This window comes from Rhipicephalus sanguineus, chromosome 1, assembly GCF_013339695.2.
Source record: "Rhipicephalus sanguineus isolate Rsan-2018 chromosome 1, BIME_Rsan_1.4, whole genome shotgun sequence".
Taxonomy (NCBI): Eukaryota; Metazoa; Arthropoda; class Arachnida; order Ixodida; family Ixodidae; genus Rhipicephalus; species Rhipicephalus sanguineus.
The window spans coordinates 225,415,742-225,537,637 of NC_051176.1; the positions used below are offsets into that span (position 1 = coordinate 225,415,742).

A 121,896-nucleotide genomic window follows, 5' to 3' on the forward strand; every position below is an offset into this window, starting at 1 on the left:
AAAATCATGATTTCTAAAGGCTTTAACTAAAATCTCGGTCTGGCGTGTCCTGGTATGCTTACTTGTAATGTGAGATTTTCTGCTATGAATATGCCAGAGAACGAGCTGTCAAGTTTTTCTATGCTGCCGTTCTAGCATGAAATGCCTTTAAGTTTGACTGCCACGTTTTTTCACGTTGCACGATTGATTGCATTTTAAGTAGATGTCTGTCCCTCACATTTCACTGCTCGGATGTTTTTAGTGTGCACTAAAGGCAAATAAAAGTCACAGTTTCGCCGCAAGGGCGAAGCAATGAATGCGATAGCAAGAAATTAATGCTATATGAAGTGAGGCTTGCCAATGGATACTCTCAGTTTGAATAGCGCTCCTGTTGCAAAGGCGGCCGAAGCAGCGAAGGAAACTAGCGTGCTTCAAGTGTCGAGCTGTGACACTTGATAGTTCGCGCTCATCTTCTGTTTGTTCGTTTAGCGGCATCCCTTGAGCTCGAGTGACTATCGTACGCTCCGTAACATGAGCGCGGACATCACGGTGAAAGCTTGAAACATTCCTCTCCCCCTCACCACGAGAAAACCGCGCGAGCAGACAGCGGAAGGGCAAGGTTCTCCCTGCGCAAATATAACAAGCGAGCGAGCTCGCCGACGACTTTTAAATGCGCCCATCGCGCTCCTAGCGCCATCTCGCTGGTAATTATCTCGCTGGTAATCATCTCGCTGGTAATTAGCGCCATCTCGCCAGCAAGTATTTTTGCTTTTTATCAGAATCCAGAAATGCAGAGCAATAATCATCAAGTGTAGTGGACTTGTAACATCATATATTAACCTCAAAGAAATAAAGTACATTCATCTCATTTAAAAAAAAAATAAGAAAATTGCATCAGGCAAAAGAGGAAAACACATGATTGTCCTTAGTAAAAACAGACTTGGAATATGCTTTACATATGACATCTTTCTTTCCTGAATCAAAATACTTTCCAATGGAAGTGGATTTAATTCTTTACTCTAAATAAATAAATATACTTCATAAATGCTACTCATTATGAATCCAATGTGCCAAGATATGTCAAAAAAGGATGACCAATCTTGGCTAACAAATCATGTCAAGTTTTAAAGCAACTTTGCAGAGTATGCTACAATCAGGTAACATGAAAGATTCATGCAGATCTACTGAGACATTCATTATAATTGAACAAATGTTGAACGGATATGCTGTTCACTGATCAGTGACTATTAAAGAAAATTCCCCTCACCACAAAACCGCGCGAGCAGACAGCGGAAGGGCAAGGTTATTCCTGCGCAAATATAAGAAGAAGCGAGCGAGCGAGCGAGCTCGCCGACGACTTTTATGTGCGCCCGTCACGCTCCTAGCGCCATCTCGCTGGTAATGACGAAACGCTTATTATCGCCTGCCGTCTCAGAGTCCGTCCAGCGGTAACGGGTGTGTATATAACGCTCGCCGTTAGCTTTGTGGAGGATCTGCGTTTCGTGGTGTAGTGGATAGCGCCACTCGCTGCGGAGCAAGAGGTCCCTGGTTCGATTCCACGCTGCGGAAGCATTTTTCTGACTTATTTTTCTTTGGGGCTTTTATATATATATACATACTTATACATATACGGTGCATGACGGCGACGACGGCAAAATCCAGCCGAGACTGGCCATATAATTGCTATCACAATAAAAGTGATAGATTAATGCTTGGAAATGACTATAGTGTCAATATTACTGAGAAAAATGCAGAACAGAACATTAGTAAACATTAAGTAAGTGCAGGATGCTACATATTTGCAACTCAACAGAGATGTTCCAATTTATTACACTGCCCTGTTATTTCACACTGGTAGTCAACGAGTGATACAAATATGATTAGTATGTACGTTCCATTTTAACATGAAAGGTAATGCTACTTGTCCACTTCTGTTGATTCTGAAAAAGAACTTATGGACATTACCCTTTATACTATAGGTGGTCTAAATGTTTTGTTAGTGCTTAATCTCGTGCCACCTGTGCTCCTATGTTATGGTGGTTTTGATGCCACGTAATACTGTGCTGGTTCAACTGGCCCACAAAGCTTGCCCTGGCTGCAAGTTGCAGAATATGTCCTGTCCGCATATTCTTGTGAGTATAAATAGCTGAAGTCCAGCATTACAAGTCAAAGTATCGTTATAGGGGGTACCAATGGGTGTATGGTAACCAGCCTTCAGTCATCCTCGAAGGGATGATAAGTAGGTTCTGTCCAGCATAGGCATGTACTTTTTGTCCTTGTCGGGGCAACTGACTGGGTGAGTTTCCTGCCGCCCTGTCATGTTTTTTTGTACAGAAGGTCAGTGTGCCATGCTGGCTCACTCGAAGACTGTGGCAAATAGTGGTGACGATGTTTGCTGTATCATACTGCCGTATTCGTCGTGGGTGACTTGAATTGCAGCAAATTAATGCCCTTCCGTTTGCAATTACCTCTGCAACTGCAGCTATCTCTACCTCTGCAAGTTGTTTCATAGCACGCGATAAATTATGTGAGGCTTTTGGAAAGATACTTTAGCTTAGCATTATTACCCTTTAGTGTCCCTTTAAAACTTTACCATGGCAGCTTAGCAGGTAGGGTGCCGTGCTGCTAAGCTTGAGGATGCGGTTTTGATTGCTGCCTGTTGCAGCCACATTTCGATGGGGTTGAAATGCAAGAACATCCCAATACTTAAGCTTACGTGCAGTATAAAGAACCCCAGATGGTGAAAATTAATCCAGAGCCTGCCACTGCAGCACACTTCATAATCATTTCTTGGTTTTGGCATCTAAAACCTCATATATCATCATCATAACCTTTTAAAACTTAGAATGGGCTGGTAACATGCAGTGTGCAAAGTGTTTTCTTAAGAGTATTTAGACTTTAGACTTTATTTAGGGCATGTCAGTGCCCACAGTTTTACATAAATTCTGTGTTGGACAATTTGGCAACGAACGCCATGGAGCAGAGTTCTTCGGTCATACCAGTTGCGAAACTTTGCTCCTTAACCCCGGACATGCCCATGGACAAATTTGCGGAGGATATCAGACTGACATGGCACCCGAGAGTGACGATAGAAAGCACACCGCATCGCCATGATCGCTGCAGTCTTCTCTGTCATTGCATTAGTTACCATAGCAAGAATTAGGAGAAGTACTTTCAAGAAAGGTTAAAGAGTTCTGTTGCTTCAATATTATCTCTTTAAAATGTAAGCCGCAAATGTAAACGCACTGCACGCTTCATCAATGCGGCATCACTTGTGCAGTGCAACACTAAAAAAATGCCGTTTACTAGCTTGTTTTTCCATGTACAGGTGGCGCTACAATCAGCAGACATCCACAGTTTAGGACAGTGGCATATGTGGATTTTGATACATGGAGCCTATGGGCAATTTTGCAACTTATAGGATTGAACAACTCTGCCACGAAGCACCTACGTTTAATGGGGTTTAGGAATTGTCTGTGTTTGATATAAACATTTTCACTCTGCACTACCAGGATATTCCTCAAGGGCTGCAATTTAGAAATTGATGTAGCAAGCTTTATAGTTTATTTATAGTGTATCCTTTTTTGCATTACTTTCATGTGTCCATGTTCTCCTTTATGGTGGCTAATTGGCCCGAGTGTTTCGCTGCTGAGCCCGTGGCTGCAGGCTGATTCTCGATAGTAGCCATCACATTTTGATAAATATGAGCACAAAAAGTTCCCTAATATTGCTGCTTGGGGTACGCACATTTTTGAAATTATGAATATGCACCAAATAAAGTCCATGCTATTCACTTAGTATTAGATTAGAGAATTATGTAATTTCATTTTGTTGAATATTTGTTTCTCTTGAATGTATAAAGAATAATGCCCCACACTTTTTTTCTTTTTTTGAAGACTCACAAGCCATGCCAAAGTGGCAGTTGCCATTTTGGGGAGGAGCTTATAGGCAGCGATTTGAAATTGAAATCTTTGCAGTTAAGCTTGGGCTATTCCTAATTTCTTGAAGCTTGTAGTTAAAATATTACATTAAGGCAAAAATCAAGAGCTTTCAAGCCTCATTCCATGGTGGTCTGTGTTTGTGCTTGGATTTGTTTTTTTCTTTGTTGCCATATTTGAAAAACTCTCCTAACTAGCGCTTTTGCTACCTTTTGAACATGCAGTGGAGAATCTGCTTTCAAGGCTATGATGACACAGTATGGTTGGGCCCGGCACCCTATGATTAGTCGCATTGGAGAGCTGCACCAAAGTGTGCCTATGACATTCATCTATGGCTCAAGGTCAGTGACTTTCAGTTGTAGTGGTCACTAAGTTGACTATCATGCACAGAAGTACAAAGTGATTTTTATATATTCCATGAGGCTTGTACAAAATTGTGTATAAATATGCATACATATATTCACTGGAAGCACAAACATTGGGGCAAATTAGCTTTGTTTCCCTGAAAGCTGCTTATGTACAAAATATTTAAAATGTTTTAGCACTTGTTGTGGTGATGCTCTCTTGTTGGCTTCTGTACAGTTAGCACCAGATGAAATTAGTAGGCACATCCACTTATATTGGACCTTTATTCATGATTGAAAGGTGTGTCTAGAGGTGGGCACCAGAAGCATAGCTGAGGGTCAGCTCTGGTTCATGGGGCTCTTCAGATACAAACGCATGCGTTCTTTTGAAGTGAGCGTGTGACTAGGTTTGTGAACTCTCATGCTGCTTGTGTGTGCATATGGGCTCCTGTGATTTGCTTCTTCAAGATGTACACTAGTGTGCGATAGTTAAATTATGTTGACAGTGCGGCTGGTGAATGAACGTGTGCACTCAACTTGGCGACCCTTCCAGGGAATCCCATTTTGCTTCATTGAACCACCAGCTTCACTATCATCGTACATTTATAATCGAAAAATGGAAAGATATCTTCAATTGTATTAAAATTACTGTCCACTGGCATGGATGTATGTAGCATTTGAACTCGTGTGAGCTACAGTACTGTTCCAGATTGTCTTTTGAGCATTGATAACAGGATTGCAGGGCGAAGCAACGGCTTCCCTGCAGAGTGTAATATATGTGTCATTTGAGCATCATTATTGTGTATACATGTATATTAGTTGACTTGTCCAGTATCTAGCACAGCTTTGATGGTCTCTCAGCTGCATACGATAACCTCAAGCACAGCGAGAACTTAGCAATGTTTACATGAGCAAAAGTCTTGTGTTGATGGTGTTACATCGTTTTCGAAAACGTAGGTTTACAGGGAACATCAGTCAGGTGAGGATGAATATGTGCCTCCTTCACATGCAGCATAACAGGAAATATGTGGTAGTGTAGAGAATCAAATACGATTTGCATCTTTAGATGCAGCACTCTATAAGCTATGATCCACATCTGCTTTCAAGTTTCCACTAAGTTCACCTGTAAGATGGGTTAAATATATTGGTTCCCAGCTGAGCAGAACGATGCACAGCATGCAGATTCAGGGTGCTGTGCAAATGGGGGTGCCAGTCATGGATGTCAGCAGGATTTTGTCTTTGGGGGTGCAAACCCGCGTTGCATCGCGGCTGGGGGAGGGGGAGAGCACTGGTGTAGCTTGGGTGGGGGCGAGTACTGGTGTGGCTTGAGGGAGGCAAGTGCCCCTTTTGCACCCCCCTGCCGACTCCCATGGTGCCAGTTATAAGTATAAAACCTTCTAATGCTCTCTCGCCATTAGTACTACAGTATGCCATGCCACCAGGAAAAAGAAACATGCTTGCCATTGGACCAAAGAATAGACAGCTGCAACTGGGGCTTTCGCATCAACTGATAGGTGTGGGCAGAATCAACACAAAAGCAATTGCACATTCTTTGAAATTGTCATGCAGAAGGTGGTGTAGCAGCTTAGAAAGAAAGAGCGAGCAAAAATGAAAAGGGTCTGGTGGGTCTTCTATTCATTACTGCATCCAGTATGTAATAGTGAAAGTGGTACCTGCTGTTGACTTGAGATGATTATTTCCATGGCAATCCCTCTTTGTTGATGCAGAATATTGCCTGCTTTATTTTACGTAGGCAATGCAGAATAAATGAAGACTGGAGCTGAGATGGGGCCTCACACAGAGAAAACTTTTAGCTCCTTGTTTAGTGTATGCTACCTGCATAAAACAGACGCGCTCTCTCACAGAGCCTAGAGTGGTGCCGCAGGTGCAGATGACCCCCAGTAGAAATGGTGGCGCTACCCTTCCTGTCGTTTGTAGTGCACAAGCTGGCCACACCTGAAAAAGGCCCATTGTTGGCTGGTCATCCATAGAACCGAGTATTGCTTCAGCAGCTGATCATATGGTGATAAAAGAAAGGCGCACATGGCAAGGATCAAGTGAGCCACCGAGATCAAAGCAAACCAAAAAAATAAAATAAATGAATGCATTGTGCAATCCCGTACTGCGTAACCATGTGATCAGCCATGCCCAGTGTCATCGGGTCGTTCATACACATGATAAAACGGACGTTGCATGGGTGCCCGATGCTCGTATCTGCGCATCTTTGCACATCCGTGGGTTCAGCTTTTTATGCTCGTTTTAATGTGCGTCTTTTAGAGAAACGATGTAGAAAAGTGTCCAGTTTGTGCCTGATGGCAGTGCAGTTGTCCCGCTTGAGGACACACTCAACAGCCTAGGCAGGTCTGTAAGGTCAACTTGTTGGCTAGTTGGCCGCGCTGTTTCCCGTTTCATCAGGTCTGTAAGTTACATCCTGCTCCATAGGGACCTATAGCGAGGTCATTGCACTGGGAGCAGTGGCCACCACTCAAAATTGTGAACATTTGGCATCATTGCTACCGCTACAGCTGTCTGCGGCACCATGTTTGGGCTGTGAATATTAAGCAGGGGGGAAAAATGATAGCAATCTAATGACAAAATGTAAGGATTCAATCGTTCTGTAAGTGCGAGCATTACGTGGGTAAATATGAAACATTAGATGGTCAAATAATCAAGCGGGTGCAAAAGATGGTTGTCCACTGTAAACAATTTCTTCTTTGGCTTGGTTTGGATATGAGCCATGTCATGGTTATGTGACTTGCTCACAGAAATTGCCAATGTAATATGTATTTCCAAATTTGTTTTGAATACTTTGAAAACTTTAAATACTGATATTTGTGCTGAAGTAAATATTCGATGGTTGGCCTCTGAAAATGCATGCTGAATGACAGTGTGGTTCATGGCAGGTAGGGACATGTCATGTGCACTGCAGGGCATTTTTAATGTTCTTGTTCAAATTAGCTGACGTTGCTGAAGAGTAACATGCTGCAGCTTTTAACAAAGTGACCAAAGAAGCCTCGGGAACTGAAAACCGAGATTGCCACGTGTATTGGGACAGTAGTCATTTAGTTAAGAGACTTGGAAATTGGCCAGCAGCCAAAGCCATCTGCCATGAAAGCTAGTCTCATGCACTGGGAAATAGCATTACAAATATAATGTTTATTTTTATTTCATTTACATTTTGACGTACTACACACTTTTTCTATGTTGTTCCTTTAGATCTTGGGTTGACAAACAGCCTGGTATTCGTGTTCAGCGACTCCGACCAGAGAGTGAAGTGGATGTTGAGGCAAGTATCATGCATACAAGTTTTTTTATCATGGTTTCTTGTAGACATGTTTTAAAAATTCTGCTAGTTACAGATGTATGTGTGACCTAATTATTTGTTCTGTGCTATGCTGTACATCTTGGTTTTGTCTATATACAAATGAATGCAAATTGTAGGCTAAGTGATCGTTATCTGCTCTAATTCGCATTCAACAGGATCTGGACAGCCTTTTCAAAGGTGGCTGATATGTTTCTCTCTAAGAGATATGATGAAGGTAAAAAACACTGTTGGTCCGTGCCACTTCATGCGACATATCATGTGATGCTTTCAATGGAAACATATTTATAGGTTCCTTCATATCAAGATAATGCACCATTGATATAGATAGAGTGTAGCTAACGGTTTTGTATTTTCCATATTTATATTTTTACAATTTTGTATTTACATATTTATATACAATAATTTGTTGCATCTGTGTTCATTCGGAGGGCTCTGGAAATTTCGACCATCTGGTGTTCTTTAACGAGCTCTTGCATCTCACAGTACACAAGCCTATAGCATTTTGTCTCCATCGAAATGCGACCGGCGCGACCGGTATCGAACCTGCGACCTTTGGGTCGGCAGCCAAGCACCGTAGCAACTGTACCACCGGACTGTTCTGACCTTTGTATTTGCATTTTTTTTTTGCACTTTCAGATTATTGATGGTGCTGGCCACCACATTTTTGCTGACAAGCCTGAGCAATTCAATGAGATTGTGTCAAAGATCTGTCGGGGAGCGGATGCAGCTGAGAAGACAAATCGCGCCTTGGCAGAGGAGAAGGAAAGAGAAGAGCTGGAGCAAAGGGAAATGATACATCGGCTTGCACTCTGAAGGGCTTGCCATTATGCTTCATTGCAGTTTAGAACAAACAGCACCTTCATTGGCCTGTTTAAAATTACTGTCATTGGCATTCATTTGAGTGAGGCATTTTTTTTACCTGATGCAGCAGATTTTGGTTGCACGTTGCTGCATGCTAGTGCTAGCAAACCTTGAGTTGTGCCACCACCTCAGTATATATACATATGTATAATTTTCTCTTTGTATGTTCCTTGTGCAATAATTGCTCACAATGCACTTTGCACTGTTAGAAATTCAAGAATGGTCAAAAGATAGGCATTATTATAATTGCGGGTGGTAAACAGTCATGCATGAAAGCCAGTTTGCACTCAATCGGCAATTTTTTTTATCATACGACAGTTTGAAAGTCACCGCTTGGTCTATATTGAAGTTTGAACTGTACAGTTCCGATTGTGAAGCATGGAGAATGGCTATGTTTGATGTGTAGATAGTGTATTTTTTGGAACTGCCTTTACGGCCACGTGTGTTGCATGTGTGTTTTGACCCTTTTGTCAAACTTGCTTATGTATTTCAAGCACTTCCTCCTTTGTGTCACTGTTGTGCACTTGTGTGTCTTACCTTTCGTTGTGCACCAAGTCGCTATTGAGAGTGTTCTGCTGTGAGGTTAATCTGTGATTATGAATCTATGGTTGATCTGGAGATCTCACCCGACTCTTTGAGGAATGGACCCAAAGTCTAAAGTTCCCTGTTGGGAACAGAATGCTAGACTACACTGAAAGGTGCCATGACAACACACTTATAACCAGTGCAGGTTATGCTGGATCTGCTTTTCTGTGATTAAAGAAATGTCGAGACAGTTTCACACATAACTGCTCTTGTTGATAAAGGTGGGCCCCGCAGTGTCGGGAAATGTAGCCAGAATTCAGAAGAAGCAAAGTGATGTTTATTCAGTATGCTGGAGCAATTCAAGGTGACCTGATAAGTGACCTGATACTAACTTGAATTTCTGCCCTTAGCCTTTGTGCAATCATTGTGGGAAGATGCAGACTGGTGGGAAGTAATCACAAAACCTAAGCTGACTAAGTGGTATGCTAACAAATACACTAGAAATTTGATTTTATGGTGTGCAGCAGAAATGCCTGCTCCAGATCAACCATTCTGTTATGTTACTGTATGTTGCGCTTTTATGAGGATAAGATTTGCATTCCTTAAGGCTGACAAAGCCTATTAGAGCTTGAGTATTCTACCACGTAAGGTCATTCGTCTGCTGAGGTTGAGTAAGATGTAAATATTTTGTCATATATTGTTCTTAATTCTAACACAGTTGACCCCTGTAACAGAGGTTGTAGTGATTGAATTAGGTTTATTGAAATTGATTGCTTAGAGTAGAAAACTGTTATTTTTGCATGTAAACAGTGACTAGCCCTATTGGTTCTTTCTGTAGCTATTCTTATGAAGCACTGAACTTTTGTGGTAGCTTTAAAATGTCAAAACGAGGTTTATTTCATTAGTGGTCTTAAATACTATTGATCTATACTACACGTAATGGGTTATCTAAGTTGTGCACTTAACATTTTTTGCTATGGATGGCTGAGTATTATGAACAATTTTTTTTTCTTTAGAGTTTGTTGTTACTGGTTTTGAGATTTTATTGTTCTGGCTGAGAGGGCTGGTCTCTGTTTGTGTGAATTCTCGAAGCTCCATGATTATATTTTGCTAGAAGGACATGCTCTGTTTTTCAGAAAAGGTGTTCTATGCAACTGATGTGAGCCATATTTATTTCACGTTAGCACACTTCTCAGCCAAATGTTTTTGAGGTGTTTGAGACTTCAGCTTAGTTCTCTTTCTCCCAAGTGAACGCTAACCACTTGCAAATAACTAAACATGTCATGACACATCTATAAAGATTCATTTTCAAGTGCCGCTATGGTATATTTTGTCTTTGTAAAGATTGTGCATGATATTACTAACCCTAATGGGTCAGAAACTCCCAACTTTACAGGCAGGTTACAGCATAGAAAATGTTGCTGTGATATCATGTTCAGTGAAGTTAGGTAAGATACTGTAACCTTGTGCCTGGAGAAATGTATTTCTGCTATACAGAGAGGACATGTCTGCTGCGGTGTCCAAATTATTTTACGGCTGATTTTTCTATGTCCGGTCTTGCCAGAATATCGTGAATGGGCTGTAGTGATTTCTCTCTGCACTGTCATGAATGGGTTTGTGAAATGCAGTTGAACAAATTTATAAGCTAGAATCTGCGGATTAAGATATTTTCGTCATTAAGTAGGAACAACCCTTTTGGCACTGTGCCTACCATTGTGTGTGCTGATATCTCTTTAGAAATGCAAACATTAAAGGGCGAGTAAATGGGCCTAGATTTTTTTTTTACACCTTCCAAACAAACTCGCTCATGTGTACAGAAGCCCACAGTGATCCCATTTAGCAAATTTCACAGTGCTGCGCAGAAGCTCTATTTCAAAAAACAATTCCTGCACTGCTCTCGGCACCTTATCAGTCCTCTTTTCCTGCTGAGTTACGTAATGTTTTCCATGGGCAACGCGACGTAGCACTGAGCTTGTCGATTGGTCGTTCACATTACAAAACTGCGCTTTGGCCATGCAGGGATGCGGTTTTGGCTGTGCAGTTGTCACACACATCGCACATTTGCTGACCTCATCAATGCCTTACACTGTGCTGCACCATCTGTGAGGAACTGACATGAGCAACACGTGAAAGAAGTCTTACTTGATCATTGGCTGTGCGGTGATGACATAAATAGCTGAGGTAGTCTTGCGTGCCGAAGTGGACATAGTCACGAGAACGAGCTATGCCTGCCCCTTTTCGTGGCAGATACAACTAGGGCGGCCGAGTGAGAAACCAAAACCAGCCGAAACGGGTTGTTGTGTACCCTGTAACTTCCTTATTACAGCACTTATTCGTGAAATTCTTGCGGCAGCATGCTCACATCATACAAATGTGCAGTTATCTCTTCATTGCAAATTTTGGACCGGGTTGATGTTTACTGGCCCTTTAAGAAAAATGACTTGTGAAGTATGTTGAGACCTGTGATTAAGACCATAAGATTTATGATTACACTTATGCTGCAGTGTTGATTAATGTTATGAAGTACTGGAACAGTGCTAGGATTGTTTTGCTATCTGCTGGTGGATGTTTTTCAGGACAAAATTGTGTTGGAGTTCAAGTTATGTAGCCACTTTAAGGTTTCCATATTGGTAGTTATATTATATATGCAGTACATTTTGTGATACGTTTGATGTAACTTGTTTCAAAGGTGGTATGTGAGCTTGGATAAGAAATTTCTTAATTTTGTTTTGCTGTAATGGGGAAAATGACTTGGCAGTTAAACCCTTTAAACAACCCGTTAAACAAAAGCAAGTGCTCTAAAGTTGTGATGATAAAAATATAACAGTAGGTGCATCAATACTGGCAATGACTGTTTTTAAATAACTGTTAGTGATGTTTTTGTAGTGATGTACTACTTTCTAACATCATCTTGTGCTATATGTTGGTACCATTGAGAGCTTTTTTTCAGACATTACTCAGCAAAATTGACCCACTGAAGTGGTACCACTGAAGGAAGACTACAAGACTAAGTAAGCAGGTTGTGCAAGATTTGGGCATTATATATGGTTAGTCGTGCTAGTGCTGAAGATGGCATTATACACATACTGATAACTTGCTTTTTACTGTATATTTTTCAGCCTTGCTTTCAATCCGTTACGTTTTGTTACAATGAAATATTTGTAACCCTGTAAACTTTTATAAGTAATGCATAGACATTTTTCAGTTCCATCGGAAAGTATTTTCTACTTGTTTTGATACATAGCGCCTTGCTGTAGTATAAAATATATCCGAGTAGTGAGATCTTATGAACTTTGCTTTTTTGTTGCTGAAATTTTAATTCTTGAATGTACAGGTTTCCTTATAAGTGATTGTTCAATTTTAAATTGGAACTCATTTGTGTTGCACATGCTCTGCTTATAGAGCAATAATTTTTTTGTTGGCAGTACACTCTGCACTTTTTAGTGCTGAAATCATGCAAGGAATATGCTTTATTTTAAATTTCAGACTGCGATTCGCAAAGCACCAACCGAATTTGTGTGCGAATGCTGCAGTTAAAAAAAAATACACAAGAAGAAAAGTTGCATTGCTCTAGCCTTTCTAAAATGGCACGGGGGAAAAAGCTACAACATTGGAGAGAAGCTGTGTTGTGGCTTTCGTGCGCTGTACTGGCTACAACTCTACAGACCATATTGCACCATAAAAATTTCCATGGTTCCAAGAGCTGACAATTCAACAGGGCAGAATATGCCTCATTTACTAAAACTCTAGTTGCCTCCTTTCTTTCTTTTGAATTGCTTGATGTATTCCCAAGTCAGTAAGCATCCTTGCTTTTTTTCTTTTTACTGCTACTGTTTATTATCCTACGATTCTAAAAGGTGTTCTATATCATGTGCAAAGTCATCACAAGAGAACATTCCCATTCAAGTAATCCTTGATATCGTGGTTATACTTTTAATTAAGGGAGTCCAGACACTTGCACACATAAAAAAAGGCTAAAAGCATGATGCAAACGTTGCACTTGATACTCGAGAGAAAAAAAATTGCCTAATAAAACACAGTAAGCCATTGTTCTGTCAAGCATATGTGCTTTGTAAGATGCAGACTAACTAGTTGGGGGCATTTGAAAATGGTCCTCACTTCTCTAAAAAATTGCAGTTGGCATTCATGCCTGGCTTTTATGTGCATGCATGCCTTTGTTTTTTGTGATATATATGCTTTATTATTTCTCTGATGAAGTCTATTATTTATGTTTCAATGCCATTGTCATTTCACCGCTGTTAGTGCAGTACGCTTTGGTGTGCTAGTGGTTATTGTCATTCACAGGCCTTTTGTGCCAAAAATATTCTTAAGCTTTACACTACATTCACTGTTTGCAAATAAGCTGCATATAATAAATAAATTTAGACAGTTAAACATTTTATTTCTTCTTGTTGCAAGAGCTTCTGTGGAACAAGAAACAGTGATTGGGCAGAGGCCAAAGCCTCCTCCGCCATCATTCTCAATGGGTGTAAATATAAATCTTATTTCTCTCTCTCTTGAGCTGTCTTATGAAATGGGGTGGACACTCTTCCTGGTAATGTAGCATGTGCACACATAAACGTTCACTTTTCAGTTGAGGCTTATAGATGTCGCTCTGCTTTCTTTTTTTTTTCACGTAATTGTGAATGTCAAGCAGTACGCTACTCCACAAGGATCACTTTTTAGCTTTTATAAAAACATTTTGACATAAAATTCCTTTCAAGACTGGAAGTCTGCTGCAAGTTCTCAGCAATGTACAGTACATGTCTACAATGTGCAGTATTCACATGACGAAGCCACTGAAATTTGTTTCGAATTTGTTTTCTGGTTAGTTTGGCATATGTCTTGACATACATTGACACCAATCTAGATAAATTAAATCAGTGTCGACATTTTTACAGTAAAACGTGTAGGATTCCAGCCCTATTGTTCAGACATTAAAATGTGTGAACGTGTTAGCAGTAATCTGTTCTGTCTGTTATGCTTTAGCAATGTTCCAATTTTTATGATTATATAGGAATCAAGTGGTACCAAACTAAATAGTTGTGTGTATGTACCTCAAATAGAAATGAAATGTACCTTGAGCTAAATATAGTGTTGTGTCATTGTGGTGCTGTACCGAATCATCACAAATGTTCGGAAGGGACCTGACTTCCTCTTGCCATTGTTCGTTGAAGTGGCAATTGCCTTTTTTAAGGTTTATAATTATGGTATTGATATTAAATACTGCATAGCATACCAGAGGGCACCATAACATATTTCTCAAACCTCTGTTTATAAAAGCTTTAAGAAAGCTTAAAAAAGGAATTAAGGTGTTTTTATTGACTATTCAATTAGCTCAAAAGCATTAGTATAATAATAGGTAGGTTAGTTAATTACTCAAAACTATTCTACAAGGAAAAAGTAAGAGTGATACATGCCCTGCAGGACTGGGACCACGAATTGTTTGCTATATTTACAAGGGAGATGTACTGTGCAATGAATGGTATGCTGTAGATATTGTTGTCAGTTGTACAACTTGCAGTAAGAACACTGTTTGTATGTATGTAATGTATTTGTTTTTGGTGTTAAATTTATTATTGTTATGCATATCTTGTCAAAAACTGCACAACAGTTGAGTGATTACTGAAACCCCCACACTTCACTAGGAAGGAGTTTTCATTTTCAGCTGTGGTTGTCAAGAGTTCCTGGGCATTATGCTTTTATGTGGCATTATTTCTGCTGTAGTAGATTGCCTATTCTTGCTCTGTATTTTAATAAAAATGTTATCATGAGTATGCTTATTGTGTTATAGGTCACAAATAAAAACTCTTGTGCTTCAGAAGCCCACATCGCGTTCACATTACCAGCAGACATTTTTACAAGTGATGTTAAAGAATGGTTCAAATACACATTTGCATCGTGTCGCTGTTTTTTTAACGCGATTGCGTTAAAGAGCTTGTTTCGCAGAAATTCCGGTGTCATTGGTTGCGAGTTAAAAATGATGTTCTTCGCGAGTGAAAATTCGAAATTGATGCAAATAAAGAAATCGTAAAAATCTTCGGTTTGAGTGGGAATCAAACCCAGGACTTCTGCGAGGCAAGCAGGTGTTCTACCATGGAGCCATGCCAGTGCTTGAAACCGTTTCGGAAAAATGAAAACCCTATACAAATGTTATGCAATGCAAGGAGTCTCATGTAATATTGCGTGGCAGAAGCGTAGAATCGCACCAGGCGTCAAAACGTGAATTGCTGAACGAGTGGTCGGTTTAAAGGCCCACCGATCGCAAAGCGCATGGGCATAATCATTATCAGCAACCAAGTGTGCATCTGCGTGTGTTGCCTTACGGACGCGTAGTGGGTACTTCGCTAATTCGCAAAAGGAAGAATTTTGGCATAGTGGGCCCTTCGCATCTGTACCTGCAGTTGGCATTCTAGGATCGTTTGAAACGGCCAATGTTACGTGCACAGATGCTCCTTTTCTTGCGGCACGGTGTCAGCCGAGAAGCGGAGCCAGGCTAGCGACTGAGAAGGCGATGGGAACGGGGCCCGATTACGCTATCGCCTTCTACTCTTGAAGGCGAAGCTCAAGCGTCCAAGTCTTCTTTAATTACTAATAGCAATCCTGGGGGAAAGAAGGTTCTGGCGAAACCATGGTAGTCAGAAATAAAGCCACTTGTGAAGATGCACGAAAAAATGTTAAGGAACAAAAAAGTAACATTAAGTGCAGATTTTCCAGGGACTTGGTTGTTGTCGTGACTGATAACAGAAAATCTGCCTATAACGAGTCAACAGAGTTTTATGTCTGTGGATGAAAGATCTTCGCAGTGCATACAATGGTTAGCCAAGCTGCATGCAGCAGTTTTCATGGCCGTATGGTCTGTGAAGGTCTGTCCCTGGCAGTTAAAGGGGTCATGAAGCACCCCTTGGGCTTGTTGAAAAAACACATCCTGCGGAAAGCTGACACGGCTATGAACTGCTCTGCCAAATACTACAGTCGTGCGCGCCGCGTAAAGGCCACAAGCGGAGCGCGAAGTTGCCGTTTCCCCAGGCGCCCTCTTTTCAAACAGAGGTCGGTTCTCACTCTCGTCGGTGGGCGGGGCGTCTGGCAGTTTACGTCGCAAGAGACATAGCATGCTTATTGGCCGATAGCCGACGTAAATCGAGAGCGGCGTTCGGATCAGATGCGCTTCTTGCCGCGGGGTGCCGCCACTTGCCGGCGCCGCACTCCTCAGTACACGGTAGCCGCACTCGCGCGAGCGAATCACAGCGGGAGAGCGATCGCGTTTCATGACGCGCGCTGACGTAACTTCTTTCCCCCATGCCATCCCTCCCTGTCTAGCTTCCAGTGCGCTCGTCGGCACGAGAAAAGAGAGAAAGCGCTCGGAGCGTGCGCCGAACCCCCGTAACTCCGCTGATTCTTGACGGATTCGAGAAATTTTTGCGGCAATCAATTCAGGAGGCAGTAAACTCCGATACTGAGGTCATTACATCATTACTTGGAAAAGTGGTTCATGACCCCTTTAATGGTCGAGGAGCCATAGTTGACGGGCCATATGATGTCCTGCAGTCGAGGGCCACTTAATGTAACCAAATGGACAAGTGGAACTGCCTCTAAGGCAAATTAAATTTTGCTTGTACTGAGCATTGACCGCCGCTGTCGGGAATTAAAGCACAGCCTTGCATACAGCATCGTTGCGCCATAGCCGACGAATAATCAGTTGTGTGGCGCCGTTGGTGTAATGTGACACCAACGGGCATGTCTCGCAAATATCTCGTATATGCACAGGTCGGCAAAAAATGTGGAGCTCACTCGGACTCACTTATGCAATATATCAGGCCCGTAACTAGGGGGGGGTTGAGGGGGTTCTGACCCCCCCCCCCGAAATTTTTTTGATGCTTTAACTTTTCGGGTGATACTAAAATATTTACACGCCTTCACAGCGACCCCCAGCTGCCAAAGTTACACTGCAACTTTCCTGGCATTGCTTCCCTCTTCTTCCTTTCTTCAAACCTACCAGAACACCTCAGCGCTCCCTCCCCCGCACGCGCACCTGCCCTATTTGTACAGCTTTGCACTTCGCCCTCGCGTTCCTTCGAGTCTTTTCTTTTTCGTCGTTCACCCCGTAGCAGCTCCTTTATTGATTCCAGATGCTTTCCTTGTGCATTGCCGCTGGAGAAGTTATCCGTCTGTGCGGACCGCACGTGTCGGCTTTGGGTTTCTACGAAAAGCGCGTCTCCTTCTGTGAAAGTAAACAGTTCGACAGCAACGGCAACACCAACACGACGTGCGCAAATTTGCCAGGGAACGAAACCCCTAAGCGGAAAAACTCAGCGGCGCATTCCGAGGACGCAGGCTGCAGGGTAAACTTTTCTCAAACTGTAGTCTTCGCCACCGAAACGAATCATCGAAGATGACATCTACTGAAAGACTGGCATATCCGAGCAACTTCGAACAACCTTAACCACACGCAAGGAAATCTACCTCTTCTACAAAGCACACAAAGCGAGGATACAGCCGGCACACAATCCGGCACCAGCGGTCAACTTTCACAGGAGAGAAAAAACGCCGCCAAGCTGGGCTGCGCGCGGGAGTACAGAGGCTGACGTCACAGCCTACAAAGTGCATTTTTGGGGGGTCACGGCTATTTAATTAGCGCAGCCCAGAGAGAATTATGCAGGCGCCCAGGGAGCCGTCTGTGAAAAGGTGACTTTTTCACAGGAACGGAGCAACACCTGCTTTCTGGACTGTACCACGGGAGTGCAAATGTCTCGGCAGTGCATTCTTGGGGGGTTCACGTATATTAAGGGGAGTATGGAGTGCCCATGGAGTCTTCTGTGAAAAGGTCTTTAAGTAGCGTTAATCCAGTTTGCTGCAGCGGGAGTACAATAATGGTCCTGCATGCACACCAGCTGTAGCGGCGTTCAGAAAACACATGCGCCACGCGGGAGCCGGCGCGTTCATCACACTTCTACATTCTAGCCACTGTAAAGTGGATAAGAGAGGAAGAAAACATCGCCCGCCGTTCACGCCAGGCAGTCGAAGCAGTCGCAAACGTCTTTTTGGAGCCACTGGCCACTTCTGTGTGCGTGCACAGGATTGCGGCAGCAAAATGAAAAGACACTCTGCAACAACGAAGCAAAGGAGTCTTGCTTCTTACTTCAAGAAAGTTCGAACCGATGAAGCGGACGGAGAAGAACCGCCTCCTTCGAAGGATAAAACTTCGCCCTCCTCAGCACTGGTGGAAAGCCAAGCGCGTCGGAACTTCTGTAGCGACTCAGGAGAATGCACCGGTTTATGTGAATCACCTGAGAACGAGCACAAGCAGGACACCCATGCGCCGCCGGAAAATGATGGTGGCCGCAGTGCAACTCCAAGTGACCTTTGTTCTACAGTCAACGCTGGGCAAAGTGACGCCTTTACCACTGGGCAATGCCCAAGGAAGGTGAGTGGCATGGCACCTACACATTCTGGTTCGCCTCCCCTCTGTGCGACGAGTGCGAATATTTTGGACTTGGGACTGTTTGTCTCGAAAAGCAATAATGTAAATGATCCAGAGACGACGGAGAAGCTGCTGCTCAATCCGTGGACCCCTCCGGCTAACTATGATTATCCAGCCACAGGGAAAAGGAATCTGAAGTTCCAACCTCACTGGGTAGATCGTTACCCATGGCTTGTTTATTCAGAGAAGCTTCAAGGAGCATTATGCAAATATTGCGTAGTCTTCGCAAGCGAGTGTGCAGGAAAAGGGGAGCACCAGCGCTTGGGCTGTTTTGTAACTAAGGAGTTCACCAATTACAAGAAAGCCATGGACGCCTTTAAGAGCCACGCATCCAGCAGTTATCACGCCATGTCAACAACGCTATCGGAGAACTTTTTAGCAGTCCGGTCCCGCTCACAGCATGACATCTTAACACAACTTGACCACGGTCTTAAAAAGCAGGCGGAAGAAAACCGCAAGAACTTGCTGCCAATAATAGAAACAATCCTTTTCTGTGGCAGGCAAGAAGTACCGCTTCGCGGCACAGACGACTCTGGTCCGATAAATATGTCTGAAGTGCTGCCATTGAAAAATGATGGAAATTTCCGCGCACTGCTTAGGATGAGAGCAAAATGTGGAGATGCCGCCTTGAGAGCTCACATGGAAACATCTCCGGCGAATGCGCTGTACACGAGCCCAAAAATTCAAAATGAGTTGATCACCCTCTGTGGTAAAATCATACAAAGAAAGATAGTTGAAAACGTCAACTCAGGTTCGTGTTTTTCAGTTCTAGCTGACGAGGCCACTGATATATCTCGCACCGCCCACATTTCCCTATGTGTAAGGTACGTTGGACACGACACGTCGGGAGTGCCCATACTTAAAGAAGATTTTGTAGATTTCGTTCCCGTGTACGATCTCACTGGCAAGGCGCTGGCGAGCACAATCCTGAACAGCCTTAGAGGTCATGGCTTTGACCTGAACCTACTTTGCGGGCAAGGATACGACGGCGCGGCATCAATGAGCGGCCACCTTAACGGTGTTCAAGCCTTCATTCGTCAAACAGCGCCCAAAGCGTTGTACGTGCATTGTAGCGCCCACTCGTTGAACCTTGCTCTGCTTCACGCATGCAAACTCCCCAGCATCCGCAACTGTTTGGGAACTGTATCCTCAACCTGTACGTTTGTGAGAGCTTCGCCACAGAGGACGAACCAACTGCGAGACAAAGTAGAAGATTTAACACAAGAAAAAAGAAAATCAGTTCTCTCCTTTTGCCAAACAAGGTGGGTAGAGAGTCACGATGCACTTCAGCGTTTCCTTGAACTGTACGTGCCTATTGTACAATTCCTCGAATATTTGGAAGAAGAGGCCGCGTCATCTGATACTTCATCAAAAGCTTCTCAACTGCTCAATGCCATTACGAAGCCCGAGTTTGTCGTTTCGCTTCAGATCTGTAGCGACCTCTTCTCTTTGACACTGCCACTTTGCAAGTTTCTTCAAAAAATTGACTGTGACTTGGCTCAAGCGTGCGATCACGTAAAGAATGTTATAGACGTTCTTTCCACAAAAAGGGCTAGTGCGGAAACGGAATTTAATAAGATTTTTCTGAAGTCGCTCTCTTTGCTGAAGATCACAAATGTTGAGATGGCCCTACCACGCATCACTGGAAGGCAGATGCAAAGAAGCAACGTACCTTCTGCTACTCCCGAAGAGTACTACCGGAGGAATGTGTATTTGCCTTTGCTGGCTGACTTCGAAAATCAATTAAGAGACCGGTTCGATGCCCATAAGAAGGTCGTGGTTGGCCTTAACATGCTGCTGCCGAAATTCTGCGCATCGGCTAGCCTTTCTGATATTGATGATGCAGTGCAGTTTTACCTTGGCGACATTCCTTCCGCTAATGTCATCGAAGCAGAGTTCACACTGTGGGTGAACAAATGCTGCCAGATCGAAGAAAAGAATCGCCCAGCTTGTGCTTTACAGGCCTTAGAGATGTGCAACCGCGACTTTTTTCCGAACATCCACAGCCTACTTTCTATCCTGGCGACTTTACCCGTGTCGACGTCGACCCCGGAACGGACTTTTTCCACACTGAGAAGGCTGAAGAGCTACCTTCGAAATCATATGAACAACGACAGATTGACCGGACTAGCACTGCTCAGCATCCATCGAGAACTTCAAGTGACCCCAGAACAAGTCCTCACAGAATTTTGCAAGTTGCCGAGAAGGAAAAACTTCCTCGTTTAAACTTCCCTCTATGTTTCAAGAGTCGATTAAAAGCTAAACCCAGCTAGCCCAAGCTTCAACCCTTCTATTCTTTCGCAATTACGAGGAAACTATCCAGCAAGCAGAATGTGCGAACGGTAACAAGATCGGAATGTCGGGCGACTTGTTTGTTTGCTTGCATACATACTGTCACGGACTGCCATTTTTGCGACCCGGCGTAACGGCAAATTAACGGGCGCCGCACTCCCCCGCTGACCGGTGGAACCGTTCGCTCATGAAAAGACTGGTCTTTAGTGCAGGGAAGTACTGAATGGGGTGTTCTTCTTCAAACGTTAGTCGCCGATGTTTGATCCTTTGTACCTACGGCGGCGTCGGCAGGGTCGTCAAAGGCCGCGATGCACCCCGAACCAGCTGTAGACTGCAAGACGCACCGGCTGAAACCAAGGAAACTGACCATTCCCACGGGCAAAACTGCTTGTGGACAAGCCGTATGAGAGAACCCCAACAGGTTGTCACTCTCGCTCAGTTGAGGACCCTCTCCTAATTAAAAAGGGACGCGGTCAATATATTTTTAGGGTTTCTAACAATGAAACGTGCATGATTGGACCCATGTAGAGGTCTCTTTTCCCCCAGGACGAGAATGAGGGGACACGGAGGTCGATTTAAGCGCAGGATTTCGCCTTGCTAAGCAGTCTAGTTGCTGACCAACATGGTGTAGAAGGAGATCAAGAAGTATCCCTTAAGTGGTTGTGGCTCCGTATCGGCTGGCCACCTAAACTTAGCCATTCGTCTAGTTGTGACGCGAAATTAACGTCTGTAACGTAGGCATCGGTACTTGAATCTCGAGTAAGTTCAACCTGCCCGAGATCGGCTTCAAGCACTAGCCTACCGGAAACACCAGCGCTACAACACCGCCGACATCGCAGTTGTGCCAGAACTCTCTCTGACTTCTTGCATCCGATCGTCGTGGACTCAACGCTGCCGGTCATCACAGGTATCCCTTCCCCTGTTTATACCTTCGGACTTTCTCATCTGTAGTTTTATTGTTGGTTAGTTTTGTGTAGTTTGTAATACTTCTCTCTTGTAAGCTGATTTATTGATTTTATATGTATTTTGTTAGTTGGTATTAAGTGTTGTACTAGATTCCTCGTGCTGCAATATCACTAGAGTTTTGTTTTTCCCCACACACGTCTCTGATCTCTTCACTGTCTCTGCTTACGTACGGAACGACCTAACCTGCTGCCATTCCCGTCGCCGACTTCGCGCTGGCGACGCTAGAGTGGCAGCTTGTAACACATACATACCGTTTTTGTACCGTGGTTACATTGTGTTACTTCATCAGGAGCCGTTGGTCGCGGTGTCCCCGGCTTTGGTGGTGCTATTGTCCAAACTTATTTCTTGCTTTAACCAGAATTTGAGGTTGACATACCAATTTCTTTATTTGGGTACAAATAATTGAAAAGTACCATCGAATTATTACAAGTAAGCGATGTACTTGATTTATTCACAAAAATAAGCCAGTATAAATCTTAAAAAATGGCAGCCGTTCTACACGCAAACCCCCCCCGAAAAAAATTCCTGGGTACGGCCCTGCAATATATTCTGCCCTAAGGGCTCACCCGGGCCCACTCAGACTCACGTCACGATGTGAGTCTGAGTGAGTAGACTCATGAGTGAGTTAGCCGACCTATGCATATATGAAGTGGTGTGCAGCGGTTGAAACTCGCACTTAGTGACTGAAATGCCAGTTTTTTTTGTTTTTGCTGGGTGCTTTGAAGGTGCACGCTGACCTTGTTTTTGCAGTGGGTACCAGCCAGTGGCGTAAATAGAAAATTATTTCGGGAAGAGGGTACCGACCCGTCTTTATGTTCATATGTGTATTTATGTGCATGCGCGTATATACGGGGTGTTTTTTTAGACAGTACAGGTTTTTTTATAAAAAATGCTGTGACAATCGGGCCCCTGTCGTCTTTGCAAACGAACTCTACGCCTAGGCGGAAAAACTTTGCCGCACCTAAAGTTACATTCAAATAAGTAACAAAAACTCGTTAATTGAAATTTTAATTAACTTTAGGGCCATTGTTTTCATAGAAGAGTTTTGGGGCGTGACATTTTATGGCAAGCCCATTTTTTAATAATCGCAAAAAACGCACGTAATTTGAGGTGATGATCACCGAAATTGAAGGCCCCGATCGAGGCGAAACCGAAACTGACCGCACCGGGCGCGCAGGAAATTCGTCAGACCTGTACGTCAGACCGGAAGCTGATGTGACAATTTTTGAAAAAAGGCGCGTCGCCACAGAACACGGTCAGGAAAAAAAGGCGAAAGCATGCGCTCGGCCGCGCAAGGCGTGAGACACAGCGATGCTGGCCGATTTGATGCTGTTCTCGTACAGCGACAAGCCTCGCTTCACGGCGCGCTGCTGCTTCTTCAGGAGTACGCACTTTCTTTGCGTGTCCCATGGTTGTATCTGATCGAGCGGTGGTAGCGCGGCGGAACTCGTTTAGGGTGGTTAGAACAGCGCAACCGAGCCACCCTAACTTGGTTGCGCGATCGAGGTGTCTCCGTCATGCCAAGCCACGCTGCCGCGCATGCGCGGCTTGGCATGACGTCATGAGGTTATGCAAGGTGTTCCAGCAGCTGCCACGTCGCTGGCTGCCATGGCTACGGCGCGGCTGGCTTTTCGTGGAACGCGCAATTTTTTAGAGGCGAAGCACCTTAGGGTCTAGGCTTGTCTGTTGTGTGGTGTTCGTGCTCATGGCACAGCACCGTGTAAAATCCCCTAAAAAAGGTTTAACAGTAGACTAATATCAATCATAATTGTGACAGAACAATATAAAACACCTAGACGCACAAACTCTATACTAGTCGGCGATTTCAACGCAGAAATTATGGACCTTAGGACCTAGCTTTGTTGCCCCGCCACGGTGGTCTAGTGGTTATGGCGCTCGACTGCTGACCCGAAGGTCGCGGGATCGAATCCCGGCCGCAGCGGCTGCATTTTCGATGGAGGCGAAAATGTTTGAGGCCCGTGTACTTAGATTTAGGTGCACGTTAAAGAACCCCAGGCGGTCGAAATTTCCGGAGCCCTCCACTACGGCGTCTCTCATAATCATATCGTGGTTTTGGGACGTTAAACCAGATATTATTATTACCTAGCTTTGTCGTCGACGCTCACTGGCCGCTATCATAGTGGTTAGAAAACCGTTGCTATAGTCGAAACATATGTGTATGTGAATAAAAAAAGGTTTACAATAGACGAACAACAATCATAGTTGTGACAGAACAATATAAAACACCTACAAGCACAAACCCTTTATACTAGTCGGCGACTTCAACGTACGCATTATGGACTTTTAAGACCGAGCTTTATCGTCGGTTCTTTATGTCACTTTATGTCACTCAATTTACATTATATGGGGCAACGCTCGGGTAACATATGTGAGACAACAAAAGGTTGTACAGTACACTAATGTCAATCATAATTGTGTCAGAACAATATAAAACTCCTACCAGCACAAACCCTTTATACTAGTCGGCGACTAGAACGTAGACCTTATGGACCTTAGGACCTAGCTTCGCCCACTCGTCATCATTCACTTCGTGGAGATGGGTTCCATTTTTTTACGGCTGGCTTTAACAGCCTTGCTGTTAAAACGGGGAGCGGTCTCGAATGCCCATTTAGGTCTCTTATCTTTGCGTTTGGTGTGTGTGTAGTGCTTGTCCGTTTCATTGATAAACTCGAAAGAAGTGCAAAGAACTCATTCGCTTGTCTGCGAGAAGCAGCGCCGCAGTGGCTGCCGCCTAGTTTTAAGCTGTACAGTTAAAGGAAAAGTGGAAACTGTGGTTTTCTTGGGTACGGCGCGAAAGAAACAGACCTGCGCGGCGCTACAACCTCAACTGTTCGCATTTGCACGCCCAAGCTCACCAGAAGATTCTAAAATAATCTGGAAGGTTCCAAGAGATTCGGGCGCGGTTTGCAAAATGCAGTGGTTATACGTGTGACAGACCAGTTACATAGAAATAAAAAAGGAGCGCGCGTGGCATTATTCAGACACAACCCGCAACGCTGTGGAAGCTATGCAAGAAGTTCGGCCAGCAAAATGTGTAAATCCGCGTGTCTTGCTTGGTCTCCGCGCTCGAGGCACTCTAGTAGTACAAACTACAAAGACCGACTCCCTCGCACAGTTTGCTGCCGGACCAGGTCCAACTAGCGAGTGCGAAACAACGATTGAGCTTAATATTGCGTGTGTTTGCGCATTTAACACTCAGAAATAGAGCTGTGAATTTCTCTCCGCTAGTCGGACGCGCCACCGAACCGCCATAATTGCTTGCAGCGTTTGCTGGATTACTCGTCAGAACGAAAACAATCGCAGACGAGACCACGGTGTTAGAAGTACAGGTGGAACGACGCAGCACCGGCGCCATGCGCTCGCTGCGTCGAACTTCGGTTCCTCCGCGCCGTCACGCCGCGAGATGGCAGGAGCAGTCAAGAGGCTCACAGCGGCGCGCGCCGGCCTCTCTCCCGACAAAGCCACGGTGACGAAGCAGTTGTCGCCACATTGCTTCCTCGTTTAATTCTTTTTGTGCGATGGCAGGTCATGCTATTCGAGTGAGAAAGCCTTGAAATGGGCAAAAAGTGTTTCGTGCCGCGGTACAACTCTGTGTACAAGACCTGCACTGAAAAGTCGATTTTTCTGCACCCCGAGATGCGGAACGCCTGAATGTTTGGCGCCATGCGATTCCGCGCAAGGACCGCGTGCTGCAGTCGACTGATTACGTGTGCGAGAAGCACTTCGAGCCGAGGTACATAACGAAGACGTGGGAAGCAGTGTACAAAGGGCACGTTTGTGTGAGCACATCACGAAAGGCGGCCCTGGCTAATGACGCCGTGCCGACGAAGTATTGAGTTCGTTTTGAGTTCATCGCCTTGAGTTCATCCACGCCGTGAGTTGGCCAGTTTTTTTTAACACCTACGTGCGTGTGCAGTCTTTCTCTCTCCATGCGAAAGCTACGCTTGTTAACAATGAGAATATCTGGGGTTTTACGTGCTGAAACCACGTTATGATTATGAGGCACGCCGTAGCAGAGCTCCACAAATTTCGGCAATGTGGTGTTCTTTAACATGCACTGACATCGTAGAGTACACGGGTCTCTAGCATGCCGCCTCCATCAAAATGCGACCGCCGCGGCTGGGATCGAACTAGGGAACTTCGGTCAGCAGCCGAGTACCGTAACCGGTGTACCATCGCGGTTGACTGGCTACGCTCGTAAAGACTCCGCACACCGTGATCGACGTGTTCCTTGAAAGACGAAGTAGTAACGCTGTCTTCGGGTGACTATGCGAGACATAAACAGTGAAATATATTCCTCAGTTGGCAACAGAGAAGAATCGGGAACATATATCCACCATTCATAATGTCTCCCCTTCTCGCAGTGCCAAACCAGGATGCTTTTTCATATCCTTCGTCGGTGCCTCAAACTTAGCTGCTGGCATTCGCTAAAATTCAGTGTTTTATGCACGACCAGCTAAAAAGTCGTATTCGTGACACATTTCTTTATCCGCGATCAACGACCGCAAATTACTTCGAATGTTCGCGACAGCAAAGACAGTGTGCATTTTCTGTTGTAATACTACGGCTAATTCGGTATTTTTTCTAACTATCTAAACTATACTTCTACAAATAGAACTAATTTTTGTCATATTTCAGCGTGACGTCACTCTCATATCTTTAATTGTCCGAACGAGGAAAGCATATGTTGAATTTGCCACCGCCAACCTTCGCGGTGGCAAATTCAACATATTCAACAGGTAGCGGCTGTATCGTCCAAATTTCGATTTATTCGAAGCTATTATTTATTTATTTATTTATTTTTGCGCTCGTTATAGTGCGAACGCACAGTTTTTTTATTCATTTCGAGGGGCGGTCGCGGCTCCGAAGCGACCACGCCTGATACCGCTCTTGAGCCACCAGTAGTGTAGCGCCATCTAGGGGCCTGTGAACAAGACGCCACAAACCGCGGACAGAAGTTCGCCGCTTCCGGAGGCGCCGTCGGTCCACCTATAATACTTCTAACACCGTGGACGAGACCAATCCGCACTCTACGAAGGAACGCCGCAATCGGCGCTACTGTAGCGCTGATTGTCACGGACGTAAATGACTAAGAACATTCAGTTTTATTGATTTCCATAGTTGTCGTACGAAGCAGAAAGGCGAGAGCGCTGGATATGGGCCGTTGCGAGCGTGTTGGGTCAGCGAAGTACCCGCGTTCTCCACAGCCGGTCGCATGAGAAAGTGTGATAATGCGACTCTGCTGTTTTGCGTAGCCCTGACGGAGAACCGTGGTAACCTTGAAAATGAAGCTCAGCAGAGGCTCTGACCGCGCTGCGTGCCGTGTAACACGGTGAGCAGCTAGCTAGAGGCAGACTGAAGACGCGTGATACGCACGCCGCGACATCCTATAATCTGAGTTGGTCGTCACCACACAGCATCGCGCACGTACGTTTTGAAGGCTCAGAGTTCCGGTTCTAACCAGCTAACAGTGCGTCATACAAGTAAATCTCAAAATCGTGTTCGTGACCACCTCCAGGTTTGGTTTGCCCGTGGCCTCCGCGATTGCCGTAGCTATCTCGGAGGCCACGGTTTTGCCTTTGGTTGTACCCTGCGAAAGTGGACACGTACGTGTCCCCATTTGCAGCATCGCACCTAAAACGAAATCAAGGGGCGCTGCAAAGTTAGGAAACGCTGGCAAATATGGCGGCGGTAAGGAGGTCCATGTGCGGATTGTTGACTGCGATGTGAAAACGCGGTGTTTTGTCGAAGGTGGGAGTGTACTTGCAGCCGAGTACCTCACTTTGGTTGTCGCGAAGGACAAGATCGACGATAAAATAAATGTTGTTGCACTTTTCGTGTAAACGTCTCGCGTGAATTCGGACGCACAAGAAATCCCAGTCCGACAGCGAAGTGTTTTTGTTGAGCCTGTGATCTCCGATGGCCAATCATCCTGCACCGCTGGCTTTTTAGCGGAGTGAAAACGCGTATCAGCCGTTCTCATCTACTGTCAGGGGCGCACGCAGAAATTTTTTTCGGGGGGGGGGGGGGGGGGGACCTCCTTGAACTAAGGTGGGTACCGGGCAGGCAGATGTGGTCGAGTGTCATTTTGTGCTCTGTATGCCATGGAAAAAAAAAATCGGGCGGGAGGGGGCGGGGGGGGGGGGGCACGGCCCCGGTGTGCCACCCCCTGGCTACGCCACTGTCTACTGCTGCTGCGCTGTCACGAGCCGTGTCAATAAGCAAGGCAGACAAACTGTTAGGCAATGTTTTGAAGGTAGGTGGGCTAATGCACTCGGGGGTAACGTTTATCAAATGCTGATTGCCTAGAGCAACCCGGCGACACGTCAGCATTTTTCAGCGACTTTGTCAGCCGATTACTTCGTCGCGTCCTTGTATAAATGTGTTCAAATCCAAAGAATGAGACGGTGATGGTACACCGAGCGAAATAACGTTTCATATACAAGAAGAGGCGGATAGAAACAATGACCAACTGCTGAAGAAATGATCGCAGGAAACTTGTTCACCATTTTTTGCAATGCGCAGAGCCTTATTGAATTGTCTGTGCGTGTGTCAGCTGATCCGCATACGTGAGCTGATATGTGGTGCCCGCGAATTCGGCTTACCTGCTGCTACAGCAGTGTATCGTTATAGGTATGTGTAAATTGGCCCTTTCCTAGCTGCCTGAACCCTACGATGAGACATCATGCAGGCTATACCAACGTGACTAGATTAGGTTGGACTATACCACTTACGCGTGCCCATAAATCAAGGAAATCGAGCGCGCAACATCGAGAGAGCAAGGCTCAAAGCTACTATACGTCATAATATTATAATAACGCAGCAAGCACGCTGACATCAGCACTACGAAGATTTCGATTCTCTCAGTCTCTCAGCTGGCTGGAAGTCTCTCAGCTGGCTCTGCTGGCTTCCGTGTAGTAGGCGGTCGAATATGCTCCAAAAAGATTGCGAATCGATCTGATTGGCATACGAAACATTTTCGAAACCTTATCAAATTTCTCTCCGTACGCCATAATGTGGGCGCCGTTTCGCATGGGCTGTATATGATGATGGTTTTTAATGATTGGAGCTGTGTACATAAACGCGGCTTTCAAAGTATGCGAGGCCGTTCAAGAGTTCATAAAACAAACAATGAGATTTACACAATTACCTCGGTTCCAAAGCTTTATAGTTAACCAAAGTAGGCTCCATCAAATTTTCTTATGTATTATTAATTTAATTCTTATTCGGGAAGAATAGATTAGATCCCCCTTTTTTATATTCAAAAGAATAATTCTGAAAAAAATCTTTTTGTTATAAAAAACGAGAAATTATTCTCTTTTCTAGCTTTTAAATCTTTTTTCTAAGCTACACCCCATTCTTGGCCAATCCCCCGGGGCGGGTGTGAGCCAAAATTTTGGGATCTACATCTACACCTACACCTACACTCAGTCAGCGGCATCAGCTCAGACCGGCCGGCTGCATCATCCTCCATCTCACCGCAGGTCATCCGAAGCCCTCTCCTGGCTCCCGCTTCCCAGCTGGTGGCTACGTAGGGGAGAACGGGCTGTTCGGGATCGAGGGCTGACGGTGCAGAGAGACCCGAGGTGACGCCGCCATGCCGGAGAAGCAAGAGGACGACAAGCAGTGTCCGCGGAAGGCCGTGCGAGAGAAGCGCCAGGCTGCTGCTATTGGCAGTGCCGCTGGCCCTTCAAACGAGGCTCCGGGTGTCAAGCGGCCACGCGGTCGACCGCCCAAGGCCGTGCCGGTGGAGCCGCTAGCGCTGAAGACCATCGCGCCCACGGCAGCTCGGAAGTTGCGGAAGGCAGCGGAGGCAACGCAGCCCGGGAGCGAGAACCCTCCCGCCAGCAAGGCAGTCGCAACAAAAGCCCGAAGAGCGAGGCGTACGAAGCGCTCGCGAAGCTCCTCCGCAAGCAGCAAGAACGACACGGCTAGCGAGGCTCCAAAGCGCCGCAGTGCCAGGAGGAAGGTGAGCCTCTGCAGATCAAGCCACTCATCCCGCAGTCGTCATAACGGACGAGCGCGTAATGCCCGAAGCCGTGAAAGCTCGGCCACACGGTCGGAAAGACGCCACGGAGGAAAGAAGAGGCGCAGCAAGAGCCGCCGCCATGACCGGTCTAGAAGCTCTTTGTCGGCCACGAGCGTGCGCTCGAAGCGCGGCAAAAAGCGTTGCCACGCCCATAGTCGCGCGTCCTCGAGTTACGGACGAAGGCGTGGGAAAGCGAGGAAGGCTTCGAGCAGCCTGTCGTCAACAAGACATGGGAGGCGCACGAGGATCGGCAAGACCTCCAAGGGATTCAAGCGACAGTAGAAGGTGGGTGAAGCCATGATTAGCTACGCCCAGAGCAGAGCCAGCCAACATAAACAATTTGCATTTTCGAAAAACAATTTTCGAAAAAGTGGCGAGGTTGAAAGACCCTCTTGCTCTGCCGAAGCACAATATACTGGAATAAAATCCCCTTCTCTACCCCTGTATTGTCCTGTTATTGTCTGAAGTGTCTTATAATGTCATTTATTCGCTGGTGAAATGGCGGGCATGACGCGAAAACGGTTTAAATATAGCAGAGCTGTTATGCTCGAGGTTTGCCGTGTTTTGTAGATAGAAAATCATCATCATGAACCGGCACGTGCTCTCTTCTTCCTCTCCTGCTTCTCTCCCAGACCGCGTGTGCCGATATCGCCGACGTGGGTTGCAACAACTCTGGTGAGAACGAGTATAGAGAGAGAGAGAGAAAGAAAGAGAAAAAGTATGGCTGCTTCCCAGTGGTTCCAAGACTGAGCGGAGCTGGGCGGCCTTTCTTGTTTCTCTTTCTCTCTGTTTCTTAATTGTATCTCTTTTTTTGTATGTTTCTTTCTATGTCGCTTTATCTGCATTTCTTTCTTCCCTTTCTTCCTCTCTCTATTTATCGCTTCCTCTTTCTTTCTCCCTCTCTGTGTTTCTTTCGCGCTCTTTCTTTGTTTCTCTCCCTTTCTCTCTCTGTCTAGCTTTTTCTGTCCATTTATCTTTTTGTTTTTTTATTCCCTTTATTTCTTTCTATTTTTCTGTTGCTCTTTGTTTTTCTCTCACTCTTTCTCTCTTTCTATTCTTTATTTTCTATCCCTTCCTTTCTATCTCTTTCTTTCTCTCTCTCTTTTTCACGTGTTCGTTTTCGTTTGACACTCGCACCTGCCGTATACGCGCTAGTGGGGATTGCCCATTTCCTAATGCTCATACCCACCTGAGGAGTTTTGCACGACGGCGCACAAGTTACCGATAGCTTGAACAGCTTCACTTGAATAAGCGAATCGTATGTCCTTACATTAAACACCGATAAATGTAAGCTCGATCCCGGCCGCGGCGGTCGCATTTTCGATGGAGGCGAAAATGGTTGAGGCCCGCGTGCTTGAACCCCAGGTGGTCGAAATTTCCGGAGCCCTCCACTAAGGCGTCCCTCACAGCCATATCGTGATTTTGGCGCGTAGAACTCCGGCGTTATGATAAATTATTATGATAAATGCAAGCTTACACATTTAGCGACTTGTCCACTTATATTCTGCGTAGGCGTAAGTAGTAATCGTCCATGTAGTCGATAGTTTTCGATGCCTGCTTTTTGTCTTGAGCAAAAAAGGTCAGCGCAGCTTGGACTAAGTCGCGCAAGGCTGGGTCACGTACAGCAGAGCTGGTGGGCACGTTCAGCTTCCCTTGTTAACCATCCGTATACAGAATGCTTGGGCGGTCATTGAGCTCGTGCCGTCTCATGATGATGATAATTTTCTATCTACGACACGCGGCAAACCTCGACCGTAACAGCTCTGCGGTAAAAAAAAAGGTAAAAACTTGAATACGTTCGCTCGGTGTTGTTTACAAGAATTAGTTCGTTAAACTTAGGGGGAGGGGGGGGGGGGTAAACAAGACCTAATTCCTATATGAACTCTGCCGACGTAACTTTCGTGCTGCTGCATGGTGGATTTACTAAAATTAACAGTTTTCTTCACAAGAACGGGGTGATGAACGAAACAAATCGAGATGAACAAATCACCGGAGGCAACACACCCTACCTAATCGTGCACGTGCGAGAGCCGTCGAGTGCGTAGCCTATAGACGGAATATTATTAATTTAAAACAGAAAGCGGTGCAACTTCTGACTTGGGTTAGCCAGCAAGCGAGCGCTATACTGTCTAAGCTTCCTTCATTATGTCATATCTCCTACGTCACTAGTGCGCGGAGTCGGCCAGAAGTCGGTTTCCATGACCCGTAACGGTCAGCGCGAAAGCCTTCCTTCTCAAGGCTTCCTTTTTTTTTTATGCGTTCATCGATGGGACACCTGCCAGAACAGTTGACTAGTGAAACGCACACTCGTTACAATGTTACGTCGGTAGAAAAAAACAGAAAATAAACAGGTCACGAAGTAAGATAGCTATAACGACAAGGATTTCCTCGCGCGTACATGATCTAACTGGGCAGCGACAAGGACTCGAAGTACGATATAACGTCCTGATTGACGAGATGCCTCATTTGTTGTCGTGGTGAGGACATTCTCCTTCGAACGTCCTCGTACCGGTCATTGTTGGCAAGGCAAACAAGTGCGGTGTACCCGCCGTGCCGCATCGTGGGTGACGAGAGGACGTTGGACCCCGATAGCTGTGCATGCGCAGCTACGGTGATAAGGGACACGGCAAGTGAAGCAACTGCGCAATAGATGCAAACTCAAACGCCGCCTTTGTTCGCAGTGCGTAGCTATGTAGTAGAAGTTCGTAAAGCCGATGTTTAGACCTAGCTAACCTGAGCAGGTCACTTCATACATGAGAAGGACAGGCAACCGATGGTCATTTAGAGCGACGGAATGGATGCCAAGAGATGGGGAAGCTATAGCCGAGGACAGCAAAAGGCTAGGTGGAGCGAAGAAATGAGGAAATTTGCAGGTATAAAATGGAATCAGCTCGGCTGGGACAGGGCAAATTGGAGACCATTGGGAGATGCCTTCGCCTTGCGGTGAACGGGCTATGATGGTGGCGAAGCTGCGGCAAGATGAGTGGAGGTGGACACAGGCCACGTGTCTTCTGTAGGGTCCTTTTATAACGCCCAAGATGGTAATTAACCGACCCCGTTGAACTAAGTTTTCCCTCACAGAGAACTTCGACGATGGGTGACGCGTGCCGCCTTCATTTACCGCGTGTTTTGTATAGGCAGCGCCGCTGCCGCGGTCTGACTTACGATGTGCGAATTCACGAGTGTAAGTAAATGCACCGAGAAAACTTTCATTCTCTGTGGTGGTGGCTTAGTTCAACTCGCACTGGCTGAGGCCAGGGTTCATTTTTCCTTCGCTAGATAGCAAGAAGCAGGTTTATATTTTTAAAACTCTCTTTTCTCTTGGCTGAAATAAATACATGTGTAGCTATAGGGTGTAGGACTGCAGGTCAGCCATTTTGCTTGTCCATGTAAACTCACGACATCATGCACTCTTTCGTTGCAGTTTTAAGCAATAAAGCAGACGTCATCTGAGCTAATAATATTAATAATATCTGGGGTTTTACGCCCCAAAACCAAGATACACTGTAAACCTTTTCACACCCATATGGGTGTTTCAATCACTGAAACACCCTTGGTACACCCTTATTTCTGACAATTTTTTATTCAAAGGGTGTAAATACAGCACAAACGCCCTTTGCACGCCCTTATTTGAAATAAGGGTGCATGAAGGGGATATGTTCAAATATAACACCCTAAATAACTGGTAGGGTGTGGGGGTGTTTCTTGAAATGTTACACCTTTACAGTTTTGTGAAGGTGGTCGTTTTCACATGAACTTAATCAAATCTGTAATTATAACATTCAATATTATGCAACTTTAGACTAAAAAATGTGCTTGGCCAAGTGATAGCTACAATATGATAATGTCTGCGTACCTTGTGATGCAGCCATGAAATGTGAAGAGTTGAAGAAAAATGACGCATCGCTTGACCCACAAGGGTTGTTCGTAATTCACTGACTATATAAGCGCCACGCTCTCTATTAGGGTATGTGTTAACGGGTCTGTATATATATGCGGCTGTAGTGACTTGTTCATCTTATGGGTTGTATGCGTATGAATGAATTCTGTATTGAATTGAGTGAGTGTGTACTATGTGTTGTATATGTATGAATGAATTGTGTATTGAATTAAGTGAGTGTGTGCTACGTGTCTCGCATACCAGTTAACGTGCGCTATCAATATAATGTATGTAAATCCTCTGCATCAGCCTTCTGTTGTCGCTGTTTCTCTCTTAATGGAGCGAGGGTCACGCGATTTTTTTAAGAGTGTGAATTATAGCTATAGTTCTACCCTGGAAGAACTAGCTATGTGATTTGATTTATAGTGCTTCAGAAGAAAAGGAGGAAAGGGGGCGGGTGTAACCGCTTTATTTATATTTTTGAAAGCGACCCGCCATGGTGGCCTAGTGTAACCGCTTTATTTATATTTTTGAAAGCGACCCGCCATGGTGGCCTAGTTATGGTGCTCGAATGCTGACCCGCAGTTCGCGGGATCGAATCCCGGCCGCGGGGGCCGCATTTTCGATGAAAGCAAGAATGTTTGAGGCCCGTGTACTTTGATTTAGGTGCACCCCAGGTGGTCGAAATTTCCGGAGCCCTCCACTACGGCGTCTCTCATAATCATATCGTGGTTTTGGGACGTTAAATCCCAACAATCATCATTATTAAATTATTTTTGGAAGGGTGTTAGGGTGTATGTTGGCTTAAACACCCCATTTCACTTTTGCCATAAGGGTGTAGTTTTCATATTACCCCCTTGAAAATTGATGCATAAAGGGTGTAAGTCCGTGAAGAACGCCCATAAGAAGGGTGTAATCCTGACTGTTACGCCCTTTCCGTGGGGTGTAAGGGTGTGAGTTATAGACACCAAAAAACACCTATATGGGTGTAATATGGTTTACAGTGTATGATTATGAGAGACGCCGTAGTGGAGGGCTCCGGAAATTTCGACCATCTGGTTCTTGGATGTGGGCGCGAAAAGACAAGGACGAAGGGAAGAAGACACACACACTGGCGCTACTGACAACAAAAAACGTTTATTTTCAATCACCAAGCCTACTTATATACCTTTTTTTGCACACAACATTCACGTGACCACTAGCATATAACGTGAAAAACCAGCAATACAGTCAACAACATGACAGGGTTGAAAACCTCCTATGACGAAATTGACCGCTTCTGCATCATCGGCAACCAGACAGATGCGCAGGTAGTTTAATTCCTTTTTGCTCAAAGATAGTGACGTTTTGCTAACGCAACTTTCGTGATGCAGAAGCGGTCCATTTCGTTATAGGAGGTTTTCAACCCTCATGTTGTTGACTGTATCGCTGGTTTTTCACGTTATATGCTAGTGGTCACGTGAATGTTGTGTGCAGAAAAAAGGTATATAAGTAGGCTTGGTGATTGAAAATAAACGTTTTTTGTTGTCAGTAGCGCCAGTGTCCTTCGTCCTTGTCTTTCCGCGCACACATCCAAGAACCATGACAGACCAACAAGCCCGCATCGCTACCCTCGACCATCTGGTGTTCTTTTACCTAAACCTAAGTACACGGGCCTCTACCATTTCGCCTCCATCGAAATTCAACCGCCGCGGCCGGGATCGAACCCGCGACCTTCGGGTCAGCAGCCGAGCACCGTACCCGCTATGCCACCGCGGCGGACACGTCTCCTGAGCTTAAAATGAAACAATGAATCAGTTTAGATTGATAAATTTTACTCTGAGAACTATAATGTCGTTAATTTCGCCACCATAGGTTTATTGACTGAGGAGCAAATCAGGGCCAGAGTTTCATTTTAAAATTTCGTGACGGAATATCCGTGCCAGACGTCACGGATTTAAATGTGTATTTCTCGTGTGTTGGCGACATTGACTCAATGACATTTCCTGAAACTTGGTATGTTAAGTCTATCACCTCCTTGAAGGACAACGTACTTCATTTTTACTGATTAGGAACTGCGTAGCACCTAGTAGACGCCGTCAAAATCTATGACGTCACAGTGTTTGACGCGGGAATTCCAAGGTGGCGTCGCCGCCCTCTTTTTCTTTTCACGCATTTTCTCGCTTACCAAGAGTCTTCTCGCGGCAAGCGTGGTGATCTTGAAATTGCGAAAGTTGAGCGTTGATCTTTCTGTTATAACTAATTTATAACGTCCGATACAATTATTACCCTTTTGTGAATGCCGAAGACGAATAATAATAATACTAATAATAATAATAATAATAATAATAATAATAATAATAATAATAATAATAATAATAATAATAATAATAATAATGTAACTTTTGTGGTTTTTCATGCCAAAACCAAAATATGCTTATGAGGCAAGCCGAATTGGAGGATAATTACGACCACCTGGCCTGCTTTAACGTGCACTGTCATCGCACAGAACACGGGCCTATAGCATTTCGCCTCCACCGAAATTCACGTATTGAAAAAAACTGAAATGCTTCTTAGAAGTATCTCCGAGATGTCTTAGGTGTCTAAGCACGGAAGGAATGTGCCATTGGAGACGAAGGTGCCCTGGACAGGGAACAGGAGAAAAAGTGAATCCTCGCACAGTCTGAGAATAAAGCATCTAATTAAACGTTTCAGCCAGCAGTACTTTTTGCGACCAACATAGTTGTTCATTCAATTGAAATGGTCATGCATTAACGGAGCAGGCTTTCGCGCTTGCCATGACGCCGTGTCCTGGAGACTCTTGTTCCCGAGGTTACATAGTATAAGCCAACCTTATCCGGAAACACGAGGTTTAAGCAGGACGTATGCATGTGCCAGGGGGCACTTATAGGAGTAGGCTGTTTTCTGATCATATGTTTCAAACGTGCTACTGGCCTTGCGTTCGCACGCGCTCCGCAAGTGCTATCTTGCCCATTTTAGATAAGCACGTCAGATAAATTGCATATCAGCGCTTGCAACTCGCGCTGCGCTACATGGAACCGCGTCATTTTTGCGCCAGTTTCAAGTGTGTACACAAGTGAGACAAAGCCTACCTTAGCGAGGGATGTGTTTGCGATGAAAATGAGGCATCCTTTTCTATCTCTTTATCTCTTTGCATATCCGGATAAGAAAAAAGAATGGTAAAAGATATCGCTCGCCTAAAGCGCGACGTTTATTTCGCTTATCTTAATTTCTTTTTTTATCTCTTTCGCGCTCGCGATAATCCGCAGGAAGTGCGAGGAAAAGGCCGAACCGTCGCTGCAGCATTTGTACACAGTAAGTCGGCGTGAACAGTTCAATTGTTTGACGAGGGTGCACCGGCCGTGTTCCTATCGCAATACGCAAAGCCGCGTCGCGATACAGAAATGAAAAGTTTCGTTTCCTGACAACGGGCGTCCGGCTTCACTGGAAGGCTCCGCGGGGGCGTAAACATCCCCGTTGGAGGAACGGAAAGAGAAGCGGCGTTGGCGCGGAGGGGATGGCGGGCGAGGAGGCGAGCGAAAACCGATAGCACGGGCGGACCCTGTCTCGAGTCGTCATCGCTCGTAATCAGGCGGTGTGACGCAACCGCGATTTTACGCCGGTAATGCGGGGTCTTCGACGCGTTGCTCGTTTATAGAACGAGGCAACCAAGAAAGATAACACGTCGACCTTCGCGTCTCGCCTGCCGCTGCTTATTTTCACTGCGCGCACAGGCGCGCGGCCAGCGCGGCGAAGCGAGGCGTTGCTGTCGTTTTATGGAGTCGCTCCTGAACCGTCGTCTGTTCTGATCGTGAGCCGCACGCGTCGTCTGCTGCGCCCGGTGCTCGGCAGCTGTATCGGCCGTCTCACGGTGAGTGCTCCTTGTGCGATTGTTTTGCCGCGCAGCTTCGACGTAGCCATCGCTGAAGCGTATTGTGTTGTCTCAGCTGCATATTGCGGCTTGTTTGTCGTCTTTTGTTGGTTCTGCCATTATTTCGTCGTGTGTAAATAGTTACCAAGCGGTCGGAACTTGCACTTTTTGCGACAACAAATATTTCGCTGTAGCGGCGTTACATGCACTGTGTTTCAAATGAAGTTCGACGATGAATAATTTTCCACGTTCTGTGTTTTTCTTTTTTTTTTTTTGTCACCCTGCAACTGCAGGTGATCGCTCTAGCTTGACCTGCTTGACAGTGCGCTCATTGCGCGCTTTTCATTTCTTTCTTTTTTTGTCACGAAATTGCTTTTCAAGGCCATTCTTTTCGCGAGAATGTGCGATCAATTCCACCGATCATTTCAGACATACTGCTGTCCACATTCGGCTGTACTCCCGGATGTTTCGAAGCTGTTTCAAAGCCCAGTAGCGTGCCGCGTTAACCAATAGTTGACGCGCCACACTCGGAGCTTTTATAGCAGTCGTTCTTACGATGACATTAGGTTACTGTCGCGAATGGCTCGAAACTGCGCATCATACAAATATAGCCACCGTGAAGGTTCTATTGCCCAACGCATGGGATACTTGATCGCCCATGTGTCGCAATTGTATATCTTGCAAGCTGGTCCGAGCGGCCAAGTCATTGCGAACCGTTTAGAAGGAAATTCCCGCGCTGCCACTTTTTCTTATCTTTAAAGAAAACTGGTGCGGTCGCATGTTTTGAAGTGGTGCGCCATGTGCGCGTATTGCGTTGATATCAGTGGTATGGTTGCTTACTCCTTAATGAGCTATGCTGGCTTAACAAGCAGCATTTTTTTTTGCGTTGTTGCTGGCTTTTCTTTATTATTCACTGCTGATATTCGGAGAATTTGTTATCAACTTTTTACCTAGTGTATGTAGTACACATCTTTGGTCTTTTGATCGAGCAGGCACTTCATCCACAACCACGTGTTCCTGAAAAAAAAAAAAATGAGCAAGAAAGTTTGAAAGAAAAGAAAGCAATATTTATATACCAAGGGAGCACAAACGCGGGAAAATATATAACGGCGACATGCAATCAATAAGTGCAACGATGTAGCCCGAAGAAACACTCGTGAAATTCTGAAATTTTACATACGCACGCACCTTTTTTTTTATTTGGACACCGATTACATCCTCAATAGATGCTCGATTGTTGTAATTTCAGCTTTTTGTTTCTTTTTTTTTAAACCTAAGCTGCAATCATAGCAGTATACATTACTTGTAAGCGCCAATATTAAGGTGGCCTTGAGAACCTGTACGAGCACGTACACCGACAATCTTACGGTGTATACTTTAATTATTACGTGCTTGCATATTCTCTACCGACCGAAACGTAAGCTGACCGCTTGAAAGGGCATACGGCCCAAGGGTGAAACTATTAGAAACAAGCCGAAACCGACAGGACGGCCTAAATAACGGCGGTATGCTTTATGCTAGGAGAGGTTTAACGTGAAAAAAAAAAAAAAAATCAGCAAAAACATCAAGAATAGTGAGAAGGCGTTCGGAAACAAATACACAAAAGCGATACACAACAGCCACTACGTGGTGATGTCTGTATCTATCGCAGCTGTTAACCATACCTACGCCGCCGCACTAACACTTTCATTTGCAGGAACGAACACGTTTAAGTATTCTTTTTTTTTCCCTCGTACAGTAACCGAATAGAATTGTATAATGGAATCCAGATCCTAATTTTGAATTAATATTGTTTTGTTTTGTCAAACATATTTAGTGTATGTACCATTTGTCGCCCTCCCTGCTTGGAACACGGTGTCCGCAGTATTGGATAAACAAAAACAAATAAAATAAATAATAACACGTTTGTAAAGGAAGGACAACACAGATAACCGATGTAACCTCATAAATTGTGGTTTATTAGAACGATAAAAAAAAGAAGGAAATTAAGGTTTGCTGAGACGGGACGCGATAGATAGGAAAGCATTTACATGTTCGAGCCTGCATTTTTTTTTTCTGTTTATTCGTTTGGAGTAAGTGCGGGCGCTAACTCGTGCCACACAGCACACTGAGCGGAAGCCCTTCGGTAGTTTTGCTTCCGGGCGTCAGAATGAATGCCCTCGCTTGGCGCAATTATAGAACAGCGCGAGTTTATTTTGAGCACTGATAGCCGGATGGCGCAGTTGCTTATTTATTTAGCCTTGTTTTCCTTTGAAGGACAACAACCAGAGCGCACGCGAGAAACACAACGCCTTTATATGCTCACACTTTCGCATCCCCGACATTTACGTCGAGATGTCAAGCCATAAAAGAATCCAATGTTTCAGGGGCCGAATTCACAAAACTTCTCTTTCGTAAGTGCGTCTTCTCATTGGTCGGCCGTTTTCGCTAATGGTATGATCCCGCGTCGTGATTCGCTTAAATATTATCTTACGAAAAATGTTTAGCTTAAGACGTTTTTGTGAATACGTACCCAGGTTCCTTCGGTGAAAGAGTGTTATAATGAAGTGAACGAGTCACGAAATACCTTGCTTGTCGCTATACCCGCCTCTTCAATCCAGCTCGGTGATGAAACTTGCAGAGGCGAAAGTTTTCGAAACCGCAGAAAATTTGGACTGTCACGTCAGTGACGTGAACATACGGGACAGATTTACACCGGGTCAATATACTTGCGTGAGTTGCCGTGCACGGCGACAATTTTTCTTTCCTCTCGTTCTTCTTTATATATATATATATATATATATATATATAGCACAGTTCACAAAGAGCATTTTGTCATTGACCAGCTCTGCATGCTATATATTTTATGTATTCAATCTCTCGATTAGTTGGCGGCGCCTGTCCTTACAACCCACTTTACCGCATGCGATGTGTGTCGGGCATGCAGGCCTTGCTTTGATCCACGTCGTGGATGCCGTGGTAGTTGATTGCTTCCTCCCGTCAGCCGAAACTGGCGGCGTTCTCATCTCCTGCGGTCTTCCTCTCCAACGTGCGGTGAGCAACGCAGCGGACGCACGTGTAAACGGTCATCCGACGCCATTCACTCGCAGGCAGGGGCGCTCATTGTTCTCGACGACCGAACCGTCCTTCTCATCGCGCAGGTTTTGTGTGCGGCGCAAGTAAATAAAAATAAAACGGCTTAACTTTTCTCTACAGACACTGCCGATGTACATGTAGAGTAGCGTCTGGTTCGAACGCGCGGCTAACGCGCAAGATCGCGCGTCTCTGGTTGCAGTGCAAACACGCCATTTACAGGCGCGCAAAGGGGGGGAAAAAAAAAAGAACAAAAAAAATCACAGCATATCCACGGAGTGAATGATGATGAGTGGGCGAAGCTGCGGAGGTTCATCGGTAAACCGTGAATCTTCGGTGAATTCTGCCCAGTACATCATCACCGACGTGAGATCGGGCGCGTTTATACTAAAGGTTCGATGAGTTATGACGACTTGCAGCTCACTTTAATTTTACATGTACGCTGTGAATTTTCATTGTTTAGAAAACCATTGCTTTAGAAAACATCTGGCGTCTTTCGTTAAGCAGCTGGCGTCTTTTCGTTTTGCTTTAGAAACATCTGGCATTCTTTCGTTTTGCTATTAGAAAACATCTGGCGTCTTTCGTTGGTTTATTTCATCAATCAACGGCGTTTTGAGCAAAATTTTTATTGTTTAATCACGCACAGGAGAAATCTCACCAGGCACTACCTTGGACGTAAACAATGGCTGCTAATTGGAATGAGAGACAGAAGAATTCGGCTTTTAGTTAACGCGCACGCTGCGAATTTTTTATTGTTCAACAACGCACAGGAAAAATCTCCCACCGGCACCACCTTGGAGGTCAAGATCTGGTACTAGCGTTACGACTGGTTACGCACTACTACGACTACGAGGGACGAACGGGTGCCGCCTTAAGGAGCTTCGCCCCTAAGAGGAAAGAAAAAGAGAGAGAGACGAAAGGAGAGATTTGTTTATCTGGTGACATAATCCAAAAGCCAGACGAGTCACTCTCGGCCATGATTCACGGGATGTTCTCGCTGCGGTGACGTCCCCTGCCGATACGCGCTTACGCAGCTGTTGACGAGACGGCCGACTTACATTTCTTCATCCAAGCTTCATGTTTTTATGCGAGAATTTCGGATGGCATGCTCTTTTGCCATTCGTGACGCGTGGAGCAGCGGAGGATGACTCACCCCAACGTCGAAAGTCGGGTAACTGACACTCCTCTACATTATCTATAGGAGACATTCAACTTCAGGGGTTGTCTTTCGGCAAATTTCGCTCTTCTGTACGTGCGGATCGGACGGCCAAGCAGTCGCTACTTATAGGACAAATACTACTACTGCTGCTGCTACTACTACTACTACTGCTACTACTACTACTAATAATAGTAATGATAAGAATATTTTTTTTTTTACCATTTTCGACGTAGTCAGCCACTGAGCTTAAAGCTTTCGCACATTGGCACATATCATGTTCGCCATAAGGGACCAAACGTTTCTTTTGTACAATGCGACTTAGTGGTTTCTCTCAAGGACCCGTATTAAGCCCACTCCTTTATAAAAGTTCATGCTATTCGTAATTATTCATTCCTCTCATACGCGTACATTATCAATATTTTCAAAGGAAATTCGTGCTGTTGATCACTCTCGCAACCTGGTATCTGACCTGTTTCTTCTGACTGCTTCAACAATACTACTATACCACCTTGGATACTTCCATGAAGTTACGACTTTCACTCGCAAAGCAGCAAGCATTTCATTTTGTTATTCTGTAGGCTCTGTATCGTTGTGTAAGGTATGCGAGGTCAATGATTTCGGTGTATCTTTCATACGATCTTAGTCTCCTGCTCACACTAAGCGCGTTGCAATGCGGGGTCTTCGCTCTGTTGGCTCTCTTTGCCGACTGTCGAGAGAAATGAATTCTCCAACACTTTCCGCAAGTTGTACGCAATAATTTGTCTTTTACAATTGGAACATGTGTCGGTGGTATGGAATGGCATTTCTCAATCCAACAGTAACACCATAGAAAGGATACGAAAAAAACAAACAAACAAAAGGTTGAGCCTATATCATCGTCGGTTTGCTATGGGATTGTCACTGCGATCACTTCGTTGCCAACGAGATGGCGCTGATCTGTTTCTTTTCATATCCCTCACAACAGCCTATCTTGACCTGAACTTTTCACTTGTGTTGTACTTCGAATTCCGCATAAGATCATCAGAGAGCAAATACCTTTTCAGGTTACTGTGTAGCATATGCGGCACTTAACCGTCCACACAACAAAATCTAATTATAATGCTAATTTTCTTGATTTCGATACTTTTCAGCACTCGCGGTCACTGTTTCTTTTTTTTAATTCCCCAGCCTTGTTCCGTTGTAATCTTGTTTCATACACTATTCAAATTCTTTTGTCTTTCTTTTCCTCTTGAACTTGACCAGCGTTTTGGTGTAAGTTAACTGTACTTGCCATCCAGAGGCGTAGCCAGGAATTTTGTGTGCGTGTGGGGCGGGGGGGGGGGGGGGGGGTTGAAGTCCTGCCCCCCATTCCTCCCTGGCTACGTCAATGTTATCATCCTTGCTCTTGTATATTTATTGTGTTTGTCGTCTCCTATTATGCTCTGTGTTTATCTTTTCTGTGACTTGTATTCGCCTTCAGTTTTTCTTAATAATATTTTTCTTTACTGTATACGGGCGTCAGTACTTAGACCTTAGGTTTTTTTAGGTCTATTATTATTATTATTATTATTATTATTATTATTAGTGTCGTTGTTTGTGTTTAAGCAGATGTTGGTGCCTGTAGACGGCGCTTTCTACCTGTCTTAATTCGCATATATACTCCCAAGGACGTGAAGGTTACGAAAAGCGGAGATACAGTTAGAGTGATGATAGTTCTAACGTTCACATACGTACGCAACTATCCGCGGTGGTCTAGCAGTTACGGTGCTCGACTGCTGACCCGAAGGTCGCGGGATCGAATCCCGGCCGCGGCGGCCGCATTTTCGACGAAGGCGATAATGCTTGAGGCCCGCGCACTTGGATTTAGGTGCACGTTAAAGAATCCCAGGTGGTCGAAATTTCCGGAGCCCTCCACTACGGCGTCCCTCATAATCATATCGTGGTTTAGGGACATTAAACCCCAACAATTAATATTATATACATACGCATACAAATAAGATAAACGCACGAAACACAAACGTTACTGAGTGGCTCACAAAATTCAGACGACGATGTCGGCTTATAGCACTACGTTAAGCACACCGTACAGCTTTGAACTCATCGGGGTTCACTACGCCGGATAAAAATAATGGCAAGGTAGGATCGGAGTAAGGCGTCATCGTGATGATGAGTGCGCTACAATCGACACATTCAACCTGCGAACCCTTCTTTGCAAAAGTGTGCGGTCCAATGGTGAGACTGTCAATTTACAGATTTATAGTACAGGAATAAAAGCGGACACTAGACATTACAATGCAAGAGGATGATACACAATCGTCGGCAGTAGTCATGTATGGTGAGTGGTCAGTAAATAAACGATGCATCTGAATGCACGCTACACGACACTTAGCTTAACGAGTAACTTATGCTGTGCTTTGTCGAATGATTTCGCGCTTGTCATGATGTATACAATCAACAGTAAAGTTGAGTTTCGCACGGTTAGTATCTTCGAAAAGCGAGTTGGATAGGAGATTAGATCTTACAAAGCGAGCTGGCCTGAAGTAACTGTACAAAATAACTTTTGTTTCAAACACTTACGCGGAATACAGTACATGTTACGGAGGAGATAGGTTAGTACGTGCGCACTGAGTGATCATTTTAATAATATTTGTGTGGAGGAACCAGAGGAACCAGAGGAACCACCTTCCTCCCTTCCACACCCTCGCTAATGCACTGCTGGCAGTCTTCTACTGCCAGTTATTGTATTGACAATGTCGTAGCACAACTACACGAAAGTGGCACGCGCGTGTCCTTGTATCAAGCAGCAACTCCGTTGCATAATAGTAAACTAGTAGCGCGGCTTAACTCGTTCCTGTGGCCGGCATCGCTCGCTGAAATCTTGTTTTGCGTGTCGTTTCGTGGTCTCCGCGAGAACGGTCTCGATTCGTCGTTGAGAGGTTATAGCCGGCGGCGTTTATACGCGCTACGGAACCGCGCGCTACGCCAAGGTTGCCGGCGCGTTTATGCGGGCCAAGGTTGGCCGCCATCACACAGCGTGCCCCCGGCTCTCCCTCGCCTGAAAGCCTTCGCTTCGTTTTATTCCTGGCGAGAGGGGGCTTCGGCGTCTATAGACGTTACGCTAATTCTGTCCGTTGCGTACGCCCTTTCTTCGGCCTCTCCTTCCTGGGACGCTTGCTGGGCTAACGGGGGCTCGATTCAGGGAAAGTGGGCGCTCGACGGTTCGCCCGTGCTGCAAGAGGGTGCGGACGATGCAGCCGGGATTTCATGTGTATGTGCGCAGAAACGTTGAAAATGGCGCTTTTTTCGTTAATATTACGAAGTGCTGAGTCCTGGAAAATGTTAAAAAAAAACAAAGAATGTCAATTGAAGACACTGATGACATACGGCCCGCTTCTTCCAGGTCGAACAATTTCGGCCAGGCGCGACTGGAGTGAAAGTTCTGTTGGGACCACCACCATGTCATCAGCGCGATATTCTGAAAGCGCTGAACATGTTTTTGCGCGATACAGAGCTCGACGAGAGACTGTAAATAATTTTTGGACATTCAAGGACTTACTTCGTCGCCACTTTTTTCCATCATCATCATCCGCATCTTCTCTCCACTCTCTATACTACCACTCTCCCCTTTCCTACTGCTGAGTAGCAGGCCAGAACATTGATTCAGGCCGACCTCTCAGCTTTTCTGCCATAATAAACCTTTTCTCTCTTCTACTCGAAAGTATGGTACTAGAAAGCGTTGTTTGCAACACTCAGCATTACAGGATTTGAAAACTTTAGCTGAATAAAAGGTACACGGGAGTGCGAGCTTTCTGAATCAAAAGCGGAGAAATTGACGTAATTATTATTACTTCCGATTCCCATATATGTACCGTTTGCTCGACCCTGACACACCGTCTACATTTTAATCTTAGCCTTTTAAGATAATCTTATTGCGTGTCGACGCTATTTTCTTTTCACCTCCCCCTTGTCGCCGTAACCGTTCCTGTGCGTTTTCCTTCTTTTTTTCGATGCTGTATCTGGGGGCGCGAAGCACCGAAAATAAAAGGGCGAGGCGGCCGATACGCGTTATTTTCTTACTGATAGCAGCGGTATATCGTGCAGCGTACGCCGAGGTCGCTGTGCTGCACGAATGGCCATAGATTGTGTTGAGGGTCACTCGTGAGTCGTGCGGCCTCTGCCTGCTGTTCCGTTACACCTTCAAGTCGGGCACGGCCCCGTCCGATAGCTGTTACGACCTCGCGGATGGTTTCTGAGTGAAGGCCTGCGATATGCATAGCAAAAGCGATGGCTTTAACATAGTCATGTTCGCCTTTGCAGAAAATGCCGACCTTCAGTGAGTACCTATATAGTTTTTATCTAAGAGACATTTTGATATCTCTACACGTCTCTTGCGTGCTTTACTTGTTTATCTGTTTACATTCGCTGCATACCGCCTTTCGCGCTGCTCAGAGCTTTCTGTTACGCGATGCTTTACCATTCACACTAAGCTCAAGCGTTTCCACGCAGCACGTGCGCGCGCGTGCCTCACACCCGCGCATTACAAGTCGAACCACTGAAAACACCGGGGCGTGTATTTGTTGGCTGCAATGTCCCGTGTTCAAGTTTCACTGCGAAAACGCGTGTTATTTTATCTCTGCCAGTTATTCGCGTTTAAACGTTCCAGAAAATGCTCTTGGAGCGTTCACTACCGTATAGCTCAGCTGCTTGTTTTTGGAAGTTTGTGAGGACTCTTCGGTGGATCCATACCGTCCGTCAATGGGAGTATAGCCAGAGCAGGGGTCTCTTCTCTTTCTCTCTCTGTGTTGATGTTGCGCTTCACTTCATCCGGCATTTAGTACATATACACTTGCCTAATGTTAAGTCTAATGAATAAACATACGTTTACGAGTGTTGGGCGAACTTTGTGAAGGTATGATTAATTTAAATGGAGTGGACGGGTTGCAAGCAAATATTCGAAATAAAAATTTAAAAAGAAGTCCCGTTTGTCCAGATAGGCAACACATGCACCAACAACGTCTGCTATATGCAGCTTCCAAAACTTGTTTCAATGGCGCTCCTATGGTAACCATTTGGAGAGCATTTTCGATCAAAATTCTATAGCATAAAATTAGTCGAAAGTGTGATCGACAAACGTTCCATGGCCGCCGCTCCAAAGGAAGGTTACCGTCACTTCAGCGTTGCGTTGATGCTTGATATTCGCGATTAAAGTCTTTCATAAACGTGTACCTGAAGAGGTTAAAAGAGGTTACGGGATCTCCGTGACAGCCTAAAGGGCTGGGCGTCGGCACGGGGGGCATCGCGCGCGAGACGACATTCTCCGACCTTCGGTGTGGACGAGAATAAATGGCGGTAAACGACCTCCCACTCGAGCTGACCTGCGACAGCAGCGAGCGGAAAAGCCCCGCTCACTTGTTTTCTCTCCCATTTGCAGAAAGTCGTGCGGCGTTGAGCCACGAATAGACGCCGCTGTATACGTAATGCATAGGTTGCACTGAATGCGTGCATCCCAACAAAATGGTTTTTGTTTCGTTCGTCTGCGAAATCATCCGCCTCTATTTCATCACTGTCTGCCAGCGCTCGCTAAGTGACCTGTAATGTCCAAAGTCTGGAGAGCCACGTCAGGTAATAAGTGACAACAAACGCCACTCTTTGATCAGTGCGTTTGTTATAGCAGGTCCGTACGTGTCTACACGGGCGAAAAATAAAGTGCTGAGAGTTCATATGTAAAAAAAAAAAAAAAAGAAAGCCACGGGTTTTATGTAGGAGTACTTTGCAGTATTTTCACATCACATCGTATGTAACCTCAAAATCCAGTTCGAATTATTATGGTTTGCCTGTGCATTGATAAATAAAAATATGCACAAGGCCGCATTACTGATACTGGGAGCGCTGCAATTCACTGAGCGCTACGCTGCTCATGAGCACAATGAGCAGCGTGCAGAAATACGCAGCAATGCTATTCTATTCGAACACTTCGACATTGCACTTCGAGCATTTGAGCGCTTTTGTTAGCTCTCAAATTACTTGCTTCACTGTGAACTATTGAGAACAGACGTCCAAATTCCAAACGGAGTGCGCCACCGATAGCGTAAGCATTGGGCGAAGTTTAAAATTTGGGTTGAACAGCTTAAATAAATTTACGCAACGCATCGGTAACTTTGCTGAAGTGGCAGGCAGATTATCCCAGCTCTTTGGTGTAAGAGTAGAATAGTGAGACGTTATGTGTAATAAGTAGAGACCGGATTTTAGGCAAATGCCTATTTTGTTCCTTGCGCTCTGTCGCGCCATTTTGATATGTGAGCATGGGTTAGAGGTTAAGAAGGGCTTTTATCGTGTTTTTATAGTGCCTATAAATGCCTATTTTTAGCGTTCGTGCCTAAATGCTTACAAATGCCTATCAATGCGTAATGTCAAAATTGGCGCTTGTAAACGCTGACCGCGATGCCGTGAACTTCCAACGAAGTGCAGGTGTTTGTTCGCTTCCCCGTTCGGTCAGGTGCTCTGGCACAACAATGAACACTATTTAGCCTCAAGTTGCGCTCCCTGGGGCTGTCTGAGACAGTTAGTCATGTTACCGCGTAAGATTGACTGTTGGGAACTATGGGGTTCAACCTAGTCCTCTAGTTCAACCAACTCTAGCCCTCTAGGTCAACCAACCAGCAACCGCTGGCAGCAGTGAAGCGGGACACGCCGGTGAGCATTCGCCGCCGCGCTGGCATGGGCCGAGCGGTTGGCGAATGCGAAACCGCGGAGAGCCGTCAGCGGGAAGGAGAGTGAAGAGTAAAAAAAGAAAGAAAAATGTGATGTGTACGTGGTTTTTGTTTTGTCTGTAATTTACTTTTTAAGGTGTTCACTGCAGTAGCGTAGCCAGAAATCTTTTTCAGGGCGGGGGGGGGCAACCATACTTTATATATGTACGTGCATGCGTTTGTATGTGTGCGTGTATATACACACACGCAAAACTGAAAAGTTTCAGGGGTGGGGGAAAGGTTGAACCCCCACCCCCCCGCCTGGCTACGCCAGTGGTTCACTGCCAAGGGGAGAAATTGGCTGTACGCAATTCGACTCGGCCAATAGGAGAAATCCCTTCCTTCTGGTCTTTTAGCCATCTGGCTGTCTGCTCCTGCTCTGCACTTCTCAGTCATGCCGGAAAGACACTCAGGAGTGTGTTGATACGACAGTGGCCACATGACTTACTCTGCAGAACACGGGAGTGCGAACCGTGCGGGACAAAGCATGCTATGTTCAAATGTTGGCGTCTTTGTGCCATCTTAAGCAATAACATTTTTGTTTTCCTGTCATAGGTCACGCACGTCTTCGTTTGAAATTATTTGCATTTATGTCAAAATTTATTGTGCCTATATTTCTGATTTTGGAAGCCTAAGATATTGTTTTGCATGCATATTTTTGGCGCCTAAAACGAGCTTTTTAGTGCCTAAATATCCAGCCTCTAGTAATAAGCTATACAGCGCGCGGCGTGAGAAAATCTCGAGCTCGCATTTTCCCTCAGTGAAATTCCTTTTTCTTTGGGGGGGGGGGGGGGGGGAGGGGGTTCAATTAATCTTTATGTGTATTCGTGCCTGTGTTTGTATGTATGCCTGTATATATATACACATGCAAAATTGAAAACTTTCGGGGGGGGGGGGGGGGTGTTGAACTACCCCAACCCTTCCCCTGCCTAGCCAATGACTCTGGGATACTGTGTACGTGGCTAACTAGAACGCAAGGTGGAAAAATAGAAGGTTTTATGTTCTCTTTGTTGGTTTAGGTGAACGTGAAAACAAACAAACAAACAAACAAACAAACAAACAAACAAACAAACAAACAAACAAACAAACAAACAAACAAACAAAAGTTACGTACGTGTAACCGCATGCAAACGCGACCGTTCGTCACTTGAACGACGCTGAACAGCAAGAGCGAATATGCGGTAGCCGATTTTTTTTTCTCCCATAATGTAAGGGATGAAACTGCTGTATAGAAATGAAGGTACATTGTTTTGAACACAGTGTTTCCTTTTTTAAATCGAAACTTTCTTTGCCTAGCGTCCCCAGAGTGTTGTGCATGCGCGCATATATGTGTAACGTACGTATACTACTCGTATGCATAACTATCGCGTCCCTCGCCGAATACACAACTGATGTGTAGCCTTCCGCGTCGACCTACGAAGTCGTGCCAGTAAGGTTCATGACAGAAATAATGACAGAAAACCTTTACATATAACCGTCTTTTTTTTTTTTTTTGGTATCAAGAAAGCACACATACTTCTTCATGGGGAAAAACGCGTTATCTTCAACGGCTTCATTGATTTTCCTATATTTGGGCCAGCTGGCCGTTCCTTGGCAATTCCCAAGGAATGAAAGTATGTGCCACTGTGACACGAGATGTATGGGAGCCTTAAATGCACTTACATATTTGTCAAATTACGCCTCTTCATCAACACTTTTCCATCGACTACAATCATACATCGCCTTTTTCCACGTACCGACAACTAACAGCCTACGGGCTACGAGGATGGGCTCATCTGACCCGCTAGTGCTGCCTTACAGGTGACGAGCTATCTGCTTCCACCTTGTCAACTCAAACAAGCTTCGCGTCATTCAGCTTTACACATTGCTCGGATCTGCTTGTTTTCTTTTTCTTTGAAGACTGCGCCCTGCTGCGATTTAAAACTTCTCACGTTGCTCGGCAACTCGCTAAGTACGGTTTCGCATTATAAACCTCGTTGGCTGTGTTTTATTTTATTTTTTTTTTTTGCTGTTTTACCAAGTGCTCGTTACAGCTTTTCTTGTATAACGTTGCGGAAGTACTAACTCTGGCGCGAATACACGTATACTGTTCCAGCGACGCGAATTCCTCGGGCTGTATAGCGCCTCCCTTCGAGGAATAAGAAAGCGGATGACTCTTCTAATCTTTGTATACGTGCTTATTACTTCCTCCAAGCATGATTGTACACGGAACTCCGAACTCTATACACCACACACTCCCACGACTTCCTCCAGCTGCGGTCGTCTGTCCTGCGCGCAAATCATGATGTACGGACCGCGCCACGTGCGTACTCGCTTGACGTCACGAGAGCTTCTTAACGCTACCGCTCGCTCTGTTGTCAAAGTGGAAACGGGCGTCCTTGTTTTTGCTCGAATTCACGCGTAAACGTGCGATAATGGGGACTCTAATAATAGGAAAGATGTGCTCGTTGGAGTACCAAAGTAGGTGGCAACTTCTTCTTTTTTTTTTAGTCCTGTCAGGAAATCCGAACGTAATTACCATTGCAAAGCAACTTGCGCTCCGTGCTGAAGTGACATCAACAGAATTCTGGTTACACGATGCTTGTATAGGCGCAAGACCTGTCGACGGCAGCAGGTCGCGTTTATTGCTGCAATCCGCTATACACATACCTGCGATTCGTTATACATTGCTGCAGTCCAACTATACGTGGCCGCAATCCGTTATACGCGTACCAAGCAGCGCTGGTCGTCGTGCTTGGTACGAGTTGACTATATAAGGCACACCTTAACCAGCTCCATGAAGCTTTGCATGCCCGGATATAGGTCCTCAGAGCAAGGTCTTCAGGAGACCTTTGACTCCTGTTGGAGGGCTTAACTACAGGTACTTAATAGCTTAATCTTGTAGGGAAGGTTCCAACACCTACAGTCGCGTGCTGCGTCACATTCTCTGGTGCCTTTATTCTATGAAACGACGTCATCGGATGAGGTGGGGGAAAGGCCAAGAAGGGGGATAGAGCAGTAATTGGACGAAAATCGATAGTGTGGTTTATGGCGAAGTGGTTATGGTTAGGAAAATAAAAAGTGGTGCTATGTTCTGCAGCCCACGAGGGAGCACGGATCAGCGCCGAAGGGAAAGGAATGAGGGAAATAAAAGAACATGAGAGAGGAGATAGATACTTGAACCAACGTGCAGAGCGGGCATCCGCACGTACGTGACGAAGCGTGTGGTTATATATCTACGGTCAGGCGTTGACACAGAGCTATAGGTTAAAGCTCACTTTAGCTAAGTAATGTGGAAAGAGCGCTCCTATGCGTTTTATATTCTTTTAAAACGAGAACACAAAAGGACAAAACTCAGACGGCACATGTATATTTTGTATAGTAAGCAAAGCGTGAGGGATTGCTGTTGCTTGACGGCACTGTCATAAAGTAGTCGTGCTTGGATGCACGTTGAGCAAGGTTCATCGTGGCGTGGCGAACCAATCTCCTCCTCATGTAAGGTACACCTTGTTACTATTTGTTACATCCAATAATGCCATTGGAACACTCGCGGGAAAATCAACTGAAGCCTGGAAAATTCGAGCTGACAGCGACATTTCGTTGAATATCTTTGCTGAGCAACTTGCATCGGTGTGTGACCATTCATAAGGTTCTCTTTCTCTTTGTTTGCGCTTGTCTTCATGAGGGAAAAAGAATAGACATGGAGCGAAATCGGTGGCGATGTTTTTTCGTGATAGGCTCTCTGCACGCAATACGCGTACGCAGTTTATTCAGAAAGCGCTGTAGGAGGTATATCAAATGCGTTTGCTACGCCTCTGCTGTCGCATAATAGGTGTATAGTATAAAGGAGCCTGCATGTCTCTCTACATCAGAAAAAGAAAAACACCAGGTGCAGTCAAAACCGCGATAGCGTGACGATGAAGCGTCTACAAAAGTGCATCGTCCCTTTCATCGCTGCGCTCTTAAATCCACGAGCGACAATATCGCGTGCGCACAACGGCTGATGGCATGCGCACTGAAGCAGCCCCGGACGTAACCTTGGGATAGGATCGCGGCCCTTTCCATACGGTCGAGACACAATCTATACTGCACGCCCTTATCGAAGCATCGAAGAGCAGGACTTCTTTCAAGGCTTCCTTACGTGTTACGTCAAGGAAGCAGCCTCTGTGCCTCCTCTTCTGTTTCCTTCCTACTATCATCCTGACTTGGAATCCTTCGCCTCAACCTGGCACATTGTCAACGATATTCGGGTCACGGTATCTGCTTAGATCGAGTCTGGGCGGCAAGTATACAGAATGAAGTAGGGAGCCTAATCGCTACATAGATAAACAGCATTTCGCTGCAGCGGATAGAGCTCAGTCGCCCGAACTTCGCTTGTGCCAGATCCCCACAGAAGATGTAAGCTCTACAGCTAGCTTCTTCTTCACTTGCATATTGAAGATGTTCCTAACCATAGTTTTGAAACCCATTCAATGCATTCAGCTGTATATATATTCGTCGCATGCAAGCTTGCATTTCCGTCCGGTATTGCATACCCTTGGGATATACTGATTTTACGACCGTGCCTGGAAATACTTGCGCTACCCAAGTGGCGCCAGCTTTAGTGCTCTGTGACATCTCATAGTAATAATAATAATAATAATTGTTGGTGTTTCGCGTCCCAAAGTCACGATATGATTATGAGGAACGCCGTAATGGAGAGCGCCGGAAATTTCGACCACCTGGGGTTCTTTAACGTGCACCCACATCTAAGTACACGAGTCTCAAGCATTTCCGCCTCCATCGAAAATACAGCCGCCGCGGCCGTGATTCAATCTTGCGACATTCGGGTCAACAGTCGGGCACCATAACCACTACTATGGCGGGTGACATCTCATGTAGACACTCCCATACTGCCTTTATCTCTCTCTCCCCTAGACGTCGTTGAGTCTGTTGCATCTTAGTCGTTGCAGAACGTGCAAATACCGCGACGCTGCAGGGCCGCTCAATGAATTTCGTGACGATTCGTTTTTCGCCGATGCGCCAATGGAATTCTCATGCCCAATCTCGACAAGAACTGTCAACTGTAACAATCTCCTTTGGTGAAGCTGTTCTGAGAGATTTCTAATGCAGATGCATTCACGACAGGTCGACAAATATGACATCTATTGTACATGATTAGGTGAAGAAGAAACTGAATGCAAGACCAAAGAGCGGAGTGTGGCCGTCACAGAATTTTCATTGAGTATAGCAGTTCTCTGGGAAATATCATAGCTCGTGGTGCAATGAAATAAAACTCGGCCGACAATCGTGGTATCATTATTAGTGATTTGCTTGCGCCCTTTGGCCCGATGCATTCTTTGCGCCAGTAAAATCCATTCATAATCATCATCGTCATGTTTGTGAGACACAAACGTAGTCCTAAAATTCCGCAAGGTTAAGCGATTGCTCCGCCGCTTTTACCGATACAGCAACATGCTCCTGGTGTGGACCTTCTCGATAATCTGGACGATTCACACAATGCAGGATAATGACCGGGATGGTGTAACTATTCTACTACAGGGCTATCACTTTTTGGACTTGTCAGTGGTTCAAGCAGTGTCTCGCCTTTACGGTATCGGTGCTACTTACACGTTGGTCGGCTGGCCCTGAACGACTGATGGCGAGAAACGAATAAAATCGAACACAAAGAGCTCTGACATCATGACCCAAGGTTACCTGCTTTGGCACCTCCTAAAAAGATACAGAGACGGCACTGCTCTCTGGTTTTGCATGTCGCCCAAAAGCTTACAAAAAAAAAAAAAAAAAAAACAATCATACACACACGAGTACCGCACTGGTAACTGATCAATTTTTACCGTGCCTGCGCTCCAGTGACGCCAATTTGATCCTAGCGGCGGTTTTGTGCCAAGTTTTGTTTTTCTTCGCCAAAGGGAGAAAATGAGGTCGAGAATGAGGAGGCAGTTTGACGACGACGGCCTAACGGAATGCAAGGACGGAGGTAAACAACAAACCCTGTTTACAGAGGTTTCAAGTGCTGTCTATAAGTGCTGAAAAGGAGAGAGAAATGAAAATGGGGGAGAATCACCTGCTCTTCTACGAAAATTCACCAGTACGTGTCATGCGTTAAAAGCGAAAACAAGTTCACGTTAGCGCATAGAGCGCGAATATGGTCCTTTTGCATCGCCAAACTCGGGCTATCGCTAAATTGTCTGTCACAGCAGGTCGAAAGCACGCAAGCGCCATAGTTTGTTTGCGTCGAAAGCCGTTTCAGGCTCTACAAAACGTATACTCAGTTTTCCTCCCAAGGCTGAAGTTAATGGATAAGATGTTTACTAAAGTCGCATATTCACGCGCTAAGATGAGCAAAAAAAAAAAAATCAGCCCTATCTGATCGCATCCTTGCACGTTTAAGTACACAGCTCCTCCTACAAAATACTATGCGTGAGTGCAATATGTGCGTCATCGTGTTTTTTTGCCCGGTTTTTGTTTCTTTTGACAAGAACACCTTTTCGCTCGCTGCGAGACGTCTGTCTCTTGCATCTTGCAGGACCTGCTTATTACTCCCCTACAGCCTGACGTTAAAAATAGCAGTACTTTGTTCATATAGCTAACGGAAAATGTGGCTGAGTGCTAACCACTATGAAGCATAATGAGAATTTCTCCTGTGCTATCTGCAACCACTTCTCGCTATAGTATTAGTGGCTGCCCTGTCGAGTAACAATACTTAGAAGTACTTGTGCAAATCTAAATCAGCGCTAACTTCTTTTGGCAGTCACACATTCTGTGTGTTCGTAACGCTAATGGCAGGCTATGTTAGTCTGCGTTAATTCTGTGGCTACTTTGTTTCTCGTAAGCTACCCCCGTATCCCTTTGACACGCTATGTACACAATTGTGTACACCACTTATTTTTGTTAGTTGTATCGACTAGTGGCTAAAGAAGAGCCAGATACATTGAGCTTTGGATGAATTGAACCACTTGCATAATAACTTTGTCTTCATTTAACTTAACTTTGCAGGGTACTGTTGCATACGATTACTTTGCTGAAGGCGCTACCACGTTTGACGAGTCATTCGACGTGCCGCTTCCCGCGAGCCATGTCTAAAGTATAATTTTTCTTTGCTCAAACTTGACATTATCGAAAACGAATTTACACTATATTTCTAGCATGTGATTTGATTCTATTTATGAAAAAACAAGGCATGAATGACTTCAGAATAAATAGGTACTTAATTACAATTTAATTGGGAACAATTACTATAACACACATAAATTAGCGTATTATGAGATTACTTTTGTTGCATTAGAATATCGAGTGCCTTGAAATGACGTTGTATGGATCTGACGCATTTGCAGGTGGCGTCTGAAAGGTGTATACATAACTTTCTGTTCGTTCCAAACTAAAATACGCATTTGCTGCATGGTATCCAAACACTCAACCCTCTCACAGTCACTTTGAAACCCTGCGAATTCGCGACGCATGTTTAACGTTCTTGGAGCTTCCCCGTCTATACCAACGCATCATCTATGAATTCAGCGTTAAATCTTTCGTATCCGTATTCATGCAGATAGATAGCAAATTTGTGCTCGTTTTGTTAGGTTTGCCGTGATACACAACTATGCGGAGGAAGTTTATGATCTTTTATATATGCGACCTGATACTACAAATTGTAGGGATAAAGTGCCTCTTAGTCGTCGCACAAATCAAAGGTTTTGCTCCGTCGTTCTTCGAACATGCAACGACTCAGCCAGTCTCTCAATTTCCATGGCCTCAACTGGAGACTTAGGATGTGTTTTAGGAATGCGCTTGAAGAATACACAGGGCGTCCCAACTATCACGCAGCATCATTAAAAAAAAAGAGGAACGGCGTTACGCGAAGCAAACAAAAAAAACATATTGCTCCCAGGGGACTAAAGTAGCCACAACTAATTTTTTTCGTTAATGAGGTTTAATTAATTAGTAATAATTGTATCGCTAACTCGACAAGTACTCATGCAATTGTCAAAATGTCAATGACACATGTGTAGGCATGTTCAAATGACACCTGCACTATTTTCAACAACGTACTTACGGCGTGCTCATTTCTTCCGGCTGATAAGGAAAGCCCGCGAAATATGAAAAATAACGCGTGAGTACGCTCCCATCCGCTAAAGAAAGCAGCGCGCTCAAATAAGCTTCCTGCAAGCAACCGCTTTGCCTATTGTCCGTTGCCAGAGACAGCGTTTCGCACTTTGGCAAGGTTACAGGTCGGGCGCCAACAAGCGTCACAATCTGGTAGCGGTTCATTCCACTCGATTGTACGCCGCTATCATTATCCAGATCTCACGGCCGACTGTTCTCATTGATAACGCGGCAGGAGCGCTGTTCTGATTACGGCCTGACTCTGTAAGACCAATACGACGCGTTTCTTCGGCCGGGGATTGGCAGATTAGGGCGATCCATACATTTTTTTCCTTTATACTGGCTACCTCACAGTGAGCCTGTGAGGGCGCAGCTTTCTGATGCGCGCAACGTTCTAGTCACGTGTCACTTTTCAGATTTCCCGGGCCTTCTTTATCAACCGAAAAAAAAGAAATGTACGCGCAATTAATACGTTGTTGAAAATAGCGCAGTTAGATGTCATTTGAACATGCCTACATGTGCCTCATTGACATTTTGATAATTTGATGAGTACTTGTCGAGTTACAAATATAATTCTGATTAATTAATTAAACCTCGTTTATGATAACAATAGTAGTGGTGGCTGCTTCAGTGTACTAGGAACAATATGAAGCAGGTTTGCTTTGCGTAACGCCGTTCCTCTTTTTAAAATCGTGCTGCGTGATAGTTTGGACGCCCAGTATATATGTCTTAATTTTGTACTTTTCAGCAAACATTTGAGTTCCGAACCTCCTGCCACCTGTGTAATGACGCATCAGCTTTGAGGTGTCGACGAAACAAAATAATAAGTACAAATGGACATCAATGGGAAATATGAGCGCCACCAACTTGGAGGCCTAGGATTAAAATGGTAACTGATAGTGATAACCGCCTTGCATATGGCCTGGTTTGCTGTGAACATGCAGCTGTGCTAATTTGCTGCGTCATCAATTTTGCTAAGGCAGTTCGTGCTCACTCATGACGAAGCGCTGAGCTACGTTTCGAAGCAAACACAAACTGTATATCTTTCTTTGTTTCCTTGATCATTCTTAGCAATTTTTTTTGAGTTTTTCAACTTTAACACTGTTTTGCAATCACGTCTACAGTAAATTTTTGTGTCTGTCGGTGTGTCGGTTTTTGTTCTCATTTTTTTTTCGATGTACCCTCCTTACTCACAGCTCTCCATAGGGCCTGTAAGGTATTTTGAAATAAATAAATAAATAAATAAATAAATAAATAAATAAATAAATAAATAAATAAATAAATAAATAAATAAATAAATAAATAAATCGAGATGACCATAAGATGCGTGTTACTTAATATACAATCTCACGATGTAAGAAATTGTCTTTCAATTGGCCATTATCTCTTTGCAGACGAATCGCCCCAAATAATTGTGACCATGCGGCAGAAAAAAATTGAGTCGTTTGAGTGGATGGCAGCTGCCCCTGTGTTGGTCCACAATCTGCTCATAGCTAGAAAAAAAATAAGGAAAGAAAGAAGATAACCAGGGACATGTCAGTGGAAATAAGGATAAAAGAAATCGTCGGAGGATGTCGACGCAGAAGGACAGCCGTCAGAGAGGAAACAATGACCCGCACAAACGGATTTGATTATTGAACAATGGGCGTACATAAAATACAAATGGCGACGGTGCATGCACCCTGGTTTCGGTGTCTCCCTGTCTCGCGGCGTCAGGCACCGCGGGTTGCTGGCATGTCTCAATCAGCGGTAAACAATATTCAACCCGAGCATTTATCTTGTCAGGCACAATTTACCCCGGAGAAAAAGCAGCCGCTTTCGTCTGGGGTTTCATGCATTCCGTTCTTTCGGCGCAGAAGGTGCGGCCATGCCATGCTCTGAGTAACGTCAGCGGGAGAAAACAGAGAGAGAGAGAGAGAGAGAGAGAGAGAGAGAGACGCTCTAAGCTAAAGCTAGTAGCCTTTTTCATGAGGCATATTCAGATACCATGCAGGCGGTCAAAGTCAGTTTGGTTTCTGTTGCTATCTTCTTAAGGCTTCTAGTGGCTCTGTACTTTATAGCTTCCCAACAACGAGATGAACCCTTTATGTGCATAAACATTAAATACAATATAATAAAATAGACAACGAAATAACCAATCTGGTTGTTAACTAATTTAAATGATCTTCTGAACGCCATGTTTACAGAAAGGAAAATAAAGCGTCTAAGACCGCAAGCGATGCATTAAGACTTGCTTTTAGAGCGCAGCTCCTCGATGCCCGTTCCTAGTTTGAGCGTCGTGGTCCCTCGTTGTCCCTCGCCGTAACCGAGAGAACGAACACAGCTAAAGATCTCTTGGCTCGGGCACCTCGAGCCGCGCGACGCTCCTCTTCTTTTGCTGATGCCGGCTGGACGACTGTGGGATGTTCGCCTCCGAAGCAGAAAATAAAGAAGAAAATGAACGAAATGCGAATAATAAATAAACAAATAAATAACGGAATAAAGATGTTAAAATAATAAAGATCCGACAGATCCCGCTCATTGTGGGGATCAGTCAGGCACTAGCAGACTACGCCGGATTTTTCGCTTGAGCCAAGCGTTACGAGGTGGTTCGACGTCTTCGTTTAAATTGAGTAGTTGTGCGCATATCATGTGCTTACGACCATGAGCTGCCCTTTACACTCCGAGTACACTGGCGTGTGAAGGGTAGCTCATGGTCTGATGTAGCGTCGGAGACGTCAGTTTCATCGCCGCGAAGCGCACGCTACGGGGCGATGTGCATATCTTACGTAGCTTGAGGAGTCATCCATATGTAATGTTTGTTACGTAGATATAAAAGCGGATAGCCGACACTGCCACCCCGATTGGCGTTGTCCTGACATGACGTTTGTATAGGGTCTTTTTCTGAAAGAGTCTGAAGCACTGGCGTGGCTTGGCGGTAGAATACTTGACTGTCATGCAGAATGCCTGGGTTTCCATACCGGCTCGAACCGTGATTTTGATTCTTTGCTTCGTCCGAATATTTTATTAACCCCCCGACAAAACCGTCGACCCAGGCCCCGCATTTTCTATGAGATGGGCCCCTTCACACTGTCGGGTTTCGATTGTCAAACTCTGGGTCGATATAGACCATGGGCCGCGGTTTGTGAGTATGCGCCGCAGGTGACTGGCCTGCGGCACATATTTGCCTCAATATAACGTCAAGTGAAAACACGCGCCGAGTTGCGCTCACATTTCGCATTAGGGAGTATCGTAACTGTCCGTATTTTTTTTTTTTTTCAGGGAGGCAACAGGCCTTGCGCTATTTCGCACTCTACAGCGCTCACGTTTCATTGTTGCGGTATTCCAGCAAAAGTAGCTGTATGGCTGGCGTGGTGTAATTGGGGTCTGTTTCATTGGCCTGTCGATTTAGCCGCATAAAGAAAGAAAGAAAGAAAGAAAGAAAGAAAGAAAGAAAGAAAGAAAGAAAGAAAGAAAGAAAGAAAGAAAGAAAGAAAGAAAGAAAGAATGAAAGAAAGAATGAAAGAAAGAATGAAAGAATGAAAGAAATAAAGAAAGAAAGAAAGAAAGAAAGGAAGGAAGGAAGAAATAAAGAAAGAAAATAAAGGAAATTAAGGAAAGAAGGAAAGAAAGTTACTGGACTGCAATTTTCCGCTTCAGCTTTGCCGCAGATATTGAGGGAATTGGCTGTTCGTGCACGCATCTGTGGTTACCATTAAGTTTGCGCTTAGCCTGATACTGGCAATAAAACGAAACCTACAGAGTAGGTCCGACAGCTTATTCGTGATATCTTTCATCGATTCGTGACTTTACGTACCTCTCGGTGAATATTTTTGGCGAAATGTTGCTCATTACACTTGTAGAGAAGGAAAAAGTCGGGGTTACAGTTGTTTATATTGGTTGGTGGCAGGATCGGGGGAATCCCCTGCTGCAGACCTCGCAGTCAAGGTGGACGCGTGAACTATTATGCATGTATGGATGATGGGTCACCAGCACTTGGGCGTTACTGTATGTCGCCTCCCTCCCAACGACTGACGCAAGTGATTTCTTCTTTCATATGTTTGCTTGCTGATCGAGAGAGGAATAGCTATGTATAAGGGAAAAATAAAAGTAACGTTAGGCACGTCCATATCGACTTCATCGGTTGTGCGACGGTGCAGTGCCCGCGTGATCGCCGAAATAATCGCCGTGTTTTCTCTTTGCAGTGATACACCGGAGAGTGAGAGTTATGCGTAGCTCGGGAATCCGCAATGCAAAACGCCTAAATTACTTTACGCCTAAACGCCTAAACTTTACTTTGCGCGGGTGGTGATAGGTTTTTCCACGCGGTGGTCAACGTCAACGTCAGTGAAGCTGAGCACAGCTTAAAGTTATTTGAGATATTCAATAACGTCACTAGAGAGAAAGACCTTCGTTAACGGATTCTGGAGATGTTTGCTTGGTATAAAACCCGTCCTACTAGTCCAGATCGCAAGAGTGTTACATGAGGCGACCAAATTATACATATTACGCATACATCATTATGCAAAAGCAAACACTGTAAAGCGTAACTATAAGATGCCTGGTCATGTTCAGTGTTCGCGAGAAATCCGCGAGAAAGCTGAGCGCTTTCGCCCCTACAAACATTGCTCCAAGGTCCAAGTACACGCTGCCGCTTAAAGGGTCTGCCAAGTAAGTTTAAAGCAGGTATCATAACAGCTCTTGAGGCCTTAAGGCGCACACATGCGCGAAACACGATAGAAGTCATCGCAAAGGAAACACTATGTGTTTCCTTTGCGTTATAGCCTCCGAGTTCAAGCCATACGGCGAAGCCTTACAAGGTCGTTCGGCATGTGAGTCATACTTAGTTTCAGTATTGTGATTGGTGTTGCGCTGTCGGGGCCTTCGCGTCACATCAGACAGCAAGCTCAGAGTGCACGGGGCAGCACTCCCGAGTACTGACACGCATATTTTAGACGAAGCTGTGGAGGCCAGGGCCCATATTTACAAAAGGTCACACTGTGGCTGTTGGTAACAGCATTTTTCAGCCAGTCCTTATGCTGCAGCGAATGCGGTCAGCTTATGGCGAAGAGCACTTACAAACGTTAGGGTTTCTGTATTCAGCGCCATGGTCCGTGTTCAGAAAACACATCTTGCGTAAGTGCTTAATGAGATTGACTACCACGTCTGCTTTATCCACTGATGTAGCCAGGGGGGGGGGCTTCAACTCTCCCTCCCCCCCCCCCCCCCGAACAAAAATTTCTGGCTACGCTGCTGCCTTTACCATCGCAACAGCTTTCATGAGGGACGAGTGCCTTAGATACGGAAATGTGGCTTGGCCGCAACTGCCAGACCGCGCGCGGACTGCAGAAATGTCGATGACACGTGGTGGAAAAAGAAAGCGTCGATTTTACAAAAATTGCAAATGTCGGTAGCGACATATGTTCAGGGGCGCCGACTGCTGTGCGTAACAGAACCGCTTAGCAAATCCATTCAACCTGTCTGTTTAAATCTGCGGTATTCATCAAAGAAGCAATTGCGACGTCATACAGCCATTACAAATGCAATGGCAGCGCTTTCGTCTGGTGCTTGTACGCATTGGCGGATAGCAACCACGGTGCTTTAGCCTGGAGCCTGAGGACATATAAAATATGATACTGCAGATGAGCCACTTAGGTACATTAGAATTAGCAGGAAAGTACAATAAACTGTCGCAAGCAGGCTGAATCGAGCGACTTCGAGAAAACTCATCTCTGGCATTCACCACCATTCTTGATTATTACTCGTGCGATCAATGTGACTGTTAGTTTCTAAGTTCTCCTACCCCCTCCCCAATTTTTTGTTTGCTGCCAATAAAAAACAGTGTAGAAATGCCTGCATAGTATGCAAAAATGCATATTTATTTAATAGAGAGGCAAGTCCGCCGTGGTAACTTAGTGGATGACGTGTGCATGCTTAGCATGAGATCACGGCTTCGATGCAACCCACGCATCTTGTGTGAGCAAAATGCAAAAACTCTCGTGTATCGGGTGCTCGTCAAGGAAGCCCATCTGGTCAAAATTAAACCAGAGTCCCCCACCACGGCGTGCCTCATAATCAGGGCTGGGCAAAGATACTTTGAAATTGTATCGCGATACGATACAGGATACTCGGGCAAGAAGTACAGGCGCTCTCAGAATAATTCGGAACGCCGGACACGCAGCAGCGCGCCGGCGGAGTATGCGCGCAGAAAAGTAGTACTATGGTCTGCGCGTGCGTGGTCTCCCTAGCAAGCAAACGTTGCTCCGTATTGCACCTAGATTCGCGTTGTGTTGCTACAAAACGGTACCCTGTGTGTCCCTTAGCGTTTTGATAAAGGGCGCTAGGTGGGTGGTGTCTGTGAGAGCCGCGTGTGCGCATGCACGCGCGTTTTAGCAGAGCCGTCGTGCGTGTTCGTGCGCTTGGATGACACTTTCATTTTCCTACTTTGCTTCATATTTATTATTTGATCTGATTATTTCCGGTAGGCGACTGTGACTAGCGCTCGCAAAGGACGGTGGTTTCATCTGATGCAACCGTGAACATATCGGTGGCCAGATTGATAAGGAGATACGAATATATTTGGAACACGGTGTAAGAATATTCAGGTGTTGACACTGCGGGCGCCTAAGCGGCCAGAAAAGTTTCGGTCGTCGGTCCGTTGAGCGCTGCGCCATCTAATGGCTTGAGGCGGAGAGCGCCCGCGAGTAGCCAAATCACGGTGGTGCTGCGTCATCGCCGCCGCGCTCGTCTTGTGATAATGCTAAAAGAGCACCTAGCGCTACCCTTTTGGTGCAAGACAACGCTAGTCTAGATGCACTAGGGAGCGAAACCTGCTCGCTAGGGAGGCCGCGCATGCGCACACCGTGCGTGCATTTATCCGCCGGTGCGCTCCGCCGGCGAGCGGCTGCATGCTCGGCGTTCCGAATTATTCTGGGAGCGCCTGTACTTGAGATACAGATACAAGATACTCGCAGAATAATTGTATCCGATACGATACTTCCCAATTGTATCTTAAGATACTTCGATACATTTGCAAATTTGCTGTTATATATCTATATAATGAAGCAGCAAAGGCCTATGTAGAAATGTGTTTACTTGAAAATTTCTTAACTGCTACCAGCTTTGTTTAATTTTAACAAAATACCTGTTTGTATCACAAGATACAAACTTTCTTGCTCAAGACGTATTAGTTTCATTTCTAAACGACTTATTGGGATTTCTTTGGCTGCTTAACATGACAGCTCTTTAACTGCTGCGCTGTTAGTTGTTTTTGCTTGACACTTCTGTAGTTTATTGGTGTCGCTGCTCTACTTGGCGACCAGCTAGCTGGTTACCATCTACTTGCAAGTGCCTTCGCACGATGGCGCAAATACCGCTGTGCAGTCTTACCTTGTCCACAAGCGTATTGTTTTTGTAATACCGCATCCACCGACAGGTGTACAGCAGCAACCAACGTTGGTAGCGGTATTGTTTGTGACGCATCGTGTAAAGACGATGAACTACATAGTCGGCGCTCACAATTAATTGAAGACATAAAACTGCAGTGATTTTTCATATTTTACTTATCTGCTGGCGTAAAACGTTCGTTAGGAACATATTCACTAACGTGCAATCTTTTACCATTTGTTCTCCGAAAGAACCCGAGCCGCTATGAAACGTCTGAGACGTATTCTAGCGTCACAAAACGCCGCAGGTTATCACTGCTATTCACACTATTGCGACTTCGAGCTCTGCTTACCTGCGGATTTGTAAAAATAAAAATACTTTAAGGTGACCTAAAAAATGAAAACGAATATATTTAAGTCAAATAGCAAGGTGGTTCCGTATTACACAATCAAAGTGAATAAGAATACAGGGTGTTTCACGTAAGTAGAACCCAATATTAAAAAAACAAGTGGCTAACCGCCGCTGAATGAAACCAAAGGTATTTGGTTTGCCGTCATGTGGCACTCGTTATGGTATGTTTTGTACTAAGCTTAACCGGTTAATTAAATAAGGTCAATTATCCGACATTTTTAATATTCACTTTAGGGCCAACTGCGCTTCGACACATCGTAGAGCGAATTTAAAAACGACCGATCCAATTTTTTTTTGGTAGCGTACATGCTGCGTGGTGAATTTTTTCGGGCTTTTAGAGAAAGCCCGCGAAATATGAAATAAAACCACGTTCGCAGACAGTTAAAAAATCAGAATAAAGCAGAGAACGTATTTTAGCAGCAAGTTACAAAAGACATATTACAATAAACAGATGGACGAAAAACTATGCAGAGGACTAGGTTGTGTATGGGATGCAAACGGAAGACAGCAAAGAAAGCACTTGTGCTAACAATCAAGTTATCATTAAAAGAACTTTTCGAATAATTTAGCAGGAAGAACAAAGACACAGTACGTCAAAATATTTCGTGTTACAAATGCTTCTTCTATTGCATCTAACGTCAGCACCGATAGTGGGACGGTTGTTAGAATCTCGTTTGCATGTAAGTCAATCTCATCGTACTATGTAAGTCAAGCTTGCATCCACAAGATCTTTCAAATCGCTGATGTGTGAAAGGCGCGAGACCCAAAGGAGCCCCATTTTTGCATTCTTGAGACATTGCAACGAAGCATCGCGCAAGACAAACTTCGATAGCGACAGTATAGCGGCATCAGAATTTGTGCGAAAGACGCCGCACGCATTGGAGTACGCAGCAGAGTGCAGGGTCTATGAACAAGTGTCATGACATCAACACAACTAAAAAGAAACAAAACATCTAGAAAAAAAAGTATAGGCTGCGCGTAGACGTTCGCACGCTTGTTTTTGTCGCGATGGCTCGAGCGCCATCACGTGACTCTGCTCCACCAATAGGGACGCTTAAACATCATCGCCTGTGCTCGCTGGAGCGCTCTGGCGGAAATGTTACAGTCGTTAGTTTTAGAATGTTACAGTCGTTAGTTTTATTCAGGTGGCTTAGTGGCAGCAATATCATCTTGAGAACCGGAATTCCGGTCGACGTTTATTGTTTCGCACGGTGGTGTTTCTATAGCAGTATCTTGTATCTTAAGATACACGATACATTATTGAATGTATCGGAAATACAGATACAGATACTCGTTTTGCAAGACGTATCGCGATACAGATACAAGATACCCAAAGATTATCTAAGATAGTATAGAAGATACGTGTATCTTCGATACTGCCCAGCACTGCTCATAACCATACCTTTGTTTTGGTGCGCCATCTAATGGCTTGAGGCGGAGAGCGCCCGCGAGTAGCCGAATCACGGTGGTGCTGCGTCATCGCCGCCGCTCTCGCCGTTCCCTCTCCTGTTGCTCTCTCGATTTCGCCCCTCGACGCCGCTTGGCGGATGCACATTATCCAGCAAAATGGCACAGAAAAATGCACGTTATCAGCAGCATGCCCGTTGCTATGAAAACGACTGCCCCGCTTTTCGTAGCGCCCTCTGCAAGTCATCCGATAAGAACCCGAAGATTATCTGGACGCGCGCGGATTGCCGTTTCCCATGCGTTGGGGGAAGAGTGTCATCACCTGAGTATATTCTTACACCGTGCTTAGAGCTAAGAACGAAGGTCTCCAGAAAACATGAATGTGAAATAACCACACGAAATGTTTTGTCGTATGTGCATGCGCGATTGCTTACAAGATAACGTTTACATGTGAGCGTTGTTACATTGGCCAGACTGGTCGATGTAGTAATGATCACATACGGGAGTACGCGTAATAGCTCAAGGAGCCATTTTTGAATAACTATGGTAGCTCAAGGTAACGGGACACAAGAAGCACACGGAGACACACACACAGCGCTACACTTCCAACGAATGGTTTATTTTTGGGCACCGCGTCGTTCTTATACACTTTTTTTTGGCACACAGCTTTTTCATATCGCGCACGGAAACAGAATTCATTTATCGCACCTTTCAGCTCATGCGCAGGTATTGTAGCTCCTTTCTTGAGAGCGCAATCGACGGATTGCTGACACATGCACTACCAGCCCTATCTATCCATTCAGCTTCTACAATTAGGCGTGTTAGTTCACGCCCACTCCTGCCTAAGACGGCGGTATCTTGAAAGCATGGATAACATTTGCATTTCTTGCAGTGCAGGGACAGGATTCCTGTCCCTGCTTGCAAGGAATGCAATCCTGTCCCTGCACTGCAAGAAATGCAAATATTATCCATGCTTACAAGATACCGCCATCTTAGGTATGAGTGGGCGTGAACTAACATGCCTAATTGTAGAAGCTGAATGGATAGATAGGGCTGGTAGTGCATGTGTCAGCAATCCATCGATTGCGCTCTCAAGAAAGGAGCTACAATACCCGCGCATGAGCTGAAAGGTGCGATAAATGAGTTTTGTTTCCGTGCGCGATATGAAAAAGCTGTGTGCCAAAAAAGTGTAAAAGAGCCACGTGCTGCCCAAAAATAAACCATTTGTTGGGAGTGTAGCGCTGTGTGTGTGTCTCCGTGTTCTTCTTGTGTCCCGTTACCTTGAGCTACATTAGTTATTCAAAAATGCCGTACCAACAAGTCCACCTTGCAACTTTACTCAAGGAGCCAGTTGCAAGTCATTTCAGTAGGGTGGAAAACTGGGCAAGTTTTTAGGTTTTTTTTTTGTCATTCTGTCCATCAGGTATCCCAATAATTTTGCTGACCATTGTGAACAGGGTACGCTGGCGAAGGTTTCGAAAGACTAAAACAGTTTGAGAACCCTTGGCCTAGAGTGTTAAACCGCAATATGCTGCCACACGTCCCGCGCATGCTGCTTTAAAGGAAACAGCGTCATCCGCAATCATTAGTGTGAAGATTGCGCCGTGTAGCTTATTCGTGCTAGCCCGTTTATGCAGTTACGCTGAGGAGACTGTACACTGTGGGACCAAGCCAGCACACAGCTCAAGGCCTGTCTCTAATTGCAGCCCCTGCTAAGACTACTGTGGTACCAGTGGTGCTTAACGTTCTCCGGATGCATAAAGGATCGTACAAGGGAACACACGCGTACTCGCTCAAGGGCTTAGTTCCCCTACAGTGGGCTGGACGCGGTGATTATTGGATTAGCGTGCCCTCTATCTGTACAACAGTTGAATACGATATATGTTGAAACTGTGACAGCCTACCGTGATGTGGGTTGAGATTGTTTTTTGTCGATGTTGTTTTAAGTTCGTTTGTGTCGTGTGCAAATCGCAATAAACAGTGGTTTTTAGTCAGCGCTCTGTCTGTCGTCATCACTTCGTCCGGTCTTCTCAGCTGTCCGATGCCGTTCTAATAATGCACCAAACTGCCAAATCCAGCACACTCCTGCTGATTCCATTCTTTCCGCACGCTATGACTCATAAATGCCTATTCACCGCAGCGGTCACAGGCTGCGGTGTTGGCCATTTATATACGAGGACCGCGTAGGAACCTTGGGGCCAAAATGCATTGCCATGGTCATGATATGGGTTGTTGCAATTCCACTCGTTTTATTGACGCCTGAGAAAAATAAAAGAAATAAGGAAGTACTAGAAAAATGCAACAGACACATTCACGAAATGTTTAAATGGATATCTCTTGTTTCAAAATCTAATACTCTTGTCTCTACGCTGTAAACGGCCTTCACAAGAGTGGATACTTTCAAGTATCTACAACTCGCGCCCTTTTACCCTTCGAAATTAATCCTTTTACTCTGAGGAACACCCCAAGCGATGCTGTAGCTACCAAATTACCATAATTACACTCTTGCCAGCATAATATTTTAATGGTCGTAGTTACGAAATTTTGCCCTTAAGCGCAGCGATGGCACATCTTCTCAGAAGGCGCAGTGCGAAAACGCTTATATGTAGAGATCTTGGCTCACGGTACACTCAGTCGATAAATATGACTGACTACTTACGGGCGCTTCTAAGGGCCCAGGTTCGGCTTTGTGATGCTAAGTACTGAAAAGTCATTAAATAAATAAAACTACCAATCCAGCCTGTAACGTGCAAGGATTCCCTTGTTGAAATTGTATCCAGCAGCCGGCAGTCAGGGGTTGCTGATCGGGGCTTCTGCGCAATTTCTCCAACAGATGATGTCATCCTTACCGGCTCCATTGATTCTGGTGATTGGGTGATGTTACACAACGTACATAAATAGCTTGCATTGGTGTTACCAAGGGCACTGTTTGTAAAAAAAAAAAAAGCACGGATCTTCTTCGCGCTGTAAAGGACATCGGGCTGTTGTAGACTTATCACCTTTATATCTTACCGCGGATTTAAGCGGTTTGCTATCTTTCGTAGCATCTGAATACGTATGCTTTATCTGCCACGATACATCGGGGCATTACGTGCACCGCGTGCAAGTCTTCTGAATGTGTGTGTGTGTGTGCTCATATACGACGGGAAGCCAATGCCAGCGAAGAACACGCAGGAAGAAGCGTCGTTGTTCGCCTCTCTAGTATCGAAGTGTTCTTGAGTTTCGGGTACTTCGACAGCGCGCGCTATGCGCTCAGTGACAAAGCTGTGTATACTGTTGCCGGCGGCAGGGGAGCAGGTGCCTCCCGTCTGACCAGCCTGCTGACCTTTCCGGCAAGCGAGTCCTCGCCTGGTAGCTGCGCGCGCTGTACGTCATGTTTTAACCTTGGAGACTGCAAGGCCCGCGGCGTGTACTACGAGGAAAGCGCGGCGGCGCTGCCATCTGGGCACGTGCCGTTGCCCAATGGGCCGAGGAGACAGCTGCCGCCTCTGGTTTGTTTGCGTGCCGGTGTTGTGCGGATGCGAGTGCTCAATGGATGTTGTTCGGCGTGGGTGACGCATCGTATCGTTGACGCCGGCGGCTCGCCCCCTCCGTCAAATGGTCATTGCTGTCCGATGACTTATATTAATGGCTCTGCATCTCGGTTCGTACTCTCGTTTTCGCTCTGTGTGATGTGTCGCTGCTATGTCGCTACTATATCTGTGCGCTGAACCTGCACCGCCGCTTGCCTGTAAAACGTCCGCTATCTCTGTGCAGGAATTCGCTTCATCCGCTTGGGGAAACAAACAATGGAATCGAGGCTGTGCTCAGGTATACAATGCATCACCGAACAACTCTCTATCTCTTTCGTTCCATTGATAGGCATGGTAAATATTGGGGATATTCCCCAGGTTCTCTCAAACTGACTTTAGGGGTGTTTGTCCTGATTGCTTAAAAATGAGAGTAAATGAAGACAAAGCCGAGAAGGCGACCCATTTGATGAGTAATTCTCATTAGCGGTTCATGTTACGTGCAGAGGTTTTCACGGAGCCACCGTCGCTAATGGTACCTCCGTGGAAACAATAATTTTGGTTGTCGCGGTGCTTTCGTTTGAGAAATGAATTCCGGAACGCTGAAATTGCAGCATGAATCACTTACACTTAAGCGATCGAGATACGATATTTAACCATTACCTATCTGTTGTTGTTATTTATTTGTTCGCCACTTTGGCCGTCATTAAGAGGATTTTGAGCGCGGCGCCAATAACCGTTCTATTGTAGTAGCTTCTTTGACACGTTGCTCGCGGGCTAGACTGTTTTAGGCAAATAGAGCTTGACAGATGAGTCTCCATTAAGTTCAGTTTACTTCTGAAGGTCCTGTTATCTTTATGTGCGATAACATCAGCCTTCCCAGTAAACGGTCCAATTGGTGCGTTAAATGTAAGGTAAATAAATGTGTCACTTTTGTCGTGAGCTAGCACTGTCTCCACAGAAGGGTACATTGAAAGTCTCATGTGCATGCACGCTTACGGGTGTGTATCCAGGATAAGGTCTCTGAACAGACACCTTATGCTGGTGAATAATTTCAGGTTAGCATTTTGCGGGCTTTCGCAATAAAAATGCAGCAGGGACTCGGTTCGTTACTAGCACGAAGCCACAAGGCTTCGTGCTACAAACGGGTGGTTGTCTATTTTCCCTTTCTTAACCCTTCCGCCACCTTGCGGGATTCCGCAGAACTGATTTGCAATTAGCGGACGGTGCCAGGAACTGTCTCCATTTTGTTGCTTACGGTATGTCTCTCATAGCATGCAAAAGAGAAAAATCGTCGTGCATATATCCTTACGGAGTCTCGAAAACAAGCGCATAAATCACACGAGTTCCAATACAAAGCACAGTGCACCTATGTAGTAGCATAGGCAGTGTTCTTCTCGTTATGCGTGTTTTAGTTTCGCTCCTTCGCACTGATTTAATATTTCATTAAGGTTTTATTCACTGTTGTACTGGAATCGCGTCTACTCGGTGTGCACCTTGTATTGCGCAATGTGCTGGGATACTGCATATAACATTGGAATTTGAAATACTTCGCAGGACAATCTTTCATAATTAGGAGTTGGAAACTCCGGATAGACAAGTCAGTCTCAGTATTTAACTACACTTCTCTAGCTCTCGCATATACTCCGCACGTCTCTCTTGCATATATCGTTATAAGTCGCATGTGTGCTTTCTCATAGCCACTACTTTGCCGGCCATTTACTAAACAACGTGAGTTACCATGTAGGTGCATGCAAACTATATAGCTGTTCATGCAACAGGGTGGTCCGCAGTACCTTCAATGTAGCGACAAATGCACAACTCGGCTCAAAAGGAAGGCAATGGTGCAATCATCCTAGCGAGCGGGCTTGTCGTAGATGAACCATGCAGGGGAAGGGTGACGGAACTACGAATGTCCTTGGAAGTCTTGCTCGTGCCCCACTGTCGCAAGCGAAGCGCCTTTCCCTGCGTAACAGGCGCTCATGCCTGAAAACCACTTTCCGGCGATGCTCCGGCTCGTTATTTTTAGGACAAGGTACTTTGAAATCCTTATACAGCGCCGGTATATTGTTATCTTGCATAGAGTCGTGGAGTGCCCTGCCAAGAGACCCCCTCTGCGATTTACCAACTCGCATTTGCACAGCGGGCAGGAAATGCTGGCTCTGGCCTTGAGCTCTGCTTGAAAAACGTTTAGCTCCGCGAGTACAACTTGGTAGACGAACGCAGACGATAGAATAATAGGGGCTAAATTAGGGGCTCCGTTCCTTTATTGTTGGAAACAACACGCATTAAGAGGAGAAGAGTAGACGGCGTCACTTTTAGTTGCAGTTAAATGCAGTTAACAAAAACTGAAGACGATTCATATACGAAGCAGTAACGAACTCAAGGAAAGCGTAGCGCAGGGACGTTCGCAATAAATGCAAGAATTACAGGCGTGATAGTGATCTGTGAATCAGGTTATGCACTGTCAAGGGTGACTTGTTTTACCGTCAGTACACGCAATCACTTCACTACCAGCCCGCAAATTGCGGTTTGTATCTACGAAGTCTGTGACTCGCGCACACGAGTATGTGGTCTAGGATCGCATGGCTCATAGAGGTACACACCACAACAGCTAGTGGCCCGCTCCACAGTGAGGCACTACCGATAACAGCCAACTTACGGGAGTTCATGAACTATTGATTGGGCTTGTCGGGCAAATGCGGTCTCCTGCGCGAGGAAAAAAAATTGCACGGGAAACGGCAGAGACATCATGGGAAGCAGTTGCTATTTAGGTTATGGCATGCTGGAGAGCTTTATTCTCTCAAAAGACGTTAAGGCATCAGACACCTTCAAGGCTTCAGCGAGGAAAAGGAAACATACAAGGACTACCGGCGTTGTGGCGGTGTCAGGAAAGTGGTGTCAGGACGTGGGCTGAAATTATGGCAGTACTCGTGACCTCGTGTGAAAAATGAACGCGATACATGCAGGCTGAACGAGTCCCGTCGCCAAATTCACGACAATTATTCTTTGTGAGAACGCTTCTGTTGGCCCGTGGTCATCGCTGCTGTGTTCGCATTCATGATTGGCTGCTGTTTACCCTTACGCGATCCGAGTATGCGAATTAAGAAACAACAACAACAACAACAACAACAACAACAAACAAGCGAATACATATAAACAAGAAAAGAAAAAGACAAACCAGACAGGCTGAGTCAGTTAAGGAGCAACAAAGAAACAAGTTCATGAACACCGCCGTTGAACTGAGAGGATGTGTATGGGTGCGTATTCCAATTACCTTCTCTATTTGCTATGACGCACTTACGACAACGAACTGTTTCTCAACATCGGCGTTTCTCTTTAACAATTTTACTTCGTCTATAATGTGAAAGGAAAGCAGATTCTGTGCGGTTCTGTGAGCGGAGATCGTATTGCGAGAGAGACAGAGAGAGAGGTAAAAAGGAAAGAGAGTGAGCTCGAGCAGAGGAGATCTACAGTTTGTTATACCTCGAGAAGGGTGAATGAAAGAGAGGGTTCTATGAAGGCGCCACACAGTCATTATGGATATGAGAGTGTCAAACTAAAGAAAAAAGATAGTGCAAAAAGACAATGTGCCGTTCAGTCCGGTTGATTGATTGATTAATTGATTGATTAGTGGGGTTTTGTGGCGCAAGGGCCATGGGTGGCGAAAGAGCGCCATGTCTGTTTTGTTCAATCCGGTGTCTCAGAATACGCAGTAGCGCCTTTATAGCGACTCGCGTTGTGTAGGCTAGTGCCCTCAGCCTACACAACGGCGCGGTCGAAGGCGACGCCATTTGGTACGATAATCAATCAATCAATCAATCAATCAATCAATCAATCAATCAATCAATCAATCAATCAATCAATCAATCAATCAATCAATCAATCAATCAATCAATCAATCAATCAATCAATCAATGATTTATTTAACGTGCCCAGGAACAACCGTAAGGTCTTTGTGCTGGCGCACGCAAAAAAAAAACAATAAAAATAAACAATACAATACAGACAGTTTTCAGAAATAAAAAGAGCAAAAACACGTAGACAAAGAGAAATGAACACAAAAGGGGAGGAGTAAAATAAGACAACACGAGAAATATTGACGGGGCATAAAAAATTAGATTGCATATATACAACTATGTGGAAAGACTGAGAAGGGAAGACTTTGTACACTGTGCCACACTATGATTTTGATCCAGCGACAAAGCACTGGATGAGCTAACCGCCTTGGGCTGTTGTCTGATATCAGTGCTAGAGTCTGAGGCCTTATAAACGGATGAGAAATGCGTGGCAAAACAGTCAGCGACGGCATGCACTTCTACCCCATTTGAGCCCTGTAGTCTGAAGGACTCTCCGCTTTTGCTGGACCGTTTACGTACATACTTCCAAAACTCAGCCGGCCTGTCAGAGGCGCTTTTTTCTAAGAATTCAATATACGAACTATGATCCCGTTTATATAGGCGTTTAGAGAGAGTTCGAAGGAAGCTGAACTCTTTCTTCCACTCGCTGGATGGAGAACATTAAGATTTCCTGTGTGCGTGATCTTTATGCTTCAGTGCACTGATAAGTTCAGATGAGAACCAGTGGGGATATTTACGTTGTTTAGGTCTATATTGGGGAATAAAATTACGCATGCTGCTCAGTACAAGCTCCGTAAACCGATCAACCTGCCCATCAACATTTGGTTTGTCAGTAACCTGTGACCACTCAGCGGTAGACAAGTGATGATAGAGGCCCGTGTAATCACCTCGCTTGAAGGCAAATCTCGGAGATTTGTTTACGTAACTGCTGAAGCTCGTTGTTTCGGCTGATGCGGATAATCTTACGTTAAGTGGTGGGTGGAATTTGTCCGGACGTACAAGAGAGATGTCGGAGCGGGAAACTTCAAGGGGTTGATCGTTTGACACACACAGGTCTAAGACGTTGCCACTGGAATTGACGACTGAGTTATGTTGCAGTAGGGAATGAAACGCCAGAAAGTCCAAGAGCAGGCTGCACTTTTTCTCTATGAAATGATTGTAATGAGAAAAAGTAAGCGTGCTCCAGTCAATTCCAGGTGCATTGAAATCCCCAAGAACAATAATTCTGTGCCCACTATGAGAAGATACCACAAGTTCATGGAAGACATGACATCATGAAACGAGGCAGGGGACATGCTGGGCGGTAAATAGAAACATCCAATCAACAATTTCTCACTGCGCTCAAGGTTGGTTTCTAGCCAAATGGATTCTTCGATAGTTTCTAGGTCTTTCCGTCTAACGGATTTCAGTGAATTGTCAATGGCAATCAGCACGCCACCGCCTTTCTGCTTGGTTTCACTGAAATCTCGGTCACTGCGGAAGGTGGTGTAGGTCGGGGGAAAAAAGTCAGATGAGGGAATTTCAGCGCCTAGCCAGGTTTCAGAAATAGCAATGATAGGAAAAGAAGACGAAAGAACATTAGAGAAAAACTCTCGTGTCTTGGTACGTAGACCACGAGCATTTTGGTAGAATATGTCTACGTTACACGGCACTTTCGATTCCAGTCACTTGCTCAGAGGGATGAAGCATGTCATCGCGCAGCTCCTCACGAAATGGCTTGAAGAGGCATCCGAGGGGCCACATCGAAGGGTCATTCAGGCGTTGTAGTGTTTCCTTGTCGACTTCGATGTAGAACGAAGAATAGGACTGAAATTTGGTTTGAAGTCGCCGGCAGGAGATGGGAGACAGATCGAATGAAGCAATATGTTTTTTGATGTCAGCAACAGTGGTGTCCGGGCTCAGCTTCGTAACAAAAATGGCCTTTGGCCGTTGTGGCCGTTGAGCTACAGATATATTCGATGTTGTCATAGCTCCAAAAGAGGCGGGTTTCTTCTTTCTTTCCCCCTCAGTCACCGCTGCATAAGAGGCTGTCGCAGGCATCACACTGTCACGCTCGGACGTGTCTACGTCAGCTGGCGGCGAATTCGAAGATGAAAGAGTTTTGGAGAGAGGTGGTTCAGAGCAGGCAGCTTTGCTCGGAAGTCACTGATCGCTCAACGATCACATGCGCTGGGGGGATCACAGGTGCCTTCACTGCCACTCCGGCCGTGCGGCGCGTCAGCTCCTCACGCAGGAAGCGGACCTCTGCACGAAGGGAGGCGACCACGCGGGCTTGTTGTTCAACATCGCGGGAGTGATCCTTACGGAGGCGCTCGTTGTCTTCGCGTAGTCGGGATACCTCGTCGCTGAGGAACGAGATTCCCTCCAAAGCGTCGAGGAGAAGGCGGCGCAGCCCGGCGAGATCGCCATCCGGAGGGGTGCACGTGGAGAGGGAACCGGTTTGAGAGCTGCAATGCTCATCGATGCACGCCGCCGAGTGCATCGATAATAATAATAATAATAATAATAATAATAATAATAATAATAATAATAATAATAATAATAATAATAATAATAATAATAATAATAATAATTTCGACTATAATGGCCTGTAAGGTCCGACGTAACGTGGGTCCTTATCATCAGCATAGAAAATGATGCTGATGATGGCTTTTGGTACCATTCGTGTTGACGACGGCGATTACACCGGCGGTCACTTTTCCCTTTTGAGGATTACATTTGAAGCTATTCAAGGCTTACACCTTAAAACAGACGAAGCAAAATAAAAGTAACATTTTATCCGATAGCAATAGCAAAATATTGCTAAACTGCACAACACATAGTTCGTGGTGGTCTAACCGACCGTATAAAAGTGCCGCGAACATTTACTTACTAATTAAAACCCGCACACAGACGAACATGAACAGAGCCGCAATATATCATGTCTTACACCCGAATGGCATGCCACTCTTATCAGCCAGCATTCACGGACCCAATTGGTAACTCTGGCGGAACGTTAACCTAAGCACTGACAAAGAGGGCAAAGCGCGAATAGAAATGGCGTCGAAGTAGGCATATCGCGACGTTCGGTACCACATTAATTTCATTATTCTAATTTCTAGTTAGGATGAGAAGTCTGGGCTGAATGTAGAAATAATTACTGCACTAGTTCTTTTTATGTTTGCTTGTCTTTTGTGTTAACTCAGTAGTTGTAACTTTATATCTTCATATCTACAATTCTTGGCCAATCCCCCAGTGTGGGTATGAGCCATGTGTGGAGGCACATCATCATCAGCTACAAAATAGCGGCTCAGATCTCACTCATTGACCACCGGCACTCACTGTCATAACAAGAGCGCACTCCATCGAAATGCGACCGCCGCGGCCGGGGTCGGACCCTCGACCTTCGGGTCAGCGGCCGAGCACCACAACCGCTGTTTTGACGAGGCGGACGACATTTGAGTTCTGGCATTACAGTCAGACCTCAATCCCACTATGGAATTTGAGCGTCGCCCAATTCTGCGCGAAATGTGTTTCTCGTCTGAACCACGTTGGTTGGGCGTGTTTAATGAGCCAACCGCACAATATCTTACCGCAATCCACTGATCATTGACTGCTGGAACTACATGGACACGACGTACAAGAAAAGAGAAAAGAAAGAAAAATGAAAATTTCGACGCAGCAATTCTCATCGGTGCTCTCGGGCGCTTGACAGCAGCGGGAGCGTCAGCAGCTGGCTGTTCATCGTAACTGCAACAACACTCGTTTTAGCTTCCAGCAACTACTGAGCTGCTTTAGCTAAGTGCACCTGCACTATACCCGTATACACGAAGTCATCCCCTCGAAAACCAGTGTGACTAACAGAGGGGATTCTGTGGATCTGACGTGACGGAATCCTTGGATCAGGAAGCGACAGCTGCCATCGACGCACTCAACCCAGCGGCAGCAGCGGCAGCGGGCGCATTCTTCATCTGCCCTAAAGAAAGCACGCTTTTGCGCCCACACTGCAGGTGGGTGTGTTTTAATATGTGGTTGGGCGTTGCCTCGATCACATCTAATTCGTAGCCTCTGCTACGGATGCTGCTGAAGAGCTGCGTTTTATTTTGAGATTGCGTAGTCTCAAAATCAAGCACAGCTCGCTTATGCTCGCTGTTCTTGTATTGCGTCAGACGCATGCATCGGCCATGAACGTGATAAATAACTCGTCAAGGGCGGTCAAATAAGAAACCTAAAGATTGTTTTCACTACACAACTGCCAGATAGACAGCATAGTTGATATCTCGAACATATCCACGCGTGCTCTACCATAGTGAACTACCACTTTGATGGTTGTATCTAGCTCCGCTTTCAAGAGAAGAACTAACCGCAAATGAGGCTGGCTACATTGTCACGCGGTCACTTCCGTGGATCGGCGTTCGCTAACGGTTTTACAGGGCCCTGCCACGCTTTTCAACAAAGTCATCAAAAAGTCACACTTTGGCCGCGAGGGCGAAGCAACAAATTTGAATGTTATACAAAGTAAGAATAGCAACCGACTCTTGAGAAAACGTGGCCGCTGCAGAGAACGAAGTAACCTTAGTGCAGGCTATGGCTTCGACGCAAACTTTGCGATTAGAGGACTACACGTACGAAGGATACGAACAGTCTGCTGATCCCCTCTAAAGAAACGAGGCGTGCGATCGCGAGCGACCACGCCCGGTCGGTCGAAGTACGCATTTTCTGCTGGAGTCCGACTCCGAATGAGCTTTAAGCGCAAAATATATTTCTTGAGTGAGTGAGCGAATTGAATTGAATTGAAAACAACTGAGCACCCGGCTCAGTCTGAGTGAGTTCCACTTTTTTTTTTGCCAACCTAAGGTCTTATCTACTCATCATCAGCATTACTTTCAGCCTTATGCCGGCTTACGTCTATACCCACGTCTACTCAGACATATTTCAACGCACTGGCGTTCATACATCAGCTCAGTATTGATTGATCACAGGCGTGAACTACAGAAAATGGAGAGGGGGGTGCCTTGACCTCCCTCCGCAATCTCTTTCATGGGACGTTCTTGATAAAAGTATCTCGTGTGAGTCATCTCTTTCAATAAAAATGTCCTTACTTGATCCCCGATAACTCGTGTTTGAAGGTACGAGATCAAAAGGCGTATCGTAGAGCACCGATTATGCGAGATATTGGCGTTAAAGAGCTTTGACAACATGATCGAAAAAGCTAATTATACGCTAACGTACTCATGAGTCGACTCACTCAGGGTCAGATAAAGCCGTGAGTCTGAGTCTGAGTGAGTCTGAATAAGTAATATGTGGCGTTTTTTTTTTTTTTTCTAAAAGAGTCAGATGCACTTTTGCTACTGCCAATATGGTCGGGCCTGCTCGAACAATTTTTTTGGCAGTGTTTGCTTTCCCCTAAATAGCTGAAATCTATATTGCGGCTAAATTCTATATAGCCTACTAATGTCGGTACTCAGGAGTAAACTTTGTATTTGGCTCTTATAGCCTACTAATGTCGGTACTCAGGAGTAAACTTTGTATTTGGCTCTTATAGATTGGAACATTTCATTTGGGCTTGAATTAGCTCGTAAAAGAAGTCTAAAACTATTCGATTGTACGGTGTATCAGTATTTTGCGATAAAATTAGCATCATCCTTGTGCTTCCGTCGGTGCCGTCCTCCGTCGCATGCGCGTAGTGGCGATGACTAGACTTGAAGCGCGAGTGGTCCTTCCTGGCAAAAGGCGCACCATTCTGGACTGTCGGCAGCGTTTGCTTGTTCTTGGCATCTATTGAAGGCCTTGAAATGTGCACCAGCTCTTCTTCTGAGCTCGTTTTATGCCGTGCCGTTTCGGATCACTTCTTCTTTCTCAAAGAATAGATCAGTGCCTAATGTCTTAATTTCCTATGTCTTTTATTTCAAACATACCGTCTTGGAGCGAAAGAGGGACATCATATTGTAGCGCTAAACTCGAAAAGAAGCACTAAGCGGCAAAAAGAAGTAGGAAAGTCGGCCTCTTACTCTTTGTATTCGAGTTTTGCCCTACAACATCATGTCCTTCAGTAAGGACCAACTCGCCCTAGAATAACTAATTGTGGAACGTAAACACGATAGCGAAGCAATAAGGACACTAATGAAACAGATTGTATGAGACAATGTTGGTTGTTTTCGTCACGATTGTTGACGCAAGGCTGGTTTAAGGAATGTGGCTCAGTTTGATTGAAACGGATGCAGCATTTGGCTCATTTTTTATTATGAACTGCCGTTCTGAGTTCACGTTACAATCAGGAATTGCCCCATTCTGATTCCAACTGTATTAGAAGTTAAAGATACTTAGATGCGCTTTACGCTCCCGTGACATTAAGCACGCTTTCGGTTTCTGCATTTGGCTCTTAAAAAAAAAAAGAAAACGCCACATATTTTGGTGAGTATGAGTCCGGGTGAGTCCAGTTGGGAAAAATTTTAGTGAGTCTGAGTCCGAGTGAGTCCGGCTGTGAAAACTCTTGGTGAGTCTAAGTGAGCTCTAAGCGTAATGTATAATTCTTGAGTGAGTACGTGAGCTCTACTTGTTTGTCGACCTATGCCTACCGTACATGAGTAGAGTACTAGGCTTTTAGAACGTTCAGCATAGTAAATGCATTGCCAACACTTATGCAGTGGCGCCACCTGCTTTGTTGCAAACAAGCCACTTTAACGGCCCAGCGTCGCCCTGTAGGCCTAGCAGTGTCCAGACAAACATCTGATCTGAATAGCAGGACGCGCACATTTCATGTTTTGCCCTCAGCGTGAGATTGAAGATAGAAGCAATGCTTGATTGGAACGTATATTTCTTGGTATGGGTGTAAGAAAGAAGGGGATTTTTTAAGGGCTCGTTTTTCTTTGTTAGACAAAATATTAATGAGAACTAACAAACGATAATGCCAAGGAAAGTATAGGGTGTTATTTCTAGTAATTAGGATATAAATGTGAAGAAAATAAAGTGGTCGAAAAGATAACTTGCCTCCGGCAGAAACCGAACCTGCGATCTTCGAATAACGGGTCCGATGCTCTACCACTGAGCTACGGCGGCGGTCATCCTCTCGTCCACTTTATGGGGTATATATGTATATTTAAACCTAGGAGTGTTAGTCAGCGCCGATCGCAGACATGGCGGCAAGTGTGGAACATTCTTTTTCTGCCTGGTGGCGTCACGTAGCACGTGATCTTTTACAAGCCGGCAGCTGACCAATAATCCCTTGCATACTACCTGAAGGCATCAAGTCTGCCAGAACGAGACCCTCGCTATGAATGAAGGAAAGAAGGTGATTTTTTAAGGGCTCGTTTTTCTTTGTTAGACATTGAATATTAATGAGAACTAACACAGAAAAATGAGCCCTTAAAAAATCACCTTCTTTCCTTCATTTATAGCGAGGGTCTCCTTCTGGCAGACTTGGTGCCTTCAGGTAGTATGCGAGGGTTTATTGGTCAGCTGCCGGCTTGTAAAAGATCACGTGCTACGTGACGCCATCAGGCAGAAAAAGAGTGTTCCACACTCGCCGCCATGGCTGCGATCGGCGCTGACTAACACTCCTAGGTTTAAATATACATATATACCCCATAAAGTGGACGAGAGGATGACCGCTGCCGTAGCTCAGTGGTAGAGCATCGGACGCGTTATTCGAAGGTCGCAGGTTCGGTCCCTGCCGGAGGCAAGTTATCTTTTCGTCCCCTTTACTTTCTTCACATTTATATCCTAATTACTAGAAATAACACCCCCTATACTTTCCTTGGCATTATTGTCTGTTAGTTCTCATTAATATTGGTATGGGTGTGCACTTTGCACATACGTAGTGGTTTACTCGAATGCTGAATGTGCGCGTAGCATTAAATGATTAAAGCTTCACAAAAGCCGGAACTTGAGCTAATTGGTCTTGCATGACAGGAAAATCAGGCGCAATTTTAACAAGAGAAGACCGGCGAAAGAACATATAGAAACAGCGACCTGCGTATGTAGCTTCGCTGTTCGTCCTTTGTCAGGATTACGCTGTCGGTCACTTTTAGTGGTTGAAGGCTAACGTTCACGTTCGCGCAGTACGCGCCGCATTGATGATACTTTGCTACTCGACCCTCGAATGAAGGAACCGTTAGTCAGCTAAAAGCCGATAATGCACCATCTTTTCAACTATTATTTGCCAGCGAGCTACAATCGTCAGCCGCTGCGAACTGCGCGGTAGAATATTGCTGAAAATTTTCTTGAAAACGTTGTGGGAGATCTCCAATATTGCCCAGCGTTTGGCTTCAAACTAATTTTCGCAAGCGGTTGTCGGAAGAAAGTGGGAAAACGTTATCAACTTTCGAAAATCATTGACTAATATGGCGCCAACGCAGCACAAAGCATCGTAGACAGAAAACGAATGGTTAGATGAAAGAGCTATAAACGCAGGTGTTGTGTTGGTAGTTATTTCCTCTTAACAGGAGTGTTTTACGATACTATTGCTTCATTAACTTGACTAACTCCCCAGAATCTCCAGGCTGATTGACCATAACAGTGGCAGATATGTGCATACGTGGCGCAGAACTAGCCAGTAAATATGATGCTATAGACGCGCGGGCAGGGGCGTAGCCAAGGGGGGGGGGGGGGGGTTGGGGGGTTCAAGCCCCCCCGAAATTTTTCAGTTTTGCTTGCGTATATATACACGCGCACATACAAACGCACGCACGAACATACGTAAAGTATGGTTGACCCCCACCCCCCCCCCCCCCCCCCCCCCCCCCCGCCGAAAAAATTTCTGGCTACGCCCCTGCGCGCGGGCCATGGCAGTGGAAACTGTAAATGGTAAATATAAGTCGAAGGTGTAGAAAAATCATTCCAGATATAGACGATCGAAAGGAAGTAAGCTATAAAACTACACCAAGCACAAAAGGAATGAAAGAAAGAGTGAGATAAAGAGTTTGTAAATGTGTTTATCATGATTCAGAGCGCTCAGTCGTACTGCTTGAGCCCATCTAAAGACGTATCACATTTTCTGAACGCACTGCGAAAGGATAGAACTTGCCGACGACGCTATTTTTCGTTAGCACCTACAAATGGTTCATAAAATATTCAGCATATCTTGTTATCATTCAAAACATCGATCCATACAGAGGTAGATAATGACGTCACTAGCCTGTAGAAATTCCTGAAGTTTAAATGTACTTAAATAAATGAAAAGACGCTGTGAAAAACTGTACAAGACGACCGGATTGACAGAGTTAATGTACAGACATTTAAGAGAAAACAGGCTTCGTTTTTACTCGTACAGATTCTCCCGCTGTTTGCTTTTTCTAATTGCCATGGCAATTCATCTGATTCACGTTATTTCAGATCATTTCTATTGGGAAACTGCTGCCCATCTTTCGAGCAGATGCTTTGATGTAAAGCTTCAAATAGTTTTTTTTTAAGACCACGTGGCTTCAGACAGTCTGCTGGAGTAGAGAGCCGCTGGACAGCGGCTACCGAGTAACCACGTCCAACAGAATGATTGAAATAAGACATAGTCTTCTTTTTATCGCGTTCTCTTGCTCTTCGAATTTTATTACGGAGTGTTTAAGCAGATATTTAGCAGTAACTGAGTGAGAGTCTCGTACAGTGCAAGCAAAGTGAGTATGCATTGCTGTTCGCGATAATGTTTTTGAGCTGTGTACGTGAATCGGTTAGCTAGGAGAGCAATACAGATATCACGAGACTTGTTGAGAAGATATTTTTTTAAAACTTATATAAACCATAAAGTTTTTAGCAAAATTGTATGCTATGGGCACTGATTTGATTTTTCTGCAGTTTCAACACTCCACTTAACAACTAAAATTATGAAGCTAATATTGAAAGCTTGCTAATTATTACCAAATCACAGCATTTGTCGTTTCGGTCATGCTTGGTTACTAGAAAAAATAATATAAGCGTGGTAGTTTTTTTAGATCGAACTTTAATAGCAGCTAATTACTATATCCTCCGTGACAGTCATAGGTCATAGGCCTACCTCGTATACTAATCTACGCGACACTTCACATGATATACCGAAAATGCAGATACTGACACACATCCTGAAGAAAGTACCGTGATACATACAGAAAACACCCAAAAGGTATCTAAGGCAGTATCTAAGATGCCTAAGATGCATGAATCTTCGATACTGCTAAGATATGGCTTCTCTCTCTCTCTCTTTATATATATATATATATATATATATATATACGAACAGCATCGCTATTACGAAAATACGACATGCTGCTGTGTTGACTGGATATCAGGACATCAGAAAAAAGATTTAAGAAATCCAGCTGCTCAAAGCAACGAGCGCAACATCATATGGACACTCCTTGCGACAGGGCACACAACACACATGCATCTAATAAGGATCAGTTACAAAAAATGCACATTAGTCTGTTAGTCCACGAAGCTACTGAAGAGATACAGTGAATCTGTATTCTTAAGACTTTTTTAAAGTATCCTTAAGAAATAAATGAGGTAGGTTTAGGAAGCTAAAATTACGTTGTTGCCAATATAGGACATCTGTTCTTCGTGTTCCGCGTGATAAGATTTCGTTTAAGATTTTATGCGTTTCTCTATCAGAAAAAAATTTCGTTCGAAATCTGTTTCGTGCTTTTACCTTTCTTTGTTTTTGCATGTGCAACTTTGACGCGGCCCTTTTGGGTTGCAGACATCCCATGCTGCATTTTTCTCTGTGAATTCGATACAGTTTTAATATACTGCTAATACGCATTGTTAAAGTCGCTTTTTTTCGCTGTAATCAATGCCGTAGTAGTTCGCAGTGTGCTTCCGTATGTACTTCTCTGTCGGACCTGTCGTTTGTGGGAGCTGAGACCTTTTTCAGTCTTTATGGCTTTAGTCTCAGCCTACTCTCTGTTGAATGAATGAGAATCAAGTTCAGTCAATAAAAAATATTATTGCATTAATGATACTTTTTTGGCTGTCGATAAAGGTATTATTTTAAGGCTAGTCTACACACACGTATTTCCCATTAATATATGCCCATAAAAGCGCAGGGAGGAACAAGCAGCGCTGTATACGTATTCGTAAAGCGCCGTGAGCGTTGTGTGGAGGTTGCGCGTTCAAATACAGCCGGTGAAGTATTTACAAATTCTTTGATTTTACCTCCACATGTCTAGAATGTCGGGGAGAACGTCATAAATGTTCAGTCTTTACCTTTTTGTGTAATGCCTGTCATTACGCTGCAAGAAAGAATGGGAATAGTGACGGACGTTGCCAGGAGGAAGCACACTCCTATCGCACTCTGATTTCTCGCAAAATCTTTTACTTCTAGCTTGAGTCAGTGCGTGCAAATAATGTAGTCCTTGTGCCGACTGCCTCAGGCCTGTCGACGGCCGTTTGACTACCACTTCTCTACATACTGTTGCATACGTCCCACATACGGGAGCCCGCATTAAGGGATGGCAAGTCAACAGCCGGTGACGTATTGTCTACGCTTGAATACATTGCGACCTGCCGTCCCTTATTGCAAGCTCCCGTATGTGGGACGTTTGTTGTAAAGGCACAGTTGGAGAACGTAACTGCCTTAAATGCGAAAGATCAGGTTCTCTCCACGTCTACGAATCTTCTCTCCACGCCATTATCTCACGTTCCCGTGAGAACGTGGCGTATAGTAATTATTTCGATGTTGCGAAAAGCGACAAGGTGCCCGTGAACTGCGCGCAAACCTGCGGCGGCAGCGACTTTCACTGATGTCAGAGGGACACGATCAGATCAACTGCTCTGAAAAACGACAGGACAATGATATACGAGGACTTAAAATGGGCTTTGTCGTTCGGAACTCGTATATTGACCCTGATGTCGTGTGAAGCTTCAGCTGAGCGATCTCGGAACAATGTGTGAGACGTCAAAACTTCGATATCCAAGGCCTTGGAAGGCTGTCGAAATGAAAATGTTCCCTCTTCAGCACTGCGATATTAACAGTTTCCGATCTATATATTCCGGTGCTGGGCGTGAATGGACTGTGCGTACAGTTAACATTTTGCGTCATTCAGTCATGCTTTACTGGGCACGCGACCAATGATGGGATAACTGAACTGGTAACACATGATAAGCTATCCTAAATTTCAGTTGAAAGCAGTGAATGGCTTTGATGACTACCCTGTGTGGAAACGTTGCTTGCGACATGCGTCGTTACAACTTGTAGGTCTCTACAAGCCGTTAACCCGTTTAATGAAGGTAATATTTCATCAATTGAAGTTGCCTGATTGCTTGTAGAGACCTGCCTTGCAGGTCTCTACAAGCCGTTAACCTGTTTAATGAAGGTAATATTTCATCAATTGAAGTTGCCTGATATTATTTCGACTGCCAAAAAAGGCAAGTGTCCCTGCTGTCGAGTAATGTGATCACTGTTCTCTGTTCATACATCTTGTCTGCTGTGAGGTGACTGACATTGTCTTCTCTGACACGCGTCGAATTCGCTACACTGATGGCGCAAGCAGCGCTTGCGCCGACAATTTTTATTCTACATATAGCGCGGAATGTTAGACCTCAAAGTCGTACGCTTTAACCAACTCGTGTACGTTCCACATCTCTGTGACCTATTTCTTGCCCTTTATCTCAGCCGGACAGCTGCGTTTCATGTCGTTGCATGTGGCGGCACACACACAGATGTCAAAAACCCACTCTTCGAAAAAAAAAATGTAGTGTGCATGAGTAGTGTGCTTATGATTGGTGACTCGCGGACTTTTATTTCCTGATGCTTTGCCGCATTTATTCTTCTGTAACAATGGAGATAAAAGTTGGAGACTCAGCTACCCTACTAAGATGACGCTTCATTTAGCGTTCTGTAAGACAATAGGCAGTTAGAGTTGCGAATTCAAATATTTATTGAAAAAGAAACCGACGGGCGGGCACTGTGAGCACCAAGGTTGGAATGCTATCGGTATGGAATGCGGTATACGCCTCGAGTTACGGGGCTGCAGGACAGCTAGTTTCAGGCGCAATGAGGGCGCACCTGGGGGCGTCGTTATTAGTTCTGTCGCACGCATACGTCGCACACATATGTACAGTGTCACTTTCGTAGCAGCTCAATCAACACACGCATGGAAAGCGCCCGAGGCTTTTTGCGTGCGCGGATTTGTTTCGAACCTCATCGAGACGTCCGTGCAACGCAACGCGACGCAGCGAAACAGGTTAGGAAAACAACAACAACAGTACTTCAGTGAATGGTTGAAAAATTTCCTCCCTTTTCAAAACTCTGAGCGATAGCGTTAGTACTGTGAAGCGTAGCAGTAGTCGCACAAGTGCAGTCGGCTGCAGGTGGGCGTATTGTGACGCGTCAAGCGCGCCTGCCGTTCTCTTTTTTATTTTTTTTTTTTTGCTCGCAGCAGCCGCACCGGCGAAGGCAGCCCGCGTCCCGAGTGCCGGAGACTGTCCACCCTCCAGTGCAGTGGGCGCACCCGGAGACATGAAGCTGGCGCGTTGGTGTCCATCCTCCAGGGAGCAGCTTCAGGAGGCTGAGGAGAAGATCTTCTCATGTAAGTCTGGCCAGTTTCCTCCCGGAACGCACATCATTCGCATGACAGCACATCTCACTGCACCGAAAGCATAACGTCAATGTCCTCCCCGTCTCTCTCTGCCTCCCTCTGTCTCCCTCGCAATTTCTACAGTTTGAATGTCTGTGATGATGGGTGTAGTGCCCGCTGCGAGCCTACCAATATTGTAACGCAAAACTGTGCGGAGAGTGCGTGTGTACCGAAACGGATATTCTGATCGCATAATGAGCTTGCCGTATCAAGGAAACAAGTCTTCGACGCTTCAGAGCTCGCTATAATTATTTGGTTTGAACTGGAATAGTTCTGAATACGTTTCACAACAATTAACCTAATAAATGCTTAGCGAAACTGTAATACTACTACTACTACTACTACTTACTACTACTACTACTACTACTACTTACTACTACTACTACTACAACTACTTACTACTACTACTACTACTACTACTACTACTACTACTACTACTACTACTACTACTACTACTACTACTACTACTAATAATAATAATAATAATAATAATAATAATAATAATAATAATTGCACCGACGCATTGAACAAAATTAGTTTTTCAGGTGTATACGCATACTGATAGACAGTCATTAGCGAAAAGCGAAGACAATGCGACTGGAACGAGACAGTCCTTGAAGAGAGAGAGAGAGAGAGAGGTTCAAAGGAAAAACAGGGAGGTTAACCAGGTCGCACCCAATTTGCTATCCTACGCGGGGCGCGGAGGGGGGGTGGGGCAGGAAAAGAATGGAGAAAGGAAAATGAAAAAAAAAAAAGAGAACGAGTGATACACGCGCAGATATAGCAGCGTTCACCGCACATACCCTGATCACAAAATGAGAGCTGTTTCTGAGTTCGTTTTTTCTGCGATTGTCTTGGATAAAGTAGACTGCAATCCATGATGCTAATGTAGTCTCGCAAGGACTGGCACCACGGCATTCAGAACTTGCAGTGCGCTTCGAGCTGATGGGTTTGCCATTATAAAGTGTGCCGTATACGTGCATGTGTCTTTAATTAATTAAATATGCTTTACTTCCATTAATGCAGCGTCGAATGTCTAGATATGAAAAGAAATGTTGTCGCTCGTCCGAACATCACACCTCGAAATTCTTATTAGAGGAAATATTTTCAAGCGGTATTCATGGGGGTAGTTATGATATGAGCAGGATTGGTAGCACGCCCTGACAAACGTATAAGAACGTTATCGGAAGTCCCTTCATATTGCTCTGAGCATGCGCAAGAATGTATAAAGATGCATTTTTGCTGGACAGTTACCTTTCTCACTTGAATTTTTCGGCGGCCTTTTCAGATATTAACAGAAAATACACGGGCCGCTATGTTGAAGTTGGCCGCTTTGGAGACGCTGTGTCTCCTTGTCGCATATGGACCATCACCATGAAACCGGAATCGGACGATGCGGTGACCCAGGTACGTTGAGGCATTGAACCCTCGCACTGTGTAGCGTCTACTTTTGCCTCGAGTCGACGAACGCCACCGTATACCAAGGACATTTCTTCTCTCTAACGCGTATTGCCCGGTGCCCAAAGTTCAACCGCTTCTTTGACAAGCAGTTTGTTTTATTTTTTCTTTCTTTCCTTGTCACACGGGCAACCTTTACGCGCACTTTGAGTGATTGCACTACGCCGCTAGTGCAATCACACGCTGTCAAGCGGGTACACTTAGTGACACTTGCTGCAGAACGCACACGCCGGTGAATGCATTCGCCAAGCTCACTTCGCTGAGTCGAAGTGTGTAGCCTCAATAGCAGTGGCCCAGAAATAAAATAATATTGAAAGCCGTGTCAACAATGTTTTTAAACCATCGTATTCCTTATTAGGAATAATATATATTATAACGCAATTAAAAAAGACTACTTCGTTACGATTCTCGCCCTCAGGCAGTTTACGGCAACGGCAAGGGCATGCCATAGAGCACATGCCGTACAATGGCCTCTTCCGCCGCGTTTGTGCCTAAAGTTTATCCGAAAGGCTTGTTTACACCTATAACACATTATCACTTGGGGAATGTTGCCTAAAATAATAAATACATGTAGCGCTACTGACATCGCCAATATAATCATTTCCAAAGTACTCTTCTCTTTCTATCAGCGCGCCACCTAAGTGACACTCAATCCGCTTGAAGTGCACACGCTCAAAGTGCACTGAAGTTTGGCTGTGTGAAAAAGGGTTAGAGTGGGTTTATGTTGGATAGGAGTGGGACAGCCGGCTCTGCTGTTATTTTCTTCTGCGGGCTTTAACCACTTAATAAACGAAAAAACATAAGGCAGCTTCGCACTAGTGGTGCACCAAGCGTGAAGGAAGTGCGGAGCTGGGCAGCCTTCTTTGCTTCTCTTCAGTTTTCTCTTTTTTCCCTCCTCTCTTTCTTTCTTTTTCTCTTTTCCAGTCTTTTCTGTCTTTTTTCTCTCTTTATTTCTTATTTTCTTCCTACATTTCCCCCTTTCTTTCTCTCTCATTCTATTTCTCACTTGCTTCCTCTTTTTTTTCTATATTTATACGTGATTTTGCCAGCGTTACGCCAAGCGACTACAGCGTACAACAGCCCGGGCTCCTAAAAGTGCTCCGCACTTGATATCATCATCAACGCTCTCGAAGAACAAGAGGAAGAAGGCTTCTTCTTGGCGCGAGCGCGCGCTCAATATGATAGAGATGGCTATGCTATACGTGGTTTTGCCAGCGTTACGCCAAGCTACATCAGACGATGACAGCATACGACAGCCCAGGCCCCTAAAGTGCTCCGCACTTAGAAAATGGCGGTAAACATTTGTGACACGCACCGTCACATAAATATATCTGTAGAGAGAGAGAGAGAGAGAGAGAGAGGACGCACGTCATTAATTGATGATATAGCTAAGGGGATGCGCCCTTAGTCCAGGATGAGCTATAGAGCCGTATCCTGGGCCCTCGCCACCAGCCTTAGCTGATTCTCGAGGCTGGAGCTGGCCAAGGCTATTTCCCAAAACTCCTTGGCGTGGTAAAGGTTGGAGGGCTTTAGTGAGAGACAAGCACATTAGGTTGGCCGGAAGCTTTCTCTCTGGCCTGCTGCTCCGCATCGCGATAAGGGGACAAAGAAAAACTAGATGGTGAAGGCTGACAAGTGCAGAAGGCTACGCACATACGCTATGTACACAGTCCTTTATATGTATTCGTTTGCGATAACTGCTAACTTTTGCTTATCTAAACAGGATGCATGATAGTGAGCTAAGTGGTAGCGTTAAAGGTAACACGCGCACGAGGATGCCAGAAGAGCCTTTATTGCACACCACGCATTCGTGCCCTCTGCAGGTTCCCAGATTTCGGGCGCGTATTCCTGGGAATGAGGCCCGTGTACTGCGCGCTGTCAGCGCACGCTTACGAACCGTAGGTGGTCGTAATTACCCCGAGCCTTCCACTACGGCGTGTCGCATAATCATATGGCGTGCCGCATAATTATATTGTGGGTTTGGCACGCGAAACCACGGAAATTATTATTTCGCACGTGAAGCCGAGTTAATATTAAATGCGGTTGACATAGTCACCTCTCGATAGTGTCGACGACATACATCAAACGCAGCAATATCAACGGTATGTACTCGACTTAGAACGTTCGGAAGTGTTATAAGCATTTATTGACCGTTCTTACACGATGATTCATCACGTACGCAACCTTCGCGCTTTCCTCACCGACGGCCTGGTCACACGGCAACTTCAGAGCTCTCGCGCAGTTTGGGGTGCTGGACAAAGTGATACGCTTAAGACCACCGCAGTCGCACAACCTCTTCTTGGCTGACCTCCGGCATGGAGTCGGTATAATGCTACGCGAGAAACAGAAATAACAGGTTAATGTATGAAAAACAAACAAACAAACAAACAAACAAACAAACAAACAAACAAACAAACAAACAAACAAACAAACAAACAAAATCCAAAAATGTGTATATAGGTTCCCGTCTGTAACCAAGATCTCTTTTATGTCATAGTCATTCATTATCACATTCCGAAGCTCATTAGGGGCTCTGGCACACGTTGCGTTGCATTTACATTTGATAGCAAACACACTCTTTCGCGCCGACCTTTATTGCCGCTCGAAAACCGTTGCGGAACTGCCCTTCAGAAGCTTCGTTGCAAAAAATGTAAACCGAGTAACGGTAAGATATTCTTTTCAACGGCAGCAGCTGGACTCCATGCAAGCATAAAGAGGTCTTCTTAGCGACCTGTTCTTGCTATTTGTTGGTGTATTTGGGGGGGGGGGGGGGTATTCAAGCCTCTATGCAAGCTTAAATACAGGTATGTGCGATATAATATTTGTTGCTAGATGTGCCCGAGTCTCAATCGCCATAGGGACTAGAATGTCTTACATTATGTATACGGTACAGCTAGCGCACAATCTGTAGGGCTACCGCTTGCACAGGTAATTTGAAAATGTCGCTCTCTGAACGGAAGCGCTTGAAATTTAAACACTAAATACCAAGTTTTGTTATGCGATAGTTTACAGAATGAAACCAATTATACTGCCCGTTTATCTTTTTTTTTTTTCATTGTAGACACCCACTAATGCAGCGGCATTTCGTTTCACGAACTGCCAGACAGTCTCCTTTGGTCGTACTTGTTTTTCATATCACTGTCAAATGCCGCCGGGATGCTTGGTCAATCAACGTGTTATTGCGTGGCGGTCAGCTATGAAATCTAAACGGGTAAACTATCCACCGTGTACACCCGTGTATAAGACACCCGGCTGCTAGCTCACTGTTCGCTCTCTCCGGATCATTTTCGAAACCGATTACTTGTTTTGTTTACTGTTCCGTGCCCGAGGTTTGTCTTTCTCATAACGTTGTCTCACTGTGAACCTATTTACTGTGCGTTCTAAAAAAAGACCGTTAGAAATTCCTTCCTTCGTATGCTGCTGCGCTGGAAAATGTAATGAAGTTAATTGAAACCGCCATTTCGTACTTGATCAGTTCAATCTCATTTGTTTTGGGACCGATTTTGCAATTTAGGAGGTTTAGAGCCTCGGCAATAAACGAACGCGCGTAATGATTGTGAAGGACATAAGTGTTATATTTAGAGCGCCCATAAAAAATAGTAAAACAGTCGGTTCATTATACTAATGAATTGTTGCACAAATAACTTAACGAGGCACCACATTGCAGCCCGCAGCTGCTGTTCGGTGCATCTTTGAGGAAAGGTTTATTTATTTTTTTTTTCTCCTGAAACGTTGTCCTTTGTTTTTGATGGGGAGATGGGTACAAGTGAATTCAAACCATTACTATACATACGTCCTCAATTGCATCCCCCAGGTTTAGCACTGACTGCAGGAAGTTAGGCGTTAGAGTTCTATGCTAAACGGCCATAAACGGAAGAAACCAAACCTGCCTTAAGGTTGACAACTGTACTAGTTGGTACGGTTCCGTTCATGATTGAAGGAGCGTTAACAACGTATACCAGTTTAGACATACATAATAAGCGTTTGTTATGTATGTCTGAAGTTGTCTCCGTTGTTTGCGCTCCTTCAATGTTAAATCAAACTTGCAACCACTCCCCTTCCCCCCACCCACTGCCCCCTCGCCACTGTGTCTTTCCAGTCATAAATTGTAACTTCACCTAGTCGGAAGCCACTTTTCCGATCGCGTCAAGTTGGAGAGAAACTTGATAATCCTTTTTTTTTATTTTTCTTTCCTACCGCAGAAAGCACCACGTGTTATGTTAGGAATACACTTTCAAAAGCCCCGAACATTGGGGCGAGTTGGTGCTCATTTAGAAAACCAGGGCGGGGGGATATCTTTTAAAGTAGTTCGAGAAAGGAAGCAGACATACAAGACAAGAGTTACTGCAGAAGCGATTACCTTATCAATTTTTGTACCTTCTATTTGCACAATTTTTTCGAGGCTTTCAACGTTCCAACCGAAAAAAAAATGCTCCGAATGTAACATGAGATTTTCCCTCACTGTTTTTTTTTTCTTCAGTTATAGTGACACTTCCGCGTGCGGCGAGCTAAGCCACGATACAACTAAGTTCTGGAAGAAAGCCATTTTCATTTTTTTGTCGGGGGCCGCCAGCTTGGTCAACAAAATGAGATAACGACGATTACATTTACTGGAGAAAAAAAGTGCGCCCAGCTTATACTCTGTTCTCGCTTGTACTTACGGCGCCATGTTGATCTCTGAGTGACCCTTCTTATGAACTTCTTCACTGTACTTCTTCAGCAGAGTGTAGATGCAACAGTGCAGTGACACTCGTTCAAAGCCAGCTTTGAAGGGATAATACCATTTACTGCCTTGCTTTTGGTTATTTTTGAGCTAATGCTGCTTGAGCACGTTAGTGTGGCTTTATTCATGCTCAAACACGTCACGGACAAGTAGCGCTGAAGAAGACAATTTCTATAAAGGTCGCAGCTTCCGATGGAGTTTTTTTTTTTTTTCCAGCACTTTCAAGGTTTAAACTGCCCGCTATTTTCTTCCTTCTAAAAAAGCCAGTTCACGTGACAGCTCCGCATACTCTGACTGAGTTCGAGAGACCAACGATCGCATACGTCACGCGTATTTGTAACGCAGCGTTACTGCGCGCTGCTACACGAAATCACCATAGGAAGCTCAGCAACCTTAGATAATGAAACCAAGCCTATGCTTCAAGAGTGTGCCATATTGGTTCGGTTAAGACAGGGAAGTGAAAACGATATACAGGACGAATTTCACTGCCACAACCAACTGTCTAAGCACATCACTGTACAGTTTGAACAAGTGCTCTGCCTTCTTTCCTTGAAATGCAAGGTTTAAGACAGGCTACGGATATCTTCAAGATCTCTATTTTACCGTAAAAAGAAAAGTAATAACGTTAAGAAGATAAATGCAAAAGAACTGATAAGACGAAAGCTATTTAGTTCATTTTCGCATTTTATTCTATTCGTCTTAGAATTGCTTCACGTATGAGGCGACTAGAGCACGACACAATTCGTGCTACAGCACTTTATACTAGACAAGTGACATGACTTCCTCCTCCAGAGTGGCTCCGTGTTTAATGCGGCGATAGATGTACGCATATATTTAGAATGATACGTCGTGCGGTAGGTGATCCGGCATGGAGCCCGCCGCGATTAATATAACGTCAGGAGGAAGACCTGCTGCCATAATCGCTAGTCATTTCGTGCTCTCCTCTTTTTGGGCTTCTATAAACAACTGTACACCTGTATCACTTCTGAGAGTAGAAGGCCCTACGATCTGCTTGTACAGATGCCGCTGGTGTTGATCCATGGCCTTGGCTGCGGCTCTGCGCTATGGGTGATGAACATTGGCGAGTTATCGAAGAACAGGGTGGTCCATACTCTGGACCTGCTCGGCTTTGGGCGAAGCTCCAGGCCATCCCTTGGGCACGACGCCACCAGCATCGAGGACCAGATGGTGCAAAGTAAGCTGCTTTGGCTGCTCGATTGTGGCACTGACTGTTCGCAGTTGCTTAGCCTCAATTGCACGGATATTTTAATGTCAAACGGATAGCTGTTCACACCTCCTGATAATAATAATAATATCTGGGGTTTAACGTCCCAAAACCACGATATGATTATGAGAGACGCCGTAGTGGAGGGCTCCGGAAATTTCGACCACCTGGGGTTCTTTAACGTGCACCTAAATCTAAGTACACGGGCCTCAAACATTTTCGCCTCCATCGAAAATGCAGCCGCCGCGGCCGGGATTCGATCCCGCGACCTTCGGGTCAGCAGTCGAGCGCCATAACCACTAGACCACCGTGGCGGGGCACACCTCCTGATTCCCACTTTCCTTAGCCGTTATATGAAATGGAAGCGCATCCGGTGACGTGGGAGTTCGCGAGTGGTTATAGCAATGAGCAGAAGGGGGTGGAGGCTGGGCCGTCGTCGAAGAAGGTCAGAGGTCGTGTATCATGTTTCCCGCTTTACAGCATGCAGCTATCGGCTCCTCGGTGTGTTGATTCGTGCTACATGTGTTTTGCTACTATATCTGCATGGTCGCTATAGCAGTCCTCCTAATAATTATTAGACGGTGATGTGTCTACACAGCAAAAAGAAGCGTATTTGCTGATCAGGGCTGTTGGGCGGTAGGAAATGCCAGCTCATGATCGTGGACTTGCAGAGCTCCGAAACATTAGCATTAGATAAGAAACAACAAAGATACCGCCAGTTTGTATGCATCAAAGCTTTCGTGCACCGTCTGTCTATGACTCCGGTCTGGCACTGTACGCAATAAGGCTGCGTGCTGGTGTAACTGTGTGGGGACTTGCGCCACGCGTGGACGCCACGCGTGGACGCCACACGGCATCCGATGGCGGATGCTCGTGTGCGCAAATTGTAATATTTACGAAAAAGAAACGGACGCAAAACGAGTGATGTGGAGCTCCCGCGATTTCGCTTCCCCCGCACGATAAGTGTTTTCCTCTCTAGGTAATTGCAGGAACTCTGTGGCCATTCTTGGAAAGCAAAACGAGCGGTTGCACCGGCGAGTGGTAACGCGAGTAAGTGGGACGTAGCCGACAGCCTCAGTTGCACTTCGAGTGCGTCTAGAGCATGCTAAGCTACGAATGACAATCCACTACGCCGATCATGTTGTGAGTGTTCAGGTGTCGTTCAATGCATTAATAACAAAAAATAAGCACAAAACACGGAGCTCTGAAGGTAGAGCGCTAAGTTCATCGTAATATTATATATATATATATATATATATATATATATATATATATATATATATATATATATTATATATATATATATATATATATATTTTTTTTTTTTTTTTTTTCCTGAACATAGCTCTCTTTCATCAGGCCTACGCCTCCCTCGAGCGACCTCGGGACTCGGGCACGAAGCGCCTGCGTGTCTGAAATTAGTGGTAAATCGGCCGCTTCAGGACACGATCACTCGGCGTCCATCGCTTAGTTTCTGGAATCGAAGGCCCGTATTTGTCATTTCATTTTCTATTCTTATGCGATTAGCTTAGTGGCCTACCCAACTATCTGGATCTCTCTCTCTCGCCTGTACAGTCCCATATTTTTACGTAATTTGAAATTCGAGTCGACGAAAACGTCGAAAACTGTTAAGCTGCGTTCGCATTAGTGCTCAAAGCAGGCGAAAGCGGCAAAACTCACTAAAAATCCGCTTGTTTCGTCGCCTGGTAAACAAGGTGGTATAAGCCCAATTGATCTCGGACCGATTTTTTTCGCCACGGTGATAGTGTAACGCTTTTTCGCTTCACCGGAAGCCGTACTTTGGCAGCACTAGCATATAAATTACGTGATGTAAACATCCGGCCGCAAATTCAAAATGGCGGCCAACGATTCGGCGGTGATTCTCATCGACCCAACCGAAAAACTACCGATGCTTCACGACAAAACTATCAGCCTCTACAAGGACGTGTTCCTGAAGAGCCTGATTTGGATGAAGATTTACCAAGGAGACGGGAATTAGCAAAGTGTTCAGCAGCAGCGCGTGGGCGTGTCCCAACATATCTCGTTTTTGCGCATCTGAGCGAATCCACCGGCGCCACTGCCGGGGATTCGCTCGACAAGACAAGAGGCAAGCCGACAAGACAAGAGGCAGAGCGGCATGCGTTCACTGCGTCTGAAGACCGAACAGTACGCGAAGTAGCGAAAGTGGCGGCGGAACGAGGTCTTGGAACATTTCCGTCCGCTTTGGATTTTTCGCTCTCCTGCCCTTTCCCAAGTGTCAATGAAACCTCTTGCCTACCAAGAAAGTTAAAAGAAAGCCTAAATATCAAAGTCAATATGTACCGAGCTTTATTGTCCTCAGTTTAACTTGTCTACAGCAATAAATTCCTGAAATGCAGGTATTTCGGGCTATTTTCCATGCTGGGAACTTTTTTTCTCTCAGAAGTTCTTCCACATCAAAGGGAAATAAAATACTCATAAGATTGTATTTCACTTGTTCTTGGCCAGGAATAAATATTGTGACAAAGAAGTGCGCGATTTTTACGCTAGGTGCGCTCGAAATTGCGAAATTGGCGGAAAAGTGTTTTTGCGGCTAAAATTTGTTTTCACAGCAGAGCTGTTATGCCCGCCGTTTTTCCAGTTCGTGATGTAGACAAGAAATTATCGTCATCATGCCGGCGCGGCCTCGTGAAGCCAAGTTAATTATAGTCCAGCCTAATTAAGCCAAGTTGAACACGGTAATACCTAATCAGCTAAGCATAATTAAGTTAATTAAGTGAAAGCCTAATTTCTTCTAATTAAGCTGATTGAGATTCTGGTGCGCCGAGTCATGCCGAGCTCGGCAAGATGAGCTGAGCTAAGCCTAATTAAGACTAATTGATACTGAGCTTAGTCAGTACCAATTAGGCTAATTAGCTAATTAAGTCTAGGTCGAGACCAAGCCTCTAATATGCAAATCAGGCTAATTGAGGTAAATATCCTAATTAAGCTACTTGGTGCTGTGATTGCCTAGCCATTCCCAATCGAACCTGATCGATACCTAGCCAATACTCGTGATTTACAATGTGATCACGTGCACATTTCGTGCATCGGCGTGTGAATGCACGTGTGCCTAGTCAAGCGAAGACCAGCCGAGTGCCGACCAGCTCTGCTCTGCCCTGCCCCAGCCTTGCGCGCCTCAGTGCAAGCTGCGCAAATTTTTTTAGGCAACAATTTTTTTTTCACAAAAATAACATCGCATTCATTGTTCTTGGTCTAAAACCTGCGCCTAGAGTAAATTTCATCAAAATCGGGAATGGTGACCGGAACCTTGTGTCGGTTTTTATCACACCAAGGCTATGCAATGTACGACGTTCCTTATCACTTTTGACGGCCCGTAATGTGAGGAATATCACAGCGCACATCAGCAGTTGCGTCTGCCGGTGGTAAAAGTTGTACGACTATCGAAGAGCATAAACAGCCAGTGGAATGGTACGAAGAAATCAAGAGAATGTCCGTAAAGAGCGGTGCAGTGTATATGTTGAATAAACTAGACTAATCGTTATACGAGCCAAAAGACAGTGGGCCGAAGTAGAAGTCTCCGCGGAAGCAAACAGAAGAGCCCTGAAGCTAAGGGCCTGTGGGCCTAGAAGGTGTAACAGCAGAATACGCGCTATGGTACGTGCTACGCGTGTTTGTCATTCCTCTTTTCCGAAAAAAAAAAAAACGACAAGAAATTAAAGCAGTTTGGCAGAGTCGGGTTTCGAACCCACGCCTTTGAAGAGGCTGGTGCCTTAAACCAGTACCTTAGACCATAGAGTTTCCTACAATATTTGCTAGAGGGAACTCTGGCGCTGTGATCATTCAGCAACCGTGGAAGTGATGGGTGGTACATGGATTTGCATAGTCTTCCAGCTTGCGGCTTCGAACGCACTTGTGGCTTTGTTTATTATTGTGTTTTGGCTTTTGTTTCGGATAAAATAATGGCTCATTGCTAACCTCGCGAGCGGAATTCGAAAGGCCAGCCTAAAAGGGTGAATGTGGTCAAGAGGGACTACTGAACTTTTGCTGAACTTCGGGAACTTCATTTCGCGACAAAGCGGCTGCAGGTGGCTGCTACACGGGGTCCATTCGATGCGCCTGAGCCACGGTGTTAGAATAGGTTAGGTGTACCGACGTTCCGCCTCCGCCGCGCAGCCTCCTCGCCGAACATGGGGACGCGCTTCGCGTTTTTTCCGACAGGCTGCGCTGGGTGTATCGAGGCTTCAGGTCAGCCGCTTCAACGGGGGCCGCGTTGCTTACAAAGGTGCATTTGCGACAACTCTTCAACTGCTGGCCGTTCCTTTTTTATCAGGGTAACCGCACATATCAATCTGATTTGAAGGTAAATGCACAACATCAAGAAATTCAGTGGCGGTAGCCAACAGACGGAAATACATAGGAAATATAGCTTCTGCGAACAGCGATAATGAGTTTACAGGTGAACACGAATTTCAAAATATTTTAGCTCGTGCACAAATAAGGCCACCGTGGCAAATTGGTTGAGGCCGCCGCGACAAACTGGGTTAATAATAACATCTGGTGTTTTACGTCCCAAAACCACGATATGATTATGAGAGACGCCGTAGTGGAGGGCTCCGGAAATTTCTGACATCGCACAGGCCTCTACCATTTCACCTCAAGCGAAATGCGACCGCCGCGGCCGGAATCGAAGTCGCGACAACGGAACATCGTGCCCGCGACCTTCGGGTCAGCAGCCGAGCACCTTAGCCACTGGTCCACCGTGGCGGACCCGAACTGGGTTAGTCAAAAAGAAAAAGGTATTCCCTGAAAAAGAAAGGGGGGGGGGGGGTGAGGGCGGTTGACGTCTCTCTATATGATGCTTGTAAGAAGAAAGCAACACATTTGACAATGGTAGGTTAGAAATTCCTTTCATGGGTGGTCGTTGTGCATGCACCATATCGCATGGATTCAAGCAGCCGCCCACGGTGTTAGTTGTTCAGCCCGCCTTTGCAACGTTTAGACGTGCTGGCTGGCGCGTGGTGGTGAACGTTAACGTCCCGTTTACCGACCAATCCATCATGAATCACCATGTGCCATTCTGATTCTGCCTCTCCTTATTCGTCACAGGACATGTTGTTGTTGCAGTAGCAGAAGTAGAACTTTGTGCCTTGCTCTGGGTGCACAAACGTGAAATGGTCGTGCCCGTTTCCTTTTCAGCGTCCTAACCATTTGATTTCCAGTTTCTTCTTTCGGGAATGACAGGAATTGAGAGTGGACACCAGATTCGGTGACGTCACTCTCTCACCCGTTAAAATAAACACGCCAAACCAGACGAGGCCCCATTCGTGCACATACGTTTGTCAGTCGAAACGCCTGCCGCCTAAATGCTAGCCTATTTGAAATAGCTTATCCTTGTCATCGTGTCCTTATTTACCAACTTATATTGTCCAGATGTGCAAGAAGTGCTCTTTGCGGCGATGCCTCTCGGGCTACAAATCGTGCACGGAGAAAATTTGCTTTTTCGCTGCTCCGAAGGATAGTGACCGCTTGAAAATGTGGCCACTGCTATTCCACGGAAAAATGGCGAGTTGCAAACAAGAGATTTTGTTTGTGAAAAACATTTTGATGCGCGATTTGGCACCAAATCATGGGAAGCGCTATTTAAAAGGAAACGTTCTTGTGAGGAAACATTCTTTCGTATCATTTAGCCGCACCATACAATACTCGAGCTAAGGCAACATTTTCAGGCAAAAATGTGTAAAATTCGTAGATCGTGCCAATACTGTGATAAAATTCTTGACGCACCATAACGTATATATCTTGCAGTCTATTTATTTTGAATATGTCAAAGAGCGGCTTCGTAGTCATCGGCCACAAGCTGTCGCCCACTTCATTGCATTCCCTTTCAATCCTGTATTTTCTGACGTGGGAGCGGCGCGTCACCTGCTAGTGCACGCCCCGAAAGACCTAAATAAAGTTATTGTATTTCATTACATCAAAGCATCCGTCTTCTCGCAAATGTTTACGGAATTTGCAAATAAGCGGTTCGTAGTAAAAGATTCTGAAGGCTCACTTGATCTCATATGCGAAATGCCCCTTAACATGACACCTGCTCTTTATATGATGCTGACCGCAAATACATTAATTAATCTTTCGAGAGCAAATGAAGGGTGAATTCAACACGCGTCACGCAACTGCAGATTTACGTTTGTAGACAAATGCGGGCACGATCGCCTAGGCCACGGTGTTGCCGAGGCCGAAGGTGGTGTTTATGAGCTTCACGCCGCATGCCGAACCGTCATGCATAAAACACTACTAAGTCTTTATATCTAACTTATGTATATGATATTACAATGCAACACAATCCTCACAGGGCCTTGCGATATTGCTAAACACGCTAAAACACCGAATGTTAGAAGCGTCAGGTTTGTGCTGGGTATAGCCAGGTGGCCACCGTCCCGCGCGCGCCTCCTTTCGTCAAGAAAGGGAAAGAGGTCCCCGATTTCTCCTCATTCCAGTGCGCCGTCGCTCCACCTAAACTATTCTAACACCGTGGCCTGAGCAGTTCACGAGGTACTGCACATTGCCGTTCGCAACAAAAAGGAGCAGGAGAAGTGCAGCGCTGGCTTACGATTTGTCTGCACCCTCTCAGCTGCGGAGCAGCGGGCCAGACGTGCATGTGTGAAGTAGCAGTGCAGCAGACGACACTTCCACGAGACGACGTCGCTTTCTTTATTACGATATCAATTATATGGACACTCTCACCGGGTTTTTACCGTCGCCGTCATGCTCCGTATAAAGTCCAAATCGATAACATCCCCCCGCGCATCGTATGTTATACCCGCTGGTAAAAGCACCCGAGCGGGGGCGGCGTACGCGGCTGAAGCAGAGATGAAACGCGCCGACATATTTCCGTCCCTCGGAGGGCACATGCGATGACACCCCCCCCCCTCCCCCCGTGTGTAAGGCCTGCCGTCGAATGCTGCTCAAGCAGAGAGGAAACGTGCCGCTCGTCTTGAACGAACATGAAGGGACGTAAAACATACGGAAATACATATAAAGCGATTTGGATTCAACACATACGTGGTGAAAGTTAACCCTCGTCTAGCTAAAGGTCTGCGTTGTACTATATGAACGAAGGCGTGGTCATACGCAGACGACACGGTAACCCTACAAGAGTAGCGCCGTATCGCTGGCGCGCCTAAGCTCAGAAGTGTTTTATCAGCAAAATAACTGAAGAAAAACAAGGAAAATGATCCGGCTTGCCACCACGTTGATAAAATAGAGGAGGAGCCATCTCGGCGCTGTTCGTGTTTTCCGTTGCGTAGAAGATGGGAGACTGAAACGGTGGGACGTCTGAAAACCAACTCACTTCGTTACTCCTCAATCAGCAAGTGCCAGTCTTCACCCTTACTGCAGTATCTATGATATATATATATTATATATATATATTATATATATATATATATATATATATTATATATATATATATATATATATATATATATAGAAGTGGGAAAAGAATCACGCGGACCCCGATAGAATAAGGAATTAAGAAAGAAACTACGACTTTCGTTGGTTCGGCACTGTATATTTTCACTAACGTTTCGTCTGGTGGACCAGACTTTGTATTCGCGGATTTCGACTGGCCAGACTTGGTCAGTCGAAATCTATTGGACCAGACTATATATATATATATATATATATATATATATATATATATATATATATATATATATATATATATATATATATATATATATTAGAGAGAGATTGTTTAATAATTGAAGCATTGATGTAGTTGTCTTGGACAAGTGAATAAATAACTATATGTATGCGCAATCGGACTCTACTATAGAGCAGCTGTCACATGGCTTCGCCTGAAGTAACACCATAATTGTTCTGTCCCAGCGCATAGGCTGCCTGACGCGTACACTGTAAGAAGAAAAAGAGTAAGTGTGACTCCTTTCGGGTAGTCCTGACTAGCCACGTATGTGACTCTCCTTAAAGAGACACGTTAACTCTCCGGGTCACACCACTCTCAGAGTGCAATGACCCCCAAAGAGAGCTGACGTGCCTCTTTAAATAGAGTCATCTGCGTGGGAAGTCAGAATTCTCCAAAAAGAGTCAAAGGACTCTTTTTTTTTTTCTTAGAGCGTAGGCTTCTTCGGCTGGCGCCGGAAAGTCTTAGTAGAGACATTGAAAAGGTAAAGGCATGTAGATTTGATGGTATTACCGCACGCCATGGTGCTACATTAATTTCCTCTTGGCACGTCCACCACTTTTGCTTTGCACGGCACTAAGGGAATAGCGAAAGGCATGTTCCCATTTATATATACATATTCAGTACTTAGATTCATTCGGCGGCAATGGGCGTAGAAGCACACTTGACCTTGCTCTGTTCGGTGCAGGCATTGAGGCATGGCGGCAGCAGATGCAGCTGGAGCGCTTCGTGTTGGCCGGCCACAGCCTCGGAGGCTTCTTGTCCGCGTCGTATGCGCTCCGCTACCCACATCGCGTGGCTCACCTGGTGCTCGAGGATCCCTGGGGTTTCCCCGTGTTCGACCCGGGGAGGCCGCGGGGCAAGCGCATGGGGGCCTGGTTGGCACCACTGCAACTCTACTGCAACCGCTTCAACGTGCTCTCGGGACTGAGAGCATCTGGTCTCCTCGGTAAGCACTGTTCCAGCCAGCACACTCACCACTCTGCCGTCACTGTTTTGAAGGTAGAAAAAAGAGGGAAAACAGGCAGAGGAGTAAAACCAGAATAACTGTACGACTGACTTATCTGCATTCGTAGAAAAGGAAAAGGTAGAAAAAATCATGATAATAGTCGCACTAAGAATTTCATTGCATCCTGCCTACCAGCAGCTATACACGATGCCCCTCCTCATTGGCGTTCGTGAATGCCATATTGTAAATCAAGAACGAACCATATTTTTGTAGCATTTTTTCTTCAGTTTTTAAAGGAGTGGTGCCATCAAATTTGTGGCTTGCGCGTTGTTTGTTGGAAACGTTTCTTATTGCTCTAGGAAGCATGATACACGCTCGAAGATTCATGCATTCTCGCTAAATATTTTAATATAGCCTTATTTACATGAACTACTTTCAGTTTCTGGGCGCCTAGTTGGACAATAGCGTCACTGTATAGGAAGCTTGAACACGTGGGCCCACAAAGCTGTGACGCACGCAGTGCTGCGTCGTCTCCTGTCGCACGCACACGCGAGCAAGCGTCCGGATGCCTTGAAAACCCGCTAAAATTCTCTAATAAAGAATATTCGCGTGTACGTGATTCCGGTATGCGCAGACATCCTTGCGGAGTACTGCAGTACTCCGCAAAGATGCCTGCGCATGGGTTACCGGTGTTACCGGACGATGGTATCGACATCTTGTGACGCTTTGTGCAACCACAATTATAGGTGTATTTATTTGTTTTCGCTGAGTGACCATGTCGAAAAAATGTTTATAAAGGCAGCGCATTCGGAACTACGTCGCGGCCGAGAACTTACACCAGCAGAGAAGTAGAAGTAATTAGATTTATACGACAGCAATTCTGTGCTTGCCTGGTTCACCTTAGCGCCGCCAGGTGGCCCCACCTGTCCGGTCTCACGTTTACGGCTACGGTAACCCGGTATGCTAATGTAAAAAAAAAAGTGTGCGAACAAGCTAAAATTCTCTAAAGTTGCCTTCGCAGGCTCGCGTGACGATGAGAAGTACTTGACAAAATGCGAGCAAATTTGGCTACTTCGGCAACACGCTGAGAAAAAAAATGGGTGTAGGTTCGGAGCCGATGCTCTCTTGGCTTGCCTGGTGCAACGGAGCTGGGGGTCACCGCTCATTGCACGTCACTCTACGACTCTACTATGGTCTGACGTCATTAAAACTTTCGTTGCACTTCCTACACATTGATGTCGGTGTCAGTCGCGCGAGCGATAGGTCTCGATCGCGAGAATGAGCATTAGGTCACACTTTGGAGGCGAATTAAAATATATCTGAAACGTTTGCTGTGTCCAGCACTTCGTGCTGAGTATCCTTGCATACAAAGGAAGCCTACAGCAGGCTTTTTGTAGCCTCAAAATTTGGTGTCACCACCCCTTTAAGTGAATTTTTCAACGAAATGTTGCAAAATGTCCAGTCCACGCAGCTTTATGATGTGCGTCCACGTGTCTTTGTTAGTGGTTGTATCGTAGCGATGTCCTTCACGAAACAACTACTTGCTTAACAGCGTATCCTCCTTCAACGGGCAGAGTTTCGCTGTTTTCCATGTGAGTGATTCCCAGTCTTCGGCTGTTTTTTTTTTTTTTTTCAGAAGGAAATGTGCTTTAGAGCTCCTCTACCAGACTTCTCTCGATTGGATATATTGTGTAATTTATTAAGTGACACCTTGCCCGTGCCGAATCAATGTATCTCTTTGTACTCTCCTTTCAACGGTGGTGCAGCATATTTACCCCATCCTTTTTCACTTTCGCAGGACCATTTATAATGCAGGCAGCACTCAGTGGTGCTCACAGCCTCTTCGGTCGTGTTGTCACGGACCCCACCGCTATTCCCAATTACGTGTACCACTGCAACGTCCGGAGGCCAACGTAAGTATGCATACAGGGTGCGGGAATGCATTCATTGGAATGCATAGAGGCAAACATGGCCTTCTGCATTGCGTGCCAAAACGTATAGTGTGCTTTACATGTAGGTCAAGATGTGTCAACCCTGAATAGGAGACAGTGTAAGACAGCACGTTTTTCAATTGCGAACAAATCGCGTGATGCTGTGGAGAAAATACAGTTCGTGTTATCGCACGGTCGCGGCTCAGGCGTGACTCCGTGGAATTAGGTGCATCGCGAGAGCCGACACGGTAAACCGTGATAGACACGGCACGTTCAGTCAAGCTGCTCGTGTTGTGATGTTACATTTATCTTGTGGCGTTTTTAGTGGGGCTGTAAAGGTGGGAGAGCATGTCGAGAAGACTAGTACTAAAGAAAAATGTCTCCCCATATTGTAATTGCTCGTTGCGGCACTTCGGAGTTGCCTCGGATAATGGAAACTACGAGAGCAACTGCGATGACGTAAGGTCAGCATCCTCAGACTTTGTTGCCTAAATAAAGCGGGAAATAGACGTAAATTCTTCTTCGGATTGATTTTTCGAGGTAGCATTAAGACCAAAGCACGGACCTACAATTAGGCCGCAACTATTTTTAAAGAATTTTTAACTCTTTGTACCCCCACACACTCGAGTATATGTGTGCGTGGGTGCGTGCGGGAAAGGGAGGGCAAACTTGCGCCTAATTAATTCATAACAACTAGTCCAACATCGATTTCTACAATGTTATCTGACTTCAGAAATTAACATGCCATCTCTGTTTAACTAGCTTGCGGAACATAAGCAATGAAAAGAGGCACGTTTGCGCATGTTCATCTTCAGCGGTTGGTGTTGTGTTGTGTGTCCCGCTGTAACGACAACAACAAGCACCTAAGAATGCAAGAATAAGCATTGTTAACTACGCGAAAGACGGCACGCTTTCGTTAATTATAGGCTCTTCTAGCTGTGTCGATAATATCGTACGGTTTACGCTACAGTATTACCGTTCCGTGTAAGCGTTTTAGATGCGCAAGTTGCTCGATGGGTGTGATAATGTCATGAGATGAGAGACGTTAATACGGGTTTTGCAGATAGCTGCGCGCAAACCAAAAAAGTACGGTGTTGCCGTGCTTACCGTATGGTAAACGGGCACTGCTAAAACAACCTGATATTTCGCACAATGAATGTGGCACTCATGACATGTGCACGCGTGGTATGTCTACTTTAAGCGGAGCAAATACGAGAAGTCAGGGCACCGAGACACAGTATTTTCGAATCGCTGATCCAATTTAATCTGTCAGTTGTACCGCGAATAGGGGGGAGGGTACGAATCCTGGACTTTATCGCGTACTATATCGTGCACATGTTCTTATAGCCGACCTTTCTGTCGCCTGTGCTACGCAGAGGTGAAGAGGCGTTCCGGAACCTGAGCGTGTACTTCGGGTGGACGAAGAATCCCATGGTTCTGCGTTTCCTCGACCTGGATCCCGAAGTGCCTGTGACGTTCGTGTACGGCAAGACCACATTCATCACGCGAAGCCCAGCCGAGCACATCAAGAAGACCAGGATCAACGGCTACGTCGACGTCCAGGTGCAGAAGCGGCCGCAGGGCTGCCGGGAAGGCGTGCACGTAGTCAAAGTCCCGTAGTCTGTTTTCTCTCCGTGCCTTGAAGCACCCCTCTCTTTGCCGCCGCGTTCTAAAGTGCACGGGGCAGTCGCAAACTAGAACCGAAAGAAGTTATTTTAGTACTGGGTGCCGCGTTTGCTGTCTACTATCTTAATTTCTTTCTTTCTTCTTTGTTTAGTGCCATCGTTATATTTATTGCTATTATTTTACGGTTCCCGTCGTTGAACGCTGTTTCTATTTCTTGAACGATATATTTATTATGGAAGGCATTCACAAAAACTACTTCTTACGCTGCAATTTTATTAAAAGCAGATATCAGCCAATCGTAATTACAGACATGTTATTTTCGAAGGCGGTTGGCCAATAGGTAGCAGCACTTGAAAAATTCCGGCAGAATCCATCTCATGAACGATGAACTACGATCCGCGCGTAGGTTCCTGAGCGCATTCGAAGCACAGCCCTGAATCGTTGAGTTGTTGTGCCCAGCCCCCCCCCCCCCCCCCCCCCCCCCCATACACACGCGCACACACACGCCCGCACAATTGGTGATGTTACCCAAGAATGCTAAATGCATCAAGCTTAGTGAATTCGATCTTAATTCGGGCAGGTGCGATTGCTCTTTCACTTAGTTCGTGTACGGAAAGTTTCACTTTTTTCCCTTTTTCCTTCTTTTTCACCTAAATTTTGTGTTAAATGTTTATGTTTAGTTTCCTTTGGCCGCTGTATTGCGTGTGAGAGAAACCAAAACAAAGGAAGGGGAGGAAGGTTAAACAGATTGCACCTGATTTGCTGGCTGACACTGGGGGAGAGAGAGACAAAGCGAGAAGAGGAAGGGCAGGGAGGTTAACCAGACGAACGTCCGGTTCGCTACCCTGCACGGGGGATAAGGGAATGGGGAATACAAAGAGAGAGAGGAGAGCACTGCACATACAAAGGGGTACAATCAGTCACTGAGGCTGGAGCTTCTCTGACCTACATGACATCAGCGCTCTGACATTCCATTGAGGAATCACGGCCTTTCAGAGGGCCGTGGGCGAGCCGCGGTGATTGCAGAAGCGCTGAAAACACTGGTTCGAGAACCTCCAGCAGTTGCAGGGCAGTTCGGACTGTCGGAGTGTCTAGAGAAAAGAGGGCATAAAAAGAACAAGGAAGAAGGAAAAAGATAACAAGTGATACGCGCTCACACATAGCAGATCGTCGCACATGTCTAGATCGTCACAACCGATAACTATCTTAGAGCCCAGTTCCTTTGCGCCTGTCGTAGAGAAAATAACCTAGAAACCGGTATGTTAATGAATACTTGCAAGGTGTGATTCCCAGGTATCCAGAAATTGCAATGCGTTTCGATTTGATGGTGTGTGCGTCGAGGCGTGTGCGTATCGCGATCATTAGTGGCTTCAATACAGCGATGATTTGCAGGTCTTCGCCGTGGAGATAAGTAGCAGATGCAGTATATAAAACCATTAGATATTAGCGGTAATAATAATTTCTGGGGTTTTACGTGCCACAATCACGATATGAGAGTGAGGAACGCCGTAGGGGAGGGCTCCTGATAAATTCGGTTCTTTAACCTGCACTGACATCGCACAGTACACAGGCCTCTAGCATTCCGCCTCGAGCGAAATGCGACCCGCGCGTCCGCGATCGAACCCGCGACCTTCGGGTTGGCAGCCGGGCACCGTAACCGCTTAGCCACCGCGGCGGCGGGGGAGAGAGGTATTAGCGAGAAAATACGCAACTTTAGAAACAAGCGCTAACGATAAATTTATAAAACGACGCATGTGGCTTCACGGCAGTACCTTTTGGCCACAGTTGTAAAGCGGGCTCCGTTGCACGAAGGGTGATATTGCGGTGAAGAACTCTTTCTTGAGATGGAGTTTTGATCTTGTGAACTGTGATTACACTCACGAAAATTTTCGCATGTTTGTTAAATTTGTAATGCCTGGCAACAGTTTGTCATTGTTAAGGCAGTATAATGCGTAATTACTGCATCTTGACCAATTATAATATGAAGAGCATTAGTCCACGCCCTCACCACCGAACTTCGTTAAACTCCATCAATGTAAAACTCCATGAGGGAGTTAGACGGTGATGGAGTTGTGCCCATGTCACACGGAAATTTTACGAGCTTCGGACAGAAGCCGCAAGGGGTCCATTAGGCGCTGCTGCACCTACGTCTGCATGCAATATTTCGCTTCTAATCACGCTGAAAACGTTCTCAATGGTATGTGTGATTATAAAAAATATAATTTAATCACACCGACACAAAACTTTTTTTTGTCTTCATCACATAAACGTGTACCTGCAAGCATGTTGGCAGTAATTTTGACAGGAGTGCTGGCAACACTACGTTTGTTTTGGTACGCGTCTTTTCTACGCGTACCGATTGTCAAACACGATGCAAGTTGTCGCCGAGCTCTTTGAAGTTGCGCTACCACCCAAATCACGTTGTCCTTTCCAATATCAGCTGGGTACAGGTCTCACGTCCAGTCCACGAAGCCTTTGCTGCGGATGGCTCCCACGACAGTCCGCGTGTACTGCCAGTACGAGTGCCGGCGTCGACAGAGAAGGAAGAAAACCCGCGTCACTCGACTGTTATGACTATTGGTAGTGCTGAAGTAGAATGAAGAGCACCGCAATAAGAAGGAAACGAGATGCACAGACATAAACACAACGGTGCACACGGACTCGGGGACACTTATTCAAAATGGCGGCACGACGACTTTTCGCGAGGCATGGTGCGGAGAGTATGTGCACTTATACGCGTTTTTTTTTTCATTAAACGCAGGTTATGACTGGATTATGCAGTGAAATAACTTTCAATATTAATGAAATTCATTATTGTGTTGACTGCGGCTGTTTTGTGCTTGCGGTTTTTTCCGTAACTTACAGATTACTGGGGACGAGAGTACTCCATTCCGCCGCTAATGGAGATCGCCGATGTCCCTTTGCGAAACGTTCCGTTTAACTTCCTTGACGTAAGGGAGACCGTGTGACACGGACCGCATCTCCGTTGACGTAACGGCGAGGGAGTTGCACGGAGTTAACGGGTGCCCGTGTGACAGGGGTATTAGAAGCTGAACATTTTAGAAGTGGCTACGGAGTGCATTGTGTTACGGAGATAATTGATTGCAGCTGGTATGTCGATGAACAGTCATCAGCTACGCCGTATGTGTTTCTACGAGGGGTGTGCGAATAGTGAATTTTGGAACCGAATCGAATACGAATCGAATAGTGACGACACCGAATCGAATACGAATACTAATCGAATACTTTTCGAATAGTTTTCGAATAGTAAGACAACCATTCTCAAAACGGTCCTAGAACTCCGCAGCGTTTTTTTTTCTTTGTTTGAACCAAATATTCACGAACTTTCACCAAAGAGCGTCGAGCTTACTTTTAACTGACTCAAAATACCACAGCTATGAAATCTGAGGTAAGCTCGTATACAGCAACGACCAGGGCCGTCGATATATTTTGTACCTGTAGGTTGACATACAACAGTGACTGCAGATACTTTGTCGCCTGCTTTTAAATAAAACTGAGACATAAAATCTAAACAATTTTGAACCGAAGACTATGCATACAGCTAAGGCGGTAATGAAACACATAAACCTGCCATCGCAACATGGTCCTCGGCACTGAAGGCATGTAGACATCGGTGTTGAAAGCTGTATCTGCAAGAACAATTTACGCAAACACAACCCTTGCATCTATTGCTATTCATGAAGCTGAATGCAGGTGCACCTTCAGTTATTACAAGATGAAGTCAGGAACTGATTAATACGATGCAGCTGCTGCATAGTAAAAACTGAGCGAGTATGGAGCTTTCATGAAAAAAACGCCTTCATCCGGTAATCAATATAGCGTCGGTAGTTTCGTAAAAGCTTGCGCTGCATGCATACTGGTAATTTAGTGATTAAAAGAAGAAAAATGGCCTTTAACTATTCCAAAGTTTCATTGTTTTGGGGTTCTCCCGTCGGCGCTAATTATTCGAAAACTATTCGAAAAATATTCGGTATTTCGAGTATGTACTATTCGATTCGAGTACCGAATCGAATAGAATGCTATTCGATTAGTTATTCGAAATTTTCGAATATTCGCACACCCCTAGTTTCTACTCGATCCTCGATTGTAGACATTGCATGTTCTTTTTCGCATGCTACGAGTGAAACGTGGGAATATATTGATATGACATAACTAGATGCAAACTTCTGAATAGGGAACATGACTTGGAACATGAACAGGCTCCTCGCTGCAAACTACGCCCCGAATTCAAAATCAGAAAAGCAATGTTTAAGTTGTAATTTGTCGGGTAATTAGCGCCCATAAATCACACGCGTGTTGATAAAACAGTGATGAGCCGGAATTGTAGATCTCATAATTGTATACTGCACGAGTTTTATTTTATCAGCTTGGTGAAAGTGAAATGGTGTACAGGCTTACGAGAACAGCAACATAAGACAGCACAATCAGTTTGCCAGAGCGGGTTTATAAACACAGAATAAAATAAAATAATGAACTAGATATGCTTAGATAAGAATATTGTTTACTAGCTCAGTGCACACAAATTTAAATAGCTCAGAGTAGACCATAACGGCTACCGTTGCTATTAAGGGTAACATTGACAGGGAAGTTGTGTCAGATATATCCTCAAGAGGATATATCCACCAGAACTTCGCCGTCAATGGAAAACTGGGATAATCAGTCGGAAGTCGCCTGGGAAGGATGAAGATGCACAGAAGCGAGAACGGCCCTGTACTTCCACATCACAGGTGTTCACGTTTTGCATTCAGCGAATAGAGGGACGACTGGCAATAAGGAAATAAGGTTCGACTTATCTCACTACAGTGTAGGGGAGTATGCACAAAGCGATGGGCGAGGAAGGAGGAGAATGAGAATGCATGTAAAGCTATAACATTGAATACCTTATAACCAGGGGCGTAGCCAAGGGGGGGGGGGGGGGTTGGGGGGGTTCAACCCCCCCCCCCCCCGAAATTTTTCAGTTTTGTTTGCGTATATATACACGCACACATACAAACGAACGCACGAACATACATAAAGTATGGTTGAACCCCCCCCCCCCCCCGAAAAAATTTCTGGCTACGCCCCTGCTTATAACGTTCACCTAAAACGTTACCTTTACCTTTCTTTGAAAACCGACGCAGGTGTTCGACAACTGCGGCCACAACGTGCACATGGACCAACCTGAGAAGTTCAACGAACTCATCAACAAGGTATGCGACCTGGCCAACAGCGGCGTCAAACTCGGATCGGCCTCCTTCGCGGCGGACCGGCCAGCGGAAGAGTAGTTTTGCTTCTGGCGCCGTGTGTGATCTTAGTTCTTTTTTCCTTCACTGACGATCGAACATTCAATATGGGACCACCACGTGGTGATACGCAAGCATACGAGCACTCATCATTGTGCGGCCATGGACACAACTGACAGTGCCAACACGTCAGCAATTGTGGGTATATTGATATGGTGCGTTACCTCGACAGGCAGGCCTAGAGGCCTGGAATGACAAATATTTTTTTTCACTAAGGATTAATGCTCGGAAGAGCGGTCTCAGGCAAGTCGTCGCGGTTAGCGAGATGATGGCCCCCTCCAAAGGCCCAACCGGTGACAACCACTTGTAAGCTTTGTGGATTTTGCCAGTCGTTTTTTGAGCATGCAGTCTAAATATTTAAGTTCGTAAAACAAAGCATGGTTGCTATAGAATTAATTAATCACTGGGCCAGTTGGTTCTGCATCATTGAATAGGCAAATTAGCCCAACAAAAGACAACTGACACAAGAAAGGGAGAAAGAGGCAAGCGCATATCCCTGTCTCTCTTGTACCTGTGTTGTGACTGTAATTTACCTCTTCAGTCATGGTTACTCAGCAAACGTAACTGGTCAACCTTTGCTGTTTTCTCCTTGCGCCTATATTATCTACGACTATGCAGGCTCCTTGGCAGTTTTCGCATATCGCGTCAATTCATACCAAGGACGACTTCGCATCTGGCTCTGAAATACAAGTCTCCGGTGTGCCTTTGAACACTGACAGGAAGCCTGCTAGCGAATACAGTCATTTTCAAGTGCTGTGATTATGTGAACAAAAGAGGTGATGTGAACCGTCGTAGAGTGTAGAGATTCGAACTTAGTCCTATAGAAGCTCAGTACGTCGCAAGTTGGTATTTGCGCGAATTACTTTGCTTCACGATTGCTTTATTTTTTGTTTTCTATCGAAACAAAAGTGTGTATTTGAACGCTGCTTTTAATACTAAGAATTACTTCTTTAGCAGTTTGCATTTTTAAATTCAGTTTCTTCATGTGCGCTTTCTCGTCGTTCACCAATTAATCTTTTCATTTGTTCTGATTGTTCTCTCTTTTAGCTACAAACTTCAAAGCTTTGTTAAGGCATTGTGTAGTACTCCAAAACTGCGCATCCAGACCACCAGTTTAGAAAAAAATGAAAGAAGCTTGTACTTGTCGAAAAAGAAAGAGTTTACTTCACGAACAGCGTCTGTTACATTTAAAGTGATTGGGGCGTTGTTGTGCAGGCACCTCAGAACGAATGTTGATGCAGCGAAATTTATTTGGGTCTTGAACATTTACTTGAGAGCTAGGTCAACAACTTGGAGCATGTCCAAATTGAACGTTAATATTGTTATTACTTTTAACTTATTCGGAAAATGTGAAGTTGAGTTAAATTTATGACTCAGACACCTAGTATTATGACTAATTGATGAAGTAAGACAATTATAATGACTACTAGGCAAAATTTACTACTATAAATCTCTTAATTTTAGTTCTGTTTTCTATATGTAAAAAAAACTGACTTGCTTTTCTGCTGCTTAGTGAAAGATCGGGGGCTCATTAAGCAGAACGATTACTGCTGCTGCTTTTTTGCTCAGTAACTGAAACTGTTGATCAGTTTAAGACTAGAACAGGAGTACGTTTGTGCGATGATTGCCTTCATCGTTTCGGATTCCCTCCACACTTTTCAAAACTAAATGTGTAGGGGCGGCCAACAATCCCACCGCTGATTTCTCATTCATGTGGCACGCACGCAATATCATAATGCTTGGTAGCTGACTGCAATTTCGCTTTCGGTATTCAGTCAACGGACGTCGTTCTTTTTATTTGCCCTGTAACGCAGGACGTTCCTTCACTCAACTTGTATGACTCAGTGTACAGACGGGTGGATGAACTTTACGAGCACTCTCTTTGAAACGATGAAATGGCTAGTGTCATCAAGTCATTATTTTTATCTGTCGTTTAGTCTTGACCTTTATGGATCCATGATTCGTGCTATGGACTATCATTTTACTATCCTCAAGAGCTCCGTCGTTTTTTTTTTTTGTTTTTTTTTTGTCATTTGCTGTCGCTCGGCCATTACGCCGCCGATCGAAGTAGTTTGCTTTGCTTCCCAGGCAGATTCCGTATATTACTTTTCTCCACAGTCTTTAAAAGAGAAGGCCACGTAACGCAAGGGTCGGCTATTAAGAACGATTTCTCACGCAGTACAAATTTTTACACCCCGAGCCATGGGACAAATAACAGCGGCCCTAAGGATGCACGAGGCACCGAATCACTTTAGTGGCGTTTTATATCGCCATAGCTGACACTCTCAACCCTGATTTAAGTGCGTAAAGTTTTTGTCATGCATTTAACTCTGGATGGATACTGCGACGAAAGAAAACATGCCCGATAATTTCTGCGCTCTTCACGCTGCTAGCGCCACCCATCGACAGAGGATGTAACTGCGCTTCGGCGGTAACCTTTAACCTTAGCGAATGCGTCGCGACCATGATGCTGCCAGCATCTATTGAAATGCACAGTAGCGAAATTGCGCCTCAAACTTTCCTATTGTCCTCTGAGAATCGCCAAGGGACTCTACGTAAGCCTAGTTAATTCTTCCGTCGATGGGTGACGCCATGTTCCGTTCGGTGAAGATTAGAATAAGGATTGAGCCAAGATTCGCTTGCAGATACTGGCGTTACCGATACTCGTGATGCTCGAGGGCATTCATAACTTCTACGGACGTCTTGGGGAACAAGCGTTTCCTGTATGTAGAGTACGGCAGTACTATATGGGGGGCATGCGGGCTATGCGGAACGTGCCTTCTTGTTTTTGCTTTCTTGCTTGCTTACCTGCGCTTGCATAGATGTATATCTCCTTGCGCGATTGTTGTTAGCTGCTTTGTTGAATAGTCATCGCGACCTCAGTTGTGGCTTTTTACACGTTTGTCACGCTTTACCTTGTTGATCTGTCTTTTTTTTTTGTTGAATTTTTTACCCATGCCAAAAAAAAAAGAAAATAAAATGTTTACCTGTCTATTTTGAGTATGAAGCTGTGAACAGCTGCTTCCAGAGTGTACCAAAATAAAACGCGTAAATAAATTTGAATACTTGTTTTATGCTGTCGAGTTTTCTTTCTACCGGTGCACATACATTTAAAGATAAGACAACACGCCAAAACATGTGTAAATGCACTCCTTCCTTGCGCAGTTACCGGTAATAGCAAGCAGGCGGCGTTTATCGAGAATTTGGGCTCGATTTCGGGTTACGAAGTGGCGTAAAAAGAACTCATTGTAGCATAACACCTGACTCCTCCGGCTTATATACTTTGTGTCGCAGTAAAATTTAGTACGTAGTTTCTTAAAGAACAAAAAAAAGCTGCAATATGTGTGCCACCTGAGGCCACCAAGACCAACCTGCCAGCCAACTCAATACATTCTATTTCTTCATCTTGCAGTATGTGTGCTCCTGCTTCCGTAACCATACAGCGGCCACATTAACGGCACACACGCAATCTACCGCACTGATTTAATCTGTTTCCTTCCACTTGGCACATATCTCGTTATCATAACAAATCGGCGGTCAACTTGTGACAAACACTGCGTACGCCTATACAACGTTGTATAAACTTCGTCCCTATGAGTGTCCACTCTGAAACGTTCGTTTTTTTATCTCTGTGGATTGATGAATTATTCGAAGCACAACTTTCTGTGCTGTGTTTTTCTTCAATTTTTTTTTTTTTATTGCCACTTACAGGAGAAGCGGGTGGGTAACGTAGGAGAAGGAACTACAGACCAGTTTGACTTCATTTCACCCGTGCAGCAGGTGAAATGAAGCACAGATGTCTGACGTTGTTTTTTTTTAATATTGTTTTGCACATAGAGAAAGAATTCTACACGAGAAACGTTCCTTTCCTAATGCACAGAACTTACACGCAGAGCCACACTGATTTCACAACGTGTTGCGTTATCTCTCGGCGTTGGCGCCGCTGTGTCTTCCGTGTTATCTATACGGCAAAACGATCTTGACATTGGTCGTCGAAATCGTTTGCTGGCGAGGAGGTAAGAAGGATTTCATTCGCAGTTCGTATCGCATACGATGCTTGCAGTGCAGTCTGCGGACGCCTCTGCTTCCCCAGTATATTACAGCAGCAGCGCTGGTCGTACGAGGCGAGGAGGAGGGGGGGGGGGGGGCGGAGTCGCGTGCGTTTGTCATTTCCAGCGCGATATTTGGCACTGAGCCGTGTTCCCGCAAGGGTTGCCGACGATAGCACCGTACTCATCTTCCTCTCCCCAGTGTCGTGCACCCGCGCACGTACAGGCGACCCGGGCGTGGCGTACAGTGTGACATATCATGACTTTCACGAGGCACATCGATTTTGATTGCCTTTGAAAACGAAGAACTTGTGGCATTACTCGATCGAAAATGAACTCATTTTCAATGACAAAAATGAACAAGGGCGAAAAAGAAGACAATAGCTTGATTCGGGCAAAATGGTTTGTGTCTGTAGAAATCATTACAGGGGTGACCGAACGAATGCAAAGGACGCCCATAAGCTCCAGATTGTACTATGTATATAGCCCAGCGTTTTTATATGTACAGCCGGCGCCAAATCCTTACGCGACACGGGCTCGCCACAAATGCGAATTTTTGCCTTGTTAATACGGCGCTCCACATTTAACGAATAACTATGTAGGTCGCAAGAACTGCTTAAGGCTGAAAAACCTGTAGTCTAGAGGTTTCCAGCCTGAGCCGGAATTGAGATTTATCGCAAATCTCATGTTCAGTAAACTTGTAATGCCAGGTGTTAATGAGTGCCTGTCTTGTTCTTGGGGCGTAACCTTGTAAGCTTTTCTACAAGTGACAAAGTACAATCTCAGACGCTAAGTATCTTGCCATATACACCCTTATTTGTGGTGGTTCACGCGACTTATTAGCGAAGCTTTGCACGTTGCGTATTCTTATTTTGGTAACGAAGGTTGAAGCAGTTATCACTTAGTGAAAGGCACTGAACATCGAAATTTCACATGCGGGTCCACAATTTCCGTGATTTCTTTGATCACGAAAAAAACACCCGATTTTATGTTCTGTAAAGTACTTTCAGATATTCCGTTGCTGTCGACAGTGTGTATAGGTAATAACGATTGAAAATTCTGTATGTTGGGGTACGAAAATTCCGGGCTACTTTTCGTCTCAAATACTCGCCTTCAAGAGAAGTCCGTGAGGAACAATTTTTTTATCCTATCGCCATCATTGTTGGTGTCAGTACTTTGCGACTCTGTATCAAACCAAATCACGGCAGAATGTACTTTACAACCTTTACTCATATTCCGTCGCCACCTGAAAGCATGGAGCTTTCATAGTGCGAGGTTAGCTTTATTTCATGCGGTCCCTATCACTGCGACCTATCGATGTATAATATACAGCTGAAACTGGCAAACACGTGCGTATGTATACTACCGTTCATAGCTGGCGGTGAGACTTTGGAATAACATAAGTTACGCATTGTCACCAAGCTGCTTACGTAAACGTATCGGTAGAGATGGAATCAATTGCAAGTATTTTGCATTTTAGGTCTACCGCAGCGCGTGCACTCTTCAAGCACATTGCGACTGATCTCAGCGTTACGAGGTGTCGCCACCGGCGCTCTTATCCCCTGGTACATATTCTGTCATTTTGATGTATACGTCTACCCGTCAGTGCGTTTTCACCGCAGTAAAATCTCTTTCTATGCATTATTGTACCTCCTTTACTCTTCACGTAAGCTCCTGCATCGCCAGAGGGACTTGGCGTGCCCGTCTTTCGTCTGCGGAGAGTGCATGGAGTGAGCTCAAGAGCAAAATGCCGTCTGCAGACGTTCCCAGAAAGAGAAAACCACGACATCTATTGGTTCCCTCGGAAAAGAGCGGAGCCTTCTTCCCGCTGTGGAACTTGATCACTGTCAAGAGCCTTCGTGCTGGTTGCACTCATACAGGGCAACGACGCTTCGGACTAAGGTCTTAGGAAAATAAAGTCCTATTTCTTTCTTCTAGCTTTCTCTCTCTCATACGGCAAGCGATATGAATGGGGTGGTGTTAGAATGGCTACCAACAGCCTGCCAAGGGTAATATTCCAAGCCGCGTCTGTCAGTCATTACATGATTAGTGTGGCGTGTTGCTACCTAATGCGAATACATGAATACTGCCCTGCCTAAACTTCTGTGACCGAATTCTCAAATACTTTTATTCTTTCGTGCTCTACGTCATTGACCGATTTCCTCTGCTATAACTTTGTTCAGCGTCAAGAATAGCTGAAGTTTTCTGTTACAAACAACTTAAAGGGGTGGTGCCATCATATTTCAAGGCTATAACAAGCCTGTTGTGGGTTTCCTCTGTATGCAAGGACACTCCACACGAAGGGTCGGACAAAACAGCAGAGCAGACGTGTGCTCTGCTGTTTTGTCCGACCCTTCGTGTGGAGTGTCCTTGCATACAGAGGAAACCCACAACAGGCTTGTTATAGCCTTGAAATATGATGGCACCACCCCTTTAAGTTGTTTGTAACAGAAAACTTCAGCTATTCTTGACGCTGAACAAAGTTATAGCAGAGGAAATCGGTCAATTACGTAGAGCACGAAAGAATAAAAGTATTTGAGAATTCGGTCACAGAAGTTTAGGCAGGGCAGTATTCAGCACAAAACAGCAGAGCAGACGTGTGCTCTGCTGTTTTGTGCTGGTCGGACCAAATATTAACGACGGACATTATCAGAGACTTCATTCGCTGTCTTTGGAACATTTCTTTATCATTTTGTTGTGATATGCGCCTATAAGTGTGTTTTTGCATATGTGTGCCCGAGTGTTCTACTTTACATGAACTGCCTTGTACGTTTTACTTTAAGATATGTGTTCAAGTTTCACTCAAGGGCTAAGGAGTAGCCGGCGCCATAATTGTGCACCAACATCTCCTTATATATCATATCAATAAAAAAAAAAAGGGTCGGACACAGCAAACGTTTAGAATATATTTTAATTCACTTCCAAAGTGTACCTAAATGCCCATTCTCCCGATCGAAACCCATCGCTAGCGCGCCAACTCTGACGTAGATGTATAGGAAAGGCAACGAAAGTTGTAGTGACGTCACACCAGATCTGCTGTAGTGACGTGAGTGACCTCCGGACCTCCGCCACCTCCGCAACGTGGCTGTAGTGAACTAGAATATATTCTAGTTCATTATAGTACCGGCAAAGCATCGGTTGCTACATCACTCGCCGAGTTTCGATCGCTTCCTGGTTAAGTGCGTCACAGCCTTGTGTGGTCACGTGACCAAGCCTCCTACACTTCTACGTCACTGCCCAACCTCGGCGCCTAGAAACCGAAACCGAAAGTTGTGCACATCAAAAGGCGATATTAAATTATTTAGCGAGAATACATTAATCTTGGTGCGTGCACCATGCTTCCTGGAGCTATAGGAAACGCTTACAGCAAAGAACGTGCAAGCCACAAACATGATGGCACCACCCCTTTAAGAGCACTGCGTGAATTGGACCAATGTTCTTTCTTGCAAAATGCGCGCCTCTTTACTTCACTCTCTCTGACTGATTCGACTGCCAGATCTGGTCGCGTTCGTGAGAGCGATGCGGCTGCGTGAAGCGAAAAATCCCCTTACGCGACCTCCACACTCACTTTGACGAGAGAAGAAAAGGGAAAAAAAAATTAAAAATGCGTACACGTTGCGCAATAAAATATGGGATGACCAGAAACAGCGATAGCGCGACTGGATGCGAAAAGTATTAAAGAACCAGTGGCAGAGCCCGTAAACTAGCTACAAACACTTGTTAATTCATTCAAACAGGACAGGATCGGTGGCTACAAGTTTTACATTGAGGTTAGACCGAAAGGAGCTCCCAAAAATAAGGACCTCCGTTGTTATGCGCATTATTCCAACGGGCTTGGACCAGCAAAAGGAAAAGCATTTATAAAGCTGCTTAGCATTATAAATGACTATTCCGACACTTTAGAATATCACAGTTTCGCGGCAAGGGCGAAGAAATGGATACGGTAGCAACAAATTGGAATGTATTACGAAGTAAGGCTAGCAGCTACCTCTTTTGGATCCGATCTACCGTAACTCTACAAAACGCTGGTGTAAGGGAATACGGCCTCTCCAGGGAGCGAAGCGGTTTTTTGTGCTGTCTGTCGTCTCAAGGCGAAGTAACCGGTGAGAGCACAGCACGTACGAGGGTACACGAGCCGTCTACTGTTGTCTGTCGAGATAGCGCTCGCGACCGCACCCTTATGATCAAAGTTCGCAGTTGCTGCGCGAACGACGCAGCCCCCACCCCAATCTCACCCATGGTCACCCCTTCATGCTCCTTCGGCCGACGAAAGCCGGGCGGGGCGTTTTTTATTTGCTTGAAGAGCCATCGACGGCAGGCCCCGCACGCGCTGCGATGTTATCACGTGCGCCCTTCGTGCGACGGAAATGGCCGGCTCGTTTCGTCTCAGCTTCAGCCGCGTTCGTCGCCAGCACTCGCGTGCTTTTACACGCGCGTTGAACATACGACGCGTGGCGCGACGTTATCGATTTAGACTTCATACGGAACATGACGGCGACGGCAGAAACCCGCCAAGGGGAGTCCATATAATTGCTATATCGCAATAAAAGCAGAATAAGAAGCAAGCTTGCACGCCGGCACTCAATAAAACCTGTTTTCTTTTGCTTCCTTACTGCACCTACAGATCTCTTAATATCGTAAAGGCACTAACAATGCATGTATTCTATTACAGGGTGTCAAACAGCATCGTCGGTAGTGTTGACGTGTCCTTAACATCCCTTATTTTCCTCATTTACTTTCTCGCCTGACCCAGTGCACGGGCTACAAAAGTGACCTAACAGGGAATGCGTCAACGAATAAGAACATAAAATGCCATGCACATTTCCACGAGATAATTAGTATAATAAAGAATATGATGCCGATGAAAGGTTACGCGCGACACTCCCCTTCGCATGAAGAATTCAAAATTTAATAAAAAAAAAAAAGATTGTGGCAGCTTCGCACTAGTGGTGTCAGGACTGAAGGAAGTGTGGCGCTGGGTGGCCTTCGTTGTTTCTATTTCTTTCTTTCTTTCTTCTCTTTTGTTCTCTTTCTCTCTGTTTGTTGTATCTGTTTCTTGTACCTGGTGCTTTCTATTTCTTTTTTTCTCTCTCTCTATCTATTTCTCTTTGCCCTTCTTTCTACCTACACTTGTCTTTCTTTTCTTCGTTTCTCTCTGCTTATTTCTCTCTCTTTCTTTGTTTCTCTTTCTTTCTCTTTCTGTATCGCTCTGTTTTTCTATCTCTTTTTCATGCCGGTTTCTTTCTGTCTCTCTCTCTGCTTATTTCTTTCTCTTTCTTTGTTTCTCTTTATTTCTCTCTTTCCTTTTCTCTCTGCTTTTTCTCTCTCATTTTCGTGTTTCTCTCTTTCTCTTCCTTTCTCTTTTTATGTCTTTCTTTGTCATTGTACCTTTTCGTCTTTATTTCTTTTATTTCACTCTATTTTCCTCTTTCTCTTTCCTTCTATTGCTTGCTTTCTTTCTTTCTCTCTATTTTCTTCTTAGCTTTCTTTTTATCTCTCTCTCTTTCACATGTTTCACGTGCTCCACTTCGCCGAGCAGAATTTTCGTTTGATGCTCGCACCTGCTGTTGTCGGCAGCGGGGCTTGGCCACTTCCTGTGGCGCATAACCACCTGTGGTTTTCTGAGGACACCAAAGTTTTTACGGCCGGCTTAAACAGCTCCGATTTTAAAAAGATGCGAAAAATTTGTTAGTTTCGCAGTATATAGGCAGGTCATTTATTTCTCTTGCGGTTGCGTTCCCTTTGAATTTCGTTGATGCTTACGCATGGACTTACAGAGGAAGCATCGAGTAGGGAGGACCTGCCCGCAAACGTGCCTCGCGAATTAGACGGCATTCCCTGAAATTGTAAAACGTTATCGACATTGTCCGCGCAATGCTTGCACACCTTCACTGTATCACTGCTCTTTATTCGAGCAAACGGTCAGATGAAACCAGCAAATTTTTGCTCTCTAAACTCTCTAAACATTAGTACGGCACTCTGAGGATTTTTTTTTTTTTGATCGTCACTCCCGCAGATGCTGATTGTTGATATTCTTCGTGATTGCATGTTCCCTTTATATTACAGCAAGTAATAAAAAAATTAGCTACTAGAACCCCGTTATTTTGGTCGCTCATTCTATGTTTCCTTGACTGGCAAATAAAGCCAAGTGCAGTAAGTACGCTGGCTCGGCAACAAAGGAAAACTAAAATAGGCCCATCTATGGACTGGAGAAATTTTTCTTTTATGCTCGGTATAATTTCATGGGACATCTGCGTGCAGGTTACTCGGTTGGTAGACTTTGGGGCGCCATGCAATATAAGAAGAGAACCAACATCCAT

The 121,896-nt window shown here is 45.2% G+C and overlaps 3 protein-coding genes across 7 annotated transcripts in view; all 3 read left to right on the top strand.

Annotated features, from left to right (window-relative positions):
- Positions 1–14,796, top strand: part of LOC119373380 (1-acylglycerol-3-phosphate O-acyltransferase ABHD5) — a 37,746-nt gene extending 22,950 nt beyond the window's left edge. Inside the window, exons 6-8 of the mRNA XM_037643407.2 lie at positions 4,142–4,258; positions 7,478–7,547; positions 8,223–14,796. Of these exons, the coding sequence (XP_037499335.1) occupies positions 4,142–4,258; positions 7,478–7,547; positions 8,223–8,399 (364 nt within the window). The 3' untranslated portion in view covers positions 8,400–14,796. The remainder of the gene's footprint in view (positions 1–4,141; positions 4,259–7,477; positions 7,548–8,222) is intronic.
- A 14,533-nt stretch (positions 14,797–29,329) lies between these two features.
- Positions 29,330–30,043, top strand: LOC119381682 (luc7-like protein 3). Its single transcript, XM_037649458.1, has one exon. The coding sequence runs from the start codon at positions 29,330–29,332 to the stop codon at positions 30,041–30,043; it is 714 nt and encodes a 237-aa protein (XP_037505386.1).
- A 7,220-nt stretch (positions 30,044–37,263) lies between these two features.
- Positions 37,264–114,610, top strand: LOC119373389 ((Lyso)-N-acylphosphatidylethanolamine lipase). Of its 5 annotated transcripts, none has more exons than XM_049419853.1 (9): positions 37,264–37,512; positions 69,493–69,546; positions 86,431–86,580; positions 87,917–88,035; positions 93,830–94,004; positions 102,407–102,667; positions 104,466–104,580; positions 105,975–106,161; positions 111,366–114,610. In XM_049419853.1, exons 2-9 carry the CDS (start codon positions 69,525–69,527, stop codon positions 111,507–111,509), a joined length of 1,173 nt encoding a protein of 390 aa, XP_049275810.1. In that variant the 5' UTR covers positions 37,264–37,512; positions 69,493–69,524; the 3' UTR covers positions 111,510–114,610. The 5 variants fall into 5 exon arrangements, with proteins under 5 accessions (XP_049275810.1, XP_049275813.1, XP_037499361.1 ...); XM_049419856.1 differs by having other exon boundaries at positions 86,434–86,580; XM_037643419.2 differs by lacking the exon at positions 37,264–37,512 and adding an exon at positions 69,172–69,379.
- Positions 114,611–121,896: the final 7,286 nt, after the last annotated feature.

Bases quoted from the DNA above. Each gene is read 5' to 3' on its own strand.
- LOC119381682 (XM_037649458.1), top strand. From the start codon at position 29,330: ATGCCGGAGAAGCAAGAGGACGACAAGCAGTGTCCGCGGAAGGCCGTG.
- LOC119373389 (XM_037643419.2), top strand. The intron at 86,581-87,916 runs GTAAGTCTGGCC...CGGCCTTTTCAG, and splicing joins TGAGGAGAAGATCTTCTCAT to ATATTAACAGAAAATACACG. The intron at 94,005-102,406 runs GTAAGCTGCTTT...TGTTCGGTGCAG, and splicing joins CGAGGACCAGATGGTGCAAA to GCATTGAGGCATGGCGGCAG.